The sequence below is a fragment of the Heteronotia binoei genome, chromosome 18, assembly GCF_032191835.1.
Source record: "Heteronotia binoei isolate CCM8104 ecotype False Entrance Well chromosome 18, APGP_CSIRO_Hbin_v1, whole genome shotgun sequence".
Taxonomy (NCBI): Eukaryota; Metazoa; Chordata; class Lepidosauria; order Squamata; family Gekkonidae; genus Heteronotia; species Heteronotia binoei.
Window position 1 is genome coordinate 25,146,967 of NC_083240.1, and position 141,982 is coordinate 25,288,948.

At 45.8% G+C, this 141,982-nt stretch overlaps 2 protein-coding genes across 2 annotated transcripts; both read left to right on the top strand.

Moving 5' to 3' along the window:
* Window positions 1–4,191: 4,191 nt before the first annotated feature.
* Window positions 4,192–57,677, top strand: TSPOAP1 (TSPO associated protein 1). The gene is made up of 26 exons (XM_060258841.1): window positions 4,192–4,284; window positions 7,884–7,967; window positions 9,696–9,785; window positions 12,639–12,761; window positions 14,697–14,801; window positions 15,672–15,722; window positions 17,188–17,208; window positions 18,841–19,036; window positions 20,699–20,940; window positions 22,808–22,917; window positions 24,061–24,170; window positions 26,101–26,919; window positions 27,218–27,369; window positions 31,778–32,314; window positions 32,688–32,972; window positions 35,236–35,421; window positions 42,041–43,192; window positions 45,298–45,415; window positions 46,533–46,684; window positions 49,331–49,499; window positions 50,099–50,170; window positions 51,149–51,187; window positions 52,642–52,748; window positions 53,578–53,649; window positions 55,540–55,638; window positions 57,598–57,677. The coding sequence occupies exons 5-26, from the start codon at window positions 14,700–14,702 to the stop codon at window positions 57,622–57,624; spliced, it is 4,818 nt and encodes a 1,605-aa protein (XP_060114824.1). The 5' UTR covers window positions 4,192–4,284; window positions 7,884–7,967; window positions 9,696–9,785; window positions 12,639–12,761; window positions 14,697–14,699; the 3' UTR covers window positions 57,625–57,677.
* Window positions 57,678–109,880: 52,203 nt separating this feature from the next.
* On the top strand, window positions 109,881–137,225 carry LOC132587357 (myeloperoxidase-like). Its single transcript, XM_060259634.1, has 14 exons — window positions 109,881–109,887; window positions 112,055–112,132; window positions 113,222–113,315; window positions 114,839–115,014; window positions 118,680–118,806; window positions 120,416–120,545; window positions 120,907–121,092; window positions 121,684–121,987; window positions 125,289–125,449; window positions 126,789–127,032; window positions 129,315–129,485; window positions 131,292–131,529; window positions 133,811–134,012; window positions 136,579–137,225. Exons 1-13 carry the CDS (start codon window positions 109,881–109,883, stop codon window positions 134,010–134,012), a joined length of 2,118 nt encoding a protein of 705 aa, XP_060115617.1. The 3' UTR covers window positions 136,579–137,225.
* Window positions 137,226–141,982: the final 4,757 nt, after the last annotated feature.

Below are 141,982 nucleotides of genomic sequence, written 5' to 3' on the forward strand. Positions count from 1 at the left end.
CTTCATCACACTCCGGCCAGAGGTCGGAGTGCTGGAAGGCGGCTGTGGAGTGGCCCTACGCACACGTGGGGGGGAGACCTGGGTCCTCCCCCTCCCCTCCACCCCTCTAGTCTTCTCCTTGGCCTTGCCCCCAGGGCCCCTCTTCTGCTGCCTGTCACTCATGTCACCCTTGGCCAGTCTCACACAACCTGAACTGAGAGTGGGTTTTTTTTTACAAACCTAACTCACTGCACTGTGCCTTGAACCAACAGGTACCCTGACTTCTTTTTAAAAACCCTCCCACCAAAACTTGTTTGTTTGTTTCTTTGGACCCTAACCTGTCCTTCTTTGGGTTGGGGTAGTAATAGTCTGGTAAAGTTTAGGAGACTAGGTGATCCTGCCTCTACCTGGCTACAGTTTTTAAAAGACTACCTTGAGATGAAGGCAATCCTTGTTATATCCTCCTAGTGAAATTTCTCCTAACTAGATCCTGGGACAAACCGGATTTCCTTGCAAACTAGAAATCAGGTGTCCTCTATAACTAGAGAGAAGCTGTGGTTTACCCTATGGAAATCTAAGGATGCACCAGCTTTCAGTGGCTGAAAGCAAGATGCACTGCAACCCTAGTCTCTTTAAAAGGAAGCCTGATGTGGCCTAGTAGTCATGCTGCCTTTTATGAGAAACCTAAAATCTTTTTAAATCGCCCCTGGCCTAGTTGAATTTTGAAAGAAGATAAAGCCCTAAACTGGAATAATTTTTTTTTAAATTTCAAGAAACACAATCCCTAAAAACACCCTTATTAGTGGGGCAGCCTATTTAGTGGCCCTAGGCAAACCGAAAGCAGCCTCAGACTCCAAAAACAACTCTATAAAAACCCCACCCCACACAGCCCACACACCAACCCTCTCACACCAACCAGAGGTAATTAAAAAAAAAACCATGATAGAAAGAAACTTACCTTTTAACCCCCCCCCCCCCCCCCAAACCAGAACCAGGAAAAGGGACAACAGGAAAAAAAGGCGAACAAACTCAACTGTTAAAAAAGTGGCCTTTTCAACAATGAAAATTTGGCCAAACAGCCTCCCCCCCAAGAACCAGAACCAGAATAGGAAAGGAACAACATTAGCACAACACAACAGCAACAAATTAAACACAGAATCCTTTTAAAACAGTAAAAAAACCTTAACTTTTAACAATACAGGAACTTTACCAACTCTTCCCCCCAAAAAAACCCTTCACCCTAACCCCAAGAAATCCAAGCCACCCAAATCAAGAAAAGCAAAAGGACGCTGCACTTTTAAAAGTCCTCTCAATAAAGTAAGATATGGGCAAATTGGCAACCCCCCCACCCCCAGCAGAACCCCCTAACCCCAAATAACCTACCCAGTACTCACCCACCCAAATCTGGATAAGTAAAGGGACTGAGTCTTAAAAAGTCCTTTTACTAACTAAAATAAAAACAAGAACCCCAAGACAGTCTTACCTTAGACGTCTTCTCTACTCCAGGCAAGTCAGGCAAGGCTGAGAGAGAGAGCAGCAGCAGCTGAGGCCAAGGGCCAGCGCAGCACAATCTCTCCACACACCAGCACAGCAGCAATGGAATGGAGTCCAGCCAGGCAGACTCCTTAAAAAGGTTCTCTGGCCCTACACAGAGCAGTTTTAAAAAAAACCCACTGCTCTGTGATTGGCCAATGAACACTGTTTACTTGGGGGATTAGCCCAGCCATCAGCTACACAACAGCCCTGCAAAGCATGCATTTGCAATGCATTTTGCAAATGCATGCTTTGGATTGGCTGCTGGGGCTCCTCTCCCCCTCCCTCCCTGATCCCAGGGAGGCTATGGGAGAGCGGGAAAAGGCTTCCAAAGGCGGGAAAGGAGGCAAGCAGCTCTCCTGAGGCTGCAGAAGCTCCTTTCCTGCCTTTCCCGTTGACTTCCGTATACAGCTCCCGTTTAATGGGCTGAAAATGGATTCGGAAGTATACAGCGCCATATACTACCAAATCAGGGGTGATTTGGGGATTGATTCGGTTTGGTTGAACTGAATGCACACCCCTAGAAGGGAACTCCACAGGGTATACTGCTCTAGAGACTAAACTCCAAACCAGCCCTTTTCTCCAGGGAAACTGATCTCTTTTGTCTAGAGATCAGCTGTAATAGCGGGAGATCTCCAGGCAGCACCTGGAGGTTGGCAACTCTGTGGGCTGCAAGGAGGCACTGGCTGGCTGGAGCAGAACGAAGCAGAAGGAAAGGGCTTCACCATTCCAAACTGTGAAGGGAGGGGGAATTGTGTTTTTGAATTTTCCCTATGTAATAAATGCCTCCCCAACTAGAAAAGCCACCAGAGCGGACAAAGAGCTGCACTGCTGGTTGCAGCTAGAGGAGCATTCCAAAATGCAGCTTTTCTTTGTTTCCCTATACCCTCTTTTCTTTCTGTACCCTTTTTTAAATCTTGCAGTTAAAAAATGCAGCTTTCCCCACCTACAGGTTCAAGCGATACAGCTTTGTGTTCAAGAGGTACAGCCTTGTGTTGTACACCGAAGCGTCAGATGTGTAGAATTGATTTTATTGTATAGTTTTTTAGTATTCTGTGTGGTTTTTAACTGTTGTTAGCCGCCCTGAGCCCTTTAGGGGAGGGCGGGATATAAATCTGATAAAATAAATAAAAACGTAAATGAAAAGAAATCTAATTGCTTGTTAGCTTGAACACCAGTACATTTCAACAGGGAAGTGTTTCCCATCCACTTGAAGCAGCCTTACAGTGGTGTGAAGGCTAACACGGGCAGCACCCTCGATTCCTTTGTTTTGCATCCAGCAGCTGCTCCTTTGGGTTTTCTGCTGGCCCTTCCCAGCCTGGGGAAGCCCCTTTCCTCTTGGCAGCAGGGTCCTGGAAAGCCAGGGAGGCCCCAACGCCTCCAGAGGGTTTGCTTCCTTCCTCTCCCCTCCCCTCCGCCTTTTGTGTCTATCTGTTCTCCCCTCCTGGGCAGCGCCTAATGGTTCAGCCCTGCAAATCTGCCTGGCTGGGATGTTGCCAGGCCAGAGCTGTCCGTGGTGCTGAAACAGGTAGGAGCACTGCCGGGGCACAGGATCTCCTGCAGGCCTTAACCTGGGGGGTAGGAGGGAGGGAGGGAGGTATAAGGCGGAAGGTGTGGGGGACAGGGAGCTGCAGCCCCCTTGCACTGGTGGTGGGGGGCTGTTGAGCTTCTGCTTAGAGGGGTCCCTGAAAGGAGACTCCATGTCATGTTCATCTAGGGGGGTAAACGCCTTGGCCTGGTGGACCCTGTGAGCATGTGCCTTTCTGGCTGCGCTTCCCATATTAGAAGGTCACCAGCCAGAGAGCCCCCAGGTAGGCCTGAGCCCCACAACCTGTTGGGAGGGAGGGGTGTGAAAAAGTGGGCTGCTGGATTCTCCTTGGGCCTTTCACAGGAAGCCTTTCTGGCTCTTGAGATGCCCCTGGCCAGGAGAGGTGTAACAAGGTTTCGCTTCCTTCCTAGCAGCGTCAAGGCCCGCTCCTTCTAACAAAGCTTGTTGCTTGCTGCTGGCTTTCCGAAATGGCAGGTCAAAAACCCGGCTAATTTGAGAGGACGCTTGGGGACAGGGGATTATCACTTGTTCCCTCTGTCCTCTCTGGCAGTTTTGCTGACGTGGTTGTATTTTTAATTTTTTTGTGCTCATAAAGGTGCCCTGTGGCCTCTGAAAAGGACAAGGAGACGGTGTTATTTCAGGCGAATATATTCCCAGAGTACAAGAAGGGGCCGGTGTTACAGCTGTGCTGGAAGCCACACATTTGTTCAGTTCCTTGCCTCTTGCCCTTTTTAAATGTGTTTACTTGGAAGTAAATCCCACAGCTTGCAATGGGGATTTATTTCCAGGTAAGTATATTGAGGCCTACACCTTTTTTGACCCATCCCATTTACAGGCTCTTCTGACTGTTCTGTTGGTTTCCCCCCCCCATGATGTGGGCTAAATTCTGACATTCAGAGTCAATTCTGGGGCTGAGATCTGGTGAGCCCTGACTTTGTTTATGAATTCGTAGCCGCCTTTTTTCGACTCCAGGCAGGAGCTCGAGGCCTCTCGCACTGAAAGGACAGCAATGCATCATTCGAGGCAGGCCTGCATGTCTGCTGAGCTCTTGGCATTCCGAAAGAAGGGACCGGTTGCTCTGCTGCTCTCTGGAGCTCAGCTGAGAGTTCTCTTCTTTCCAGGCAGGTCCAGGAGCACCGGAGGCGTGTGATGGAGAAGAGGCCCTTCCTCTCAGGAAGGTGATCGCTGCCTCTCCTGAGATCAAACAGCAGATCCAGCAGCTGGTGAGTCCCCCCCCCTTTTTTTTAAAAGACTCATTTATTTTTAAAGTGAACAACTGGACCTTTTATCTGCAAAAAGAGAGTATTCTGATAGGCTGTTTAGCGGTGTTGTAGGGAGAAACCATGGTGAAGCATACATTTTGGCTGAAGGCTGACTCCCCTTGGCAGAATGCACATTTTTCAACCGTAGGGTGACTGCCCTTGGTATCTCTGGTTAAAGGTAGCAGGTGTCAGGGAAGCCTTTTTATGTCTGGAGACCCAGGAAAGCTGCTGCTTAAGAGTAGACTGTATTGGGCTGGTGATCTATATTGGGCTGGTAGGTACAGTGGTCTGACTTTGTACAAAGCAGCCTCATATGCTCATGTGCTATCCTGTTTTCATGGTCCGATTCACTGTTCCTTGCATGCCACTTCCTTATCCAGTTAGCTGTGCCTTATGCTCTCTGTTCAAAAGCAGAAGTTTCTTCGAGCGGTGCGAATTTGCAAGCTGCGTGTCTATGGTTTATCTGCGGCTGGCTTAATTATGCATTCTCTCGAGCACCCAGCCCACCCCCCATCATGCTTTCTGTTTTTCCAGGTCTCTCAATAATATTCTCAACCTCATTGCCTGTATGGGATATTGACCTACAACAATTCATAGATGGTTTGGGGGAGCTGAAAATTCTGGATTTTTTCATTGCCCCCTGCATTAGGAATACTAGCTGGATAGGTTGGGGTGGGTGGAAGGAATCATGCTTTCTCAGAGACAAAACAGTACAGTTGGGATTCTGGGAAAAGACAGTGTCTTTGAAATGGAAATTCTGCCACAAAGATCATTTTTATTTTAAGATTTTTTTTGTTGTGCCCTGGGGGCACCAAAATAGGAACAATGAAAAAAACCCAATATCAGAATTCTGTTTGGAAAAGTGTTTTGCTCATTACACTAATTTATCATCAGAGGACACTGAGAAACTCTTCCAATGTTTCCAATAAGTTAATGGAATGCTGGACTGTGGTCATAGTGTTCTGGAACAGTAAGACCACAGAAGGGATTTCTCCTTGTCTGTGTGCTGTTTATATCCTAAGGAATTATGGACTGTTGTTATAAATCACTGCTTATTTCTTGAAACAGCATGATGATAGATGTTTGTTCTTTATGATGACAGGGCCTTGTTAATAGTATATTCTCTTTCCATTTATGTGACAAGTTAAGCAAAACACATGGCTTATATTATAATAATATGGCAAGTTGGAACTTTTTATTTATATTCTGCTTGTCTGACTGAATTACAGATCAGGATATTTTTTATTTACAGCCCACGCCTCTTGCTGAATCAGTGTTAGATAGGTGCGATGTATTCCTCAAACAAAGAAATGCATTTTGTATACATGTATATTTATAGATTTCAAAAAATAGCATCAATATCAGTTTAAAACCACATGTGCACCAATAAGCTGGCAGCACAAAACCAGAATTTTCTTGCCACACATTAGATATCACAAGTCAACTTGGCAGCTCAGGCATAGAATCATAGAGTCACAGAGATGGAAGGGCCCAGACAGGCCATCTAGTCCAACCCCTTGCTCAGTGCAGGATCAACCTAGAGCAGGGGTAGCTAAACTTGCTTAACAAAGAGCCACATAGAATAAATGTCAGATGTCTGAGAGCCGCAAGACAAGAACATCAAATGTCTGAGAGCTGCAGGACAAGAATGTCAAATGTCTGAGAGCCACAAGACATGAACGTCAGATGTTTGAGAGAGGGAGGGAGGGGAAAGAAGGAAGGAAAAGATGGGGAGGTAGGAGGTAGGGAGACTTGGAAAGCAAGCAAGTTTAACTTTAAATGCTTTCTCCAAGTTGCCAGCCAACAGGGCAGTGGGGGCTTCAAGAGCCACACATGTGGCTCCCAAGCCACAGTTTGGTCACCCCTGACCTAGAGCATCTCCAACAAGTGTTTGTTAAGCTGCTGCTTAAAGCTGCCATTGGGGGGAGCTCACCACCTCCCTTGGTAGCTGATTCCACTGTTGAACAACTCTTATGGTAAAAACGTTTTTCCTAATATCAAACCGGTACCTTCCTGCCCATAGTTTAAACCCATTCTTGCAAGTCCTGTCCTCTGCTGCCAACAGGAACAACTCCCTGCCCTCCTCTAAGTGACAGCCCTTCAGATACTTCAAGAGAGCAATCCTGTCTCCCCTCAGCCTCCTCTTCTCCAGACTGAACATTCCAAAGTCCCTCAGCCTTTCCTCACAGGGCTTGATCATCCTTGTTACTCTCCTCTGCACCCACTCCATTCTGTCCACATCTTCCTTGAAGTGAGGCCTCCAGAACTGCGCACAATACTCCAGGCATAGCCTGACCAATGCAGCATACAGCAGGACTATGAAATCTTGCAGTTTGGATGTTATGCTTCTGTTGATACACCCCAAGATTGCATTAGCCTTTTTTGTTGCTGCATCACACTGGTTGCTCATATTTCACTTGTCCACCTGTACTCCCAAGATCTTTTTCGCACACACTGCTACTCCCATTAACACCACTGTTTACCCCACTAATCTTTCTGAAATAACATTTTTCTTAACGTCCTCTAATTTTAAACAGTCAAGCCATCTTGGTGAACCACTGTGGAAATGAAGGAAAGCCCTTCCTTTGAAACCCCAGCAAAGGCCCCGCTCCCTGCTTCTGTGATTCTGACAAGAACAGGGCTCAAAGCAGTCAGCTCTTAGATGAGTTTGCTAAAGGCGGGGGCAGTACATTCAAGGGAAGGCGTTTCCTCTAAACAAAAGCCAGTGAGGATCTCTTCATTCCATTTAGCACATTTTAAAAAAATCCGACCTTCCTCCTGGAACCTCACACGGCTCTCCCCTTCCATTTAATCCTTACAACAACCCTTCGAGGTAGATGAGGCTGATAGGGAATGACCGGCCCAAGGTCACCTAGTAAGTCTCTTGGCCAGCATGGAGTTGAAGCAAGGTCTTCCCAGTCCAAGCTCAGCTCTCTAACTGTGACATTGAATTATGCCCAGGAACCAATGATGTGCCAGAGCCGCTCTGTTAGTGCAGCTTGTGAGTGTTCTTATTGGCTCATTCCTGCTGTTACATGAGTCAACATGTCTTGAACGGATGGACATTTCCAGCAGTCTTCCAAGATGCCCAGGCTCCAAGTGGCAATCACTCAGTTGATTGCTGCAGGCCCAAATGGTTGTTAAGGTTCGCCAACTCCAGTTTGTGAAATCTCCACATTTAAATGTGGGGTGGAGCCTGGAAAGGGCAGGCTTTGAGGAAGGGAGGGACCTCAGCTGAGTATAATAGCATAGAGTCCACCCTCCAAAGCAGCCGTTTTCTCAAGGGGAACAGACTTCTGGCATCCATAGATCAATTATATTTTGGGGAGATGTCCAGACCCTGCCTGGATGCCGGCAAGCCTGGGCTGTACAGAAAGGTTCTGAGGAATCTTGAAAGCCTGGGTTTGATTCTTAAAAGGGAAGAGATCGGGGGGGGGGGGGGGGGGGCTGAAGTTCCTATGCTCTAAACAGGAGCTGTGGGCCATAATCTCAAGTGGGTGGTGGGTAATTGCAGAGCTGGTCTTGTGGCTGCCATACGCTCCCCATTTCTTTTCCGATAGGAGTCTGAGCTCAGAAAGAAGCGGAAACAGTGTGAAAACCTTGAACATGAAGTGAGGAAGAAGCACAAAAGATACGCGGAGCTTGTGAGTGATTCCCTGCTCGACACTCGCGGAGGGGTCCCCCGGGCTCTCTACACCCACTTTCTCAGACTGACGTCTAGGCCCAGAGGTGTTGGGTCACGGAGCCCAAAGTGGGGGAGTCACCCTCTTCTGTTGTTTTATTGATTGTTGCTGACCATCCTTGTTTATAATGTGTATTAGGTTGTTCCAAGCTGCTTCAGGCTCTATGGAGAGCAGGGCTAGGAATTTAAAGGCAACCAAATAGGAATGGGAGGTGTCCTCCCCCCAGCACTTTGGCAGGCGTAAAGTGGAAATCAGCTGTGTAGGATTCTCCAGCCTGATTCTTTGGTTCATGCATCACATTTTGTGAGGTGTACATACGATGCTGGAAATAGGAGTGTTGTGGCACCTTAACAACTCATAACATTGTAACCCAGCATAAGCTTTTGTGGACAAGAGCACACATCAACAAGTGCACGGGCACGCCATTGGGCACTCGTTCATAGCTTTGAACGTCGTGGCTGCAGTCCACGAAAGCTTTATACTGTGCTATGTATAAGGAGCCCCATGTACATTGAGCATCTTCTGCGCAGGCACACTCTCCCTCCTGCTCTGCTGCATGCTCTAGCAGGCCCGGTGCTAGGGGTTTCTCACGCCCCAGGCCGAACCCCACGCCCCTGCCCTGATGACATCACTGGCAGTGCATGCTGCCACCCCCCCTACCCGACTTCATTGAGGCTTTCCGAGCCTTGGGAAGCCTCGGCAAAGTCAGGAAGGCAGCGAGTCTGCTCAGAGCCGGGCTCTGAATGTGCTTGCTGCCATGTCCCCCCAACTTCGCTGAGGCTTCCCAAGCCTAAGCGAAGTCAGGAAGGCGGCAGGTGCGGGGCGTGAGGAGAGGGGGTACCTTGTGTTACCTCCAAGCCAGGGGCGCCCTAGGCAGCCACCTATTTGACCTATTCCCATGCGCCGGCCCTGCGCTCTGGCTTCGGCAGCACTTGAAGAACTGAGGGCAGGGGACACGGCTGCATGAGAGCAAGTGGTTCCTGGGTGGGAACATATTTCTGGCTCTGGTGAACAGTACCCTGTGGAAGCATTTAGCTGTTAGAACCTCCGCAATGGCAGGCATTTAGCTGTAAGAACCTCCGCAGTGGCAAGCCTGCTCATGCACAGCTCCCATGTGTGTCTGCACAGAAAATACTCAATAAGCAGTAGTTACAGGTAAGTGGAAGGTTGTTATCTGAATCTGTAGGGTTGATGAATAAAGAGATCTTCTCCATAACCATAAGATCCCAAGTTTTAACCTTCCACAATATTAAAGATCGTGATACAATCTTATTGGTCTTTAAGGTGTGCCACCAGATTCTTGCCTGTTTTCAGCGCAGCGTTCCTCGGGGACTGATATGAAATTGGGTCAACGTGAAAGCATTTTGGGGTGCAGCCCAGTGTTCCCTCTAAGCTGAGTGAGTGTGAGCTAGCTCACAGTTTTTTTTTAGTTTCTGGCTCACATTTTCTTATCTTAGCTCAAAAAAATGGCCCCAGAGCAAACTAATTTATGCAGCAGCTCACAACTTTAATGCCAGTAGCTCACAAAGTGAAATTTTTGCTCTCCGCAGCTTAGAGGGAGTATTTGCAGCCAAACCCTGGCCCCACAGCCCTCTCCTCCCACCCACACAATGTCCCTTGAGCCACGGAGAATACTTTTTCTGCCCCCTCCCTCAAAAGTCCTGGTTTTCTTTCCTCTCCCCTGGGCAGGAAATTCAGCTGCAGGAAGTGCGGAGTGATAATGCCCGGCTGTCTGAGGAGAATGCTGAGCTGCATAGGCAAGTGGAATGGACAGAAAAGGTAAGAGGTGTTTTTTCTTATCCCTATCACCACCACATCCTTCATTGAAGCATGAACTGAGCCATGTAAACCCTACACTGATAAAGAAAATGCCAACCCCTTGCCATATTCAGTGTGACTGAAAGCCACATTTCAGCTGAGAAAAGCTGGATTTCTGCCCTCTGTGTTAAAAAGGAAAAGATACAAGGGGTTTGGTTTGAAGGAAGGAAGACTTGGGGGTTTGGAATGCCCAGGAGATCATGGAATGGTCCCAAGCTAGGATCGGATGATATCTGTCTGGATGGGAGACCTGCTGAAAACTCGCCATGGATGCCCCCTTCTGGGATAAATACTGCATCCATAGAGTATTCCCTGTTTATGGGATAATGTCTCCAGGCATGTTGGAATGGAGTCAGTGCTACACTGAAGGCCAAACTAGATGAGATTTTAAAAAAGAGTTGGATCTGAAACTGCCCCAAGAGCGGCTGCATGCATGGAATGTTACATGCACACTCCAAAGAGTGGCATTCCCCCCTGGAGCCACAGTGTGGATGGGGGGGGTGAGGCAGGGACCCATGCTCCTGCCATGCTACAGCCCTGATCCAAGTTGGGCCCCTGAAGGGCTTTAAAGGAAGGTGTCTTGCAACCGCTGCATGCATCTGCAGGGAACGCGAGTCAGGTCTGCGGCTCATTTTAAAAAGTCTCATGTCATTTGTCCGGAGTTTAAAAGTTTTATTCATCCTGGCTTTTAAAGGCTGAACTGCTGTTTATCCACACACACATACACACCCCAGTGCTGTTTGGATTATTCATTACTGGTGGAGAGCAGAGCCGGATTAACAATTAGGCCAAGTAGGCACTGGCCTTTGGGCCCCCAAGCCTTTAGGGGGCCCAGGCTGGCTTTCCCCTCTGGTTTCCCCCCCTACTTGCAGCCCTCCCAGCCTGCAGGCACAGCCAGCAAATGAGCTGCTCTTTGCCCGACTTGCCTACTGCAGCTGCTGCTGGCATCTTTGCCAAGTTTGCTTCTCTCTGCCTCTCCCCTGCAGTTTTGTCAAAGGGGTTTTTGAGAAGGTGCCTGCAGGCTGCAGTGGGAACTGCAGGCAGTGGGGCGGGCACTCCGACTCTGAGATAATTTGCGAGGGGCCGCCCAAGATTTTGACTGCCTAGGGGCCTCCACAGAGTTTAATCCGGCACTGGTGGAGAGGGTTACCAAATGTGCTGGGATTTGGGAGCGGAGTCTGGGGAGGAGAGGGACCTCAGTGGGGCATAAAGGAATAGATTCCCTCCTCCAAACCAGCCATTTGCTCCGGGGGACCTAATACCTGCTGTTCTGTAATTTTGGGAGATCCCCAGGCGTTGTCTAGAAGTTGGCAATCCTAGGTGTGGATGTTGTTTTTAAGTACTCTCCCCACCCCTCTTTTTTGTGTGTAGTTTTTTGGGTTGCTGTAACTGGGTTTCATTCCGAAATTTTAATACTCAACATTGTAAGGTTGCTTGATACCTCAGAGAAGGTGGGAGAGAAATATTTGAAATAACTAAAAGAGAAGCATTTGAGGGAGAGGTGGTTGTGCGGTCTGAGTGACAAGGGAGTTCAGTCAAGAGAAAGCTGGAGAGAAGGCAGGCAGAGCAGAGCAAGCCCCAGAGCATTGCAATGCTGTAGCAATCTGTCAGTTACCAATTTAAAGCAAGAGGGGAGTTGTTTTGGCTGCAGTAGAAGAAGAAGAATTGCAGATTTATACCCCGCTCTTCTCCCTGAATCAGAGACTCAGAGCGGCTTACAATCTTCTATATCTTCCTCCCCCACAATAGACACGCTGTGAGATGCGTGGGGCTGGAGGGCTCTCACAGCAGCTGCCCTTTCAAGGACAACCTCTGCCAGAGCTATGGCTGACCCAAGGCCATTCCAGCAGGTGCAAGTGGAGGAGTGGGGAATCAAACCTGGTTCTCCCAGATAAGAGTCCTCACACTTAACCACTACACCAAACTGGTTCTCAATCAGATTCTAGTCTGGTGGCACCTTAGAGAGCAATCCAAGTTTGAGTTTTTGCGATACGTTTTGCCAGGGCCTTTTTTTTTAACAGGATCAACGGGAACACAGGTCCAGGTGTCAGGGGGTGTAGCCTAATATGCAAATGAGTTCCTGCTGGGTTTCCCCCACAAAAATCCCTGTGTGAAACAATGGTGGCATCTGGGGGTGTGGCCTAATATGCAGATGAGTTCCTGCTTGGCTTTTTCTACAAAAAAGCCCTGTGTATTGCAATATGAATGGTGCCTTTGTATCCTTTACAAGTACTCTCTGCAACACCCCTCCCCCCTTCTGACTAGAATAAAAGAAGTAAGAGATCTCCATTTCTGTTCATTTCTGACAAAGGGAGCTTTGACTCTTGTGAGCTGATACCCTGAAAGACTCTTGTTGGACTGTAAGGTGCTGCTGGGCTCCAATTTTAAAACAACAGAAGGAAGAGGAAATTGCAGGGGGCCAGAGTAGGGAAATCCACCCTGGGAAAGCCTTGCTGCTCCTGTGCTGAATTAGCAGCTGCAGCAGAAACAAGAAAACCACCTAATAGCACTGCTGCTTGGAAGGCACCAAACTGAAGAGCCAGCATGGCGTAGCACATAGAGTGTCAGACTAGGATCCTCGGAGACCGGGGTTCGAATCCCCACTTCCGTCATGGGAGCTCCCTGGGTGACTTCGGGCCTGTCACAAACTTTTGGCTTGGCCTACCTCACAGGGTTGCTATTTTGAGAATGTGGAGGAGAGGAGAAGAATGTTCTGAGCTGCCCTGATTCCTGACAGGGGAGACAAGCAGGACATAAATAAATAAATGCAAATCAGCTAATAGATGCAAACAACGGGCATCTCTCCTTGTGCAGGTTGAGTCTGAAAATGCTGACTTGAGGCTGCAGGTGGCCGTGGTGACGGAGGAACGGGATTCAGCTCTTCAGAAATCTCGGGAGCTCCAAAACAGGCTGGAGAGTCTTGGGCAGGCGTTGAAGGTTAGTAGAATCCCAAGCAGCTGGGGGGGGTGGGAGGGAAATGGTGGCTGGATTCACAGATGGTTGCCCAAAAACTTCAGTTGCCTTTCCCATTAGGTATCCATTCAGCTGGGGAACAGCGTCCTTCGTTACATTGACCATAGGCAATAGTGTGCTGCAACACATAATCATTCAGATCTGCATTGTGGAAATGGCCCTCTTACTTTTGCAAGTTACAGTGTGTTCCCTTGCATGTTTACTCAGAAGTAAACACCATTGCGTTTAATGGACTTCCCACTCAGGCAGCTCTGGATAGGACTGCATTCCAAACATGTGAGGCAGGCATATGGGAAGGAAGAAGTTTCTTTGCCAACACAGATTTTATATGTCCTGAACAACTCACTTAAACTAAAGAGTTTATAAAGACTTTGACAAAGTTTGAGAGTGGTATCGGTTAGTATGATGTGTGGATTTATTTCTATTGTCCCATTGGTCTCCTCTCATAAAGAGGTTTTGCACAGTCCTGTTTCCAAAACCTGCAAACCATGTTTCACCAAAGGCAGAGGCTGTGGCTCAGTGGTAGAGCATTTGCTTGGCATGCAGAAGGTCCCAGGTTTGATCCCTGGCATCTCCAGTTAAAAGGATCTGGCTTTAGGTGATAAGAACATAAGAGAAGCCATGTTGGATCAGGCCAATGGCCCATCCAGTCCAACACTCTGTATCACACAGTGGCCAAAAATTTATATATATTGGCCTGATCTAACATGGCTTATATATATGTGTGTGTATACACACACACACACACACACATATATATACACACTGTGGCTAATAGCCACTGATGGACCTCTGCTCCATATTTTTATCTAACCCCCTCTTGAAGCTGGCTATGCTTGTAGCCGCCACCACCTCCTGTGGCAGTGAATTCCACATGTTAATCACCCTTTGGGTGAAGAAGTACTTCCTTTTATCCGTTCTAAGCCGACTGCTCAGCAATTTCATTGAATGCCCACGAGTTCTTGTATTGTGAGAAAGGGAGAAAAGTACTTCTTTCTCTACCTTCTCCATCCCATGCATAATCTTGTAAACCTCTATCATGTCACCCCGCAGTCGACATTTCTCCAAGCTAAAGAGCCCCAAGCGTTTTAACCTTTCTTCATAGGGAAAGTGTTCCAAACCTGTAATCATTCTAGTTGCCCTTTTCTGCACTTTTTCCAATGCTATAATATCCTTTTTGAGGTACAGTGACCAGAATTGTACACAGTATTCCAAATGAGACCGCACCATCGATTTATACAGGGGCATTATGATACTGATGGGAAAGGCTTCCACCTAAGACCTTGGAGAGCCGCTGCCAGTCAGAGGAGACAGTACTGAGCTTGATGAGCCAGTGGTCTAATTTCGGTAAAAGGCAGCTTCATATATTCAAAGATCACCACTTGCTAAAGGAAATAGTCATGTGTTTGTGTGTGCATAACCCCCAGGAAGCAAAACCACTCTCCAATCCCTTGTGCTTCTTCTAAACACAGTGGTACGACAGCCAGCCTTTTATAAAAAGTATGTCACATATGAACACATGTGAAGCTGCCTTGTACTGAATCAGACCATCAAGATCAGTATTGTCTGCTCAGACTGGCAACAGCAGTCTCTCAGTTCAAGGTTGTCTTTCACATTACTGTATAGAATGCCAGAGATTGAATCTGTGACTTTTTTTCATGCAAAGTAAATGCTCTTCCATTGAGCCACAGCCTCTCCCCTGTTCCTTTCCCTTCTGGGCAAAAGCCTCATCCCTTCAATGGAATCATAACACAGACCACACCAGTCTCCAGACTGCAGGGACTAGATGAGCTCCGGGAGAGCTCTGTAGGGTGGCCTGTTTCTCACAGCTAGGGAAGGGGAGCCTAGATTTCCTGGGAGCAAGGTGTGGCTGGGTGTGTGACTTCTTTATTTCTCCAGCACATGAGAGATGTCGCAGAACGAAGGCAGCACCTGGAGCTGGAGCACGAGAAGGCCCTGCAGAACTTGCAAAAGAAGCAGGATGAAGTTCGACAACTCCAGCAGGTGAGAAAACCAGGCCAAGGGAAGCCCTTCTGCTTCTTGGAGATTGTGTGCACATGTATGATTCTCCCATCTCTTACTTGGCTCAGTGGAGGACAGTGGGATGGGGGGGCAGCAGTGTGACATCACTTCTGGGAAAACCTGCTTTTACCATTGAGTTTCTGGCAATTCCTAGAGAGGCATGATGTCACTTCTGGGTTTTTCCCAGTAATGACACCACACACAACAGACCCAATGGCCCTTTTTAGCTTTTTGTTTCTCCCTCTGTTACTCAGGTGGGAAGAAGGGCATGGGATTCCTTGCTCTCCAGCTTACAATTGAAGATGTGAAGCCTTGGGGGTGATGTATAGCTTTTTGAGGTAAACAGAGGTGTTTTGCCGGTGGAGGATTGCTGTGGCTCACTTCTCCAGGCATACCTGAGTGCCAGACACTGCAGTGCCTGACTGGCAAACGTGTGCATTCCTGTTCTTTGGGACTGAGCACAGCTATAATCTTCTGGCTGCCCCACCTTCTGCCAGGCTAGTGGCCATTGTGAAGACTGCTGTCTTTCACAAGTTGGGAAGTAGGGAGGTGTAAAAGGTTTAGGAATGCCTCTTTCATATAGTGTTTAGCACACAACCACTGCATCACACCAGGGCTTTTTTTGTAGCAGGAGCTCCTTTGCATATTAGGCCACACCTTGCTGATGTAGCCAATCCTCCTGGAGCTTACAGTAGGCCCTGTACGAAGAGCCCTGTAAGCTCTTGGAGGATTGGCTACACGAGCAGGGTGTGGCCTAATATGCAAAAGAGTCCCTGCTACTAAAAAAGCCCTGCATCACACTAAGTGTTGAGCAGGAGGAGGATTCTAACTGTTGTTTGCTCTCGGATCCAGGCCCAGGCTGAAGCGCAGAAGGAGCATGAAGGAGCAGTGCAACTCTTAGAGGTAAGGAGAGAACAGGGGAAAGAGGGCCAGCCGTGAAACAGGGCACAAAGGGTGCAAAGCCCCTCTTCTTCCTTGAGGATGAAGTGAGCAGGGCTCATATTTCTAGGCAGAGCCTCACCTTGAGGTGGAGGCTTTCAAGCTGTGCCAGCTCTCAAGGCATGCTGTTGTCTACCATGGGATTTGGGCCATAACCACAGGGAGCTTGAGGGGTCTTCCTGCTCCAGCGCCCTCCCTGAATTTTCAGCCTTCGTTAAAGTTAAGCCCATAGTCCCTTTTACCTCTGAGGACCTCGGGGGAAATCTGCAGGTTGTCCTCTCCCCAATTGGCTGGTGATTCTGATTCTGCCCCTTCATTGTTCTGGCCAATAATTAAAAAAGCACTGGGGTGATCACAGCTGAAATAATAACACAATACCAAATAAATGAAAAACAAGTGAAACCAATAAAAAGGGCAATAAAAACATGCTCGGGCATAAAAGCGGCACCAGACAAAGTCTAAATTATATTGCTAAAACAGTCCTCCAGCTCAGAACAGACCATAAAACAGCTTGCAGATACTTTGAAAAAAAATTTTTGTTGAAAGCCTGGGTAAAATAGGAAATGGTTTGGCCTAAAGGAAAGGGAGGTAGTCGGCAGATGTGCTTCAAGGGGGGAGGACTTTCTAAAGGTGATCTGGTACTTCTAGATTCGGTACAAGAAAAGAAGTGATGTGAGACCTGACTCCTCAGAGTCAAACCAGATGAAATGTCGAAAGTTCTATGATGGCCATTGTGGTTTTGTCTCTTGGGAAACAGGAATCGGATTAGGGTGCTATTATATTATTATAGTGCTAGGAAATGAACTGGGTATTGGAATATGTTCCTTTCAAGGAAAGGCCAGAGATTTGGAGGCCTTGGTTTTAAGAGAAGACAACCAAGAGTTAGGGGAACACAATAGAGGTTTATGGTATCATGTGTGGAGAAAGTGGATAGAGAGGAACTTTTCTCCCATAACTCTGGATTTCCAGAGCATCCAACAAAATTGATGGATAGGATGGGGGGAAAGGAGCCTTTCTTCACTTGTCAAATAATTAAACTGTGGGATTCACTGCCAAGGAGATGTAGTAGCACCATTTTGTTTGTCTTTGAAAGGAAAAACCAGTGGAGGGCGAGTCCATCAATGGCTCATAGCCACGGTGATAAAATGAAATTTTCATGTTCTGAATACCAGTGCTGGGGGAAGGGCAGTTCTAGGAGATGCTTTCACCTCAGCATTCAGCTTATAGACCTCCTGGGGGTATCTCTTTGGCTGCTCTGGGAATGGGACGTTGGAGTAGACCAGCCATGTCTGCCCTTGCGCTCTTACATCCTTCAGCAGCTGTTACAGAGTCCTCCCTCAGAGGAGTTGTCAGGATCTGGGGATAAAGAGAATACTTTTTCATGTTTGACAGTATTTCTCTGCTTGATTTTTTTCATTGTTTCCAACAGAGTACCTTGGATTGCATGCAGGTATTGCTGATTTTACCCTGCAGTGAACTTTTCCTTTCCCCCTTTCCCCCAAATCCTGTCTGTAGGACTTGCCAGGATGAGATTTGGAATAGAGAAATGTGAAATTCCCAGAAATGTTGAAGGGGCAGGGGCAGGAAATAAAATATAGCAAGGGTTTCTTGCATTCTGGATTTCTCAGTTCCAGAGTTAACAGGAGTGTCAGCCGTGCAGAACAAGAGCAAGCTTTCAAGACAAACAGGTCTGTTCTTCAAGTGAAATGTTAAAAAAACAAAGCAATATGCTTTATTGATACACAGTTTTATTCTTTTTGAACATGCGTGAAAGCAGTATAAAAATATTTTCAGCAAAGAATCTTTGGGCTGTATGTCCGCTAGTATTCAAAACTCAGATACCCCAGTACTTAATGCATTGTTTCAATTTAGAGATAATACTATATAAAATGAACAGATTTAGAACTGATTAAAAACAAACCCTCATGGGTATAGAGAAAATGATATGCAGTTACAGGATCAGACAAGTTAAGAACAGGAGAAGAGCCACACTGGATCTTTCTTTTTAATGTGCCCTTTTATGATATGCAGATTGGTTGGCTGGCTTGAGCTACCTATACTGCTTTATCATACATTCCTTGCTTTAGCCAGGCAGCTCTAGCCTGGGATGTCTTACTTGCTCTTGCTCTTGCTCTATGTGGCATGTACAAATGAAGATGGTGTCTGTTCCTTTAGTTGGTGTCTGAAGCGTTACATGAATGTGTGGAAGAACTTATAATGCGATTATGATACCCGTCATTTTGCCTTTCCTCTTTCCCAGTACTTGACATTAATAGTTCATGTGCAGTCTGTATGTGCGTTCTGTTGAACGTTAAAACCTCACAAGATCTACACTTGCTTTTTTGGGAAGTGGCTTCTTGTCCTCTCACTGGTTTTATGTGTGACTATTACCCAGCTTTTCCCATCCTGATCTCTGTTCTTGCACAATTCTTTCACTTTTTTCCAGGCTTGCAAAATTTCAGTCTGCTCGTATGCATATTTGCCAGTTCTGTCTTCCAGAGAAATCTCTTTATGATTTTAAAAGAGTAATCTTTTAAAGGTGTCTCATCTCTGCCCACACTCAGTTTCAGAGATGTCCCACTACACCTTTCTTGGGGTTAGTGGGGTTGGCCCTGGTGGGGCATGTCCCTCTTTTGCTGATTCCTAGTGTGTGTCCTTCAAATAGGATGCAACATGTAAATCACATGACTTGTGACAGCCAATGAAATGTAGTGTTTAGAACTTTAGGGGAAACCTGGGCTCGTATCCCGACTTTGCCATGAAGCTGATGGTGTCGGATGAGTCACTCTCTCAGCCTAGCCTACCTCACAGGGTTGTGAAGGGAAAGAGAGGAGAATCAGCTGTGTCTCCCTGAGATTCTTGGAAGATGGGAGGGAGAACAGCTTGATACAGAGTTAATGAAAGCCATAAAAATTAATGAAACTTGAGGTTCCCAGTAGTGGTCTGTGTGACCTCTGGGCAGCCCCTCGGGCTGTGAATTTAAACTAGAGAACCTTCAAGTCCCTCTTCCAAATGTGTGATCCAAGACCCACCTCTCCATGTCGCTTATTTCCTCCTTCTGCCATCCCTCCGGACTCCCCAGGACCGTGTGAGAGAGCTGGAGGATCAGTGTCGAAGCCACACAGAACAGTTTAACTTCCTCTCTCAAGAGCTCAGACGTTTCCAGCTGCAAACCGGGAAAAGCAGTCTTCGCTCATCCTCCCCCTCAGTGGCTTCTGAGGTCCCCCTCACCACCTGCTCGACATCTCCACAGCTCCCAGACAGCCACAAAGAGAAAGGTGAGAGAGCAAAGTCGTAGCGTCACCAATGCACAGCAGTGCTAACGTGTAGCCGCATTGACAGCACGTGTCACCCATCATGTCCTTCTCTACCCTTGCTTGTTGCATCACCTTTTCTTCTTTTTTTTTGTGGATGGGATTCTGAATCAAACTTTAAACCAAGAGATTGTGATTGTTCCCATCCAAATTCTAGCCTGCACCTTAGCACAGTCTCTCACTTGGTGGAAGCGATCAGTAGGTGCAGACACTGGCTTCTTCTGAACACTGGCCAATCTGGTGTAGTGGTTAAGAATGCAGACTCTAATCTGGGAGAACCAGGTTTGATTCCCCACTCCTCCACACGCAGCTGCTAAGTGACCTTGGGCCAGCCACAGTTCTCTCAGAGCTCTCTCAGCCCCACCTACCACACAGTCACAGGGTGTCTGTTGTGGGGACAGAAAGGGCAAGGAGATTGTAAGCTGCTCTGAGATGCCAAGTGAAGGGTGGGGTATAAATCCTCATTCTCCTCCTCCTTCCTTAGAAATGGAATATGTAAATTGGCAGCTGACTTATGGTGGCGTCACATGATTTTCAAGGCAACAGACGAACAAAAGGGATTTGCCATCGCCTGCTTCTGCAGAGCAACCCTGGGCTTCCTTGGTGGTCTCCCATCCAAGTACCAACCAGGGCCGACCCTGCTTAGATTCTGAGGTCTGATGAGATCGGGTAGTTTGAGCCAGCCAGCTCAGAGACCTTATGAAGGATACCTTCATTTGATCATTGTTTTCTGGCGTGCTGGCAACGTGAGCGGTTCCCTCTCTGCTAGTGGGATGGAGGGATGCCCCTTAAGGCTCCGCTTTGAATTTCTTTGGTGTAAATAAAATAATCCAGAAGGAGAAACCCTGACCTGGATAGCCCAGGCAAACCCAATCTTGTCAGTTCTCGGAAGCTAAATAGAACGGACTTGGCCAGTATTTGAATGAAGAAGAAGAAGATATTGGATTTATATCCCGCTCTCCACTCCGAAGAGTCTCAGAGCGGCTCACAATCTCCTTTACCTTCCTCCCCCACAACAGATGCCCTGTGAGGTGGGTGGGGCAGAGAGGACTCCCACAGCAGCTGCCCTTTCAAGGACAACCTCTGCCAGAGCTATGGCTGACCCAAGGCCATGCCAGCAGGTGCAAGTGGAGGAGTGGGGAATCAAACCCGGTTCTCCCAGATAAGAGTCCGCACACTTAACCACTAAACCAAACTAGCTCTCCTATGGAGAGACCTCCTTGGAATACCAGAGCTGGGAGGTGGAAGTAGGCTTTATCCAGCTACCTCTCTGAATATCCTCCAGGCCCCCAGTATGGGTCAATCACTAGTAATCACCATGACTTCCAGGTGCAGATAGACACACGCACACACAAACACATGCACATTAAAAAAACCACAAAAATACCAAATAATCCAGAAGGAGGAGACAAGGTTTAGAAATCTGGTTATCTTCCTGAATGATGGATAGCTGCTTTTTAGTAGAGTTTCAAGCCTGTTGCTTATGGCGCCTGCCTTCTTCTGCCTTGTGGGAGAGCAATTTCGTGCTTCTGGCTTCAGTTAAAGCCGCCTTTTGAATACTCTTGTTGATTCCTTCCCTTTTGCTTGGCCTTTCTGCCCAGAGTAACGCACGGCATTTGGTTTCAGATCCAGAGATTGTCCCTGTGGCTCCCCAGTGCAGCAGGAAGGGCCACAATGAAGGGTCTGAAGACTTCTCTCCCTTGGCACTCCGACATGCCGATCCCTCGCCACCCGCTGTCTCCAGAAGTCTGGATTCAAGCACCCCTTCTGTCGCCTCAAAGAAGCTGGTCAGGAAACCAGAGTCCCAGTCCAACTCCTCGAAATCGGAGTCCATGCACAACAGTTCCAAATCCTGCGCCACCCCTGAGGTTAGCTGTGGGTGCAGAGAGGGAGTTCCTGCTTTTAAGAACATAAACGGCATTCCTTAAGCATACGCAGAGTGCTTTTGCCTCAAGGAGAGCAAATATGTATCTGGTGATAGAAGGTGCCATCAGGTCACAGCCCACTTATGGCAATTCCCAGGGTTTTCAAGGCAAGAGGCAAACAGAGGTGGGTTGCCATTGCCTGCCTCTGCATAGCAACCCTGGAATTCTTTGGTGGTCCTCCAGCCGAGGACTAAGCAGAACTTACTTTGCTTAGCTTCTGAGAGCTGAAAGATCAAGCTAGCCTGGGCTGTCCAGGTCAGGACAGACGTCCACATCACTTAATAACGTTTTTCAAGACTGGCAGCTTACTGGAAATGTGCCAAGATCTCAGGGCTAAGAGCTGACCGTGAGTTTGATGTGGCCTGGGCCGTCCAGAGAAAGCGATTTAAAATTAGTGGCACAAAACACGCACAGAGGGCTTCCCGCTCGTTAAGGGAACCAGCTTCTCTTTTGAGAAAACAGTGGATCGAAGGGCTCAGATCCACAATACAGCTGATGCTTTTTGGGTCGGGGTGGACGGCCCAGCTCATAGTTGGAATACCTCAGTGAGAATTCATCTTAAGTAGCGCTGATTCTTTTATTGTTGCAAGAGAGTGCTGCGAAGGGCGAAGGAGTTTCCTGTTTCCCTCTCATCCTGCTCTCACGAGCGAAAAGGGCTGGGTGGGTCTTTTTGCATGTTTTCTCTGGCTTCCCATGCCCTAGGAAGGAGACGTGGATCCAGAGAAAAGGAACAACAAGCTCCCCTGCTCGCCACGTGATAGCAGTCCTCCAAGGACTCAGCAGGGCATCCTCCGCCCGCCCTCCAGCCTCTGCTCTGATGGGCATACCTCTAAGCTGAGCTAGTGTGAGCCAGCTCACTGCTTTCTTAGCCTCTGGCTCGCACATTTTTGTCTTAGCTTAGGAAGGATGGCCCCAGAGCAAATGAATTTGTGCAGTAGCTCATAATTTTAATGCCAGTAGCTCACAAAGTAGAATTTTTGCTCACGAGACTCCACAGCTTAGAGGGAGTATGTTCCGTTTTCTTGGAAAGGGAGCCAAAAGCGGCCACCTGGGGCTATTTGAAGTTGGGGGAATGGCCGGGGCCGGGGGAGGGGCTTGAGAGCCAGTTTGGTGTACTGGTTAAGTGCACAGACTCTTTTCCTGGAGAACCAGGTTTGGTTCCCCCACTCCTCCACTTGCAGCTGCTGGAATGGCCTTGGGTTAGCTATAGCTCTCGCAGAGCTGTCCTTGAAAGGGCAGCTTCTGTGAAAGCTTTCTCACAACCACCTACTACACAGGGTGTCTGTTGTAGGGGAGGAAGGTAAAGGAGATTGTAAGCCACTCTGAGATTCAGGGTGAAGGGTGGGGTATAAATCCAGTATCAACTTCTCCTTCTCTCCCCCAGTTCCTGAACTGAGACCTGTGCACCTGTGAATAAATTTCTTATGCAACTCCCAGAGCTCTTCTGTCCAGAGGACCTATGGCTGGGGACTCAAGGGCTTTGTAATGCCTGAGCCCTGGTCCCTCCCCATAAGGAACTGCCTTGGGCAGAGTCAGACCATTGCTGCACCAAGCTTGATATTGTTGTTCTGAGCCACAGCCTTTCCTCCTGCATATGGTTGGTCTCCTATCCCTCTGTACCAAAAACTGGCCATGAAAAGGAAACTGCTGTTAGTTGGAGCAGAAACTCCAGTGTGAGACAAAGCAAGAATCAGCCTTAGCCTAAGAGAGAACCTGATGTCTCCTCTTGTGAATCAGTTGCCCACATCTAACTAAGCCCTTTGGTCTTTCCTCCCCCTGCCCTCCTTCAACTCCTGCTGTCTTGCCTTAGTTGGACACGGCCAGTGAGATGGAAGAGCTGGACATTGATAGCGTCTCGCTGATTCCAGAGCTGGATCACCAGAGTCCAGTGAAGCTCCACGTCTTTCTAGTGCGGTACAGGTACCATCATCAGGGCCATTGGGATGCATAAACTCTCATCTTCCCTGTCTTTGGGGGCTGCTGTATTGGAGAAGAGCATGCGGTTGCTCCAAATAATTGGCATAGCTCTGTGGATGGGCTTTGCTTCCTTCCAGGACCTCCTCCATCTCCCTGTTCATGCCCAGGAAGGGACTTTTCCCCAGGTGGTATTAGCTAGTGACTGTGTGGTAGTTGTCTTTCCCCTGCAACACATGACTTTGGCATGTGAAGCTACTTCCTCTTCATCCACTTCCTGTTCACTGGTAGTTCTGCAGCCTGGGTTGATCGGAATGCCAATGGCAGATGGACTGCCCTGACATTCAGCAGGTGGACTTCGGACTGGTTGACATTTTCACCTCAGGCTTGAATAACTTCTGATGTGGAGTGGTGACCGGCACCCACACCTGTCTTAGATATAATGCCACAGAGTAAAGGTTCATGTCATAGCCACCCAAGAGTACCACAGAGCACAAGGCTTTTGAAAGGACTCACTTTATAACTTCGACTTCCAGTCCTCAAGTACTGGACGATGGAGAGGAGAGAAACCAAGGAATGAGTATAACCTGCATGTGAGAACCACTCTTAACAATTCTTTCACGCTGCAGGGGTAACTTTTCAGTCTTTTCTAGATGATACGAACCCCATTTCTCTCTGTTAGTATAATCATCATTGTCTGCCTCGGGAGGCCCAGCTAGTTCTATTCCTTCTTCTCTGATAATGAGGTGCTGTTCTGTTCGCTCAGTATGGTTTTACCCAGGGTGATAATTGGCAATACTCGTCAGCAGGGCTTTTTTTGTAGCAGCAACTCCTTTGCATATGAGGCCACACACCCCTGATGTAGCCAGTCCTCCTGGAGCTTGCAGTAGGCCCTGTACTAAAAGCCCTGTAAGCTCTGTACTAAAAGCACTGCTTGTCAGACTAGAATCTGGGAGACCCAGGTTCGAATCCCCACTCTGCCATGGAAGAGGATAAAATGGAGGAGAAGAGAATGGTGCTTTGGGTCCCTGTTGGGTGGAAGAGCAGGTGGAAATGAATGAATGAATGAGGTGCTTTACTTGATATAAGAGCCTTGTGTGACTCTTTGACCTTTCAGTGTAAAATTGGCGGTTCTTGCCTCTGTTTTAGCTACAACCCTTTTGACGGTCCCAACGAGAACCCAGAGGCTGAGCTCCCGCTGACAGCCGGCGAGTACATTTATATTTATGGAGAAATGGATGAAGATGGCTTCTTTGAAGGTATGTGGGACCAAAGAGGCTGGTTTAAGCTGCTATGGAGAGCCAGGGTGGTGCAGCGGGTAGAATACTGAACTGCGACCTGGGAGACTTCCAGGTTTGAAGAACCTGTCATTTGAAGAACCTGGTTTGAAGAACCTGTCCCCACTCTGTCATGGAACTTGCTGGGTGTCCTTGGTCCAGTCACATCCTAACCTACCTCACAGGGTTGTCGTGAGGATAAAGTGGGGGAGAGAACAACATAAGCCACTTTGGGTCCCCATTTATGGAGAAAGGCAGGGTAGAAATGAAGTAAGTAAGCTGATTTGGTTTGAGGAAGTCATGAGTCAGAAACAAAGACTCGGAAGCATCCAGTGCTTTTGATGACAGACTTGAGAATGGATGATGCCTATGCAGATTGAGGATATACTGTCATTTACTAGAGAGGGTTTTGGATGATACATTGCAGGGGCCCCCAGTCTTTTTCAGCCTGTGACCACCTTCTGAAAAAATGGTGGGCGTAGCCAGGGGTGGAATTTTAGCAGGAGCTCCTTTGCTTATTAGGCTACACAACCGTGATGTAGCCAATCCTCCAAGAGCTTACAAGGCTCTTTTTTGTAAGCTTTTGGAGGATTGGCTACATCAGGGGTATGTGGCCTAATATGTAAATAAGCTCTTGCTAGAATTCCACCCCTGGGCATAGCAACAAAACTGCTGCAACAAAATGCCACGGGAGGTGGAGCCAGCTACAAAACTAGCTGCCACAGTTTACCTTCAGTCACACAACGAAGATCCTCGTGTCGTGGTTGCAGCTGCTGGCAAAGCAACATATTTAAACATCTGCAGAGCCAGTCAAAATGCCAGTGCTGAATGAGAAACCTTGCTGGACAAAATCCTTACTTGGCCACGCTCACTTTCTAAAAACACTCAGTGGGCACCAGAAAACGTGTCGATGGCCACCATGTCGGGGACTCCCGCTATATGGAGTCAGGGCCTTTTCAGGGTTCTGGATTTTGGTAGGAGTAGGTCTAGGAATCTGACTGAGGTCCATTTCATAAGTTACAAAGTCTATATGGCAGATGAATGGACTTTCAGTAGATGCACTCTGAGAATTGAAGATCCTGTGAATTTAGGTGGTGGTAATTGTGGGTTTCCTGCATTGTGCAAGGGGTTGGACTAGATGACCCTGGAGGTCCCTTCCAACTCTATGATTCTGATTCGGTACTGGTTACGCACTTCTTTATGTGCGGTACTGGCACATAACTGAACAAACATGGCTGCTGCCATCATATCAGATTTGGCTTGTGAAGAGTCACAGTTGGTTTGATGAAAGGCAGTCCTTTGCTAACACAGGTTAGAGGGGCAATGGATAAGTTTTGGAGCTTCACCAAATTCTAGGTGGAATGCAAAAGCGGCAAATGGGTTGCCAGGTGTTTGTGAACATTTACACAGCTGATAATGAGCTGTTTTAAGGAGCCGGAAATATTTTGTGTTATGCTGAAGTTAAACGGTAGTTCTTTTGCAAATGCTCTGTAAGCTGCTGGTAGGAGGAGGAACGATAGTTTGTCCTGAAAGCCTAAGTCAGTTGTCCCCACCATGCTGCCCGCCAACACCTTTCCTGGTGATTGCCAAGTACTTTTAGATAGTGAGCAGGGTCAAGTTGTGCTTTCCCCACCAAGGCCATTGGAGGTTTGGTTGGCTTTAAAAGTATTGCTTTAGCAGTAGCTGCCACAACACAAAATGGATCTTCACTGTGCAACAGAAGGTAAGCTGTGGCAGCCATTTTGTCACTGGCTCCGCCTCCTGGGGTGGCCATTTTGTGACTCTGCTCACCATGCCTTGTTAGAATTCCAGCGGCGTCTGCAGGTTCCCAAAAGGCTGGGAACCACTGGCCTAAGCATTTAAATCAAATAAATACGTTAAAATGCTCACAATCTTTTCTTGTGACCTCCAGGAGAGCTGATGGATGGCCGGAGAGGCCTGGTCCCTTCCAACTTTGTGGAACGCGTTTCAGATGAGGACTTGGTCACCTTCCTGCCCCAGGAGCTCAACGACCTCTCTCAAAGCTCCCCCCTGGAGCGAAGTTTTCTCAGCACGAGCATCAGCAGCGGGGAGAGAAGCGATTATTCAGCCGAGGAACTCAGCGCTAGCACAGCGCCGTCCAGGCTAGAAGGGGACCGAGAAGAGCTTGGTGATCCCATGGCAGTGCCTTACCCCAGGAAGGTGACGCTCATCAAACAGTTTGGCAGCAGCATCCTGGTTGGCTGGGAGCCTCCCCTTCTGCCTGCCGGCTGCCCAAATGTCCAAGGCTACAACGTTTATGTGGACGCAGAGTTTTGGCAAAGCACCAAGGCTGGGTCCCCGACGAAAGCTGTGCTGGAGAAGCTGGACTTGAAGACGAAAGCCTACCGCATCTCGGTGCAAAGCGTCTCGGAGAAAGGGAGCTCAAATCGGCTGCGGTGCACGCTTCTGGTGGGGCACAATGCTGCCCTGGCCCCCACGCAGCTCCAGATACGGAATCTCACGGCCACCTCGGCAGAGATCTCCTGGCTGCCTAGCAACAGCAACTTCTTGCACACTGTGTCCCTCAACGGGGAAGAGCGCGATACAACAAAGGCAGGGGTCTACTGGTACGCCTTCCGCAACTTGAACCCGAGCACCTCCTACGTTGCCAGGGTGGAAGTCCAACTTCCGGGAGCTCTCTGGGAATCGACTCAAGAGAGGCAGGAACAGCCGTTGTGGGCAGAGATCCACTTCGTAACGACTTCAGCGGGTGAGTCTCAGGAAGGAATAAAAGCGAGATGGTAAAGCCTCGTCGGTTTGGCCCGATCTCATTGGGTCTGAGAAGCTAAGCAGGGCCAGCCCTGGCTAGGATTTGGATGGGAGACCACCAAGGAATACCAGGGCTGGGATGTGGAGGCAGGCAATGGCAAACCACCTCTGAACTTCTGTTGCTTTGAAAACCCCACCAGGGGTCACCATAAGTCAGCTGTGACTTGACAGCACTTCCCACCATCAAGGTAGAGAAAAATGGGGTATAAAAACCTTCTGTTCTTCTCTTCTTCCTTTAGGGTCTCCAGATGCCCCACTGGATGTCCGAGTGGAACTGGGTCCCTCCGCTGGGATCCTGGCCATCAGCTGGTTGCCAGTCACCATCGATGCCGAAGGATCATCCAATGGGGTGCGAGTCACTGGCTATGCCGTGTATGCCGACAGACAAAAGGTACCAACCGTGCACAGGCTGTGGGAAATTGGAGGGTGTGCATACCACATTTTAATTTTTTTTTTAAATATATATAATACATACAAACATCAAACAGAAAATAATAACAACAGCGACAAGTGTATAAAAATGTTGTAGATTTTCCAGGCTGTATGGCCCTACAGCCCAGAAAATCAACAACTAATGAACTCTGGCCGTGAAAGCCTTTGTCAACGTATCTATGCATATTCACAGGCTTTTTTTGAGCAGGAATGCTGGTGGGGTCCTTGGGTTTTGGTGGGGCCCACTGCTGCTGGCTCTCTGCTCGATCATGTCCTCTGATGCTTGCGCTCCAACCCTTTCCGTTCCTGCTTGCGAGTGCTTTGGCACCTCTGCCGCCAGCCAGAGTAGGGCATGTGGGTGGCACACAAAGCATCAGCATTTTTGGTGGCCACGGCATTGGCACTTGTAGTGGCACCCACCAGCCAGCATACTTGGGAAAAGGACATGCAGGCAGCACAGGCAGCCGTGACTGCAGGTGAGCTGGAGAGTGATGCACAAGGAAGCAGAAGAAGATATTTGATTTATACCCCACCCTATCCTCTGAATCTCAGAGGCTCAGAGCGGTTTACAATCTCCTTTACCTTCCTCCCCCACAACAGACACCCTGTGAGGTAGGTGGGGCTGAGAGGGCTCTCACAGAAGCTGCCCTTTCAAGGACAAATCCTATGAGAGCTATGGCTGACCCAAGGCCATTCCAGCAGCTGCAAGTGGAGTAGGGAATCAAACCCAGTTCTCCCAGATAAGAGTCCGTGCACTTAACCACTACACCAAACTGGCTCTCTAGGTGGGCAAGATGTGGGCATAGCGGGCCCCTGGGTACTCATTGCCCAGGGATCCCCAAAACCAACAACTGGCCCTGGCAAGGAATGAATATCACGTGTTACCCTTCCAAGAGGGACGCACCAGGAAGGGCAACCCAATGCCAAAGAAGTCCAGTTGTCTTGGCTGTGTCTGTTAACTGCACAGCAGAAAAGGAAAATATTCACTTCTCAACCCTTTGCTCTGAGATGAAAGACGTTCATGTCCAAGATAAGACCTGCCTGCATTATTGGTTTACAGAAAATAGCAACACTTGCGTACAAAAGTGAAGGTAAAAGCACTACCTTGAATCTCGCTCTTTTCCTCAGCCCAAACCCACACCTCTCTTCTTGAAATCCATGGCAACGTCCTTGGCGCTCCAAGAGCAAAAGCTCTCTTGTGTCATAATGAAAGAGTGATGTTATAATCCATCCAGCAGCAAAGAGATTATGAAAATCACTCCAGAGTCACTCTGTTCTCCTCCAGGGTTACCAGGCACCCAAGACATTGCGCACGTGTGTGCTAAATGCCATCAGGTCGCTTCCAACGTATGGCAACGTTATGAATTAACGACCTGCAAAACGTCTTTTCAGCCTTCCTCAGTTCTTGCAAACGGATGGTCGTGAGTGACTGCCTTTAGCAAGTCCATCCACCTCCTGTTGGGTCTTCCTCTTTTCCTGCTGCCTTCAGCTTTTCCTATCAGTCTTGCCTTTTCCAGTGACTCTTGTCTCATATTGTAACCAAGAAGAAGAAGAGGTTGAATTTATACCTCACCCTTCACTCGGAGCCTCAGAGTGGCTTACAATCTCCTTCCCCTTCCCCTCCCCACAACAGACACCCTGTCAGGTGGGTGGCGCTGAGAGAACTCTGACAGAAACTTCTCTTGAGAGGAAAATTATGCAAGAACTTGCGACTGACTCAAGGTCACTCCAGCAGCTGCATATGGAGGAGTGGGGTATCAAACCTGGTTCTTCCAGATAAGAGTCTGCGCACTTAGCCACTACATCAGACTGGCTTTCATACCGAAGTATGATAGCCTTAGCTAGGTCATTTTAGCTTCTAGGTAGAGTTCGAACATTTTGTAGATGTTCACAGATGGGAGGTCCTTAGTTATGTGAAAGGAGACTGGAGGTGACCTGGGTAAACAAAGACGTGACCTGGATATCCTTGGCTAGCCTGATGGATGCTAAGCAGGGTCGGCCCAATTAGTACTTGGATAGGAGACCTCCAAGGAATTCCAGGGTCCCTATGCAAAGGCAGGCAATTGCATTCAGAGGCAAATCAACTCTGAATGCCTTTTGCCTTCAAATGCCTACTGTGGTCACCATAAGTTGGCTTCAACTTGGCATCACTTTCCACCAGGCCTCATTTTAAGCAGGAGCTCATAGGAGCAGAGCTCCAGAACCTCTACATTTTATTGTGTTCTTTCTTTCTCTCCCCTCCCCCCCCCCCAATACTTGCTTCTGGGCTCCATTGTTCAAACCCCCTGAGAGAATTTTGCTGAACTCTTAAGATTTGACAAACTTTCTAATATTTCCCCCCCACAAAAAATAGGAAAATAACCTAAAACATACAAAGCAGACAGATCTATTAAAAAGTATTATGGAAGTAAGGTTTTATTATAGCAATTATAATTCAGGAAGCATTTTAAAGTAGATGCTGAGCTAAGTTGTGCTGATGAGCTCCGGTGCCTCTTTTTCTATGAAATGACCCCTGCTTTTCACTACCATTTGAGGAAGATGCTCCTGCAGTATTTGGGGCATGCCATTCTTTTCAGTACTCGCCATCAAGGAGTACTGGAGACCTTCCCATTCCCTAAATAAATAAAAATACAGCAGTACAGTTTCCCTGAATAAAGTCTTCATTTCCTCATCTTCTTTTTTTGCCTAACCTGGCAGCTGTTCACATGAAGGATGGATTCAGGTGGGCAGCCATTTTGGTCTGAAGCAGCAGAACAAATGTTCCAACCAAGTTCCATTCTTGGTTGTCCATTCTTGGTCATCCATTCCTGGTTGTTTCATTCTTCTGATAGCTGAAGACCTGTGCATGCACACAAAAGCTTATACCTAGAATGCAACTTGGTTGGTCTCAAAGGTGCCAGTGGACTCAGACTTCATTAACATAAAGGAAGAATACTTAGAAGAATGAACAGTTTTTAATTATAGCTGTCTGGCAAAGGATCATATACTCTCTTTATAGTGTACTTTTGTAACTTAAACATTAGCTTGTGTAAGAGTTTTATTGTTTAAAAAAATGGCAAAACAAATTTGTGCATGCTGCGAACCCCCAAAACATGACTTTGATCAGGACTTCTTTTGAGCAGGAATGCACAGGAAAGCAGTTCCAGCTGGCTTGGTGGGGGTGTGACCTACTGTGGAAATGAGTTCCTGCTGGGCTTTTTCTATGAAACATACAAAGCCGTTCCTGCTGGGCCTTTTCTTTTAAAAAGCCCTGTGTGAAACAATGGTGATGTCAGGGGGTGTGGCTTAATATGAAAATGAGTTACTGCTGGGCTTTTTCTACCAAAAAAGCCCTAAGTAGGATCACTGCTTTCTGTCAGCCCTATATTTCAAGAAAAGATTCTAAAAATGTTACATTAGTGGTGCTGTTTCCCCATGGAGACTTGCTCTGATAGACAGGAACCTTGAAGGTAAACTCTGGATTTGTAATGGGTATGAAGAACATTTTGCATAATAACTCCATTACTATGTATGGGTGTGAAAGGTGAAGAAATCTGACGGGAAGAAAGTTGATTCATTTGAAATGTGGTGTTGGAGTGTTTTGCAAATACTGTGGACCATCTAAAAGAGGAAACAGTGGTTTCTAGACCAAATCAAACCTGAACTCTCCCTAGAAGATACAATGGCTAAACTGAAGTTATCATACTTGGCAGGGCTTTTTTTTTGTAGCAGGAACTCCTTTACATATTAGGCTACACTCCCATGATGTAGCCAATCCTCCAAGAGCTTACAGTAGGCCCTGTAATAAGAGCCCTGTAAGCCCTTGGAGGATTGGCTGCATCATGGCGGTGTGGCCTAATATACAAAGGAGTACCTGCTACAAAAAAGGCCCTGGTACTTGGTCATATTACAAGAAGACAGGAGTGACTGGAAAACACAATCATGTTAGGAAAAACAGCAGGAAAAGAGGAAAATCCAACATGAGATGGACAGACTCCATCCACGAAGCCCCGGCCCTCAGTTGACAAGACCTGAGCAAGGCTGTTAACAACAGGACATTTTGGAGGTCATTAATTCATAAGGTTGCCATAGGTCGGAAGTGACTTGATGACATTGAACACGCCCACACAATGTCTGTATTTACCATAGGCCTCCCTAATTTAATTCAGTTTTAATTTTTAGATTTATATCCCACCCTTTCTCACAATCGGGGGCTCAGGGCTGCTAACGACAGAAATCTAAACATCTATTAAAGATTTAAAACATCAAGTCTCTTTGGAGAGAGAATTTTCTAACCTTTTTTTCTGAGCTTTACAGCCGAGCGAATGAACACATTGGTCATGAGTTTCTTCCAGTGGTGATTTTATGTTTCTGGCTGCTTGTTGCAGGTGATGGAAGTTACCTCCCCAACCGCCGGCAGCGTCTTGGTAGACGTTTCCCAGCTGCAGATCCTCCAGGTGTGCCAGGAGGTGTCTGTAAGGACCGTGTCTCTTTATGGAGAGTCGGCCGACTCAGTACCCGCTCAGATCCCGTCGGCCTTGTTAGGAGACGTTGGCCGGTCCTCTCCATCTATGGCCACCTATCTCACCTCTCAGCTTCCACGGGGGGAGGCTGAGGCTCCTCTCACCCCACAGACCTCCCAGGAACATAGCTCTTCCTCTTCCAGTGCTGGTAATCCTGTTGCCAAATTCACCTCCCAGCCTAAAGCCGACAGTGAGGATTCTGTGAATTCTCCAGTCGTGGAGATGTCCCCAAGCAGGCGTTCCATTCCCACCAGGCCGCCTTCCGCTCACATTCTGCAGGCACCGATGAGAGAATCAGGGACTGCACCAGGAGAAGAAGGGGAGTCCGTTGCGCCATCTGCAAAAAGCGTAGCGGCAGAAGATCCAGCTAAAGCCAGAAAGGAACTCAGAGAAGACAACCAGGTAGGCGCAATGGTGGCATGGGAATTGGGACGGCTTTTTTTGCATATTGTCAATCTCCAGGTGGTGGCTGGAGATCTCTTGCTATTACAACTGATCTCCAGGTGACAGAAATTAGTTCAACATGAGAAAATGGCGCATTGAGAGGTGGGCTCTATGGCATTATATAGCCTATTGAAGTCCCACTATTCTCCAAACCTCACCCTCCTCAGGCTCCACCTCCAAAACCTCTAGGTATCCCAACCTGGACCTGGCAACCCTGCTCAAAAGCAAGACAGTTCATAAACTACAGGTAGCGTCAGTCTGCAGTCAGCTCTGCTACCATACTGTCAGTAGTATGGGGTTTATCTCATGGTTACAATGGTTCCTTTCCCAGGAGCTTCTCCTCGTAGCCGAAGAACTGAAGCCAGAGAGGCCAGGCAGTGGCACCAGCAACCTGGAGGCGTGCGAATCCTGCTCTGCAGAACAAGAGCCAAAAGAGCTGGACTCAATGATGCCAAGCCCTGGAGAACATACCCCACAGAGAGAGGACAGCTCAGGAGACATGGGCCAAAGTGACAAGCAAGGCTCGGAACTCTTCGCCGGGACTTTGGGGAGGAAGCTGTTGAAAGAAATCTCCAGGGACGACCCCACTCTGACTGTGCCTCGGGTCAGAAGAGAGGTCTGTGCAGCGTTATTGAGATGGGTGATCTGTTTATAGTCTGAGTTCATACATGCTCAAATGACTATGTGAACGAGCAGGGCTTTTTTTGTAGCTGGAACTCCTTTGCATATTAGGCCTCACCCCCCCTGATGTAGCCAATCCTCCTGGAGCTTACAGTAGGCCCTGTAAGCTCTTGGAGGATTGGCTACATCAGGGGTGTGTGGCCTAATATGCAGAGGAGTTCCTGCTACAAAAAAAGCCCTGTGAATGAGCATTTCTTCTTAGCATTTGTAACAGCACTGTAGCATTGTCATGTGTTCCAAATGCTACACCAATCTTGGCTTATAATCCTGACAATGACACTGTAAGGTACAAGAGTGTTAGCGTCACTTTACACATTCACTTATATCATGGTTAGTGCCCCACGTCCGTCTGTGTGCCTTCCTTCCTTCCTGGACAGGATGGGATGTTCAATGAACAATCCAAAAGGGTTGTAGAAACTACCAGACATCTAAAACAGAACTTAGGCAAATGTACGTAAGTATTAACATCAGTGGTTATTTTGTAGAAAAATAGGTAGTGGAGCTCATCCAAGGGATTGTTATGCAGCTGCACATACTATTCAATAGACAAGAAGGTGGAACTCTCAGAAGGAGGAGTTGGAACTCTCAGAAAGGTGCAGAAGCTGCACTCCTGTGAGCTCCCACTGAATCTGAGGCCTGATTAACATGACATTACATGATACAAAAATGTGGAGTCTTGTGAACAAAAATTCAACTTCATGAGCTACTGGTGTTAAAGCTGTAAGCAGGTGATTTGGCTGCTGCATAAATTAATTTGCTCTGGGGCCATCCTTCCTGAATTAAGACAAAAATGTGTGAGCTGGAGACTAAACAACTGTGAGCTAGCTCACACTAACTCAACTTAGAGGGAACACAGACTCTAATAATAATAATAAGTTTTTATTTATACCCCGCCCTCCCCGTCGAAGCAGGCTCAGGGCGGCTTACAAGGCATGATATAAAATATCATGGTATACAATAAAACAAAATAATACAGTCAATAAACAGAACAATATAAATTATACAATATATAAGTTAACATTAAAAGCATTAATCTTAAAACAGTATAAAGGTGCTACCGTTGCAGTATATACAAGATGGCTTGATGACAATTCCAGGTTTATCTTAAAAGGCTAGTTGGAAGAGGGCGGTTTTGCAATAATAATTTATCCAAGACATTCCATGGAACATTTTGTACAGTGCGACTCTGTTGCATGCTTAGAAAAGACATCTCGAACAATTCAGTTTTGCATAACTTGTGGAAAGACAGGGGAGTGGGAGTCTTGCGGGTTGCGACTCTGTTTGGAAGGCAAAAGGTCCCAGGTTCAGTCTCTGGCGTCACCAGTTTAAAAGGATCAGATAGGAAGTGACAGGAAAGAAGGCCTTGGACCCTGGAGAGCCGCTGCCAGTCTGAGTAGACAATACTGACCTTGATGGACCAAGGGTCTAATTCAGTATAAGGCAGCTTTGTGTGCTCTCATGTATTGCTTTTATTCTCCCCTCTTCTCCTGTAAGGTAGGGCTGCTGCTTCTTTTTTGAGATATTCCTGAGATTTGAGGTTGGGGGGGGGGGGGGGTTTGCTGGCAGCCTAACCTGACTTCACAGGGTTGCTGTGAAGGTAAAATGGAGGAGAGAACTCTATATGAAGAAAATTAATTAATCAATTGACGTTTCGCTATGTTCCTGTTGAGACTTTGCCAGTGGAAGGGCAGAAGCATCAGCAGTTGTCAAGCTACTTCCTTTTCAGTACTGTTTCCTCTGCTTTCACCAAAAGCTGCAGCGCAACAACAGAGGTGGGCGTCAGCAGGTTGATTTATCTGAAGAACTGTTTTGGGGTGGGTGGGGAAAGGATGTCCAAAGGCCTCCCATCCAACAGAAACTATGGCTGGTAAAGAAAAAAAAATACTGTTCCACATAGATCAGATGCCTCCCGCTCATCGCATCCCATGTGTGGCTTTTAAACTTTAAACTGGCCAGATAACAAACAAGTCACTTACATCTCATTTAAACAGTGTTGCTACACACTACAGTGACATGCTCAGCTGTGAAAGAATTGCAAAGAAGTCTAAACTTCCCGTTAGATGAAAGGATCTTTCATTTTGGTCTTTAAAACTCAAGACTGGAACAAATTTCTTATGTTTGTTTTGGTTTTCAGGCAAATGGTACCTTGCTTACTCTGTCATTCATCAGCAATACACTTTTTTAAATTTCTCCACCAGGGAGAAAAAAGACTGGAACCGGGAAATCGTCCACTAAATCTCCTTACTGACCACAGCCGCGGATCTGACCTCTCTGACATCATGGAGGAAGAGGAGGAGGAAGAAGAAGAGAACCAACAGGCAAGCAGGCAAGGGGAGTCAAAATGGGATCCAGTGGAACACTACAGCAGAGAAAACGGAGAGAAGGTACCTATTGTCATTGCTACCTTAGTATATGGCAGCCAGTCACAGCGCACAGGCAGGTGACAGTTTGATGCAGTCGTTAGAGCATCAGCCTAGGATCTGGGAGACACAGGTTTAAATCCCCATGCTGCCAAGGCAGTTTGCTGGGTGGCCTCGGGCCAATCCCACACCCTCAGCCAAACCTACTTCATAAGAACATAAGAGAAGCCAAGTTGGATCAGGCCAATGGCTCATCCAGTATAACACTCTGCGTCACACAGTGGCCAAAAAAATCCAGGTGCCATCAGGAGGTCCATCAGTGGGGCCAGGACACTAGAAGCCCTCCCACTGTTGCCCCCTTAAGAATACAGAGCATCGCTTGCACCAGACAGAGAGTTCCATCGGTGCCCTGTGGCTAATAGGCACTGATTCACCTCTGCTCCATGTGTTTATCCAATCCCCTCTTGAAGGCATCTATGCATGTAGCTGCCACCACCTCCTGTGGCAGTGAATTCCATGTGTTCTAACCCGACTGCTCAGCAATTGAGTGCCCACGAGTTCTTGCATTGTGAGAAAGGGAGAAAAGCACTTCTTTCTCTACCTTCTCTATCCCATGCGTAATCTTCTAAACCTCTATCATGTCACCCGTCAGTCAACGGGGTTGTTGATTTGAGGATAAAATAGAGAAGCAAATTACCTAAGCTGCTTTGGATCCTCATTGGGGAGAAAGGCGGGGCATAAATGAAGTAAAAAAAGACCCAGGATATCCCAAAGGGTGATGGCTGAGTGGTAGAGTACTTGGTTGCTTTACATGGGAAGGGGTCCTGCTTCAGCCCTCTATATCTCCTGTTGAGCAGCGATCTTAGGTTGCAGAGTTTCCAGATGATTTCTCTCCATTTGAGTGCTGCAGCTGGTCAAAAGAGAAAGTGCAGGAGTGGATGGACCAAGGGTCTGACTCAGTAGAAAGCAGCTTCACGCAATGTATTTTTAAAAAATGTTAAGAAGCCCTCACAGTGTGTGTTGATTTGGACCTGGGCTGAGTGTTTAGAGGAGGGGGATTGCAAACAGTCGTAGTGTGAATGCACCTTAAGACATGCCCCTGCATGGGACCTCTCTCATTTCCCTAAGGCCAATAGTAATCTTTGTGTGTGAAGGAGTTCACTCAAAGGCATACTGAGAAAATGGCACAGGGTGCATGTGGAAGAATTAACCTAGAGGGTCTTCAACACGGTGGGCGTGGTACCCACCAACACCTTCCCTGGAGCCCACCAAGTGTTTTTAGAAAGCAGGTGGGGCCAGGAGGGGCTTTGGTCCAGCAGGGCTTTTGATTGGCTATGCAGATTCTTTTTTAAAAAAAAAATTGCTTGTCACCTGTGAGTTTTAAAAATCAACTAATGACCATTGCTAAATCTCCTGTTGAAATGAAGTATGCAAGCAAATTTGTGGTTTGCGTCAAAATTGCTGCCTTTTTTTCTGTGCATCTTGAACCTACAACAGATTGGCTCTGCATTGTACCAGAGGGAGATTGCTCTGTCCATTTTTCTCCCAAGATCTCATTCATAATGCCATAAACACCCTTCAGAACTCTCTCCACTTCCCATTCCCAACATTAAAAACATCTCCCAAGCCCTATAGTCTTTTCCTCTTGCAGAATATGTATAATTTTAGGTGTCCTTTTCTGTACCTTTTGCAACTCTTCAATGTCTTTTTCAAGAGGGAGAGGCTGGAATTGTACACGATATTGTCAGCATGGCTGCCTGCCCTCCCCCTCCAAATTCATGCAGTGGTGCTGGGGGACCTTGGCGATCTTGTAAGTTAAGTGTGACTGTCCTTCCTGCAACAAGAAACAGGTAATGTGGGCTTTCATGGTCCAAGAGTGAGGCAAGTCTTACTTTCCCCACATGAGAGGTGTCACGGTTCAAACCTGTGACCTAGAATTGTTTCTCCCTGTTCCAAACACATCCAAAGTGGTTGTGGATGCTGCAACCTGCAGAAGAAAGCCTGTCTACATGCAGGCGCATGCAAAAGTGTGCTCCCGTTTAGATTACATCATCCATTCCAGAGCTGGGCTCAGCTGTTGAGAACGGGGTTTGGGGCTAAGCGCTTGCTCAAAGGAAGCCCTGGACTGATCTAAGAACATAAGAACATAAGAGAAGCCATGCTGGATCAGGCCAACGGCCCATCAAGTCCAACACTCTGTGTCACACAGTGGCAAAAAATGTTATATACACACATACACTGTGGCTAATAGCCACTGATGGACCTGTGCTCCATATTTTTATCTAAACCCCTCTTGAAGGTGGCTATACTTGTGGCCGCCACCACCTCCTGTGGCAGTGAATTCCACATGTTAATCACCCTTTGGGTGAAGAAGTACTTCCTTTTATCCGTTTTAACCTGTCTGCTCAGATCTCATGGTGAGCGTCCTACCAAAAATGGAATTTTCTGCAGAAGAGCTGCATCCTGCAAGCATGGCACGAGTCTTCCCAGAGGCCGTGGATGGAGTGTCGCCAGTCCTTCAACATCATCACATGCTCACTTCCTGGAAAGCCTTCAGATGTTCTTCCCCCAACAATTTGCACAGCAGTTAAAGACAAAATGGTAGCCTGGCCTTTCTCCATAGTCATCCACTGTGCAGCAGGCAAGCATTAATTAGTTCAGCCTGACTTTCCTAGAGAATATGGGGTAAAAGGTATGGCAAGGTGATTTAAAGAGGCCTGATCCTTTGCCACAGAGCCACAGAATGCAACAGGTTTGCACGGGATCTAGAAGACCCTGGTGACTTGCTGCGAAACCATGAGCATCTCAGAGCAAGGCTCCAGTCCTCATAAAAGAGGTGTGAAAGTAGGCAGATGTGTTCCAGGGTCAGGCTTTTAAAGAGAAGAGCCCTGCCCTAACTGAACCATCCTCCTACACTTATCACCCCCCCTACTGAACAGCTGTTTGCAAAACAAAAATTTTAAAAACCGTAAAGTGATAAATTGTGGATGGGGGTTGTTAAGCCTGCAGTGTGAGTATATTCAATGCAAAATATGGAGATTTGCATACATTATGTGTTGCATAAGTAACCTTTAAGTGATTTTCTGACTGCTTGAGAAAGCCAAAGGAATCCTTTGGATTTGCTTGATGGACTCTTACCTTACACAAAAGGGACTTAATGTGTGGTTATGATACAAAGGTTCACGTGGAAATCTTTGGCACAAAATGTGAGGATAGAATTTGTCCTGTCTGCACTCTCTGCAGCTGAGTTTACACATAGAATCTGGCATCAAAGGAGGAGAAGACCATAGATTTATACCCCGCCCTTCTCCCTGAATCAGAGACTCAGAGCGGCTTGCAATCTTCCCTCACAACAGACACCCTGTGAGGTGGGTGGGGCTGAGAGAACTCTCACAGAAGCAGCCCTTTCAAGGACAACCTCTGCCAGAGCTATGGCTGACCCACAGCCTTAGCTGCAAGTGAAGGAGTGGGGAATCAGACCTGGTTTTCCCAGATAAGAGTCTGCACACTTAACCATTACACCAGCCTGGCTCTCTATAGGCAAGCATAGTGGCCTTACAAGAAACAACACTGAGAGATCTGTGAACAGCCCGCCCAAGGGCTTTCAAATTCTATCAGTAGTTAGCTAAGTACATTGATTTTCACCAGTTTTGTCCTGCTCTTGAATCAATAAGTTATTGGGATGGCTAAAAAAAGAAATGTCATAATAAGTGTAATAAAAAGTCATGCGGGAGGCAGAATTCGTATTGGGGCTGCAGCCTACAGTGCAATGGGAGGTGACTGACTCCTTCCCTCTAGCTCTGTTTTCCCATTGACACCTACACCTCATCCTCCCAATATATGGGGCAAACAAATACAAATACAAGAGCCCCGTGGCACAGAGTCGTAAAGCTGCAGTACTGAAAACTCTCTACTCACGACAAGTTCGATCCCAGCAGAAGCTGGTTCAGGTAGCTGGCTCAAGGTTGACTCAGCCTTCCATCCTCCTGAGGTCGGTAAAATGAGTACCCAGCTTGCTGGGGGGAAACCGTAGATGACTGGGGAAGGCAATAGCAAACCACCCTGTAAAAAGTCTGCCATGAAAATGTTGTGAAAGCAACGTCACCCCAAAGTCGGAAACGACTGGTGCTTGCACAGGGGACTACTGTTACCTTTTTTTTAAAATGGGGCATAGGCATCCAGAAACACACAATAATTGTAACTTTGAGATGCCAGCAGAAACACTGATAAACCATTTGTTTGGTCAGAAGAGGAGACCATTTATCTAATAAATTAGGGTGGATAACTTAAAATACTCTCTTAGTTTTTAATAAAATAACAAACCATGACAACAAAACATCTTTCTACAAACGAAATTGGCAGAAGTCTTAGAGTACATTTTTTATTTGATTCAAAATAAAGCTATGTTTTTGTACTTCTTCGGAATAGCTAATTCCGGCAAGTAGGTTCTAACATATAAATCCCATAATTGTGTGTGCCGTTGATGCCCTGTCAGAGGAATCTTTTCCTTCCATTTAAGTGCAATTCGATTATTTGCAACTGTCAACACAGTCATTATTATTTCCTTTTGAATTTTGCGTATCCACGTGGAGTTTGGCAACTCTAACTGGAAGCACTTTTGTAATTAGGAGGAGTTAACAGGCTGCCTGGGTTGGCAGAGCTATGCTAACAATACAGCAGTTCCAGCCTCTTGTTTCCTTCCAAAATATTCCCAGAGTGGTCTTGGGCCAGACATGTTCTCCTTAGCATATCCTACCTGGAAAGGTTGTCGTGATGATAAGAAAAGGAGGGGTGGGGCTGCATATACCACCCTGAGGTTCTTGGGAGGAAATATGGGATAAATGTGACCAGGCAAGAAAGAACGTATGCATTCCATGCAGGTATTCCCAACCCAAGATGTCTTTCCAGTTAAATGAGTCTCAGCCAGCAAGGAAAGGCCTTCTAACTCCAAAAAGCCCCTGCGGGTCAAAATAGAGAACAGCGTGGTCAGGGCTTTTTTTGTCACAGGAACTCCTTTGCATGTTAGGCCACACACCCCAATGTAGCCAATCCTCCAAGAGCTTACAGTAGGCCCTGTAAGAAGAGCTCTGTAAGCTCCTGGAGGATTGGCTACATCAGAGGGGTGTAGCCTAATATGCAAAGGCGTTCCTGCTACAAAAAAAGCCCTGAGCATGGTAGATACTGATTGGCCTGACAAGGCAGCTTCATATGGCGAAAGACCCCAGCTCATTGACAGATCCCCTGCTTTGCAAACAACTGCGGGTTCAAACTCTAGTTAAAGGATCTCAAGCGTAGCAAGCACTAGAGAGAAACTCTTTTCTGGTGGAGTGTCTCAGAATGGGAGCCCCATAGCTGAATGGATCAAGGTTCAAAGCAGACCCCTGGGCTGGATGGATCAGAATAGGGATTTGTGCTGAGTGGATCGAGGTTCAGAATTCCTCCCCTAGATGGATCAAGGTTCTAACTCAGCACGAAACAGCTTCATGTTACAGCAGGTCCATGGCTCAGTGGCAGAGCACTCTCTTTGCATGAAGAAGGCCCTAGGTTCAGTTGCTGACATCTCCAGTAGTTGGGTTTGGAGGGAGAAGAGACAGACTGAATCCCAGCTAGACAGTGAGCCCAGTAAGGACTGTAGCATATGATTTCAGACAGGCAGGATTGGATGTTGTTCCTCGATACAAACAGTGAAGGGTGCCTAATTGCTTTGTCTTTATTATGACCGTTAAGAATAATGCACAAGCCAATTCTAGTAATTTGTCAACTGTCGGTCTTCATTTATTTTTATTTATGTTACTTATAGTCTGCCTTTCTCACTTGGACTCATAGACTGAGTGGGAAATTTGATAAACAGCGTAATAAGATTAGCGTTGTTGTAGAACTGACCCTAAAAGTCTAAGAACAGAAGCAAGCAAAGCAGAAGTGTTAAAATGGCACATTCAGTGATGCAAAATGCCATAGCAGGATTCTAGTTTCAGCAAGCTGTACACAGTAGTACAGACCACAGACCCTAATAATTTCCCTAAGCAATGTTATGGATCATTTTGTACAGTACAATTCTATTGCTTACATTTAAAAAAAGTCTTGAACTGGGAAGGCATTACAGGTCATGCTTACAAATGGAATAAACCTGTGTGTTTTGTTATATCTGATTCCTGTATTATCTTCAACTCCTGTACCCCACTGCACACTCTGTACGATCCAGAGAACATGGGTCTTGATTGGTAGCTGATGTACTGTTGTGAATGAGCTTTCTCTGCAGGGGACCCCTTTGAACTGTGGTGGGTCAGAACAGGGGACAGAGCTACGTAGACCAAGGTTCAGACTGGCAGCATGAGGCAGCTTCGTTTGTTCATGCCATCAATCCTTGTTCAGCCTGCCGCTGAGCAAGCATCTTGGGTGTAAGCTGGAGCTCCAGGCTATTCCTGTACCCTTCATATCCATCTTCCTTTCCCCCCCACACACACTTTCTTCTGCACTGCTTTCTTCCAGCTTCATAGTTAAAATTTCAACAACGGAGCCTAGTGTGTGATTCAGAGGAGAGATGGGAGGTGTTAATCCCCCCCCCCCCGCATGTTTAACATCTCTTTCCTCTTTCTCTCTTTGCTTCTTCCTTGCGTGCCTGGCCTCTGGGGCTGGAACACAGCTGGACCCAGCCGACACTGATAGCGACGAAGAGATCCTGGAACGGATTCTGGAGATGCCGTTGCAAAAGAAGTGCAGCAAAGCCCTTTTCAGCATCCCAGAGGTGACCGAAGAAGAGGAGGAGGAAGACTGGGAGCATGTGCCGAGGAAGAACCTCTCGCCCCCTCCAGAGAAGGCTGTGGGTTGCCTCCCGGAGAGGCCAGCACCATACGATACCAGAAGGACGATGCCTCTTCCTCCTGTGAGTTCCCAGCAGGGGTCTTTGCCAAAAAGAAACCAAGCTCTCCCGGACCAGATCTCTCCGGAAAGAGACCTGCTTCAGAAGCTCAGAGGAAAAGATAACATTCATGAAGATAATGTCAACGAAGCACCGGCTTGCCCTGAAATATCCAGCAGGTGGAATTGGGAGAGTCAAGAAAAGAGACTGAGTTCTCCTGGAACAGGAAGAACCTCCCAGTGGAAGAGGCCTATTCGATATAAAGAGAAGGCCCACAGCCAAGCCCCGGCAAACCGGACTAGAAAGGGAGATATCCGAGAGCATGGGTGCTCCTTGCTGGGCAGTTCTCACCAGACTGGGGGTGGTGGCCTGTACCGTACCCAGAGCCTGAAGGAGAATTTGGATGTGATAACCAGCCTGGGTCTGGAGGAGACGTCGGATTTATACAGCTGGGCGAGGCCAAGGACCTACCAAGTGTCTCCAAGGAGGACGGCATCCCATGAGGTAGGGGAAGGTGGCCTCCGAGGCCTACCCCTCTGCGTCAGCCCGGAAAGTTTGGAAATTGACATAGAATATGACTCTGAAGATGACCAAGATCTGACCATGACTTCCACCCCAGTGAGCCAGCTGAGTTCAGATGGGCGGGCCGATGGGTCTCCCACAGACTGTGAGGATGGCTGGAGCGACTGCTCCAGTCAGTCAGAATCCATCCGGTCCAGCGGCCTGAGAGAGCTGAAGAGAAGCAGCAGCTGGGAGGACGAAAGCACGGAGTGGATTGGGTCCCCAAGCCGCTCCCCTGGGCATCGCTGCTGGGGGAAGAGGGCCTTGTTCGGCTTAGAGGAACGGAGCCGAAGCCTGGAGCGAAACCCTTCTCTCTGGAGAGCCGTGCCTGAGTGCCACTGGAAGGGGGGGTCATATGTGTCAGCACAACCACGGGTCCGTGAGACGCTTCCTTCATCCGCTGGTGTTGTCATCGCAGCTGGCCACGGTTCCGACTGTGCTTCCTCCCCTTGCCCCTGGCTTGCCTGCGTTTGGCTTAGTGTGTTGAGTGCTTAACAAAATTAGAAGGTGTCCATTTTTCTCCTCAGGGCTTTGTGGTGCATCTGTGATGCTTTCTGTGTGGCTTTTCTTGTGCTTTGCTCCAGAGGTATCTCTGAATCAGACGCTGCTAGCTGAAAGTTCCAATGCAGTATTCCTTGTCTCTGATTAACCTTCAGAAAAAAAAATCCTTCTTTTTTGATATTTATATCTTTTTATTATTTTTACACCGAATGCTGTCGAATATATACACAATTCGGCAAATTACATCCTACAACTTTAAAATAAAGAAAAACAAAACACCGTTTTGCAGATCAAATGCTGATTTCCAACAGTTTACGAATGGCTTCCAGATATTACCAAATATTAATCCAAGGTAGGGGTCCCCAATTTGCTGCCTGCAGCCACCCTGGCGCCTGCCAAGTGCTTTTGGAAAGTGGGTGAGGCCAGGTGGGGCTTTTGCCCAGCCTTGCTTTTGATTAGCTGTAGCTTTGGCAGCAGCTGCCACCACAGCGCAAGAATCTTCACTGTGTGATCGAAGGGTAGCTGAGGCAATCATTTTGTAGCGGCCTCCACCTCCTGAACCAGCCATTTTATGGCAGCCATTTTGTGTCAGAATTGCGAAAGGACTCACAGGCTCAGAAAGGATGGAGACCCCTGGTCTAAGATGTCCTCCCATTTTTAAAATGTTCACTTTATCAGTTTAGCTTTTTTAAAAAAGCAAACAATCTGCCATATTTTCTTAACCCAGCCTTTGACTGGAAGGAATGTGGCATGGTATAAGTCAGTGTCTTGTCAGAACGCAGAAGCTAAGCAGGCTCTGTGCTTGGATGGGAGACCACTATGGAAGGCTCTGCAGAGGCAAGCAATGGCAAACCACCTCTGCCGTTCACTTGCCTTGAAAGCCCTTGCTGGGCTCGCCATAAATCGGTTGCAACTTGACGACGCATACAGTACATATATAATCTTTGACTGGAAGTTTCTTAGAAAAAATTCTGATGAATGGTTTTATTTACCAGTTTCGAATTTACCTTCTCTTGCATTTAAGGTGACGTACGGTCCAAGAATTAGTAAAACCCAGATATAACAACACCGTAAGCTAAAAATGCCACAAAGCAGGCAGCTTGCCACAGATGCCAATTAAAAATAGTTTTTCATCCCTCTCCTTAAACACCATTAGGCCAGGAATGTCTTCCATAATAATTCTGCTTTCCGTGCCTTTCAAAAGGCTTTTAGTGAGGGGGCCCCTCCTCTTTTTTGTCTCCTACTGCTTGAGTCCAGCCTCCCATCAACTGAGAAGAACTGTCCCTGAGTGAACTTGAAGGCAAATTGGGAGATCCCAGCTTAGGTGAAGAAGCTGCAGGGATTTTGAAGGGAAGATTGAGATGAGATTCAGGGAGGCTGCACATCTGCTACTAGCAGTTTTCACCTGAAATATATGGGGTGTCCCTGGAAGGCCCAATGTCCTGTTTGAACCTAAAGGAAAGTTTAGATGAAATTCATGAGCTCTCTTAGAGGATGAACCACAATTCGGTGGCAGGGCACCTGCTGCGTATATCAAAGGTCCCAGGCTGAATCCCTGGTATCCCATTAGAAGCACTGAGAAAGACTGCCTGTGGTCTCTTGGAGACCCTGGTCACTGCCAATCTGAATAAACAATAGTGGGCCAAAGGCCTGCCTCAGTAGAACGAAGATTCATAGTCTGAGACCCATCCCGCCATAAACTTGAATCACACTGATGTGGTTTCTTAAAATCATCCTCAGTTGTCAATCACACAGTGTCAACATAATGCCCTCAACCCTTTTCTTGGTTCAGTGTGGTGGTGGTGGTGGGGGGGACCATTCATCTCTAGAAGTCACCTTCCAGAAGGTTCCAGAAGAGGAATACTGCTTTGTATTGCTTTGCGTTTTGTGTTATTGCTGTGAGAGGTAACAAGTATTTCAGAGAATAAAGTGCTGAGGGGGTTTCCTTGGGAGTAATTCTGCCAAGGTGTCTGTTTCAGGTGGCAGGTAATGGGAATCCTGAGTCACCAAACTCAATATCCTGGCAGGATTCGACCAGAAGAGGCAGAAGGCCCCAGAGGAAAAGGCATGAAGTGGCACCTCTCACAGTGAGTTCCGGTGAGTTGACTCAAGCTTCTAGAAATGGGGAGCTGTCATGGAAAGGCCTGTGCAGGTTTTTGCCACAGACAGAATGTCTCATCACATGTCTGGGGCTAGGGGTGCCAGCCTCTGGGTGATGGCTGAAGATCTCCTGGGATTACAACTGATCTCCAGGTGGCAGATCAGTTTACCTGGAGAGAATGGCCACTTTAGAATGCAGACTGTATAGCACTATACCCCATTGAAGTTCCTCTCCACTCCAAACCTGGCCCTCCCCTCAGGCTCTACCCCCAAAATCTCCAGATATTTCCCAGCTCATAGCTGGCAATCCTAACTGGGGCCAACCCGGGTTAGAACGGATAAAAGGAAGTACTTCTTCACCCAAAGGGTGACTAACATGTGGAATTCACTGCCACAGAAGGTGGTGGCGACTACAAGCATAGCCAGCTTCAAGAGGGGGTTAGATAAAAATATGGAGCAGAGGTCCATCAGTGGCTATATATATAATTTTTTGGCCACTGTGTGACACAGAGTGTTGGACTGGATGGGCCATTGGCTTGATCCAACATGGCTTCTCTTATGTTCTTATGTAATGTGGAACTAGGCCCTTTGTAGGTTTTGCAGATCTGATCCCCAAGCAGGGTGGTGTGTTCCATGCTACAACTGTTAAAAATGGGCAATCCCCCAGTGTGCCCTGGTAAATTGTACAGATTTGCCTAATAATAGGTAAGGCATCCTGCGTCCTTCTTTTGCTAATCACAGGAAAAAGCAGGAGCACTAATACACCAAATCCAGCCAATGAATTTATTTTCAGCTGCATCGGGCCCTCATTGTCCATATACTTTTTGCTTAAGGGGTAGAAGCTTGTTATGAGTAGAGCATATTTTGTAGGGAGGACATTCAAGAAGAGAGGTTCAGTCCCTCTTCTCAAATTTCATTCTTCAGATTCTTCTCATTCTATAGTGACAAAATTAAGATCATAGGGGAGAAATAATGGAATTGTATAAACAAAATTCTATACTTACAACAAATCTTGCAGTAGCTATGAGAGCTCACTGTGGAAATTTGGGCAAATTTTGAGTCCGGCTATTGGGAAGGGCGATAGTAATCACATTTCTTTTTGGCTTGCTGGCAGGCTCTTGGAGGAGTCCCCCCGCTGAAACAATGGATAACAGGGACTCCGCTCGGCTGTTTGTGGCTCTCTTTGACTACGATCCGGTTTCAATGTCTCCTAATCCGGATGCTGCTGAAGAGGAACTCCCATTCCAGGAAGGCCAGATTCTAAAGGCAAGAACAGAGCTAGAAGAAGATCTCTAGTCCCTTTTATCTTTTCGGTTTCTGTCCCATTATATCTTTTTAGGCAGCTGTATGTTAAGGGTGTTTCCAAAATTCTCCCTGGATTTTGGGGTTTTGGAGCATGGGCTCTTGCTTCAGAGGTAGGATTGTGGCTGGGAATCCTCCACTTCCGAATTTTGCACAGTGGGTCATAATTAGGTAGTCAACCTCCAGGTGGTATCTGGAGTTCTCCCAAAATTACAGATTGATTTTTAGCCTACAGAGATCAATTCCCCTGGAGAAAATGGCAGCTTCACAGGGCAGACTCTGTGGTATACCATAGACTCTAGGTGAAATCCCTCATCAGATCACCCCCTCTGCAGGCACTGGCCCCCAAATCTCCAAGAATTTCCCAGGCTGGCATTCCCTAGGCCATATAGTCCATTCTTTTACTTTAGTTGCATCTTTCCCCATGCCCCCACTCAAAGTTATCAGTGCGCATAAATAAAGCCCTGTGAGAGCTCAGCCTGGCATCATCTATACCCTTGATGGAGTTATTGTTATCGTATCTATAGCCAAGAGGTCCTAAGATTGCTTGGCAGCCAGAAGTTCTAGCTCTTTTAAGGTTATGCAACTCTAGGTGGCGAGCTAGACTTGCTTGTAAAGTAAGGGTCATTTCAGAGGTAGTTTGCCATTGCCTGCCTCTGCATCACACCCCTGGTATTCCTTGGAGGTCACCCTTCCAAATACTAGCCAGGGCTAACCCTGCTTAGCTGACAAGATCAGGCTAGTCTGAGCTATCCCAAATCAGGGCATCATTTGTACCCTTGGTGGGGTGTTTTACCTTTATGCAAGAGCACATATGCACTTCAGTCTAAAACTGCACAAAAAAGAAGCTTGGTTGGTATACCCATTCATTGAAGTAGCGCTTTTTTTGGTAGTATCTTATCAGTGTTTACAAGCATATCTTGACACTTCTTGACACCGATCAAGAAGCACCTCCTTTTGTCTGCCCTGAATACACTCACCATCAGTTCCACAGGCTGATCCCAGGTTCTAATGTTGTGAGAAACAGAAATGATGCATCTGGTAGTTAATTGTAGAAATCTTGATCATGCCCTCTTGTAGATATTCTTCTGAGCTGCAAAAAGCCATGAACTCTTTAGCCTTTTCTTGGGTGGAGGGTTCTCCAGCCAACATTCCCTCTAAGCTGCAGAGTCTTGTGATTAAAAATTCTACTTTGTGAGCTACTGACATTAAAGTTGTGAGCTACTGCAAAAATGAGTTTGCTCTGGGGCCATTTTCCCTGAGCTAAGACAAAAATGTTTGAGCTGGAAGCTAAAAATCTGTGAGCTAGCTCATGCTAACTCAGCCTAGAGGGAACACTGTTTCCAACCCCTTTATCGTTTTGGTCACCCTTCTCTTCGCCTTCTCCATTTTTACCAGAAGTGTTTTTCTTAAGGTGGGGTAGCCAGTGGCTTTTCCACACCAAGGTCTAGCTGCAGCTCAACTTCTTAACTGCATTGTCCCCCTCCCACCACCCCACCCCATTACACAGCATATTGTTTGGTGGGGCACTGCTGTCTTGGGTTGGTTTGTTTTAAAAAGGATCAACTTAAAGAAAAACTGGGAGAGCAGTGACCATGGTACTGTGAGCTGTAATAGTTTGTGTATGGGGCAGAGGGGTAACGATGCTCTTAAGTGGAGCTGTGGAAAGATTCAGGGAGGAAAAGCTCCAGAATGGTACACAGCGTTCCAAATGTGGCCGCAACCTTGGTCTATGGCAGAGGTGCCAAACATGTGGCCCAGGGGCCAAATGACTGGCTGTCATCTGCTTCCTTCTTCCTCTCTCTTGCTTCCTTCTGCATCATAGCTTGCTTTGCAATACTTGCTCAATCGCACAGGAGCTACAGAGCAAAACCTCTATTATCTCCATTGGCTGAAGCTCCTTCCTTGGGTGGGGGGAGGCAGAGCTTGCTTTGCCAGGCTCTGTCAATTGCACAGCAGAGCTACTGAGCCAAGCCTCTCTTCCTTCTATTGGTTGAGGCTCCTCCTGGTCCCCTGGGGAAGGAAGGAAAGAGCCAGAGCATCTTTTGCCTAGTTCCCTGGATCCTATGGGAGAAATACAAAGAAAGGACCTTTAAGACCAACGAGTGCTAAAGTTTTGAGCATGTTTTAATTGTGTTTGTCTGTTTCCTTTATATCTCGGCTACTTAATCTTAAATAGGTACACGCAAGGCCCGGCCCTACACGGCCCAGCCTGACAAGTTCTCATTTATTTAAATTTGGCCCTCATAACAAAATGAGTTTGACACCCCTGGACTATGGCAAGGACATTATGATACTTGTTTTATTTTTAGGCCCCTTTCCCACTAATCCCTAGTGCAGAATTTGTCTTTTCGCACACATGCACTGCACACATGGCAGGCATTTTCATTTTCTGGGGTTGAAGGTGCCTTGAGAAAGATCGCTGCTTGTGGCCACCTCTGCCCATTCCAGCTTTGCTTCTGCAAAATAGCTGCATTTCGAAACAAGTCCCACACAGCTGGTTCAGCCAGAGGTGCTATCAGGCCACAAGAGCATGCCGTTCTTGCACCACTTTTGATGCTCTTAAATAAAATTCTTGTATTTGTCTCCGCCACGTGTCTCCTTCTGCAGGTCTATGGCCACAAGGATGCGGATGGCTTCTACAGAGGAGAATGCGCTGGGAGAGTGGGGTACATCCCATGCAACATGGTCTCTGAGGTCCAGGTGGACAGCGAGGCATCCAGGAAGCAGCTCTTACAGGATGGTCGCATTCCTGCCAGCATGCTGGTGGAAAGCCTAGGTGCTCTCTCTGGCTTCCTTTATCTACTCTTGATAGGGGTTTACATTAAAGAAATGAGTCCCGTTTTGGTACCCTCACTCCCCCAGCAGCTTAGGAAAGCTCAACTTCAGCTTTTTTGGGGGGGGAAGAGAGGGGAACGTTATCTGCCTTTCAACTGTGAAAAAAGTGTGAGAACCGGCCTCCAGAAAGTTTTTTGTCTTAAACGAGTGGAATTCTAGCTGGAGCTGCTGTGCATATTAGGCCACTTACCCCTGATGTAACCAATCCTCCAAGAGCTTACAAAAAAGAGCCTTGTAAGCACTTGGAAGATTGGCTACATCGGGGGGGGGGGGTGGCCTAATATGCAAAGGAGCTCCTGCTAGAATTCCACCCCTGGTCTTAAACCTTTTGTTGTTTTGTTGATCCACTGTTTAAAATATTTATATCCTGCCTTTCTAAGTGTAACCAAGGCAGCCTAAAATGTTATATTTTAAAAATAAATTATTTGTTCTTGGAATTAATAATTTATATATATATATATATATATGTGTGTGTGTGTATGTATATTTAACTTCCACTGCATTGTCGATTTGCTTTTTTCTTTGGATTCTCTGCTACAGGGGAAAGCGCAAACTCTCTTCCTCCCCAAAGAAAAGCAGTCCGTCCTCCGAAGCCCCGGCGGTCCAAGAAAGGTCTGTGATGGCAACAGGTTGTCAATTCCTGTCAGTCATTTAGGGCTGGGCTATGTGAGATGAAAATCACAGGTCTTCGCATATCTTTAAAATGTACCACTCAGGTGCGTAAATTTGAGGGCCAGTGTGGTGTTGTGGAAAGAGTGCTGGATTAAAATCTGGCAGACCAACTTTGCTGGTGACCTTGGGTCAACAACATTCTCTAAGCCTCATTTACTCCCAGGGTTGTTTGGAGAACAACATGGGGAAGGGAGGACCATGGAAGGGAGGAAAGGGGCATTTGCTCGGTGGTAGGGCCTCTCTTGAGCATGTAGAATGTCCCAAACCAATTTTGCACTAGACTTTTAATCCTGGTTTAGCCCTATCCCCAAGGTGACATTCTGCACTAAAATCATAGAGTCATTGAGTTGGTTCTCTGATTCTAGTGTAAAATATCAGTTTGGGGACAGAGTTAAACCAGGATTAAAGGTCTAGTGCAAAGTTGGTCGCAGATTCAATCCCCAGCATCTTTCACTAACAGGATCAAATAACAGATGAAACGGATCTCCTGCGTCACAACTCATTCATTGTTTTAGCCATGCCATATCTGGTTGCTTCATTCTTTCTGGTTTTCTCGTGTTTTATTAGTAATCGTATGTGGATTTTTGCCATTTTATTGTTTTATCACTGCTGTTCAGCTGCAGAGAAAGAAGGGGCCCTGTACATGGGCAGAAAAGCAAGGTTAAAAATATTACCCAGTATGCTGTTGTGGTCAGATTAGGATCTGGAGACCCAGGTTCAAATCCTCACTCTACCATGGAAGCAAGCTGGGTGTCCTTGGGCCTTTCCCTCTCTCTCAGCCTAACCAGCCTGATAGAAGGCATGTTGTGAAGGGAAAATGATACTGAAAGCTTCTTTTGGTCCCCATTGGAGAGAAAAGCAGGATATAATTATCTGAATAAGCCACTTTTTTAAAAAATTAATTTTTTTCCTGCACAGTGGAACGAGACAAGCAGGAAGAAGAGCCCCCTCGCTCGGGTGAGAATGGCTTCCCTTTTTTTCCTTTTCAGATTCCCAGACTTTGCTGGAGCATGTTTGCATGTGTTGAGAGAGGCTGGGATGTGTCTCAAAGAACTGAACATCTGTGCAAGAGGCATATCCTACTGCAGGGGCCCCAGCATCTTTGAGGCTTCAGCCGCCTTTGGAATTTTGTGTAGGAACCAGCCTTAACACCTTGAAGTGCTGAAGAAAGATTTGTGAGGCAATAAATACTCGGGAGACGTCTGAGAGGATCCTAGTGCACTGGAGATTTGCGTGGAAAGAGTAACTCCTCCCTCGCACCTCAGCAGCGCTTTTATTAGTTCTATTACATCACAACATTCCAGAACGTTAGCCTATAAATCACCGTGTCTACTCTGCCCAGTGACAGCAGACGCATGCGTACATGGCACAAACATAGCAGGTTTCTTTGAGACTATAAATCAAACTAGGCTGCAAAACATCCCGTCCACATTCTTATCTCTCACTGTGTTCTCAAGCTGCATTCCAGCACATCTCTTCTCTGTACTTAAACTGAATGAATCCCCACAATTTTGACATCGTGTGGTGGGCCCAGCCACAAAATGGCTGCCAAAGGAGGTGGAACCAGCCACATAATGGCTGCTGCAGCTTACCTTCAGTCACACAGTGAAAATCCAGTCAGAAATCCTACTGGACAAAAGCTCCACCCATTTTTAAAAAAACACTCAGGGGGCACCAGGAAATGTGTTTGTGGGCCCTGCAGAGGCACCACACTGGGGATCCGTCTCCTACTCTATGCTTGTCAGAATGAAGAGGAAGCACTGACCTTCCCCCAACTCACTGATCCCTCAATTCACCTGCTGTGAAGTGGAAGAGTTAGCAGGCCCAGTCCTGTACACGAGGGCAGCCCTCCAGTTTAACCATTAAACCTTTGTGGGTCTAGAGCTGAGGTGGCTAAACTGTGGCTCGGGAGCCACACGTGGCTCTTTCACACATATTGTGTGGCTCTCAAAGCCTCCACCACCCCATCAATTAGCTCAGAAAAGGCATTTGTCTCTCTAAATCACTTCTCCAAGCCAAGCCAGCGGGTGGCTTGGAGAATACATTTGAAATTGAAGTTGCTTTCTTTCCACCTCTCCCATTTATTTGCCTTCCTTTCCCCTTTCCCTCCCTTTCCTTCCTATCTTGTGGCTATCAAACATCTGACATTCTTGTCTTGTGGCTATCAAACATCTGATCTTTATTCTATGTGGCTTTTTATGTTAAGCAATTTTGGCCACCCCTGGTCTAGAGGCTGGCTTGGTGTGCAGCTGCACCAATACATTCACATTAGTTTTGAATCATGTGTGGTTTAGCTGCAGCTCTTGTTCAGTTTTTCTCCATTGCGACCTTTGACTTTGACTCGCTGTAAATCGAAGCACCCTTTCTTGACGCACGCAGCTGTACTTTTCTCTCTCTTTTTTTCCTGACAGGAATCCTTGAAGACCAAGATCTCAGCTCTGAGGATGACGCTCCAAGAACGATGGTGGCCATCTTTGACTACAGTCCCAAGGAGAGTTCTCCCAGTGTGGACATGGAGGTGAGTGGAGGCCACCAGCGACATAATATTTGTCGGATTAGAAAGATATGGGAGCACATTTGTATTTATAGACGTAGCCAGGGCTTTTTTTTGTAGCAGGAACTCCTTTGCATATTAGGCCACATGCAACCCTGATTTAGCCAATCCTCCAAGAGCTTACACAGATCTGCTTACAGGGCCTACTGTAAGCTTCAGGAGGATTGGCTACATCAGGAGGGTGTGGCCTAATATGTAGAGGAGTTCCTGCTACAAAAAAAGCCATGGGCATAGCCCTTCATTACTGTTTTAGGACCCTGAACAGCATGCCTCCCTTCAGCTGTGTCTCTGCATTTAACTAAGGCCAAGCTGAAACTACCCTCTGGGTTCTTTTTTTCTTGCAACTACCTTTGGCAGTGCTGAAAACACCTTACTTTTTTATGGTTTTTGAGCATTCATTCCCCTGACCAAAATGTCTGCTCATGTGTTTATATTGATGACACTTGGTGCCAGTGATGTCATCCCGTGGTCTCAATTCTGATTGGGTGTGTTGCACCATCACACCATTCCATTAAGTCTTGGATAGGGTGCCTTCACTCAAGTGACTAAGACATAGGAAGCATAAGGAACCAGGGACAAAATTGCACTCAGGAAGCAGCAACCATGGGAAACAATGGTGCTAGACAGCATCAAAATTAGGTAATGTTTGCAGCGTCAGTGTGTTTTTTGGGAGAAGTTTGTATCTCATTAAAACTTCAGGGTTTGACCTGGAAATTGAATATGGAGAATATTTGGCATGGTCCAGAATAGCTATTTGCTGAACTGCCCTGTTGGTAGTCATATTTCTTTCTAGGCTGAGCTAAAATTTTGTGCTGGGGATACTGTGATTGTGGTTGGTTCCATGGATGATGATGGGTTCTATTTTGTAAGTACCAGTCTTCCCTCTGCAGCAGTAGCTATTACATCACTGTCCTTTTCCTGCTGATCTTGCATGTTAACCGAGAGTTCAAGCACTTTTCAATTGTTAGTGAATTCTGTTTGCTTAAAGTTACATTAATGTTTGGTAGTTCATTGAAACAGTTACAGAAAAGTTGCTTTTTAATAGAAGTTAGGAATTGAGACTAACCTTATCTTGCTATATCAGCTGTACTTGCTGATTGGCTCATTTGCCCTTGTGTTGATTATCTTATACTTAGTTAAGAACCAATCACTTATCCAGTTAGTAATCACAAGATTATTATAGATCAGACTTAGAAAAAGATAGATTATATTTTTCTATCAATGTGCACTACTGTGATAAGGAAATCAGATTTTTCTGAACAGAAGCCTTGAAAGAAAATTAGGTGAGATTTCTGGGTTTGTGCCTGGGTTTTTTGATAATCCCTAAAAACAATGAAAATGAACCTTGGTTGGCTTTTTAAAATATTAAAATAATCATTATCATAGAATGATTGCACAATGTTAAGAGCTTTGATGATTTTAGGACTTATTTTACAATAATTGTAGGGTTGATATTCACATGCCTGTGCTTCTTACTGGAAGAAAACAACAACTGCGTACAAAACACACAATAAACAAATATATATATATATATATATATATATATATATATATATATATATATATATAAAGACTCTCTTGTTTTTCTCTGTTTGTTTTGCAACAATACCAAATACACAGTATACAAAAATATCTCACAAAAGAATCCACAAAACTTCAAATGTCCAGAGGATACTCAGTCCTTCACACTTCTTATTCCATCTTGTGTGGTATCCAAATTCCATTCAAATCCACGCTCCAAAGGTGATGTTCCCTTTACACGCCCGTCAACTTGGATCACGTTTCGCATTCAATGCTTCCTCGAAGAGCCAATCTGCTAATTTTTTTTCTTTTTGATGTCAACTAAGACCACTTAATCAAATTTCCAATAGGCACTAGCTCATTGAGCCTGGATTTGAATGGAATTTGGATACCACACAAGATGGAATAAGAAGTGTGAAGGACTGAGTATCTGACTTCCATAATAAAGAGGATGATTTCTTTTTTCAATAAAAGATAAAAGTCTCTACAGGTGTTTGGTCTGATTTGCTGGTTATAATTCAAGGAACCAAACTCACACCTTACTCATTGGTACTATCAGATTTAAAGGGTTGATAAACAGCCTTTAATAGATAAATACTGGAGAACTCTGCATAGGCAAAGCCCTTTAGAAATACCGTAGTTTAGTCCAGATTCTTTAACTGAATGTAGGCGTGAAATCTCTCATTATACCTCTGGATCCAAACCATTTAGACAGTGATAAATCAAATGATCACAATTATATGGGGAGTAGTATAAGGCTGGGCTGCCAAATTTTTCACTTTTAAAAAAGGCAACACTCAATATTAAATTTGATTGTTCTTCTCCCTCTGTGTTTTAAATAACCTTTGCAGAGATTTCCTTATACAGAGTTACTGTCAATTAAGCCAAGCTTTGCAATAATGCAGTACCCGCCTGAATCTTTCTTGATTTTTCGGTGAGTGGCCGTGTTGATCTGAAGCAGCAGAACTGTGTTGGAGTCCAGTGGCGCCTTTAAGACCAAACGAGCTTTTGTGTGCATGCATGAAATCTGAAGAAGCGTGCCTACACACAAAAGCTTCTACCCAGAATTAAACTTCGTTGGTCTTAAAGGTGCCACCGGACTCAAATTCAGTTCTGTCTTTATTTTTGTATCTTAACTCAAGAAATAAAGATGGCGGAGAAACAAAACCAAAATGGGGATATTTTGAGTCAAATCAACCAACCATCTCCACTCTCATTTCTTCTCTGTCCTCAGAGGGAGGTAAACGGGCGGAAGGGGCTTGTGCCATCCAGCTTCCTGAAAGCCCTGCCATCCGACGGTGTGCTGCCCGGTGAGCCAAGGCTTGGAAGGCAGGCAAGTTGCCCCCCTGCATGTGAGCTTGGGCTGCAAATGGGAGCATCGCCAACTGCTGGGAGGCGGGTGCCAAACAACCCTCTCTTCCTCGACTGCCCAAATTTTGGGTGCTTTCACGCACACTAAATAACACATTAAATCCTCTTTCCATGCACTTTGCAACTGGATTTTCCTGTATGAAAATGGCAAGATCCACTTGCAAACTGTCACTGAAAGTGGATTGAAACTGCATTATTTAGCATATGTGAAAGCACCTTTGGCAGTCAGTTTTGTATTTATTTATGTACATTATTCATAGTCCACCTTTCTCAGAGGGACTCCAGGCAGACTACGCAAAGCAAGTCAGTGAGATCAACACAGCGAGACATTCGATAACCAGTGCATTAGGATTTTAGAAGCCTGGATCCACCAGAAAGAACTCAAGCAGAGCATAAATATTCACCTGACACATTAAGCAGTACAGAAATTCGGTAAATAGGATTCTGCTTCCAATGATCCAGGGCTTTTTTTGTACTAGGAACTCCTTTGCATATTAGGTCACAACCCCGTAATGTAACCATTCCTCCTGGAGCTTACAGTAGCCGCTGTACGAAGAGTCCTGTAAGCTCTTGGAGGATCGGCTACATCAGGAATGTGTGGCCTAATATGCAAAGGAGCTCTTGCTACAAAAAAAAGCCCTACAGTAAGCTATACTTACATAATAAAATCCTATTTAAAATAAGCTGTAGACACAGCAGTAGAGACCACAGCTCCTAATCCAAGTAAGTTTGTGAAACCTTTTGTACGGCTCAACCCTAATGCATCTATGCATTTTCTATGCAGAAAAGCCCTTCTGAATAATTCAGTTTTGCATAACGGTTATGCAAATAAAATAGTTTTGCATAATGGTTATGTAACCATCTAGCCTTCCTAGAGCTGAAGATTTCTGGGGAGAGGACAAAATGCACAGTCAGATTGACCACAGGAGACATGGATTAATTTCTCCAGTGAACTGCAGCAGCCTCTTCTAAACACCACATTCATTTAGTGCTTTTCAATTTCCAAAGAAGCCGGTTTGTTTATTTAGGTTTATTTAGGCACTGCCTTTCTTGAGAATCGCCTGAGGCATCTTACGTTTCATATGGCATAATTACAATTTTAAAATTAAAGGCAAGAGATTAAAAAGGAACAGCAATTAACCCCCAGTGTAGAATGGCATTAGGAATTAGTTTTAAAAGGCCCTTTGAAATAGGAAAAAGTTGTGCAGCCAGTTCAGACCATGCAAAATCCAAAAGTGAGAACTTGTAATAACTTTTAGTAAAGTAATAACCTTTATTAGGACCAACCAGGTCAGCCCAAAACACTTCATACTCACCAGAATTCTTCTGCAGGCTGGATGAGATCGCATTTTAAAAGATGCCATCCCAGCATCCTCGGGGAAACAGCCTGCAAGGGGTATGGGCAGCTGGGACCACAGGCAGTGGGAGAGCTTTCAGATTGGTGGGGGAAGAACCAGGGTTCTTTTTGTGGCAAAAAATCCTTTGCATCTTAGGCCACAGATCCCTGATGTAGCCAATCCTCCCAAGAGCTTAAAGGGCTCTTCTTACAGGGCCTACTGTAAGCTCCTGGAGGATTGGTTACATGGGGTGTGTGGCCTAATATGCAAATGAGTTCCTGTTCCAAAAACATGCCCTGGGAAGGACACACAGGTACGTGGGGGCACGAGTAGGTAGGCAAGTAGGGGGCAGCTGGCAGTGGGTATATAAGAGGCCCCTGGCCATTCTCTGCCCCCCCCCAAAAAAAACCCTGGAGCTAGCCCTGCTTCTCAAGATGGGTTTTCAAACATCAGGCAATAAAAAGTAAACAAAGGAACACCAGGAAGGCAGCTGGCATTCAGCAGCTTTGCAGTTTGCACGTCTAAAGTGTGGCAGCATATTGAAGTCTTCTGTCGTTCTCTTTTTGGCTGTTGGTGCTGTTCAGAGAACGAGGAAACGAAGAGTCCAGTGACAGAGGCATGACAGACATCCAGAGAGGGAGAGACCAAGAGCGATGGAGAGAAACAATGTAAGTCTCTCCTTGTTTTGAATGGAACAGGAGCCGAAAGGCCGCCACCACTTGCTCCAGTGGCAGACTCTGCTCTTACAAGGGCTGGGGAACAGGCAGATTATTCTGTAGTGCTCCCCCTTCTGAGTGAGACTATACGAACCCAGTTGGGTTGCACGAAGGGCCAGTCTACACATGACAAAGTCCACGTGTCCCTTGTGTGGGTATTCAACATACATGTGGTGCATGCAGTTGTGAGAGTGGCTGGCCATTGACTTCTGAACCCACATTTGGCATGTAAAAGGTAATCTCCTGTGCAAGCACCGAGTCGTTACTGACCCATGAGGTGACATCGCAACGTTTTCTTGGCAGACTTTTTACAGGGTGGTTTGCCATTGCCTTCCCTGGTCATCTACACTTTGCCCCCAGCAAGCTGGGTACTCATTTTACTGACCTCGGAAGGATGGAAGGCTGAGTCAATCCTGAACTCAACTTCTGCCAGAATTGAACTCAGGTCATGAGCAGAGCTTGGACTGCAGTACTGCAGCTTACCACTTTGCTGCAGGGCTCAGTCCACTTGGCATGACTAGGCACAATTTCTTTTGTGGCCAGCCTTGCGACTAACTCTAGTGGATGGAACTACCCTGTTGAAGAAGAAGAAGATATTGGATTTATATCCTTCCCTCCACTCCGAAGAGTCTCAGAGCGGCTCACAAACTCCTTTACCTTCCTCCCCCACAACAGACACCCTGTGAGGTGGGTGGGGCTGGAGAGGGCTCTCACAGCAGCTGCCCTTTCAAGGACAACCTCTGCCAGAGCTATGGCTGACCCAAGGCCATTCTAGCAGGTGCAAGTGGAGGAGTGGGGAACAGGCATGGTGTATAGTTTGGGGGGTTGGACTCAGTGATCCTGGAGGTCCCTTCCAACTCTATGATTCTAACCACATTCTATCCAAGAATTGCCCTACACGCTTTGCATGTGATGAGGGAACTGGGTACAGCTGTAAAATATTGCAGCTGTAAAAAAGGTTGGGTCTCACCTTTGGCTTTCTTTTCCCTCTTCATTGCTTTCACTAGGTTGTGGAGATCAGCTCCATTTTTTGCCTGGAAGCTGGGAAGTTCCACTGCCTCGCATCCTCCCAGCCTAGTCAGGGCATGTGTCCCTCAAGACCCCTCAACTCCAAGCCCTTTGGGGAAGAAGATGAGGCGCTTCTTCTTAAGGACGCTAATAAGAAGGACAGACAACGGTGCTCAGGCAGCAAAGAGGAACGCTGAACTGGGGCTGTTATCTGAACCCCCAAAGTGTCTTGGAAGAAGGGAATTCTGATTATGAGAAATTTACCATAGTGATGTTGTGCTTCTAGGAACTGTGGGAATTGTCGAGAGCTCCGTAAAGAGAGTTGGAGCTTCCACTGGAGCTCCAACTGGAAAGGGGTGTGGATTTCCTGCAGGAACGTACCACTCATGATTTCTGTTCTCCGGTGTGAGGTTTTGGCTGTGATGCAGTTCTGTGGTTGTTCCTCATCTTCATTATCCTACAAAAAAAATCCCATTGATTGGAAATCAGAGCTCCTGTCTTAGACCTTTGCTCTGCTTCTGTGGGGGGGGGTGGTTCTCAGAAGCTCACTCCCCCTGTCTTGAACATTTGCACTCAAGATCCACTTCCTTTACTGCCTCCTACTAGCAAGATGCAATCAGATTTGTCCAGGGAAGGCCTTCTTGGGGGGGAGTCCCCCCACTAGAAAGGGAAAAAAGAAAGGGTCCTTTTGCCTTTGGTCATGAGAGGGGAGTGGCGACTTCTTCTGAAGGCTGGGGAAGCCAATTTTACCTGGTAGTCCCTTCCACGGGGCATTCAACAGGAGATTCATGCCACTATCTTTCACCCACGTTGTCTTTTTTGACATAGTGACTTGTTAGTGTTTATTTTGGATAACTGGATAATGCTAACAGGGTGCCTTGGGAGACAATCCTTCCTCAGAGTCTTGCCACACTTCCGCACCAGATCGGAAGCCTGGGAGGAGCAGGGGGTTACAGGCGATAAGATTCTCCTCTCCAGTTGGCAGGATGTTAAACAGACAACTTACCATGTGTAGGGGATCTGTGGAAAACTGACCCTAGCAAATTTCAGTGTTACCAGACCAATTTTTACTTTCTTCAAAATGCCTCCAAAGAAGCAGGAAAGGAGAAATCCAAGCTTGCCTTGGACACAATTTGATGGCAGTTCCAGTCTGAGATAGTACAGAGAGTGTCCTCCCCAGGCCGGGTTGCCAACAGAATATCCAGTATTGGTGAGAGAGAGAGAGAGACTATGGGTTTTTCTGCATTTTCATGTTCTTTTCTTGCTTGTGCGTGCCTGTTGCTTCAGGGGGGTTTCCTGTTCCACATGTTTTGCTCCCTCTAGTGGTCGATTTGATATTACACCTCTTTATGTCTGGCATGTCTCCCTGCAGATTTAAACTGTGTTTTATGTGGACATAAAGCTATATAATATCAAATCAGCCACTAGAGGGAGCAAAACACATGCAGAACTAAAAAAAAAAAAACGCGAAGCAACAGGAACACACCATGGAGGAAAGAGTGCGGAAAAGCCCAGGGTATATCATGTAACTTGGGTCATAGCTTTTATCAAAGCTAGTTCTAATAAATGGTAAATAGGGCATTTCCTGGGTGTTTCCTAGAATGGGAAAGGACCTGCAAATGCCCCAACTATGTGACATCCTTGCTTTGCATGAAGCTCCCTAGAAGGTCAAAGGCCATTTCTTCTCAAGGGCCATGTGATGGTGGTCCTTTCAGATCCTGGAATCAACACAAATCTGTGTTGTTTCTTTCTGTGGAACCCAGATAGGAATGTGGAGAACCCCCCTTTTGGGTAGTCTTTCAGAAGGTCTCTTTGCACACCAGAAAACACATGGGATGCTTTGCCTGAGCTGGAATTTCCAGGGCACCTCAAAATTCTTTTAGGGCAATTTGATGGCAATTGTAGCAGCTTATTTTCTCCCAGACTATACAGTCTGAGCCTATTTTTGACTCCGATATGAAACTGTCTTAACAGAATTACAGTAATGGTCCATCAAGGTCAATATTCACTGACTCAGACTGGCAATGGCTCTCCAGGGTCTCAGGTAGTGGTCTTTCCTATCACCTACTGCCTGGTCCTTTTAACTGAAGACACCAGGGATTGAACCTGGGATCATCTGCATGCAAAGCGGATGCTCTACCAGTGAGCTGCAGTCTTCTCTCCATAGGGATGGTAGATCTGAGATGGACATCGCAGTTCTCATTTGCTGCTTATTAATTTTCTCAAGGAGTCAGAAAGGAGGATGGCAAGTTAAGTGGACCATCAGCTAGACACAGCGCTCTTAACTTCTCTGATATGTGTCAGTCATAGCTCACTGTCTCTTTGATCAACTTCAATTTTTCTCCTCCCCGCAGTTAGCGAGCCATGCAATGGAGCATTCAGATTGCCTAAGCTGGTGCCAAATTTTGCTGGGGAGTGGAGGGGGACCTAACAAATTCAAGACTGATTTGGAGATTGAAGCTCAGATAAATCATTTTAAAAAAATTGGCATACTCGAGAAGACAGGTGACAGTGCTTAGTTCTTTGCTCACTTTCCTCCCTGAGTTCCACTGAAAAAACAGGTTTTAATTCAAGCCGTATTGTGTCATCCATTTCTCGCTAACCAGACAACCTGTGGTCAGTTTGGGGAAGTGAAGAAATACCCTCTGCAGCATGCTGAGCTGATCAGAACCCAGGATGAGAGCTAGCTGCTGAATTCTCCCTTGACTGAAATTTCGTGGTGAATTCTTGCACAGCAGACAGACCCAACGAATCTCAAGGAAAACAAGAAAGGGTTTTGACAATGCCAGCTTAAGTACATGGGGAGTTTGGAAGGGGGAGTTGCCCCGCACCCCTGCCTACCAATGTGCCAAATGACGATGGTGATCCCAGATGGCCTTGTGGTCCTCTCCTCAGCTCTGCCTTACTTGACTTTTCCAGCTGCCGATTGCTTTTAGCTGAGGGGTGGGTGGGACTTGAGAGTCGGTTTTCTTGTGCTGAGGAGAGGGCTGTTTTCAAGGCCAAGGGGTTTTTAAAAAAGTGTTTCTGGTTTGTTTCCCATTTTGCCACTGGTGTGTTCTCTGCATGTTTGTAGGGAGGGGGAGCCATTCTTGTTCCTTTGACTCCGGGCCATTGTGAGGGGGGAGGGAGGGGGGAGGTTTCGGGGGAACTCTGTTTTTATTTTTGAAAAAGCCTAATTTATTACATTAAAGTCTATTTTCACAAAAATCAAGTGTTTAGCATTCATAGTTCTTTCTGGAGGCTCACTCTACCCACATCCCTTTTTCCCTGAATAATTGGCCCTAGAGTTGCCACCTCTGGGTTGGGAAATACCTGGAGATTTTGGAGGTGGAGCCTGAGGAGGGTGGGGTTTCACAGAATCAGATAATCATTATTTATTTATTATTTTATTTTACTAGATTCTACTTATTTGTCTCCCTTTCCTAAGAAGGGCTCAGGGCAGCTTACGTCAGGGACATATACAATAGATAATAAGATTAAAGCAACATTAAAATACTATCCGGTCCAACCCCCTGCACAGTGCAGGAAATTCATAAAAACTTCCCCTCCATACCTCCAGAACCCCCTGTTCCATGCCCAGAAGATGGAAAAAAACTTCTAGGATCCTTGACTGAAGTGGCCTGGAGAAGAGAAGAAGATGATATTGGATTTATATCCCGCCCTCCACTCGGAGTCTCAGAGTGGCTTACAATATCTTCCTCTCCTACAACAGACACCCTGTGAGGTGGGTCAGGCTGAGGGCTTTCCCAGCAGCTGCCTTTCAAGGACAACCTCTGCCAGAGCTATGGCTGACCCAAGGCCATTCCAGCAGGTGCAAGTGGAGGAGTGGGGAATCAAACCCGGTTCTCCCAGATAAGAGTCTGCATACTTAACCACAACACTAAACTGGAGGGAAGGGGAAGGACCCAGCAGGGTAAATGGCAGAGTCCATCGTCCAAAGGAGCTCTTTCTCCAGGTGAACTGATCTTGGTCATCTGGAGAGCAATTGTAATAGCAGCAGATCTCCAGGTGCTTCATGCAAGTGGGCAACCCTAATTGGCCACCCTGGTTGCTTGTCACCTGGTTTGGGGAGGAGCAGATGTGGAGGACTCAGCAAGGTCGATGCTCCATAAGTCATCCTCTCTGAGGTTCATCAGTAGTACAATTTGGAAAAGAAGCAACAAGAGATACTACCTCAGCTGAATTTGCCAACTGTTTTGCTTGGTTGAGTGGAACAGTGAACAGTAGATCATACAGAGATGTTGCTGCCAACCTCCTGAGTTGACGTACTTTGGGCTTGCAGGATACTCAGATTTTAAGTCCTTGTGGCCCACTTTGCATCTCTCTGCATGCATTTTACAAAGTATTGGTCTCCTTGTGCTTTGCAACACCTTCCCAATTTTCAATAGAACTGCATTGTTTTCGGGCACAGGGATTAAAACAGCAAGGAAATCTGTGCTACGTTGCAGGCAGATAGATTTATCTGCCTACCAGGCTTCCTAGCATAGGATCTTGTACAGCAGATACAGAAGAGGAATGAGTAAATTCTCACCATGCAGACAACCACTGTGCTACTGAAAAGAATGTGGATTGCATGGTTTTCCTTCCCACTGTGCAGACATTTGCCTAGTGGGAATGAAATATTTCTTTCCAACCAGACAGATTGCTGCATATATTGTGGTTTCCAATTGTGAAGTATTGTGGTTGCCGTGACTGTAGAAAATGCAGTTGTGCTGGCTTCCCAGCATCTCCACTCTCACGAAAATAAGGAGCGCATGAAGTTGCCTTCAGTCCCTCGGCAATATTTTCTACTCAGGCTGGCGCTGGCTGTCCAGGGTCTCAGACAGAGGTCTTTCACATCGCTTACCACCTGATTCTTTAACTGAAGATGCACCTTGAGACCTTCTGCATGCAAAGCAAATGTTCAGAGAGCCAGTTTGGTGTAATGGCTAAATGCAAGGACTCTTATCTGGGTCAACCGGGTTTGATTCCCCACTCCTCCACTTGCAGCTGCTGGCATGGCCTTGGGTTAGCCATTGCTCTGGTAGGAGTTGTCCTTGAAAGGGCAGCTTCTGTGAGAGCTCCCTCAGTCCCACCCACCTCAAAGGGTGTCTGTTGTGGGGGAAAGAAGATATAGGAGATTGTAAGCCGCTCTGAGACACTGATCCAGAGAGAAGGGCGGGGTATAAATCTGCTGTCCTCTTTAATGACTGAGCCACCATCCCCCTCTCCTCTCCCCCCCCCCCCCAAGAAATTCCAAGTGCAAGCTTAAGCCATTGTGCCCGAGAAGGCTGATATTTTGAACTGATGCTAACAAAGAAGCGTTATACTTTCCCATTAACAGAAACAATCCCACCACCCTCCTGGTTTTTAAAGCAAATAGGATAGAACCTTCAGCAGTGTGTAATTGGGGAAAGGCTTTTGTTGTGATCTTTGGAATGAGAATGGGGGGGGATTGCACGTGGGCCTGTCCCTGCTTTCTTCTGTGGCATGTTAGAAGGTATTGAAGCACCACACATCATGCCTCTGACGGACTCGAAACAATATCCCCCCCCCCCCCAAAAAAAAATCCCTCCTGATGTTGAAATCAGAAGATTACCAGGATGCAATTGCAAAACAAGATGCTGGTCTTGGATTGTGAAAACGCAGCATTTCTCAATAGCCGTTAACGCAATCGAAATATGGAGAGGGGCTCCTTGGAAAAGCTCCTTTTGCAACTTACAGGCACTATTCCCAAAATCTCCAGGTACTTTCCAACCATGAGTTGGCAATCCTATTCATCTCCCTCGCCCACCATGCCACAGAGACACCGAGGGGTTTGGCTGATGGCTGCAGCTCAGCTCCAAGGGCTTTCCAGGATGCGCGCCATGCACCCCACTGCCTCCTCCTTTTGGCCCACTGGATAGGGCAGGCGGAGAAGGGCGAAGTGAGTATTTTTATAATTTTTTTCAGCTCCACCAGTGCCCTCTTGACTGGAAAAATCGTGCCCGTGGACTATTTTCCATCCTGCCCCATCAAACAACGAACGATTATATGTAATTATACTGTACACTTTCACTTTCAAACGTTCCTAAAGTGACTTTCAAACAAAGTGTCACATCAGTGAAACGGAACTATTCAAAATGAAATCAACCACAATGACAATGCACATTTTCCTTTCAGCCACAGCATGAAACCATCACAACTCTGTGATTCTATAAGTTAAGAGCAATTTAAAAGCTTGTGTGAAGAGCATGGACTTCTGCCTGGAGTGAGGTGATCAGGCAGACTGAGGTCAAGGTCTTCTGGAGCTGAAGCCATCGTGGGATATTTTGTGGGGCGCAAGGTAGCTCTATCACATGACCTTAATCTCATTTGGTTCCCCAATTGGAATGATGTAGCCATTGGGATGGATCCAGCCAGCTTTTGTGTTAGTGGAAAAGGAATGAAGGAGTGAAAAAGTGGCCGGATCAAAGCCTCTGTGCTAAATAGCTTAGTATTTTGCTCCCAGGCAGCCCACCCCTTCAAACCCCAGAACTGTTTTCCTTTCAAAGTCCAGATGTGTGGAATGTTTCTCTTTCCTCTGGTCAGGAGGGGGCAAAGGAGACGGACACACCCTCCTGTACTATCCAGCCTGCCAGCTAAGATCTACCTCTCAAGCCCTGCTGTCTGTGCCCCTGCCTGCATGGAAGAGGCAGAAGGCAACAGGAAACAGGGCCTTTTCTGTGCTGGCAACTCACCTCTGGAAGGCTGTCCCCCTAGAGGCCTACCTGGTGCTGACTGTGCTTTCTTTTAGGCACTACACCCAAGTGTATCTTTTCACGCAGACTTTCAATTGAGGTTTTTAAGTTACCTGCTTTTTTAATGGTCTGCTTCTGAAGAGAGACCCCTGAATAATTAATGAATACCTCAATAATAATAATAATGGAAAATATGGTTGTGCCTTCAAAAGAGAATGTCTGATGCAACATTTAGAGTGACTGTTAAGAGGCCCCTCAGAGGAGCTTCTGCTAAACCGTTAAAACCAGACAGGCTAAGGGTGTGAATCCAAGATAACAGGGGCCCCGCAGAGAAGGAGCTTCTTGCTGATAAGCAGAGGGACAGAGCAGTGGAAAACTACAAGAAATTACTGGAAGGAAAGCAGGAGGTGGAGCATTTGAATTAGATAAGAGGGGGGTTGTCTGCTTGCTTTGGGGATGAATAAAAATGGTCAGAAAGCTGATGATTTTAACTTAGTCATTTTGAGCTTATGCTGACAAGTTCTACTTTGATGTCAAAGTAAAATACCTCGCTTCAAACCAAGCAATGTGTGGGACTTCGTTATTTACCTGCTACACTTAGAGGCTTTTCCACATTCTCATTTTCCTCGCTTGTACTTTCCTGTTTTTTTGGGGGGGGGGTTGCCCCCTGTTCCACACGTGTTTTGCTCTCTTTAGTGGTCTACTTGATATTACACTGGTTTATGTCTAACATATCTCCCTGCGAGGTTTTAATATCAGACATAAACCAATGTAATATAAAACTGACCAAACACATGTGGAACAAAACACATGTGGAACAGACACCCTCCCTCAGGAAACAGGAACTGACAAGCCAGGAAAATGAGAATGTGGGAAAGCCCTCTGTTTCATGGATAGGCTTTTTATGCTGTTTATGTCCAGTGGCTTATTTTTAATGGCTTGCTTTGAATATTGTGGCATGGTCTTAGTTGTAAACTGCCTTCAGCAGGACTGACGACAAAGCACAGAAATAACTTGAATAAATAAATAGATGGATCTCATTCAAGTTTCAAGGACTAAAGCTTCGTTTAATTGAGGAAGGGGTTATGCCAACTAGGGTTACCAGCAATGTTCCCTTTAAGCTGTGGAGTCTTGTGAGCAAAAATTCTACTTTGTGAGCTGCTGCATAAATGAGTTTGCTCTGGGGCCATTTTTCCTGAGCTAAGAAAAAAATGTGTGAGCCAGAGGCTAAAAAACTGTGCGCTGGCTCACACCAACTCAGCTTAGAATACTTGTTACCAGGTCAAGTTACCCTGCTGGCAGGGGGTAGGATGGGGTTTTCTGGGAGTGGGGTGGGTGGCGCGAAGTCACCACATGCAATGTTGCCAATACAATGACATCATATGGAAGTGGCAACCCAGATGCCAACGGTTTCCTTAAAGAGGTGGGCTTTGAGGAGAGATTTGAAGAAACCATCTGCTGTTCTTCAAGGGACTCTGGGCAGCAAGGGAAGGAAGGAGAGAAGGCAGATTTGGTTGAGGGATCAGAGGACCTTGGGATGGTTGATTATAGGGGAGTGCCCTCTTTTCCTCTCAGGTTTGGCATTACTTTTCACAGTTTCAATGTTCTTCTGATCAATATCTGAGCACAGCTGTCTCTGGTGAAGATTTATATTGATATGTCATAACCCGATGCCAACGAGGCTCATCCCAAGAACCTACAACTTTGGAGGCCCAGGAACTTTTTCTTGAGGACACAGCCTTCAATGAGGATCACAGAGAAATTTGATCAATACACTGTACACATTGGTCTTTTCTTTATGTATTTCAGCGAATGGCTTCTGGAGTGTTAATTGTGCGACTGGACTTTGGATATTTACATAACATTTATTAATCTTGGCACATCATTGTGTCTTGGATATTTATATAATTGCTACTATTTTGAAAGAAGAGTTTAAAAGGGAACTGCTGAATGATCAGCTTGACAAAGTGTTTTGCGGCGTTTATCCCCACCGTGGGTCCTTGTTTGTCTTTGGCTAACATCTGAGCACGGCTTCCATTATGTGCCACTTTCAGTTTTAGAGGAAACCAGGAAATATGGTAGTAGGGGGGAAAAGCCCTTATGATTTCCCATCAACTAGTGAATTCTTCAGAAATCTAGAAAACTCAGTATAAGGAAGAAATTGTTTTGAAAAATATCTCTTATAATGCAGGCGGCAAAACAAAACCAGGACCAGCTCAAATCCCCTCTTCTATACAATCCTTCAAGGTCTGGGAAACTCCGCCCTCTTCTGCACCTGGCTACCAGGCTTCCAATGCACTTAGCATCTAGAGAAGGGCTAAAGTAACAAGTCATTTTTTGTTCTTACAGGGTACAATGCCTGGCGGCAAGAATGTTTTTGTACAAAAAACCCATCAGGGGCTCATTTGCATATTAGGCCACACACCCCTAATGTCACCATTTTGTAGGAAAAGTCTCATCGAGAAGCAGTTTTGAAGCACCCAAGATGGCAACCAGGAGAAAGACTTTCAAGTCTCTGACTTCCAGTGTCAGGAGGCAACACTGGGGAAGGGCTTGGCCTCTGTGTCCTGTTTGCTGGCCATCTAAAGTCAACAAGTGGGGCACTGAATGAAACAGGATTTACTTATTCACTTCATTTATAGTCCACTTGTCTCAATTAGGCAATTTCTGACAACATTTGAGATTCCAGCATTTTGAAGGTGAAGTTCATCTCCAGTCCCCCACCCCCACAGACTGGTTAGGGATGGAGCATCCACATGGATGGTCTACCCATAGCTGAACTGCAGTTCCTACTTAGTTTATCCTTTAGTCTGACTCAAAGGGAAAAGTCCCAGGAGCACTGCAAGTCATGCTCCAAGTGAGTGCAATGTTGCATGGAAGCTCCTCCAAACAGTGCAGGTATCTTGTTGTCCACAAGGGTTTTTTTCCTGGAATTTGTGGAACAGAATGTGCCACATCTGCCCATCTCCTAACAGTCACCAGTACTAGTAACCTGGTTGTTCTTCAAGGTGACAGATAGCACTATATATACAGTGTTGTTCTGTGTCAATGCAGGATTTGGTATTTGGGGGCAGTATTTGGCATCTGGAGCTCCTGTTTATGCAGGTATTTGAGAAAGCAAAGAGCCCCGTGGTGCAGAGTGATAAAACTGCAGTACTGCAGTCCAAGCTCTGCTCACAACTTGAGTTCGATCCCAGCAGAAGCTGGGTTCAGGTAACCGGCTCAAGGTTGACTCAGCCTTCCATTCTTCCGAGGTAGGTAAAATGAGTACCCAGCTTCTGGGGGGGGGAAGTGTAGATGACTGGGGAAGGCAATGGCAAACCACCCCGTAAAAAGTCTGCCAAGAAAACATTGTGAAAGCAGCATTAACCCAAAGTAGGGTTGCCAATCCCCAGGTGGGGGCAGGGGATTCCCCGGTTTGGAGGCCCTCCCCCCGCTTCAGGGTTGTCAGAAAGCGGGGGGAGGGGAGGGAAATGTCTGCTGGGAACTCTGTTATTCCCTATGGAGATTTATTCCCATAGAAAATCATGGAGAATTGATCCGCGGGCATCTGGGGCTCTGGGGGGGGGGCTGTTTTTTGGGGTAGAGGCACCAAATGTTCAGTATAGCATCTAGTGCCTCTCCCCAAAATACCTCCAAAGTTTCAAAAAGATTGGACTAGGGGATTCAATTCTATAAGCCCCAAGAGAAGGTGCCCCTATCCTTCATTATTTCCTATGGAAGGAATTGAAAAGGTGTGCCGTCCCTTTAAATGTGATGGCCGGAACTCCTTTTGGAGTTCAATTATGCTTGTCACAGCCTTGATCTTGGCTCCACCCCTAATGTCTCCTGGCTCCACCCCCAAAGTCCCCAGATATTTCTTGAATTGGACTTGGCAACCCTAACCCAGAGTTGGAAATGATTGGTGCTTGCACAGCGGATTACCTTTACCTTTATTTGAGAAAACAAGTTTCTAGCCCGTAAATTCTAAACACAAGCTTGAATATAAGTGTGAATCATGCTTGGAGCCATCTCAGAAGGTTGAGGTTGATCCATACCTATCAGCCACAGCTTGAATGCCCTCTGTAGCTGACCTTCTCTGCTATTAGCAGTGGAATGAGCTATAAGTATTAAGAAAATTGGCAGCATAAAGTCCATTAACCTCTCCCTCTTTCCCCTCTGCTGTGCTTTCTTTGCTTGCAGATTCTGGTGGGAGAGCCCTGGTGTTTTCACTCCTCTGCAATGCCGTGTTCTTAGCAGTGCATCATTATCCCGCATTATTTGTGACAACACACACAAAGAAGCAGAAAAGCAACTGGGTTTGAGTGTTCGTTGTCTTCTACCGCAGCAAAGCACATATTTTTACAAAAAATATATCTGAAAATGTGCTTTTCTTAAGTCTCCTCAAATTAATCCCAGAGCTTTCCACTTAAACTTCAGTGACTTCTGCCAAAATTAAGTGTAAAATGACAGCCATAAAAAGGATATAGGAAAGTTGTAAGTAAAGGCATTAAACTCCACAGCTTCACTTATTGCCCTTATTTAAAAATATTACCAGGGCTTTTTTAGTAGAAAAAGCCCAGCAGGAACTCGTTTGCATATTAGGCTATACCCCCTGACATCACCATGGTTTCTCCCAGGATTTTTTTTGCAGCATAGCAACTGATGACTCTCCAAGTTTCAAAAGTATTGGACCACGGGGTCCAATTCTATGAGCACCCAAAGAAGGTGCCCCTATTCTTCATTATTTCCAATGGAGGGAAAACATTTAAAAGGCATGCAGTCCCTTTACATGCGATGGCCAGAACTCCCTTTGGAGTTCAATTATGCTTGTCACAACCTTGCCTCAAAGTCCTGTGATATTTCTTGAACTGGACTTGGCAATCCTAGATGGGAGAAGCCTCCTCAATCATTGCTGCAGCTGTGGGTGGGCCCTTCTATTCCAGTTCTGCTAATGTTTTCTTATCTGTTTAAAAGAAGCCCAAAATAAGTGTTGTGGACTGGTCTTTGGATGATAGCTCTCTATTACAATTGGCAGTATGGCTCTGATACTGATGTTTTAAATTGTGAACAATTTAATTTAAAAAAAAAAAAAACTTCAAGCAATTACCATTAAACTAGCAACTGGAGGAGAGGAGGCATACAGATTTTTCTTTTCTTTTCCACATAATGAATAAAACAAAAGCTTTGTGGTGGAATTGTGAGCAGTCAATTCTGTAAAGCAGTTGCAGAAATATGTTGAGGTCTAGATTCATTCCTGAAACTCACATTCACAAGGTGTCAGCTGTGGGTTTTTTAGGTGGCTGTCAAAATTGTCTCGGCTTCTGGCCGAATGCCTCAGGAATAACAAAGCATCTTATCTCGGCTTCTGGCCGAATGCCTCAGGAATAACAAAGCATCCAAAACCCATAAACTGAGTTCTAGAAGTTCTGCAGACTCTGACCCAGTTTAGAGATTTATGGGGTTGCCCCAGACAGGGCTTTTTTAAAAAAACGCACAAACATAAATAAGCCCAGAGCCTGTTTCCTGATTTATAACTTGTAATAATTCCACAAGCACACCATGCCAGAAGATTGAAAGTTTTATTGGAACAAAAGCAGGGCCTGTCCCGTTCGCTACCCAAACAAAATACTAACAGCCAACAACCAACAGCGGAAAGTGAAGGTAAAACCAAACTACTGCACAGGTTTTTTGACCCTAAGGGACCAGGAAGAAATAACTAAACAGTTCAATAAGGGAACATCGCCAAATTCACAAGTTGCCACGGTATAACACCCTTCTTCCTTTAAGACTCAATCTAGACAGAGCAAGGGTGGCCAAACTGCAGCTCAGGAGCCATATATGGTTTTTTTCACACCCATTGTGCGGCTCTTGAAGCCCCCACCACCCTGTCGTTTCTCTCTTTAAGTCACTTCTCCAAGCCAAGCCAGATGGCAGCTTGGAGAATATATTTAAAGCTGCTTTCCACTGCTCCTTCCCTCCTCCTACTCCTCACCTTCCTTCCCTTGGCAAAGTGAGTCAATACCATGGACAGGATGGGATGTTCAGTGAACAATCCAAAAGGTGTAGCTGCATAACAATCCCTGGATTAGGAGAGTGGGCAGTCAGCCAGTCACCAGGGGCTTTGCCATGCCCCCAGTAGCCCTCATTAACCCCTGGAGAAGCCCACGCCACCCTTTCTCCACTTCTTATGTGAATTTGGGCAGCAGGTGGCTTGTTGGCCCTTTGACTCGAGGGGTGACCAAGGAGAGCCCCAAGTGAGCGAGGCCTGCTTGGGCTGGCTGGATGTCTAGCCAGCCCAAGCAGGCCTCGCTCACCTGGGGCTCTCCTTTCTTGAGTTGGGTTGTTTTTGGCTGGTGGGGGCATATGCTAATGAGGTATGCTAATGAGCTCCATCTCCTGTTTTTCTACAAAACGACCCCTGAGGCTGTGCATCTGGGTGCACATGAATCTTTGCTGTCATCCCAGTCAGTGTTCCCAGCTCTGGAGTAAAAATCTCTAGCTTGTTCCAACACATCCTCCAATGAATGTGAGCAAACAAACAAAAAACATGTTGTGCCAATCCAACTGCAGTTCCTGAAGCCAATTCCACCCCATCAGGGTTGGGCTTCTGCCTTGCATCACCCACAAAAATAACGTCTTATGCTGCCGCTTTTACGTCACTGGCAGAAGCACCTTCCCAGCCAATGGATGCCTCTCCTGTATATAGCCTCCTGGCTGGCTGTAAAGGTGGTGGTGGGGTGAACAATAACTAAGAAAAATACAGTAGTAACTGTTTCATAACAATCAAATGTTTGTGTCCATTTGCAACAGAGAGTTAATTGCAACATGTAAAGTGCCAAAGTCCCATCTCTATCCCACTTAAAGGAAAATAAAATGTGTATAGTTCTGAAAGCCAGTTTGGTGTAGTGGTTAAGTGTATGGACTCTTATCTGGGAGAACTGGGTTTGATTCCCCACTCCTCCACTTGCAGCTACTGGAATGGCCTTGGGTTAGGCATAGCTATTGCAGGAGTTGTCCTTGAAAGGGCAGCTGCTGTGAGAGTCCTCTCAGCCCCACTCACCTCACAGGTGTCTGTTGTGAGGGAGGAAGATAAAGGAGATTGTGAGCTGCTCTGAGACTCTGAGATTCAGAGTGAAGGGCGGGATATAAATCCAATATCTTCTTTTTCTTCTTATGATAAAATGCTTCTATGGTTCTTCTATGGAGAGCCAGTTTGGTGTAGGAGAGCCAGTTTGGTGTAGTGGTTAAGTGTGCGGACTCTTATCTGGGAGAACCGGGTTTGATTCCTCACTCCTCCACTTGCACCTGCTGGAATGGCCTTGGGTCAGCCATAGCTCTGGCAGAGGTCGTCCTTGAAAGGGCAGCTGCTGTGACAGCTTTCTCCAGCTCCACCCACCTCACAGGGTGTCTGTTGTGGGGGAGGAAGGTAAAGGAGATTGTGAGCCGCTCTGAGACTCTTCAGAGTGGAGGGTGGGATATAAATCCAATATCTTCTTCTTCATCTTCTTCTAATAAAGTGCTTTGTGCTGTAAGGAAAAGTCTTCTGTCTTCATTACTGGTCAGTTTTAAACAGAGCATGGATGCCTGTGTTCCACCTCTGACAGTTAATTGTCGACCTCTATACACCGTTTCTCTGAGGCCTTTTCAAAGAGGCTTGAACAACATCCACAGCTATAGTCTACAATGCAAAGTCAAGTAATCCATATCCACAGTCACCAAGCAACTTAAACACACACAGTAAGTCATAAAACACTCACCGCTTCAAAGAACTCGGCATTCTCGCAAGCAGTAGTTTTTGGAGGGTGATTTCTCAAACACTGAAGGAAACAGTTTCCTTATAACACATTTCAAAGACACCTATTGACTACACCTGTTGTAATTTTAAAGATAAAAAGGTAAAGGTAGTCCCCTGTGCAAGCACCAGTCGTTTCTGACTCTGGGGTGACAGTTTCATGGCAGACTTTTTATGGGGTGGTTTGCCATTGCCTTCCTCATTCATCTACAGTTTCCCCCCAGCAAGCTGGGTACTCATTTTACTGACCTTGGAAGGATGGAAGGCTGACTCAACCTTGAGCCAATACATCACCATAGAATATTGGCAAACCACACTATTCATTAAAAAACATGACTAGATGGAGCCAATGCTTTTAATTTATATATCCAATAACTCTCTTCCCTCAGTAAAATTTTATGACTGTCCACATTTGATTCTGAACCACCCCTATAGTTGTACAGAACACAAACCTTCATATCATCAACAGTATGTTTAAGCTTCAGATAATAAGCTTTCAGGATTTTATGTAGTCTCTCCTTACACCAGCATCCAGTTGGAAGAGGCATGTAGGGTTTTAGAGAATATCCTGGACTAGAGAACTGATAGAAATCCCCCCACCTACTTCCTCTTGGAACTTATCGATATAATATTTGACAATAACTATTTTAGATTTGAAGAAGATTTTTACTTTCAGATCAGAGGCGTCGCTTTGGGCAGCAGTTTTGTGCATAGTGCAGCCAATTTATTTATGTCACATCTGGAAACAACGACTATCCTTAATAAAGAGACCAACTCCTTATTTGAACAAATCATTTATAAGAGATACATTGATGAACTCTTTTTAATCTTAAATACCAAGGATTGTGTTCAATCATTCATGGAGTACATGAACACTGTCCATGCCAGCATTTTAAAAAGTTATTATTTATTAGACATAATTGATCACTCATCCCAGCTCGCACCAGGCTCTGGGTGATGTCCAACACAAAATAAAAGAAGTAGGTTAAAATAGCACAGCAAGTTAATTAAAATTATAAAACTTCCAGATAGCATTGTATAATTTTTCTACATTCTGGACTACCATGGCGTTTATGCAGGGGGGAGGACTTACAAAGTGTCCGGAGGGGGAGTAGGAAAAGGGGGGGCGCCAGCCATATAACATACTATTGCTGCCCTCAACAAAAATGTTCAGGTATTGTGGACAGAAATTCCATTGCGTTTTTTAATATGGTTGTGTATCACAGAAGAGAAAACAGATTAGCCGTGATACTTTATAGGAAACCTACGAAGTGTCCTATTTATATCTTTTGCACAGGACACTTGAAGAGAAACTTACCATATAGCCGATTTCTTGGAATAAAAAGAAACTCTTCTTCTGAAGTAGATTATAAAAGTGACAGTAGGATCCCATCAAAGATGTTTCTAGCACAGGGTTATCCTACAGATATCATACAACACACTAAGGATCGGGCTGACAGTATTGAGTGTGTTAGTCTATTTAACGCACAAGATAACAACAAAGAACAGGGACTCACTTGTGCTTTTGGCTACATGCCATTTTCAAATATCATTAGAAGAAAATTGCTGAAACATTGGCATTTGCTTCATGAGGTCCCTAGCTGTGAACGTTTACCCTTCATAGGTTTCAGACGAACAAGGATCATCAAAGTTTTCATTGTTCATTCTGACATTAACAGGAGCTGCCTTGAGTCAGCCCCTCTTTGGGGCCATTCTTGTTACAGAGGATGTTTAATACGTCCGCTAGCAATAGAAACACAGGTGTTTGAACCACCTAATATGGATTTTTCTGTACCATTACATTTTTAGAGAAATTGCAACTCATGTTATTCAGGGCCAGATTAACAATTAGGCCAAGTAGGCACTGGCCTATGAGCCCCCATGCCTTTAAGGATCCTGGGCTTGCTCCCCCCCCCCCCCCCGGTTTTCCCCCTGCTTGCTCCCCTCTCAGCCTGCACACACAGCCAACAACTGAGCCACTCTTTGCCTGATTTGCCTGGTGTGGCTGCTGCTGGCATAATCACCAAGTTTGCCTCTCTATGCCTCTCCCACACAGCTTTGTCAAAGGGGCTTTTGAGAAGGTGCCTGCAGGCTGCAATGGGGGCCATAGACGGTGGGGAGGGCACTCCGACTCTGATAATTTGAGAGTGGGCCCCCAAGATTTTGACTGCCTAGGGGCCTCCATAGAGTTTAATCCGGTACTGATGTTATTGAATATATAAATTAAGAGCATTGGCTCCTTCCAGAACACCCAGGGCCCTACAGAGATATTGGCTTCTCATCTCACTACACAAGCTAAGTCACTCAGTTTTTGCTTATACACAGAATTTTAACTTTGTTGGTCTTAAAGGAGTCACTGGAGTCAAACTTGATTCTCATACACGTTTTTTATTATCTGAATGTCAATTTGCTTACTTTTATAAGCCCTAGCAAATATCTTATTCCAATCTTGACTGTGTTTATTGCTCTGTTACTCCTACATCTTGTCCCTAATCAGCTCTTTCTGGCTACAAACCCACTCCTACCTGCATGTAATATTCGACTGTGTAAATTTGGGCACCTGCCCTTTTTTATTGCAATGTATCTGAGGAAGTGTGCTTGCACATAGAAGCTTATACTTTAAATAAAAAGTTGTTTGCCGTAGAAAACCATAAGAGGCCATGGAGGGAATGGGGGCAACCTCTTTGGGTGTCTGGGGGTTCCATCGCCCTGAGTTTTATAATGAGTGTAATGATTGCAATTCATCAATCTTTTGTTCCAGTCTGTTTCTGAAATGATGTTGCAGTAAAACAGATTGCTCAGCTTTGTGAATCTTGAGTTCAGATTTGTGTCCGTTCATCTTTCAGTATACCCAGGCCATAAGGGCACTGGGTTCAGCTACTGGGCAGCAGTTGGTAGGGCTGTGTCACTGAGCTGTTCACTATTAGGTTGGCACAGGGCTCTGTTGCTTAGCATCAGTGCTGTGGTCCTTGTAGAAAGCACCCCCCTAAGTTTGTAAAAAAGCCCTGTGGCACAGAGTGGTAAAGCTGCAGTACTGCAGTTGGAGCCCTCTGCTCACGAGTCACGACCTGAGTTCGATCCCAGTGAAAGCTGGTTCAGGTAGCCAGCTCCAGGTTGACTCAGCCTTCTATGCTTCCGAGGTCAGTAAAATGAGTACCCAGCTTTCTGGGGGGAAAGTGTAGATGACTGGGGAAGGCAATGGCAAACCACCCCGTAGAAAGTCTGCCGTGAAAATGTTGTGAAAGCAACATCACCCCAGAGTCAAAAACGACTGGTGCTTGCACAGGGGACTACCTTTACCTTTAAGTTTGTAATCCAGAGAGATTCTCAGATTTGAACTAAGGTTCTGTGTGAGGCACTGGCACTGCCACAGTGGCACTTGTTTTGCTGGGCACATAGCACTGTTATGCTCCTTGCAAACAAGCATCCTCACCACAGTTGACTTTCCACTGCAGAGATTCTCTAGGATTTTCCCATCATAGGAGACAATGGGGAAGGAGGGCAACTACTTTGGGGTCCCATAGAATGGGAACCTCTGGTCCAATCTTTTTGGAACTTGGGGTTCCTTGGAGGAGAGGCTCCTGCAGCTAGACTGCAAATTTGGTCCCTCTCCCTCAAACCCTCTCCTCCACAGTGTCAATTTTCCCACCATGGGGAAATTGACCCCTTTTCCTCCTGCCATAGGAAAACATAAGGAACGGGAGCACCCTAGAATTGGATCCCCTGGTCCAATCTTTTTGTAACTTAGGGGTTCTGTGGGGGAGAGGCTCCTGCAGCTGCCCTGCAAATTTGGTGCCTCTCCCTCAAACCGTCTCCCCCCAGCCCCCCTAGATTATACCCTATTTTGCCATTGACAATGGTCCATAAGGTATAATGGAGCCATAGATTCGGGAATACCTGGAAATCTCCTGATTCAGAGTTAGCTGTCAAATCTGATATTTGGGGATATTCAGCCCCCCAAATATTTTGCCTCTGAATAATACCAAATCCAAATTTTATTTATTTATTTATTTGCATACCCGTAATAAGAACTATACAAGCACTTTATTCTTCACTAGAGATTGAACTTTGGCACCTTACTTCCCTTGAATGGGGCATGAATTGAACTGTTATCAATAATTATTTGGGCAGAGGATGGGGTTTGAGTAGGGGTGGGACCTCAGACAGGTACAATGCCATTTCCTCCTGTGAATCACTATTGTCAATCTCCAGGTGAGGGCTGCAGATTACTCATAATTACAACTGCTCTCCAGATGGCAGAGATCAGCTCCCCTTGAGATGTGTGTGTGTGGGGGGGGAGTGAATGCCTTCACTTGGGTGGGTGGAAAGACAGCAAGAGGGGGCACTCACCCAGAGCTTCCTTCAAGAGCCCATTGTATTTTTCTCCACAGTTGACCTTATTCCTAGTTGTATAATTTTCAAGGCCAAAACAACATCCACTGCTGCTTTAAAATCAAGGTCTTTTTTCTCTAATAGGTGTAGTTGTATTGCCTGATCAAGCGCACCCTTCAAAAGTCTATTATGCAGCATCTGATCAAGGGCATCTCCAACGTCACAAAATTCCTCAAAAAGATGCAATTATGTCACAAATGCAGCAGTAGTTTCAGCAGGGTTCTGTTGGTGACTACGGAAGTGGAGGAACTGTACCACTGCTGAAGCCTGCAGGGTTACATGCTGCTGTACCAAACTGCATAATTCTTCTAAGGTTTTCTCACCTGTCTTTTGTGGTGCCACCATCTTCCTCAGCAGGGAATAGATCTTTTGCCCACAGTAAAAAAATTAGATTACTGCTGGTCTGTATCTTCAATCTCATGTGCCTTTAAATAGTGTCCCAACCTCTCCACATACTCAGACCACTCATTGATTCCATCAAATTCCAGCATCACGCTGTTCTGGCTTTGGCTCAGCAAGGCAGAGGATTTGCACCTCTTGCGAACTCCCCAAATTGAGCAGATCGAGGGGTGTCTGGACATTCAGATACCCGAAGGGACCCCTGGAGGGGGAGCCCTGATAGCATGGGATGTGACATTCCCACGGATTTCATCAGCGGGCGAAGCCTGGTTCTTTGTCTATCCTGAAGCCTCACTGTGACAATCGCCATTTTGCATGGCACTAGCTGTGTCCACTGGTAACAAAATATTTCATTCTAATCGTCTTTCTACTTCAACTAATGAACTATACCTTGCAAGTAAGTTTATTTGGGAATGCAACCTATCAGCTAAAGTCCTATTATAAACCAGATTTGACTGTTCAAAAAAGGGGGAGGAGGCTAAAAGACACCCCCCCACACACAAGAAAGGCTTCTAAAATTAAAAGAACAAGCTTATAACAACTGTTTTTATTTCAAGGAAAAGATATTGGACTGAGTATATCGTTGCGGACAATCTGGTTGAAAATTAAATAAGCGATAATTGGACTACCAAAATACTAAAGCTTGATCAAAGGTGGAAGGTGACTATATATGAGAAGAACTGGATTTCTGGATTTTTAGCCTGGCACTTTGAACCTACTTTCTGATTTCTACTATCGTACTGATTAAAACTGCAAGGAAAATGATTCACCAAACAGAGATTAATCATTCAAGAGATTTTATGGCTAGAATTCTTTCCATAAGGCAAGGAATTGGTCTTTTAGCAGAATTGGTTAAGGAGCAAATGGGAAAACTCCTGAAAAAATGTGAAAATATGGAAAACATGCAAGACCAGTGTTATCAAGGAGCACAAAATCTGCCTCAGAAGTGGGGAAAAGTGGAAAGACAACGGCTTGAGCCGGTGCTGCCTGATCTTAAAATGGATGCAGAAAATATACTTCTGCAAGAGAAAAGGATTATACAGTTCACTGAGACAAAGAAAGGGGGGAGTAACTTCAACCCGGCTCCAAAGTTTTTTGTAAAAATGTTTAGCAATGAAAGGGAAAAATCGGTTGATGCAATCTATAGTCTCATGACAAGCCCAACAAGGATTAGATCTACAATCTGCAGTCTCATGACAAGTTCAACAATGATTAGATCTTAGAAAAATTTTAAGAAGAAATTATAATCTTTTACTATGCAGTGGGTTGATATTATGGATCTGACTTAATATCTGGAATGGATATTCTGATTTTTTAATTAGGGGATTTACATTTTTATATGAATTAAAAGGGAGAGACTATAAGATCATTTTTTAATGGGCATAATATTTTGGGATTTAATTTTGAAACTGTTTTTTTAAGGGATTCTTCAAATCTAAAGCAGGACTATTTAATATTTTATTTTTTAAATTGAATGGGTAGCTTGTTTTGGCTTGCTGTGATTTTTTGCCAATCTCAAAACCATAATGAAGTTAAAAAAATTATTGTTAAAAATGAGGGTTTTTAATGACTCTAACAGCTTGCAAAATCTCTTAAAATTTAAATACATGCTAAGATAAGCCTAAAAAGTTAAGCTATTTAATTAGAATTTGAACTATTGTAATTAGAATTACTTATATACATACATATATAGGTATACACACACCACATATAAGAAGGCGTATGAAAGGGAATATAAAGAAACTGTGTACGTACCTTGATTATTTTTGCCCTTTTTTAGAATGGTAGATGTGGAGGGCCTCTATCGTTTATCCTTATGTATTGAGATATTCGCTAATTAAATAATCCACTGAGAGCTTTTTCTTTTCTTTTTCTTTTGTATTCCAGAAAAGTTAGGAGTGCAGCTTGATGGAAGTGAGATGAATTCTCCTTATAGATCAAGGGTTCTTTTCTCAGTTTAGTGTGAAGTTCTGGGAACAATTAGGGAGGGCAAGTTCTTGTCCTATTCTTTGTTGTTGGAGACGAGTACTGTAAAAACTCTTCTCCCTTGTTTATTTTTTTTCTCTTAGAAAATCTACCCTTTTTGCTTGTTAAATAGAGCTAGCTTTTCAAGTAGGACGCTAAAGTTATCAACATTCACTAATAAGACATGTGCATTATAACAGTACCCATTTAATTCAAAGACCTTTCATGGTTAATGAGAAGCTGGTTTTAGTTTTGTTAACCTTGAGACTCCTTTGTAACTTAGATAAGAGAAATGTTGCCAATATACAGCTGCTGTTATATACAGGAGCTTCTTGCCTAATAAGATAGTATTGAAGACCAAAATTTGAACTTTTCTCTCTTTTCTTTTTCTTCTTCCTTTGTTGTTTGGTGTAGATTAAAAATATATAGATGTGGTTTTGTATGAACACAGATATGACAGATAAAAAATCCGGAATTTCCCACTAAATAGTAGGATTTTATAGTATATCAAATCATATATCATTTCAGAGAGTATAGTATATAATTTCAGAGAGCTCTGAGAGAAAGCAGATAAGAAGTGCTATAAGGGTGAGGTTTGGCTTTCAAAACAGCTAGGGGAGTTGCTGAGAATTTCTGAGTTTGTGTGACTGTGTGATTGCTGAAAATTCTGAGTTTGTGGTTGCTGGGGAACTGCTGTTTGTTTGGTTTGAGTGGGCTGAAGGTGACTGCTGCTAATTAATTAGGAGTGGCTGTGTTCCTGGGGCAGACTGAAGCCCCACCCTCTGCATTATTAAGCTGCGCCTTGCCAGAGAGAGGGGAGAGGCAGGGGTGGAATTCTAGCAGGAACTCCTTTGCATATTAGGCCACACCCCACTGATGTAGCCAATCCTCCAAGAGCTTACAAAAAAGAGCCTTGTAAACTCTTAGAGGATTGGCTACATAGGGGGTGTGTGGCCTAATCCGGGAAGGAGTTCCTGCTAGAATTCCACCCCTGCCTCTCCCTATAGTCCCATTCCCACGGCCCCTTCGCAGGTGCAGACATAATCCCTGGGAACCAGATGATGACCTTGGCTCCTCCAGAGACTAGGCAGAACGATACTTGCGCTTTGTACTGAAAGGAGATAGTGATAACAGCCAAAGTGAGAGTGCAAGTAGAAGCTAGGCCTAAGGTGACTACTGTACATACAATAAGGTGACTACTGTACATACAATACAACTAGGCTTGCCAATCCCCAGGTCCCAGCGGGGGTTCTTCCGCTTTCCCAGACTCCTTCCTGCCCCCAGTCAGCTGGCCGGCAGGGGGAAGCCCTGCCCCCAGAGGACCATGTGCCTTTGGAGGCTTCAGTCTCTGATTGCAAGGCTTCCTCTTGGGATGGTGTGTCTGTGTTACTTTGAAGAAGTTGGCAGCACTCGTGAGTAGAGACGCCAATCTGTCACTTCAGAGTTGCCAGAAACGGGGGGGGGGGGGGGGGAGGGAAATGTCTGCTGAGCACTTAATTATTCCCTATGTGGAGATTGATTCTCATAGGGTGTAATGAGGAATTGATCTGGAGGTTTCGGGGCTCTGGGGGAGCTGTTTTTTGAGGTAGAGGCACCAAATTTTCAGTATAGTATCTAGTCCCTCTCCCCAAAGTAACCCCCAAGTTTCAAAACGATTGGACCAGGGGGTCCAATTCTATGAACCCCAAAAGAAGATGCCCCTAACCTTCATTATTTCCTATGGAAGGAAGACATTTAAAAAGGTGTGCTGTCCCTTTAAATGTGATGGCCAGAACTCCCTTGGAGTTCAATGATGCTTGTCACACCCTTGTTCCTGGCTCTTCCCCCAATGTCTCCTGGCTCCACCCCCAAAGTCCCCAGATATTTCTTGAATTGGACTTGGCAACCCTATATTAAACAATGGCAAGAGACCCCGCTTGACAGCACCAAGAAAAGTGTCCAAGGACACAGTGTGGGGGATCCCTGGCTTAATTCCTTTGAAAGAGCACCTAACTAGGGACTAATCCCACACCTGACGGAATCAAAGAGTTGTTTCCTTGTGCATTGTGCAAGTGACGTATATCTTTCTCTCTTTCTTGATTCTAAAGCCAAGCAGTTTTGGTGGGTTACCTCCAGTAGTAAGCATTGCAGGAAAGAAGAAAATGTGTCATCCCACATTCACGGCTCCTTTTTTGTGAAAGCGAAAGTGATATGGGTGAATGGCAGAACACTTAGCTTGCAGGCGTTGTCTCAGGCTTGGTCCTGAGCTAGGAATGCCAACCTCCAGGTAGCAACAAGAAACATTTTAGTAATAGGCAGTCACTTGTTTACAAATATACAAAATACACATCGAAAATATAAAGTATGGACTACAGTGAGTTGATCCAGCACTTCAAACCTTCCTCTGGTCCAAGGATGAACAGATTGCATCCAAAGAATTTATAGTCCTGTTTGTTGTTATCACGTAGAAGTAGGACCAAACTGGACTCCAAAGAACTTACAATCTTAATAATTGCTATGGCTTTTAGAATGGGGCCAAACCAGACTTCAAGGAACTTACAGTCTTATTTGAAAGAATTTCTGTTTATGCGGAAATCACAGCAAACATTCACCAGTGGCTGAAACCCACAATGATTATAAAAAGGTAAATGTAGTCGCCTGTGCAAGCACCAGTCGTTTCTTGGGTGACGTTGTTTTCACATTTTCACGGCACACTTTTTACAGGGTGGTTTGCCAATGCCTTTCCCAGTCATCTACACTTTCCCCCCAGCAAGCTGGGTACTCATTTTACCGGCCTCAGAAGGATGGAAGGCTGAGTCAACCTCAAGCCGGCTAATGATTATACCCAGGGCTTTTTTTGTTGCAGGAACTCCTTTGCTTATTAGGCCACACCCACCTGATGTAGCCGATCCTCCAAGAGCTTACAGGGCTTTTAGTACAGGACTTCCTGTAAGCTCTCAGAGGATTGGCTACATCAGGGTGGTGTGACCTAATATACAAAGGAGTTTCTGCTACCAAAAAAGCTCTGAACCCACCAGTGAAACTGTCTTCTTAGCAGAAGTTATATTCACCTATTTTTATTTCTTATGCAGCTCTTTGGGAACGTGCCTGAGGTAGTTTACAAAATTTGAATAATAAAAGCAAAACATTAAAAGTTATTTATTAAAACCCACCATTAAAAAGCCCAACTCTGTGTGCAATCATAGACCATAAAAACAGACCACCGAATGCTTAAACTAAGAGTTTACAAACTAAAATAGTGTTTAAAAAAACCAACCTCTGAATTAATTAAACTCCTGAATGAACAGAATGTTTGGGCCTGCTAGCTTCTCACTAACTTAGGTGCCAGGCAAGTCTCAGGAGGAAGGTATTCCATAAGCGAGGGGCCACAACTGAAAAAGCCCTGTCTCTGACTGCTACTGACCTGGATGGCCTGAGCTAGCCTGATCTTGGCAGATCTCAAAAGCTAAGCAGGTTTAACCCCCAGTTAGGACTGAAAAGAGAGACCGTTGAAGAAGTCTAGAATTGCTATGCAGAGCCAGGCAGTGGGAAACCACCCCTGAACATCTCTTGGAAAGATCAAGCAGATATTTGAGGAGGGTTCTTTTCTAACAGAGAACAAAATTGAAGGATTGTTTTTAATTAAACCTATTAGTTCAAACCTGACAATTAAAACAAGTAAAAAAACATGATGAGAACAACATGAGAAGTATGACAGTTCTTGCAGACGTCAAACTTGAGACCTAATGGTTTGAATTGTTCTTTAACAGTGTGTAATGTACTGAGTGATGAGACGTGTTGAAGGCAGCATGCTTTATTAGCGAGTACATCACAAGGCAAGGCAACGCGGGCTGGGTCCCGATTATATACATATCCCGGAACAACCCTCAGTCTGGCCAGGTCCAATCCTGGCCAGTTAAACTTCCCGCCACAGATATTGATTGGCGGAGCGTATTTGTGGAGCTACATCCAGGGACCAGTGGACTTCCACTGGTCACCTCCGTAGCGTCTGCTGTGTTGTAATTTCTGGACTGAAATGCAAGACACAACACAATGTGTTCTCTCTACTTCTCTAGGTGGTGAAGAGTTCTGGGAGCTTCTTAGGTACAGAGTCCTTTGGATGACAGCACATGGAGATTGATTGCACCTTTGAAATACTATTTGCTTGGTTCACAAATGAGTAGAGCGCAAGTGGAGGCAAACAGGCACTCCTATAGGGCAACATATGCTCTGGCCTGCGACACGTCCTCAGAGAAAGACCTGCACCCTGGAGTTACCTTTGTACTTTCTTTCCCTACCTGTTTCTTAATCCCTGTGCTCACATATAACTGTGAAAAGGAAAGGCACGTAGGATGGGCATATCTGTACTGTAGCCACTATTCCTGTCCTCTGTGTATATTTAGACCAACATCAGCACAGTTAACATTTATGTCTCCACAATCCTGAAGCCTCGAAAACCACCATAACTCTTCATGTGGATGGTGCTGATAGGTTAGACTGCATGGGCTAGGGATGCCAGCCTCAAGGTTGGCATCCCTAGCCTGTAATTCCTGGGGATCCCCCGGAATTACAGCTCACGTCCGGACTGTACAGATCAGTTCCTCCCTATCCTCCCCAGGCTCCATCCCCAAATCTCCAAGAGTTTTCCAACCTGGATTTGTCAACTGTATCTCCCCATCCCCTGCTAGTGCCCGGGGGGGGGGGGGGACCTGGCAACCCTAGACTGCACATAGATGGCAATCTCCAACACAACCTGTTCCTCTGTCAAGAGACCCAGTTTGGTGCTGCGGTTAAGTGTGTGGGCTCTAATTTGGGAGAACTGGGTTTGATTCCTCACTTCTCCTCAAGAACCTGCTGGGTGACCTTGGGTCAGCCACCATTCTCTCAGAGCTGTTCTCTCAAGAGCAGTTCTTGAAAGAGCTCTCTCGGCTCCACCTATCTCACAGAGTGTCTGTTGTGGGAAGGGAAGGAGATTGTAAGCTGCTCTGTGTGAAGAGCGGGGTACAAATTCAATCTCCTCCTCCTCCTCCTCCAACAGGTATTGCCTATGCAAAGTGATCCTGTAGTGTGCAGAACTTGTCACTTCCACACATGTGTGCACCCCTTTCTCTTCCTGTACTCCCTTGCTCTCATTCAGGAGGGTATCATCTTCTCTACATTCAGATATCTGTGAACGAGAGCTCTTTGGAGAATGCCTCCTGACTATTAGTGTCACCTGTTGAGAGAACATTTTACAGTCCACTAAATAGCCTAGCCCAGGCTAGCCCAATCTTGTAAGACCTCGGAAGCTAAGCAGGGCTGGCCCTAGCTGGTCTTTAGAGGGGAGACTATCAAGGAAGCCCAGGGTCACAACGCAGTGACATGCAATGGCAAGCCACCTCTGAAATGACTAGAAAACCCCACCAGGTTTCCATAAGTTAGCTGTGACTTGATGATGATAATGATGATATTGGGTTTATATCCCACCCTCCGCTCTGAATCACAGAGTGGCTCACAATCTCCTTTACCTTCCTCACCCTGTGAGGTGGGTGGGGCTGAGAGGGCTCTCACAGCAGCTGCCCTTTCAAGGACAACCTCTGCCAGAGCTGTGACTGACCCAAGGCCATTCCAAGCAGGTGCAAGTGGAGGAGTGGGGAATCAAACCCGGTTCTCCCAGATAAGAGTCCGCACTATACCAAACTGGCTCTCTTTATTTATGCATTTATTTTGATGGCATCAATCAATCAATCCTACTATCTACTCAAAGGTATTAAGGGTGGGTTGCTGGTGGATGGGACCATTTTAAAACTGCTAAGATAGTGTGTGCCCAGACCTGGATAGCCCAAGCTAGTCTGATCTCATCAGATCTCAGAAGCTAAGCAGAGGCAGCCCTGGCTAGTGTTTGAATGGGAGACCTCCAGGGAACACTTACACAGAGCCAGACACAGCCCAGTTGAAACTGGAGAACCTCTCTGCACAGGCTTGGCTGGGGCTCTGCTGGGAAGCCTGGTTTAGACTGCCCAACACAGCCTGCCAAGGAGCCAAACCTGCAAGGAGAGCCACAGCTACGTAAGCCTGCAGGGAAAACTCTCCCCACAGGATTGGCTCCTGAGTGGGCTCTGTTAGGGAAATCCAGTCTCAACCAGATTGCTCAGCAGAGCCCCAGCTGAGAACACAGGCTTTTGGTTCAGTAAAGAAAGTTCCCCAGTGATCCAAGTTTACCAATAAACTCCTATTGTTAAACTCATCCTATTGTTAAACTTTACAAGTAAGCATCAATGAATGGGGGAGAAGATGCGGAAGGTGCAGAGTGGGAGGGAAGACTTTGATTTGGGAGGGGAATCTGTCTGTTTTTGAACTTTGCATACAACTTTGAAGCAAAGTGGAGGAAAGACCGTCACAAAACCACTTTGACAAACCCTGGGGAAACTGCAAGCGGAAAGTGAACTGAGCACCAAAGGGGGGAAGTCAGTGCAGAACGAAAAAGAAAACTCAATGGACACACTCAGTGACAACAGCGGGGTGTGTGTAGAACAACAACTCTGATGGTGATGCACAGTGAGAGCGAGGGAAAAGACCAGTACATAGACTGCCCATGGCAAACCATATCTGAACGTCTCTGGCCTTGAAAACCCCAGGGGGTTGCTGTAAGTCAGCTGCGACTTGAGATCAACAATGAAATGTTCAGGCCACTCCTAGTTGGAGGTATAAAATCTGCTGCAGCCGCAGGAGGAAGTGGTAGGGAAAATGGAGAGGAAAAGCATCCCCTGTGGTTTCTTTAGAATTTCCAATATTCTGACTAATCAGTCCTCACCTTGGCAGCAGTAAAAAAAAATGTTTCAGTTCAAGGTTGGGGTGGTGGTGCTGTGTCACGCATGGGAGGCTACTTTAGGACTCAAGGAAGTGACATCGGTCTGAAGTAATTTGTGCTCAGATAAATACTCCTAAGGTTGTCAGGTCGGAAGAACAAGCCAGTGGGGGGACTTACTGGGGTGCCCTGGGAGAGGGGAGGGAAGAAGCACACTGTGCCTATGTTACCTCCAGGTGACATAGACACATCGGGGATGCCAGGGGGCTAGCATGCCTACCTCTTCTGGAGACAGGGCCTTTTTGTAGCAGGAACTCCTTTGCATATTAGGCAACACACTCCTGATGTAGACAATCCTCCAAGAGCTTACAGGGCTCTTAGTACAGGGCCTACTGTAAGCTCCATGAGGATTGGCCATTAAGGGGGCATGGCCTAATATACAAAGGAGTTCCTGCTACAAAAAAAAAAAAAAAGCCCGGCCTGGAAGTGATGTAGGTTTGTTGGTGACATTGGGGGGCAATACTCAAGTTTTTGAGCTAAACTCTATAGTTTGCAGCTAATTTTACCATAGAGTTTTACCCAACAACTGGAACATTGCCCATGATATCACTGATGTAGCTACTTGACTTCTGGGTGATGCAGACATGCCACGTTTGGGGCGGTAATTCTCCCCCACTAGCCAGCTGGGCAGCACTGGAGGGAGTATTGGAAACCGGGAGATCCCCTGCATGCCAGGAGGACCTGGCTACCCTAAATACTCCCCTGAAAAAGAAACTTCCTGCAGCTGCTACCAGTTACACTGGCCAGTTTGGGCTGCAGGAAAGAGAAATTGTGTCAACAGTATGTACTGATGTCCACAGTTTTGTCCCCAGATTTCTCCCTCAAATATCTAGGGAATTTCCAAGCCAGAGCTGGCAACCCTACTTTGGTAGCTTTTCTTTTTTAAAAATACATTTTGGGTCTAACTATGCGCATTGTGGATGGGAGGGAATATGGCATGGTATAGCCTAGTCTCATCCAATCTCAGATGCTAAGCAGTGTTGGTACTTGGAAGGGAGACCACCAAGGAAGACTCTGCAGAGGAAGGTGATGGGAAACCACCGCTGCATCTCACTTGCCCTGGAAGCCACTTCCTGGGTCACTGTAAGGCATCTGTGATTTTGATGGGCACTCACGTAGCTATGTGAGTTGTTATTCCTACTACTCACAGATTTCACACAAAACTTAAATAATTTTGCGATCTTATCTTATCTACAAGTCAATAACGTTTCTGTTCCTTTCTGGAATTCCCACCCAAGGGAGGTGCAGCTGGTTCCTTAAAGTCCTAGGCAAACTCTGCCCTATTCATCTAAACCTTTGCAGGAGAGTGTTTTTTTTTTTTTTTTAAGTGAAATTTTGTTATTTGTAGTGCTGTGAGTATCAATTTGAAGACCTGCTCCTTTGGGGATATTGCACTGATTTTTTTTCAATGGTATTTTGATTTGTTCTTGGGCAATAGCTGCTGCTGTCTGGAGATGGTTTCGGGGAACACATTTCTGGGTTCTGTAACTGTTAGTTCACAGGGGTGGAATTCTAGCAAGAGCTCCTTTGCATATTAGGCCACACACCCGTAATGTAGCCAGTCCTCCAAGAGCTTACAAAAAAAGTACCTTGTAAGCTCTTGGAGGATTGGCTACATCAGGGGTATGTGGCCTAATATGCAAAGGAGCTCCTGCTAGAATTCCACCCCTAGAACTACTTTACTTTTAAAAAATTATTTATTTAATCAGTTTCTCCATGACCTGGATGCCCCAAGCTAGCTTGATCTTGTTAGACCTACGAAGCTAAGCAGGATCCACTGTGGTTAGTATTTGGATGGGAGACCACAAAGGAATACCAGGTCATTGTGCAGAGGCAGCCAATGGCAAACCACCTCTGTTCATCTCATGGAACCACCATAAGTCGGTAGCAACTTAATGGCAAAAATAATTTTTAACCATTCTTCTTTACTTCGTTATGTTGAACATGCTGCCACCCCAGAGATTTGCTCAAAGAAATCCACAAAGTTTTAAAAACTACAATAAAAAGAAACTGGGGAGAAAACAGTGCCCAGAAAAAGGCCTCACTGTGGCAATCTGGGAATTTTCCCATATTTTTATGGCCTTCTTCTTCTGGGACCAGGCAAAGCCTTTTATTTGCTTTCAGAAGTTTGCTTCTCCATTATCTTGAATTCATTACTTTTGCATTGACTAATTGACAAGAGTTTTAACTACTTCATCGGCTGTTGGGTTTTAGCATAACTTTAAAAGTTAGCGTTGCTTGTTTTTATGTATGTATGTATTTACTTTATTTATACCTCATTTTTCTCCCTTAAAGTGGCTTACCTCATTTTCTTCTTCTCCAGTTTTATTCTCACAACCACCCTGAGTGGTAGGTTAGTCTGAGGAGTCTGTCACTGGTCCAAGGCAGAGTGGGGATTTGAACCTTGATCTCCCACAGATCCTAGTCCAACACTTTAACCACTACACCATACTGGCTCTGCTAACCATTATTTGTACTGGTTAGATTACACTGACCTTGTTTTTTTTTTTTTAAGTAAAGGTGATAAAAATACCAAATGAATCAATGTTACTGGCTAGTTACTGAATGGAGTATTGTTCTGGAAGGGTCTTTGAAAAACTGACTAATAAATCAAAGAAAGATTTCCTGAATTGCAGCTTCATCTCACATAAAGTTTTGCATACACGTGACCTGCTAGACTGCTGACTTGCAAGTGATTGTTTATGTTTTATTGACTGAAACCAGGGATCCCAGCCTGGACAACCCTGTGGGCACTATTCAAATGTTGAGTACAATGACTGGGTGCCACCACAAAATGGCTGCCTGGGTGTGTGTTGCCTGGGGACCAACAAAATGGTTGCCATAGGAGCAGAGACCGATCTCAAAGTGGGAGATTCCAAGCATCCTCCAGGAAGCAGCTACATCTGAATGAGTTCTCCCAGCAGACGCAAAGCATTCTTCCTGAGTTCTTCCAAAGCACCTGCTGCAATGAAATGGACAAAAATGAGAACTGGTTCTTTGCTTTGGAAAGCAATCCACCAGGGCAACAGAAGCACCAGGAAACACATTGTCAGGTGCCTTGGCTCCCAAAGGTCCCACCCTAGAAAATAACATGACTAATTTTACTACATTTTGACTACTTATTCCAGAGTTTGAAATGCATCAGAAGAGAGCACTCGCATACTCTACAAGAGGTCCAAGCACAGTCCCTGGTACCTCCAGAAAAATAGCTCCCAAGGAACAGATGCTGGGAAAGACCTTTCTCAGCCTGAGATCCTGGAGGTACCGTGCTCCCTGGAAAAGACACTTCTGAATTTGTGATCTGACTGGGTCTATGGCAACTTCATGCACATGCATAATGATCTAGCTATGACCATTACTCAAACAAATCAACTAAACCTGCAGAGAAGTCTCAGAGAGAGAGAGCACAAGTGATTTCGGTTCTCGTAGTAGGTAAACACAGAACAAGCAGAAGGGCAAGTAGATCCATCTTAAAGTAGATCCACTGAGGTTGGGGAATGTCCAATCCCTGGAGGGCACTACCTACCACCGCTGAACTGTCCAGCAGGTGGAATAATGGTTTGAAAACCAGAGGAGACATCAGTAGCATCCTGGCACGCTGATAGCATTCCCTGTGAACCCAGAAGTGATGTCAGTGTGTCGCAAGAAGATGCTAGGGATGCTGTCTGATATTTGAGCAAACCTCTAACTCTATGATGAAACCATGGAAGTTTGCTCAAATGCCAGAATGTCCCTGACAAGGGCCCCTGTCGTGTGCATGGATTCTGTGTTTAAGGTTGGGTGTTAGTTCCTGCCTGGTTCATAGGAGCCTTTAGGACTAAGCTTGGGGACTGGAAACAATGGGAAGCAGGATCCAAATCTCTGCTTCCCTGGACCAATCACCAGCCTCCTGCTGGTTTGAATGACCCAATGACGTTCTAGCGCAGGAACTTTGGAGTGTATATAGTTGGCCCTGATGGCCCAGTTCCTTAGTCTTAGTCTAACCACTACCATGCTGTAACCCGAATAAAGAGCTTTGATCACTGCAACCTAGCCTCTTCATAGAATCATAGAGATGGAAGGGACCTCTAGGGTCATCTAGTCCAACCCCCTGCACAATGCAGGAAACTCACAAACACCTCCCCCTAAATTCCCATTGCTGTGAGGTGGCCATCTAACGTCTGTTTAAAAACCTCCAAGGAAGGAGAGCCCACCACCTCCCGAGAAAGCCTGTTCCACTGAGGAACTGCTCTAATGGTCGGGAAGTTTTTCCTAATGTTGAGCCAGAAACTTTTGATTTAATTTCAACCCATTGGTTCTGGTCCTACCTTCTGGGGCCACAGAAAACAATTCCACACCATCCTCTATATGATAGCCCTTCAAGTACTTGAAGATGGTGATCATATCACCTCTCAGCCGCCTCCTCTCCAGGCTAAACATTCCCAGCTCCTTCAACCTTTCCTCATAGGACTTGGTCTCCAGACCCCTCACCATCTTTGTTGCCCTCCTCTGGACCCGTTCCAGCTTGGTTCTATGTCCTTCTTAAAATGTGGTGCCCAAAACTGAACACAATACTCCAGATGAGGTCTTATCAGAGCAGAGTAAAGTGATACCATCACATCACATGATCTGGACAGTATACTTCTGTTGATACAGCCCAAAATTGCATGTATCGAACCCACCATATAACAGCCCCCTAGAGTTGGCAACTTCCAGGTGGAGATCTCTTGGCATTACAATTGATCTCCTGATGACAGAGATCAGCTTGCCTAGAGAAAATGACTGCTGTGGAACGTGTATTCTATGGCATTGTACCCTACTGAGGCCACTTCCCTCCCCAAACCTCGCCCTCTGCAGGCTCCACTCCCTCAAAATCTCTAGGTATGTCCTAACCAGTGTTTCCTCTAAGCTGAGTTAGTGTGAGCTAGCTCACAGATTTTTAGCCTCCAGCTCATACATTTTTGTCTTAGCTCAGGAAGGATGACTCCAGAGCACAGTAATGTATGCAGTAGCTCACAACTTTAATGCCAGGAGCTCACGACTTTAATACCAGGAGCTCACAAAGTAGAATTTTTGCTCATAACACTCTGCAGCTTAGAGAGAACATTGGTCCTAACCCAGAGCTGGCAACCCTAGTCCCCTTGCCAGTTGCCGTGGAGGTTTACACAAATGGCAGAACATCCCCAGCTTCATGCTGATGTAACTTCCAGGCTCACAAGGAGGGATATTAGCATGTCAGGATGCTACTGATTCCCCTCCCCCCAGTTCTTGTGCCATTCCCTCTTCTGGGGTGCAGTCAGACGTACCATTAGTGTAGACACAGCTCCGTCTTGCTGACAGATTAAATATGTTAATCCAGACATCCACATCTGGCAATCGAGCGTCATCCAGGATAATCCCGGCTTGCTGTGAATCAATGCCGCATTAATTTGATAGCGCAGAAAGTCCGGCCCTTTTTCAAAAAAGTGGCACAAGATCGTTTTTTTCCTGTTTGGACAGCTCACGCGCGATACTGCCCCTTGGAATGTTTACCGCTCCTCCCACCTTTTTTTTTTTTAAAGCCTCAGCAGACATGTGCATTGCCAGATCATCTGGGAATCTGAGGTGACGCTTCTGCTTCTCCAATCAACACAGGATTGGAGGGGGGGGGATGTTATCCCACTATTCAGAACAGGAAAAAAAAATCTTTTTTTTCAATGTGGAGGATTTCCAGATATCATTGTCACTGCCAATTTCTAGGAAAGTAATTCCTGGCAGTTCCCTGGTTTGAATCGGCAACATTAATTCTGGAAACTACCCCCCCCCCCGTCTCTAAAGCAGCATTTGATTTTTCACCTCCAAACAGTTGGGCGCATGTTCAATGGACCCCCCCCTTCCAGAAACCATCATCTGATCACGCATGCACCAAGAAAAGAGCGTGATAGTATTGGATGTCTGATCGCTCAACAACAGAATGAGTCGCATTCTTGGATGCTTGTCTGATCGGCCCTACATTGAATCAATATTTAGTGGTTTGAATTTGAGCGCTACACACCCGCTTTTAATGTGACGTGTGACTGCACCCCTAGCCAATTGAGCGGTGGGGGGGGAGTGCTTGCTTGGGGCAGAGAATACCTATGCCTGCCTGATGACTCAGCATCATGAGCAGTTGGCATAACACAGGCATTATCTATTTTTAAAAAAACAAAGAATCCTTTCTGGGCCATCAACAATGGAGCTGAGGAAAGCTGTGTATACAAATTGGAACTCAGGGAGGCTCTGAACTGGGACAGTGGACCATAAAATTAATACCCTCTCCACCTGAGCATGAGGAAATGGTCTTTGTCTCCTTGACATGTCTACCCCACCCAAATCTCTGCTTTTGATTTGATCTCAAACATCAAGACAAAGGAGTTGGGGGTGAGGGGAAGGACCCGGTGTAAGTGGGACACAACCTTCCTGCTTCATAAGCTCTACACGAAGACAAAACAGCTTAAATTGAAGAAGAAGAAGAAGAATTGCAGATTTATACCCCGCCCTTCTCCCTGAATTAGAGACTCAGAGCGGCTTACAATCCCCCATATCTTCTCCCCCCACAACAGACACCCTGTGAGGTGGGTGGGGCTGGAGAGGGCTCTCACAGCAGCTGCCCTTTCAAGGGCAACCTCTGCCAGAGCTATGGCTGACCCAAGGCCATTCCAGCAGGTGCAAGTGGAGGAGTGGGGAATCAAACCCGGTTCTCCCAGATAAGAGTCCGCACACTTAACCACTACACCAAACTGGCTCTCAGTTTGGATCTATTCAGTCTGGCACAGACCAGTTGAAAATGTTTCTCTTGTGGAAGGTTCCAGAATGTCAGTCTTTCAGGATGTCCCTGCAGCCCTTTCCCTTCAGAATATGTCCCAGATGGAAGCTACAGCACAGCTGCCATTGGCCTATATGGCTGAAAACTCAACAATCTGGTGGTCCAACATTCATGGAGTTCAAACGTAGAAATGTTGCTGTGCTAACTTCTAGACAGAAACAGTCTAGACATCAGCCCCAATTTCTGGCTTTCACTAGTCCAAAAATCCAAAATCCTGACCTCCTCCTAGGGTTGCCTGCCTCCAGGTGGGATGGGGATCCGAATTTGCACTTCTGTGTAAGCAATGGCCTAAAGCATGCTTCTTAAAGCTATAGACATAAGCAACTACTACAATAGCAAAGAATATATCTCTTTAACAAAAAACACTTGTACAAAACAGAACAGAACATGGGGCTCTGAGTGATCTACAACTAAGGTAAAAAAAATCAATGTAATCAGGGCTTTTTTGGTAGCAGTAACTCCTTTGCATATTAGGCCACACACCCCTGATGTAGCCAGTCCTCCTGGAGCTTACAGTAGGCCCTGTACTAAGAGCCCTGTAAGCTCTTAGTTAAAAATCAACAGAACAGTCCTTCCTATATTATAAATAGTCTCAAGATGGTGTCTCTAATTTACATTTAAACCTGCTTCAGATCTTGTTGCTGTCTCGTGGGCAGGACAAAGAGGAAACCGAAACGAGAAAGATGGAAGAAAGGAGGAGGGACCCATGATGGAAACTGTTGCTGTCCTCAGCCAAAAGTTTGGAGGATCATCTTTGCCTTGCAGCCCTGCAGAATTGCATTAAGTCCCACAGGGCCCTGGTGGAATTTCACAGAGAGTTCCACCTGGCTGGAGCCAGGGCTAAAAAAACCCTGGCTCTGAGGACAGCCAGATCTCTTTGAGGCCAGCTCCACAAGAGGCCAGAAAGACACTTGAACCGCAAAGGGTAAAAAAAAAACAAAATTGTACTCCATATTGTTGACTGAAAATGACCTGGATGCTGTAGATGGAAGTTTCTTAAATTCTTTTGAGGCTCATCCTCTTGAAGAGCAAACTGATGTCATCAAGAGAATTGAACAAAGATCACTCGATTAAAGCCCAACAAAAGAACACAACTAAATCTGCTAACAATGTCAAGGATTATATGAAATGCGCAGAACTCATTACATTACAATCTCAACCGAAAGAGATAAGCAAACAACCCATGAGGAAACCAAAAGAAAAGGGAAATCCCCCTCTGCAAAGCTATGGGACGGATCATGCCCTTCCTTGTAAAGAAACTCTCTTGTGATGCTCCATTGTGACCTAAAATGGACTAATGATTGATTTGTTGGTTGGTTGGTTGGTTGATTGATTGGTAGGGAAATTTAGCTTAGCAAAATGGGATAACTAGGGGATCATCACCTTTGTATACCTGAATCTTTTCCTCAGAGATCTCTCAAACAAACCAAGCTAATGTTAAACTCATAGGGTTTCCATTGGAAAATACTAAAAGAGTAAATACATACAGGGTGCAGTCAGACATACCATTAGTGGCGACACAGCTCCGTCTCGCCGATGGATTAAATGTGTTCATTCAGACATCCACATCTGGCAATCGAGTGTCATCCAGGGTCATCCCAGCTTGCTGCGCCTCAATGCCGCATTAATTTGACAGCGCAGAAAGTCCGGCTCTTTTTCAAAAAAGCGGCACAAGATCAGCTTTTTCCTGTTTGGACAGCTCATGTGCGATCCTTCCCCTTGGAATGTTTACCGCCCCTCCCACCTTTTTTTTTTAAAAAAAAAAAAGCCCCAGCAGACATGCACATTGCCAGATCATCTGGGAATCTGAGGTGACGCTTCTGCTTCTCCAATCAACACTGGATCAGAGGGGGGGGGGAACGTTATCCCACTATTCAGAACAGGGGAAAAAATCTTTTTTTTCAATGTGGAGGATTTCCAGATATCATAGTCACTGCCAATTTCTAGGAAAGTAATTCCTAGCAGTTCCTTGGTTTGAATCGGCAACATTAATTCTGGAAACTTTCCCCCCCACCTCTGAAGCAACATTTGATTTCCCACCTCCAAACAGTTGGGCACATGTTCAATGGACCCCCCCCCTCCCAGAAATCACCATCTGATCACGCATGCACCAAGAAAAGAGTGTGATAGTATTGGATGTCTGATCGCTCAACAACAGAATGAGTCGCATTCTTGGATGCTTGTCTGAATGGTCCTGCATCAAATCAATATTCATCGGTTCAAATTTGAGCGCTACACACCCGCTTTTAATGTGATGTGTGACCGCACCCACACACAAGCATGTTGCTAAAGCACATATACAAGGGCTAATCAATAAATAAAAGAAAGCAGCAGGGGAAACAGTGGTTTATAGTAGGCAATATTTACCAGTCTTGAAGACTCAGGCCCATGGAAGAGGGGGGAAAAACAATCACTTGGTGTATGGTTGGTGCTGAAAACACACACATTGCAATGGGGGGAAACATGTATATTTATATCCAAAAATGATACCTAAGGATATGTTGATACAGTTATATCAAAGGAATAATAGTGTTGATGTATTTACAGGAAGAGACCCAGAGACAAGCAGGAACATGCCCAGAAGAGGGCAATGAAGATGGTGAGGGGTCTGGAGACCAAGGCCGATGAGGAAATGCTGAAGAAGCTAGATATGCTTAGCCGGAAGAGGAGATGACCAGAGGATATGATAACCATCTTCAAGTACTTGAAGGGCTGTCATATAGAGGATGGTGCGGAGTTGTTTTCTGTTGCCCTAGAAGGTTGAACCAGAACCAATGGGCTGAAATTTAATCAAAAGAGTTCTCAACTGAACATTAGGAAGAATTTTCTGACAGTCAAAGGGGTTCCCCAGTAGAACAGGCTTCCTCACAAGGTGGTGTGCTTTGCTTCTTTGGAGATTTTTAAACAGAGGCTAGATGGCCATCTGACAACAATGCTGTTTCTGTGAACTTAGGCAGGTCATGAGAAGGAGGGCAGGAAGGGCTGCATCAGTGCTTAATTCTCCTGGACCTTTCTTACACACCCAGGGAAATGCTATTTGCCACCTTGGGGGTCAGGCAGCAATTTTTCTCCAGGACAGTTTGGCAAGGGATCTTGGAGTTGTTGTTGTTATTGTTCTTTTTTTTGCCATTTTCTGGCTGTGGAGCAGATGTCACTGGGGGTGTATGGGGGGTATTTGTGAATTTCCTGCACTGTGCAAGGGGTTGGACTAGATGACCCTGGAGGTCCCTTCCAACTCTATGATTCTGTGACTTGGACAAATGGTTAATGGCTCTTCCAAAGGGAAATCAAAGTATTTAGTGGACATTGATAGCTCTCCTGGGGCTAGGGCATGGCAGTTGATGTATGCGATCGCCTCTTGAAGTCAAGGATGGCACCACTTTGAGTTGTTTTTAGATATGCTGACAAGGGTGAATGCGTCAAAGAGAGAACCATGGTCAGGGATGAAAGAACCAGGGCTTTTTTTTGTAGAAAAAGCCCAGTAGGGACTCAGATGATGATGATGATGATATTGGATTTATATCCCACCCTCCACTCCGAATCTCAGAGCCTCAGAGTGGCTCACAATCTTCTTTATCTTCCTCCCCCACAACAGACACCCTGTGAGGTGGATGGGGCTGAGAGGGCTCTCACAGAAGCTGCCCTTTCAAGGACAACTCTGTGAGAGCCATGGCTGACCAAAGGCCATTCCAGCAGCTGCAAGTGGAGGAGTGGGGAATCAAATCCAGTTCTATCAGATAAGAGCCTGTGCACTTAACCACTACACCAAACTGCATATTAGGCCACACCCCCTGTTGGCACCATTTTTTCATACAGGACTTTTTTGTAGAAAAAGCCCAGCAAGAACTCATTTGCATACTAGGCCACACCCCCTGATGCCAAGCCATCCAGAACTGTGTTCCTGTGCATTCCTGCTTTATATATATAAAAAAAACCCTGGAAAGAACTTTATTCAAAATAAGGCACTGTTTTCCTGAGAAACCCAATGTCGTAAATTATGCATCTTATCTTTTAGAAGGAGGAAGTTGTTTACAAGACAGCCAGCCATGTCACTTCCAGATAGCTTCTCGGGCTGGTCTTCTGATTGACATTCCTTATGAAGTCAATTGTAGGCTAGGCAGTGTGATAGATCTTTAATAGCTATCTGGAACGACTTTTATATGAAGGGCATCTAGGCTTTTCCCTCAGGGTGCCAGCTACCCAGCTTTGGGGGTGAGCTGACCCGTAACACCATCACTTGACTCTTCAATCCCAATCAGTCCCAAAATTCATATACACACCATAAACCCCAGTGTTGCCTTTTCAGCCAGCCCAATAAAAATACTCTTGTAGTAATATGAAAATAGTAAATTAGAATGTGGCTGGCTGGACAACTAAATGCCTCTTTCCAGAAGTCAGCTCCTTTCTATCTTTGATATTATTTTATTACAAGAAACTTGACTACATAATGCTATAACTTTCCCAGGACATATTTCTTTCTCTAGGAAGGCTCAAAAGAGGTCAAAAGGGGGGAGGCCAAGAGGCAGATTAGCCTGTCTCATATCATCTGCCCTTGATACCCCCAGAGTGGAAGTGTTGGCCTCATCAGATCTGACCTTGGCTGTAGTGATACAATTGACTGATTTTTATTTTAGAGAAATATCAACTTATATCCCTCCATCTGCATGTATTGGCTTCCTATTGGTCCTTCTTTTTAGAAACCTATGATAACCTGATCCATCAGCTCCCTAACTATTCAATCCTTATTGCAGGTGATCACAATGTTAGAAACATCTAGTTCTGGTTAAGAAATGGTTAGGCTGTGAGCCAGAAGAAACTATTTCTCCCTACTTGTACAATAGGTTCTCAAGAGTTAAGACAGTTAACATTGCTGGTCTGAGACTGTTTGATTTTTCCATGCAAAGGTCATCCTAAAATGAAAATGAATCAATGGAAAAAGTTACTTTCCTTTTTTTTATAATTTTATCATTGCAGCAAATTACTTCAATCTAATCAAGAAAGTTAACATGGAAGTATGGGGACCATCTCCCAATCTCTCTCAGCCTCTGCACCCCTGTGGATAGTCACCTGCATCATAAACACCAGTTCCATCCAACTGATAAGCAAGCATTTACTCGCTACATTCAATGGTCTGCTATCAAGTAGGCAGCAATCAAGCTGCTTGACTCCCAAGAATTTTGAGAAAGGGAGTGAAAACTCCTCTTGAGTAATCTAAAGAAGGATTTTACAACTTCTCTATACTCTCTATCTAATATCTTTGACCTTCTATATTTTAAGCCACCCTCGGGCATTCAAGAAGTTAAAAGATCGAATTATTATCTAAAGATTGAACTTATTTGTTATGAGGGCCAGATCTGGCATAAATTAAATTAAAGTTCTAAATAACTAACTAATAACACTTAGTAAGGCTGGGTCATGTGTGCCATAAAATGTAACACTGGATACCAGAGATATAAATTGTGTGAAAGACACAGGCAAACCTAATTAACAATGTTATCTTTTACTCAAAATACAAACATGTTTCAATCAGTTTTGATACATAGGCCTTCTGAGACCTTCCAGGAAAAGAAATCGAATGGAAAGTCTTCAGGGCACAGAAGGAAAATTACCCAGCTTAATTGGAGTAATCCAGTTTTTACCTCGACCCTCACAATCTCTTTGAAGGACAAGAAATTAAGCAACCAGATCACCTGTTTCCAGTTGTTCTTGTGATGTGAAGGGCTGGCCTGTATCAAATGAGAGAGGCATAGGGTTGCCAAATCCCCCCAGCCTCCCCCAATGATTGTATCATAGAGTTTTCCCTCCCAAATTGCTAGAGCATCCAGAAAAATCATAGAGTTTTCCCAGAAATGCCTAAAGCGCCCAGCGCAGGGTGAAATGACATCACTCATGGGTGACATCATCACACCAATGACAACAGGGGAGGTTACCCCCACCGGCCCAGAACTCCCACCTGGACCGGGGGCTTGGCAACCGTAGGGGGGCATCCCTGACTTTGTGGAGACAAAAAAATATATTCTCTTCTTGTTCGGCACAATTTATCTCAACACCTCTTGAAGCTGTAGGTGAAGGGAGGAAGGGTTTAAGTTCGTTAGGCACTGGGATGCTTGTTGGAACAAAACAGGATCTGTACAAAATAGATGGCCTTCACTTGTCAGAAGAAGGAACTAGGCTGCTGGTGCTTCAAATGTAAAAGATGGCAGAGCAGTTTTTAAACTAAATCTTGAGGGAAAGTTGACAGGAGATGAAATGTCTCTGGTTCGGGATGCCTCATCTCAAATAGATGGAGGGGTAGCTGTTACTGTTCTACAGGGAAATGGATTAGAGGTGGCCACTGAGAGGATGACAAACAATATTGACTGCCTGGCAAGGTCTAGAGGCTGCAGGAGGAAGGTTGCATTCCTAACAGGTCTGGGAAATTACAGATGTTTGTATACTGATGCTAGAAGTGGCTGAGGTAAAATGACAGCTGGAATGCTTAGTTTCAGAATGCTCAGTATCCAGGCATTTCAGAAACTGGTGGGATGTGGGAAATCAGTAGGATACAGTGATTCCTGGATATAAATTATATCAGAAGGATAGGGAGGGGATGGTCAGAGTTGGAGTGGCTCGGTATGTTAGAGATGGTATATAGTCTAGTACAGGGCTTTTTTTGTAGGAACTCCTTTGCATATTAGGCCACACACCCCTGATGTAGCCAGTCCTCCAAGAGCTTACAGGGCTCTTCTTACAGGACCTACAGTATGATCTTGGAGAATTGGCTATATCGGGGGGGGGGGGTGCAGCCTAATATGCAAAGTAGTTCCTGCTACAAAAAAAGCCCTGATCCAGTAAGTTAAATAGATTCTCTTATAAAAATACTATGAGTGGAAATAGTGTGCCAAAAAGGAAGTTTTACTCTGGGAGTTTGTTATCACCCACCAGATCAAAGACTAGAGGATGATTTTAAAATAGCAAAAGAATTAAGGAAAGCAGCTAGATAAAATCACTGTGTCATAGCAGGTGGCTTTAACTACCCACACATTGACTGGGTTTATATGTGTTCAAGTCTGGAGAAAGAGATTGGGTTTCTAGATACTCTCAATGACTGTGCCACAGAGCAGATGGTCACAGAACCTACCAGGGGAGAGGCAATCCTGGACATGGTTCTAACTAATGTTTAAGACTGATGAGAGATGTAAATGTGATAGCACCAGTTGGAAACAGTGACCATAATGTTACTAAGTTCAACATTTATGTAAATAGGGAGTTGGCTAAAAAGACCGACACAACCACTTTTAACTTTAGAAGGGATAACTTATCTCAGATGAGGGGGCTTGTGAAGAAGAAACTGAATGGAAAGGTAAAGAGGGTCAATCCCTTTGGGAAGCATGGAGACTATTTAAAACTAAAATGTAGAAGCTCAGATAAAATGTATACTGCAAACTAGGAAAGGTACAAATAGGTATATTAAAAAAGCCTGCATGGTTAATGAACAACATAATGGAAGATGTAAAAAGTAAGAAGGAGTTCTTTAAGCAGTGGAAAGGTAATCCACGAGAGGTTAATCAAAGGGAGCACAGGAAGTGGCAAATAAAATGCAAGTTGGTGATCAGACAGGCAACAAGGGGCTATGAGGAACATATTACAACTCCCTTCCCGAAATTGGCAGTACTGAAGTAGGCAAGCATGTTGACTCTGGGTAAGTTGGTGGAACCCATTGTTAAAGATAGAATTAGTAGGCACATTGATGAACAAAAGCTGTTGAGGAAGAATCAACATGGGTTCTGTAAGGGAAGATCTTGTCTCACTAACCTGTTAAGAGTTCTTTGAGAGGGTGAACGAACATGTGGACAAGGGTGACCCAGTAGATATTGCTTACCTTGACTTCCAGAAGGTTTTGATAAAGTTTCTCATCAAAGGCTTCTATGTAAACTCAGTAGTCATGGGGTAAGGGAACAAGTCCTCTTGTAAGTTAAAAACTGGTTAATTAACAAGAAACAGAGAGTGAGTGTAAATTGGCAGTTTTCACAGTAGAAGGGGGTAAGCAGAGGGGTACCGCATGGCTCAGTAATGGGTCAGATGCTTTTTAACTTGTACGTTAATTATTTGAAGTTGGGAATAAGCAGTGAAGTAGCTAAGTTTGCAGATGACACTAAGTAGTTCAAGACAGTGAGAACCAGGGAAGACTGTGAAGCACTCCAGAAGGATCTGTTGGCTGCCCAAGCGGGCATCAATGTGACAAATGAGGTTCAACATGGGCAAATGTGAAGCAATACACACTGGAGCCAAAAATCCTAACTATAAATAATATGTTGACGGGATCCAAACTAGTGGAGACAAATCAGGAGAGACATCTTGGAAGTCGTGGTAGATAACTCTCTGAAAATGTCAACCCAGGATTCGACATCAATAAAAAGGGGCAAATACTATGCTGGAGATAATTAGGAAAGGAATTTAAAACAAACCAGCCAGTATCATAATGCTTCTGTATAAATTGACAGTGCAGCCATATTTGGAATACTGTGTGCTGTGTTCTGGTCACTGCACCTCAAAAAAGATTATAGCACTGGGAAAAGTGCAGAAAAGAGCAATTAAAATGATTAAGAGGATGGGACACTTTCCCTATGAAGAAAGGTTAAAGAGGTTAGCTTGGAGGAACGATGATTTAGGGGTGACATGATATAGGTTTACAAAATTATGCATGGGACAGAGAAAGCAGAGAAAGAAGTACTTTTTTCCCTTTCTCACAATACGAGAACTTGTGGGCACTCAATGAAATTGATGAGCGGTAGGTTTAGAACAGATAAAAGGAAGTACTTCTTCACCCAAAGAGTAATTAACTCATGGAATTCATTGCCATAGGGAAGTGGTGGCCGCTACAAGCATAGACAGCTTCAAAAACAGAGATGGAGCACTCTGCCTGGGTCAGTGATGCTCTATATTCTTCTTGCTTGGGGGGGCAACAGTAGAAGGGCTTCTGGTGTTCTGGCCTTGCTGGTGGACCTCCTGGTGGCATCTGGTTTTTGATCCCTGTGTGATACAGAGTTTTGGACTGGATGGGCCATTGACCTGATCCAACATGACTTCTCTTACATTTTTTCTACATAGCTACAGATCTTGTGATCAACGTGTTGGCTCCTTGCCAGGCAAAGATAGCCCTGTCTTTCACTTCTCTCTCCCCACGCCCCATGCCACTGAATTACTTTTCAACCACCAAGAACAAGGAAATGAGCACCATCTGTTTGACCAAGGAAAAGTGCAGTAAATATTTCCTCTTGGCCCAAATCATCCCTCAGGTTCTCTCCCCCCAGAATAGCCCTGGGAAGTACCAGCCCACATAATTGAGGGTATAAAAGATTCAGCCACTCAGTACACACTGCAGTCTGGAGCACAAGATGGCAGGTGAGCTTTTGAAATTCTTGCTGTTCCTCTTTTTGTCTACCAAAATACCCATGAAGCTCCTTATGCTGAGTCGATCAAGGTCAGGATTGCCTGCTCTGGCTGGCAGCAGGACTCCAGGTGGAGACCACATATAATGCTTCACCTGAGTTTTTTAACTAGGGATGGCAGGGACTGGCTTTGGGACCATATTCATGCCAAACAGATGCTCTTATCTCTTAGCCTCAGCCCCAGCTAAGGGATAGATTAAATACGGTGCATTCATACTACACTAAATAATGTGTTTTACATCCAGATTTTTACTGTGTAAGTATAGCAAAAATCTGGATGTAAAACACATTATTTAGTGTAGTATGAATGCACATATAGTGTGCCAGCTACAGTGTTAGACTAGATTCTGGACCACCTGAGGTCAAATCCTGCCTCTGCTATGTGACCTGCAGAAAGTCTCTCTTTCTCTTTCTCTCCCTTTCACTCCCTCTCTTTCTTTCTCTCAGCCTAACCTACCTCACAAGGTTGTTGTGAGGATAAAATGGGAGGGAGACCTCTGACACTACTGTGAGCTTGTTGGAGGAATATTGGGATAGAAATATGGCAAATAACAAGAGAGAATTTCCCTGTGCAAAGAGTTCTGCTCTCAGCAAGGGCGAGATGGCAACTTCTCTTTGTGTGGAAGCAACCAGAATCATGGAGGCAACCAGAATCATGTTAACAGTTCCTACTTGGTAGATATATATATATTATTTTAGAAAACAAAGCAATAGCATAGAGGGGATACAAAAGGGAGAAGAGGGATTAGATAACATAATTGTATACATCAAGGATAATTACATATATATTACAGAGTATATAAAAGAGAAAACTATTCTCCCCAACATCTCCTTCATTATTATTTTTAAGACATTAACTATAAAATACAATGGTCCTTGCTTCTGTTGGAATACTTTTCTATTCAACATTGTAAATTTCATAGCTCATCTATTTTGCAACTACATTATTAGTCTCATCACTATTGCATATTCAGCATTACATATTACACCATACTATATTAACAGTTCTTAGGTTTTGGAAGGAATCTTTAGCTTTGGAGGCATTACATTGCTGACTTTTGGATCCTGGGACAGCTGCAAATTAATGCAAATAAAATCTGACACCTCTCATCTTGTTTTTTTTTTCACGAGCAGGATATATTTGGCTACGGCCCATTACACAGGCACCTCTTGCAGCAGATTTTCAGAGCAGTAAGCCTTTGCTTTGGATTCTGTGCCTGCCTTATGCACCACTGTTTTTCCTCTGGTGTATTTATTCTGCAGCTACAATTTTAAAATACACTTTTCTAAATTGGTATGGAATGTCACTTGTTACATGTGCGGGGGGAGGGGTGCCCAAAGTTTTTTTTTTAAAAAAAAATATTGTAGCTGTGCAGCAGCATCCAGCAAACACCTTCCATTTAAATCCTCATGGTTCATGTTTTGCACATGCATTTTAGCATAAGTTTGCTGAATTAAAGGGAACAGAAAGGAATGCAGGCAAAGGGGGAAAACCTACTGTTGAAACTGACCAGCCTTTTTCTGAAACAGACAAGCAACTGTGAAAGCCCCGTTTTCCATATTGCTGAGCACCAGGGGATTCTCTGCTGTGTTGTCAGATGCTGTGAAAAATGGTTAAGAGTAACATGATCTCGCAATATGGGGAAACATGTTGAGTGTACAGAATGCACGGTGGAACCCACTGACACTGGCATTGCAAGCTGTGACTGTTGGCTGGGAAATATCTGGAGACTCTGGGGGTCAGTCTTGGGGAGGGTGAGATTGGAGGAGAGGAAAAGCTTCAGTGGGGTATGTCATAGAGTCCCCACCTCCAAAGCAGCCATGTTCTCCGGGGGAACTCATCTTGGTCATCTGCAGAGCAATTGTAACAGCAGCAGTCTCCAGGTGCTTTTTGAAGGTTGGCAATTCTAATTGGCCCCCTGCTTGGTGAATTCCATGCTCCATAAGTTGTCCTGCTATCTCAGGTTAATTAGCCAGGGCTTTTTGAATAGAAAAAGTACAGCAGGGATTTATTTGCATATTAGTCCACACCCCTTGACATCACCATTGTTTCATACCAGGCTTTTTTGTGAAAAAAGCCCAGCAGGAGCTCATTTGCTTATTAGGCCACACCCGTGGCACCCAGTCGACTGGAATTGTGTTCCTGTGCATTCCTACTCAAATAAAGCTCTGAGTACTGTAATCTGGGAAAGAAGCAACAGGAGATCCAACCTCAGCTGAGTTTGCGGACTGTTTTTCTTAGTCAAGTGGAACAGTGAGAACAGTAGATCATGCAGAGATGCTACTGCCAACCTCTTGAGTTGGCACATATTTTGGGCTTGCAGGATACTCAGCTTTGAAGTCCCTGTGGCCCACTTTGCATCTCTCTTAACAAGTATTTTACAAAGTATTGGTCTCGTGTTTTGCAGCACCTTCCCAATTTCCAATAAGACCGTATTGTTTTAGGGCAGGGGAACTAAAGCAGCAAGGAAATCCATGCTAACTTGCAAAGAAATAGCTTTCTCAGCCCACCAGGTTGCCTGAGATTTATCTGCCTGCCAGGCTTTCTAAACTTGGATTTTGTACAGCAGATTCAGAAGACGAGTAAATTCTCACCATGCAGGCATTTGTCTGGTGGTGGGAAAAGCCATCTAGCTGCAGCAGGATTATGGTGACCCCTGGTGGGGTTTTCAAGGCAAGAGGCCTTCAGAGGTGGTTTGCCATTGCCTGCCTCTACATAGTGAACCTGGATTTTCTTGGAGGGCTCCCATCCAAGGGCTAATCAGGGCCTACCCAACTTGGCTTCTGAGACCTGTTGAGATTGGGCTAGCCTGGACCATCTAGTTTAGGGCAGGGACAGTTTCCCACATAACAATATTTACCTTTTTAAAACAAACAAAAAAATGCTTTTGAAGTAGTGGACTATATCTGAAGAAATCTGATGCTGGAATTGAAATTTTCTTAATCGTTGCAGGTTTTGTAACAAAAGTTTTGTAAACTAGAGCCAGTTTGGTGTAGTGGTTAAGTGTGCGGACTCTTAACTGGGAGAACCGGGTTTGATTCCCCACTCCTCCACTTGCACCTGCTAGCATGGCCTTGGGTCAGCCATAGCTCTGGCAGAGGTTGTCCTTGAAAGGGCAGCTGCTGTGAGAGCCCTCTCCAGTCCCACCCACCTCACAGAATGTTTGTCTACTGAGAGTCAGTCTTGTGTAGTGGTTAAGTGCACGGACTCTTATCTGGGAGAACCGGGTTTGATTCCCCACTCCTCCACTTGCACCTGCTGGAATGGCCTTGGGTCAGCCATAGCTCTGGCAGAGGTTATCCTTGAAAGGGCAGCTGCTGGGAGAGCCCTCTCAGCCCCACCCACCTCACAGGGTGTCTGTTGTGGGGGAGGAAGGTAAAGGAGATTGTGAGCTGCTCTGAGACTCTTCAGAGTGGAGGGCGGGATATAAATCCAATATCTTCATCCTCTTCTTTCCCATTTAACTATTTTTTTTTAAATTAGCCACGCAGTGTTGTGTAATTTCTTTGGTTGACCTTGGGAACTTCTGCACGCAAAGCACGTGCCACTGAGAGATGCCCCTCCTACATTGATATACAGTGCAGAAGGAGTAAAACCCGACAGCAGGCAGCCTAGGAAGTTTAATGATTATTTAGTTTATTGGCATTTTTTATGAAATTCAGACTAGTTAGAAAATAAAGACCAGCTGTACTATAGGAAAGGATGTGGACTGCATGGTTTTCCTTCCCACCGTGCAGACATTTGTCTGGTGATAGGAACTAAACATTTTGTTCCAACCAGACAGATTGCTGCATATATGGTGACTTCACAATTGTGAAGTATTGTAGTTGCTGTGACTGTGGGAATATATAATTGCGCTGGCTTTCCCAGCCTCTCAACCCGCTCTAAAATAAGGAACGCGTGCCAACTTGTCTTATACTGAATCAGACCAGGACTGGATCTACATGTTTTTTGCGGGGGGGGTGGGGGGGTGCAAATTAAAAAATGTCGCCTCCTTATGGACCCATTCTATCTTATGGGCCCATAGAATACAATGGACTCCATACCCAATTTGGTGCCCCCCTGCGTCGGCGCCCAGGGCAAGCACCCCCCTCTGCCTCCCCTAGATCCGGCCCTGAATCAGACCCTTGGTCCATCAAAGTCAGTATTTTCTACTCAGGCTGGCACTGGCTTTCCAGGGTTTCAGGCAGAGGTCTTTCACATTGCTTACCACCTGATCCTTTAACTGGAGACGAACTTGAGAATTTCTGCATGCAAAGCAGATGAGCAGTGACTGAGCCACCATCCCACCCACCTACCCCCAAAAATTCCAAGTGCAATCTTAAGCCATGATGCCTGAGAAGGCTGATATATTGAATTGATGCTAACAAAGAAGCATTATACTTTCCCATTAATGGAAACAACCCCACCACCCTCTCGGTTTTTAAAGCTAGTAGGATAGAACGTCCAGCGGTGTGTAACTGGGGAAGAGCTTTTATTGTGATCTTTGGAATGAGAATTGCAGGGGGGGGGGGGAATTGCATGTGGGCCATGTCCCTGCTTTCATCTGTGGCATGTCAGAAAAAGCACCACAGATCATGCCTCTGAGGTAAAAACAGTATTCCCCCCCCCCCTAAAAAAAAAAAATAAAACCTCCGGATGTTGAAATCAGACGATTAGCAGGATGCAATTGCAAAACAAGATGCTGGTCACAGATTGCAAAAATGCAGCACTTCTCAATAACAGTTAATGCAATCAAAATATATTGGGACTTTCCTTGCAAAAGCTCCTTTTGCAGCCTACACCGAAGGTCTCACTCGCTGAGTGATTTGATGATGAAGTACAAGCGCAGTCATGGGGCACATCAGGCTGCTGAGCGTACATCAGAGACCTGGGCTGTTTCACACCAAGGATTTCCTGTGCTTCCTCCACCCGGCTGTTGCAAATGTTGTTATTTTCCATGTTTCCATGGGTTCAAACCTCTGCTCAGAGGGGGCCAGGGAATCCCCTCATTACCGATTAGGGAAATTTTGCTTGGATGTGGACTAGTTTTTGCAACTGCTTGACGTAATGACCATCTATGCAGTTCAGAAGCAAACTCTCAGGCATATTTGTCATGTTATATATGTATGGATAGAATCTGGGAACAAGAAAATAATGGGGGGGTTTTATTGTGTTTAAGCTGGAAGGAGAAATAACCATACTTTGACTTTAAAATAAATGATTCAAATGATCTTTTGAAATGTCTAACAGGGAGGGGGTAGATGCCTTCTGAATGATTTAGAAAGTGATTGTGCAGGGCCCACTCACCATTTTGTACAATCCTGCATTGCATGCAGAAGACCTGAGATGCAAACTTTGCTGTCTAATCTAATAACATAACAGTTGCTGTATCTAGCTCGGGATCCATCTAGTCTAAGGCTACCAGCTCTCAGTTGGGAAATACCTGGAGACTTTGGGAGCAGGGGGCAAGGTTTGGGGAGGGGAGAAGCTTCAGTGGAGTATGTCATAGAGTCCACCCTCCACTGGAGCCATTTTCTCCAGGTGAACCCATCTTGGTTATCTGGAGATCCATTGTAATAGTGGGAGATCACTAGGTGCTACCTGGAGGTTAGTAGCCCTAGCCTCACACAGTGACAGCAGCCAACCAGTTACTCTGGAGGGCCAACAACAGGACACAAGAGGCCAAGGTCTTCCCCATATGTTGCCTCCTTGGCAATGCTGTTCTGAGGTTTACTGCTTCTGATTGTGGAGGTTATTTCAGTCACCATGGCTAGTAGCCACTGACAGACTTGTCCTCCATGCAGCTGAAGGATGGTGGCAAAGATCATTCCATACATAGCACTGCAGCCAGTTAGGGTAGATATATAAATGGTCTGACTCTGTGCAAGGTAACTTCATTTGTTCTTCGTTATTATAATTGTGCCACAGCACTGTACAAAGTACCAGTGCAACCTAGCTTTCCAAGCTATAATGTGTGAATGTCTCGGTCAGCAACTAGATGGGGGGAGGGCAAGATCCCATCCTTCAAAATGCCTTCCTACGAAGTCCTTTAGCTACTGGGTATGTATGTAGTGGATTTATTTGCTCTTCACTCTGAACTTCAGAGCGGCTTACAATCTTCTTTACCTTCCTCCCCCACTTACAACCAGTTTGGTGAAGTGTAGCCAGTTTGGTGTAGTGGTTAAGTCCATGGACTCTTAACTGGGAGAACCAGGTTTGATTCCCCAGTCCTCCACTTGCAGCTGCTGGAATGGCCTTGGGTCAGCCATAGCTCTTTCAGAGCTGTCCTTGAAAGGGTAGCTTCTGTGAGAGCTCTCTCAGCCCCACCCACCTCACAAGGTGTCTGTTGTGGGGGAGGAAGGTAAAGGAGATTGTAAGCTGCTCTGAGACTCTGAGATTCAGAGCAGGGGGCAGGGTATAAATCCAATATCTTGTTCATCTTCTTTGTCTACTGATGTCTATTCCAGCAAAGGGATTTGAAGGCAAGTGAGAAGCAGAGGCTTCTCTTGCCTTCCTCTGCAGAGTCTCCCTTGGTGGTCTCCCATCCAAGTACATGCTTTGCTTCACTTCCAAGATCCAATGAGATTGGGCTATACCATTAACCGTTTCACATCTCCCTCTTGTAGCTAATAGGTACTCTGCTCCATTGACAACTGGGAAGAGTAGTCCAGACAGCTGGTTTTAGCCTTGCTGCTGTCCCCTGCTTCCTGAAGGAACATACACACAGTATAAAATGTGTGTCTCAAGAGGCAAAAAAGGAAGCTCAGATGTCTCAGTCCCTCTGGAGCGGGTGGTTCCTTCTTAGCATAAAAGGGCTGCTCATCAGAGCAGCTCAAGTCAGAGGGATGGAAGATGGCAGGTGAGAGAGGCTGGTGCTCCCATCAGGTCTTGCGGGGTTGGACATCACCTGTCAGAGTATTTTTGTGGGCTGAGAAAAATCTGCTTTATAAGCCATGCTGATGTGGAGGTGGGAGAGGGGCTGTGGCTTCCTAGAAGAGCAGCAGATCCGTGCATGGAGGTAACATCATTCGATCTCCAGTTTATCTAGATAAAAGGGACAGGTAGCATGTGAAGCAAAAGACCTGTATCTAAGACCTGGGGCAGCCACTACCTGTCAGAGGAGACAATGCCAAGGTAGGGTTGCCGATCCCCAGGTGGGGGCAGGGGATCCCCCGGTTTGGAGGCCCTCCCTCTGCTTCAGGGTCATCAGAAAGTGGAGGGGGGGGAATGTCTGTTGGGCACTCCATTATTCCCCATGGAGACCAATTCCCACAAGGTATAACGGAGAATTGATCTGTGGGTATCTGGGGCTCTGAGGGGGGGGGGCTGTTTATTGAGATAGAGGCACCGAATTTTCATCATAGCATCCAGTGCCTCTTCTCAAAACACCCTCCAAATTTCAAAAGGATTGGCCCAGAGGGTCCAATGCTATGAGTCTCAAAAGAAGGGTCCCCCTATCCTTCATTATTTCCAGTGGAGGGAAGGCATTTAAAAAGTGTGCATTCCCTTTAGAGTTCAGTTGTGCTTGTCAGAACCTTGCTCCTGGCTCCACCCCTGAGTTGGACCTGGCAACCCTAGACAGATGAAGCATCTGGCTCTGTATGAGGCAGCTTCCTGTCCTGTGTTTTGCTTCTGTCAAACAATCTGAAGTGCTAGGAAAGGCTTCTTCTCCTTAAGGGACCTTAGAAAGCTGCTGCCAGTCAAAGAAGCCAGTCATGAATTAGATGGTTGAAGAGTAAAAAGCAGAGATGGCTGCTTCCTATGAGTAATTTTTGCTTCTGTGGAAATAAGGAGGTTTTTTTTTTTTTTTAAGAGAAAGGGGGCTGTATTTCTAATGACAACTGTGCCCATTCCTCCAGTACAATCAGCTGCTAACCAGAGCTGCAGGAAGAAAGAACAAAAACTGAAGGGATTTATGTATTGCTCACTCAGCCTTCACGTCTCCATTGTGAAGAATTCACTCCTTTTAGTCTGGTTATGGATTCATTTCATACTCACTCTTCTCTCACAGAGAGACCCTTTTGGATTCACATGTCTCTGGTGCAAATTTGTGCAGTTTCATTCTCCCCACTCCTCTTGGTGGTAAGATGTTTCACACAGCCATCAGGAGAACCCGTTCCTTTGATTAAAAAGGCCCAAAATGTAAATGGTTACTTTGAGTCATAAGCAGGGCTTTTTTCTTGGAGGAACTCAGCAGAATGGAGTTCCAGAATCACTTCATGGAAACAGAATCCTTAAAAGAAAAAAAAAAGTTTAAAAGTTCATGAGGAGCACCCACGTGTTTCTCTTTCATTTCCCTCTTGAGAGTTCTGAAACCTCTTTTTCTGGAGGGAGGGGACCCTGGTCATAAGGAGGAAAAGAATGACTTCCCACCAACCCCAACCCTCACGCAGGACTATGGCCTTCCCATATACTGCACTGTTCCCTTTTCCCCAACATGAATGGTTTGAGCTTTGTTGTGTATGAAAGCCTGTAGAATCACTTTTCCCCTCATTTTTTGACAAAACAAGCACAGATCCAGCCTGGCAGAGTTCTTTTATTCGTTATTTTGAGGAAAAATTGAATTCTGGTTATGATTGTACTCTTGGAATTCAACCCATATAAGAAGTAATGATGTACACCACAGAACTTTTGATAAGACAATTTCATCGAAACACAGAGTTAGAAAGGGCCATACAGACCATCTCGTCAAACACCCTGCTCAATGCTGGATCAGCCTAGAGTATCCCTGACAAGTGTTTATCCAGCTGCTTCTTAAAATCTGCCAGTGAGGGGGAGATCACCACCTCCCTAGGTAGCTGATTCCACTGTTGAACGACTCTCACTGTAAAAAGGTTTTTCCTAATATTCAGCCGGTACCTTCACGTCCTTAATTTAAACCCATTATTGTAAGTCCTCTCCTTTGCTGCCGATAGCAACAGCTCCCTGCCCTCCTCTGACAGCCCTTCAAATGCTTAAAGAGAGCAATCATGCCTGCTCCATCAACTTCAACATATAACCTGTGCAAACATATTGCTTCCTTCAAGGTGTAAGCTTGATCCTCTCCCTTTTGGGATTCCTTGTGGTGGTGAAGCACATTCAGACAGTGGATCCTTCTTTCCAAGGTAATATTTTTTTTCTCTTGACTTAACAACTGCTTTGTAAAATCTCCTTAGAACAGAGGTGATAAGGTATTTTGTCTCTGAGGGGGAGCCGAAGGAGAGTTGTGAGGAAAAGTTGTGAGGTCTGAAGTAGCAGAACAAAATAGGAGTCAAGTTGTACCTTTAAGACCAACTTCGTTTTATTCAGAACGTAAGCTTTCGTGTGCTTAGAGCACACGAAAGCTTACGTTCTGAATAAAACGAAGTTGGTCTTAAAGGTACAACTTGACTCCTATTTTGTTCTGCATAAAGAATTAGAATAACTTCTATTGTTTAACTGAAATCTTGAAGTACTGTATCATCTACAGGATGCACATTCATTTTATTTTTGTCCAGATAATGAAAATGGCTGGGGGAGAAACAATCGATGCCTTAATTTAATTTATTCACTGATTTCTCTTGCAATCAGTTCAAGAATTTTAGAGGAAGAGGAGAGTCCCCTTCATCCTTTCTTCTTCTCAGCCCTGTCATTTCTGGGGGCAATCTGAACTGAAAATTATTCACGTCTTAATTTCATTAAGGCAGGGGTCCCCAACCTTTTTGAGCTTGGGGGAACCATTGCAATTCTGACACAGATTGGTGGGTGCAGCCACAAAATCTGGTTGCCACAGAATGGCTGCCTTAAGAGGCAAAGCTATCCACAAAATGGCCACCACAGTTTACCTTCAGTCACACAGGGGAGATCCATGTGCTCTGATGGTAACTGCTGCCAAAGCAATATTTCTAGAAATCAGAAGCTTCATGGGGGGGAAAGCCCCATATGACCCCATCCATTTTCTAAAAATACCAGAAGAGGTGTCAGCAGGCACCATCACATTGGGGACCCCTGCGTAAAGGTAATAAGAGCAAATTGAAATGATAATGAACAAAAGAATATAAGGATGTCTTTCATTTAACTACGTTCCCTAGCACCAAGCAGTCAGGTTTAGGGAATCCAAAGGATGGGGAGACAAAAGAGAGATGAACCTAACAGCTTTCCAATCATCTAAGGCAAAAACAGACCTTGCAACAGAAGAGAATACAGATGTATGCCTTTTTTCATATATGTTCTAGATGTCACAGAGAAGCTGAAAACATCAGCCCTTCTGGAAAGTGTGAAGGATGCCAAACAGCTGGTTGATGCATCCTACAGGCGGACTAAGCGGAGGTGAGCAGTGGTCCTTCTCCTTTGCGCAAACGGATGCTCATCTATCTGGGCAGCATGTTCGAGGAGCGTTTGAGTGCAAGAAGTTTAAGGACCATCATGGGCCAGCTGGGTAGCTGGATCACTATTCTTACTAGATACCAAGCCTGCACCTTAAAAAGCAGCTTGATGTGGATTCATTAGCAAGGGGAAGTGATTACAAAACATCATCTTGCTGATTTTTTTTTTTTTTTAGCTTCTGTTAGGCAGATAAGGAGTTTTTCTGTGGTCAGCTGGGAACTCTATTGGGTATTCCTCTGCCAGTCACCCACCTTGCCCTTCTCAGCCTGCACAATTCAATAAAGACTTGCTTCCTGATTTTCTGATTGAGCTGTTGAGAAATCAGCAGCTGCAAATGAGGATGAAATACAGGAAGTATGGAGTTTGAATCTCTGTATAGTAAGAATTGAAATTCTACTTGACGGGGTTGCCAATCCCCAGTTGGGGGCAGGGGATCCCCCAGTTTGGAGGCCCTCACCCCACTTCAGGGTCATCAGAAAGCAGTGAGGGGGGGAGGGAAATGTTTGCTAGGCACTCCATTATACCCTATGGAGACTGATTCTCATAGGGTATAATGGAGAATTGATCTGTGGGTATCTGGGGTCCTGGGGTGCTGTTTTTTTTAGGTAGAAGCACCAAATGTTCAGCATAGTACCTAGTGCCTCTCCTCAAAACACCCCCGGAGTTCAAAAAAGTTTGGACCGGGGGTCCAATTATATGAGCCCCCAAATAGGTGCCCCAATCCATTATTTCTAAAGGGAGGGAAGGCGTTTAAATGGTGTGTAATCCCTTTAAATGTGATGACCAAAACTCCCTTTGGAGTTCACTCGTGCTTGTCACACCCTTGCTCCTGGCTCCACCCCAAAGTCCCCAGATATTTCTTGAGTCAGACACCACCCTTGAGTTTCTGAGTGACACGTTCAAATGGTTAAAACTGGATATCTAACTTTCTAATTAATAATTTCCTGATTCTCTGATGATGAAAAGGCCAGCTTTGTGTATTCAGGTTCTAATCTTTGGACTGTCTGGCAAGCATGCAGGGAGGAGACCCAGAATAAGGAACAGGAATTCAAAGCATGCACCTGTTAATGTCTGAAGCATCCATTTGATGGGCAGAAGTGACTAGTCATCCACCCCTATTCATTTAGTACATTTGTATCCCTTCCCTGTTTTATTCTCACAACAACCCTGTGAGGTTGAGTGGGCAAAGAGTGACTGGTCCACAGTCACCCAGAGAACTTCCTAACAAAATGGGGATTTAAATCAGAGTCTTCCAGACCCTAGCCCAATTGCACCCCACTGACTTATCTGGGAATTGAATATCTTTCAAGCCACTGTAACACTTTAGGAACAGCTGCTGAGAAAGTCAGACTTTCTCAGAAAGTGGGATTGCCTGTGTCACATGTCAATAAACAGGTTTCCAACAAGATGAGAGGCTATGGATCCTGATCTCACTGACTTTGTTTTTTTGTTCTCTCACTCTCCAGTTTGAAGGAAAGACTGAACCAAGAGAACTTCAGTCCTGCAGCCCTCTTGACATTGTCTAGGCAGCCCAATAGGAGATCCAAACGGGCAATCAGAGCTGCTGATTACCTGCAGGTCACCCTGGATCTCCTGAAAGAGAAGCTGAAGCAGGAGATCGTAGAGGATTTTAAACTCCAAGGTAAATGGGCAGGGTTGTGGCCATAGGGGTGTGGCAGAATGGGCCTGTTCTGGTCTACAGTCCACCCTACCCTCCAAATTTCTTTAACACCTAGAGTAGGGTTGCTAAGTCCCTCTGCTGCTGCGGTGAGGGACTTGTTTCTTGCACTCACAAAGTGTCACAATGGTGTCACCCGGAAGTGATGTCATTGCGACGGGGATGTCATGCCGGGAACGCTCTAGGACTTGCGGGAAAAAACTCTTTAGAATTTTACTGTGATTCTTAGAGCATCACACTAGGATTTGGGGTAAAACTCTATGATACCGTGAGACTTAGAGCGTCCTGGCGCAATGCCCCCTGCACGATAATGTCACTTCCAGGTGATGTCACCATGCCAGGGATGGCATGTGGTGATGGGGCTCTTCGGGGGGGGGAACCCCCCTGCTGGTCTGCTCCCTGCTGGCAGGTTGGGGCCCTCCAGGCTGGGGGATCCCCCACTCCTGGCGAGAGCTTGGCAGCCCTAACCTAGAGAGGCTTTTCTTGCTCTTTGGTAACCCACCGCCTCCTTTGTAGGAATTGTCCACTGGGAGGGTCACCACTTCCCTTACAGGTTCTGAGGCCCTGCCTGTGTGGTCTCCAACAGCCCAGTGCCTGGAACCACAGGAACCCGGGAGGAATAACCACTTGCCAAATGACTGCCTTCCCCTCGGCACTCCTTTTAAAAAAGCATGTCCAAAATGGTACAGAGAATCACTACCAGTATCCAAAGTTATGAAGCATTTATTAAAGAGAAAATTTTCACTAGCATACTTTTAGCACAGCACCAGACTGAGCAAGGGATTCAAAAGAAATGGGTAAAACACAATTCTTCTGTCCCTCTCTCTCTATACATAGAATCATAGAGTTGGAAGGGACCTCTAGGGTCATCTCGTCCAGGGGTGGCCAATGGTAGCTCTCCAGATGTTTTTGCCTACAACTTCCATAAGCCCCAGCCAGAATGACCAATGGCTGGGGCTGATGGGAGTTGTAGGCAAAAAACATCTGGAGAGCTACCGTTACCCACCCCTGATCTAGTCCAACCACCTGCACAATGCAGGAAACTCACAAACACTTCCCCCTAAATTCACAGGCTCTTCATTGCTGTCAGATGGCCATCTAGCTTCTATTTAAAAACCTCCAAGGAAGGAGAGCCCACCACCTCCTGAGGAAGCCTGTTCCACTGAGGAACCTCTCTAATGGTCAGGAAGTTCTTCCTAATGTTGAGCTGGAAACCCTTTTGATTTAATTTCAACCCATTGGTTCTGGTCCTACCTTCCGGGGCCACAGAAAATAATTCCACATGATCCTCTATATGACAGCCCTTCAAATACTTGAAGATGGTGATCATATCACCTCTCAGCCGCCTCCTCTCCAAGCTAAACATCCCCAGCTCCTTCAACCTTTCCTCATAAGACTTGGTCTCCAGACCCCTCACCACCTTCGGCGCCCTCCTCTGGACCCGTTCCAGCTTGTCTATATCCTTCTTAAAATGTGGTGGCCAAAACTGAACACAATACTCCAGGTGAGGTCTTACCAGAGCAGAGTAAAGCGATACCATCACATCACGTGATCTGGACGGTATGCTTCTTTGGTTGCGTTAAAGCAACATGGAAAACTGTCACTCTGTGATACTGTAAGTGGTTGGACTGCCAGTGGAAAAGTAGTTTAGTACATTACTACAAGTAATTTGCATAAGACAATTTCCGGGGTGGGGAGTGGGGGGAACCACTCTAACATAGTCAAAGCACAGAGAAGAATAATCTAATTATGTTTGCCAGCTCTGGGTTTGGAAATACCTTGAGATTTGGGGAGTGGAGCCTGGAGAGAGTGGGGTTTGGAGAGGAGGGACCTCAGCAGGGTATAATGCCATAGAGTCCAACATCCAAAGCAGCCATTTTGTCCAGGGTAACTGATCCGTGGTCATCTGGAGATCAATTTGATAGCAGGAGACCTCCGGGTGCCACCTGGATGTTAGCAACCCCAATTCACAAGGGAAAAAAAGGTTTATCTCCCATATTTGATTGTTTGTCAATTCAAAATGTCCCAAAGCAGTTACGTATTGCTCCCTAAACCCATTGATATCAGTCCCAGGAAGTCCAAGTACACTCCAGCCATAAAACAACTTCCTGGATTAGAGGTACATGATGGGACTCATATGGAGTTGCTGACTTCTTTTACCCATATCGTCAGCATAAAGTAGAACAGAAATCTTTTGATGGCCTAAAGTGGGAGGGGTGAATTGAGGTCCTGAGAGGCTCTCAACTATGCTATTAATATAGAGATTGAATAATAAGAGGGCCAGCACGCAACCCTGCATCACCCCCTTCCAAATTGGAATTCTCAGTGAGGTTGCCAGAGGTTCCAACTCTGACTTGGTCATACGTATCCTTGTAGCTCTTGGAGCAGAAATAGTAGGCGGTTATCAATATTCATATCTGCAAGTTTAGACCACAATCGGCTCCTATCAATTGAGTCAAAGGCAGCAGCCAGAACAACCATAGCTACATATAAAGATGTCTACATCTTTATTGTTATTGCCATTGTATTGCATCCGTTGTTATACCCTTGTTATACCTTACATCAGGGCTTTTTTTGAACAGGAACACAGTTCCGGCGGGCTTGGTGTCAGGAAGTGTGGCTTCATATGCAAATGCACTGCTGCTGGGCCCTGTGTGAAATAATGGTGATGCCAGGGGGTGTGGCCTAATATGCCAATGAGTTCCTGCTGGGTTTTTTCTACAAAAAAAGCCCTGCCTTACATGATACTTTGTATGTTTTAACTTCTAGTTTACTTTCCTTTTTCTTATGATTTTTGTAGCTTTGTAACAGCCAATGGCTAATTACAATAAATGACTTCTTTTACCCTGACTTGGATGTCCTAGGCTGGCTGTCAGGATCTGTGTAGTTATCACCCAGTTCACCTCTTTGATGTAAATCAAATTAGGCTTTTATTGGAAATGATAGACATGGCCACAGCAAAGACGGATTTTGCCAAAACTGATAAACCCTGGACAGGTCACATCTTTATAATAAGACAAAAGCTGTTAATTACACAGTACAAATAAGTGCAAACACTGTGCATGGGAAAACTGTAGGCCCAGAGGCCTGCACAATTATGGCAAGACACAGTTCTTGACATTGGCTGCTACGCAGGGTCAGCCCTAGTTAGTACTTGAATGGATGATCACTAAGGAAATCCAGGGCAGCTACCCAGAGGCAAGCAATGGCAAAATTGCCTTGAAAACCCTATGGAGGTCAATGTAGATCAGCTGTGACTTGGTGGCCCTTTACACGTACAGATTTCTCAGTGCCTGCCTCAACATCAGGGAATTCCCTCCTCAAGAGTTTTGTTGTGCCTCTTCAATTACATGCAAGTTTACAAACTTGTTTTTCCCCCTCCCTAGTTTCTGTGCTTTGAACATTGAGCAAAGTCTATCTCGGCAGAGGGATGCAGCCAAAGGGGAAAAGATCACCGGGTGAATTTTTGTACCCTGAAAACGCATTGACCCCTAGATTACTTTAAAAGCAAATAATCACAAAACCATCACTGTTTTCTTCTGAGAGAGATTTCTTCTCTCAGAATGCCCCATATCAACAGCCCTGATCTCCATTGGCCACTAGCAACATCTCTGCCTTTACTCCTCCAGATGTGCTCACACCAGCCCACCTGCAAACCATCTACAAGGCAACTGGATGTGCCCTGCAAGAGAAGGCGACGTGTGACTGTGATGAGAAGAGTCCCTACCGGACATTTACAGGCGAATGCAATAACCTGTGAGATTCCAGCTGTCAGGAGGGTGCCAGAGATTGTATACCACAGGGCCAGTCCCTTATTTCCCTCTCACTGCTATTGTGGCAAGAGAACCCCTGCACAAAGATTTTTCTCTGTGCTTTTCGTCCCACCCATTTTGTTCCCCCTCTCTTACTAGATTTACCAAGCTCAGTGTGGGGCCTGGACTTTTTCTGGAATTATAACCGATCTTCAGATTGCAGGCATAAGTTCCTTCAGGGAAAATGTCGTCTCTGAAGGGTGAATTCTGTGTGCTACCGTCGAATCTAGGAGAAACAGAAGTCCCAGAATGCCTCAGATAGATGCTCTAACTTTTGCTTCTCCTAATGATATACCATAAAGACTCTGTGGTACATGATTGATTGTCACCTAAAAACACAAATGCCAGAGACCATTTGAGAATTGAGAAAAGAATGGGACTGCTGTTGGCTGGAATTCTGGGAGGATATGGTCAATTCCTCCCTATCTCCCTCTCCAGAGTTGCCTTTACTAGAATATTGACTAGAATATGAGCTACAAGCATTTTGTGAAATAGTAAAGAGTCCAGCAGCACCTTTAAGACTAACTAATTTTAATGTAGCATAAGCTTTCAAGAAACACAGCTCTCTTCTTCAGGTGCATCTTGTGGGGACTTTTAATTTTCAAAGGACTATTAATTTTTTTAATATACTTACAAGTTTTTAACAGTCTCCTGCCACAAAGGGAAAGGCAGGATATAAATGTCCTCAGGGGTGGAATTCTAGCAGGAGCTCCTTTGCATATTAGGCCACACACCCCTGATGTAGCCAATCCTCCAAGAGCTTACAAAAAAGAGCCTTGTAAGCTCTTGAAGGATTGGCTGCATCAGGGGTGTGTGGCCTAATATGCAAAGAGTTCCTGCTAGAGTTCCACCCATGAATGTCCTAATTTAAAAGTATAGGTCTTTTATACATAGAGTGCTTTGCATATATTATGTGTCAGCAAACCTGCCATCATTGCTGTAAGGGCAACTAGTGCTGTTATCCCTGTGTTATGGACGGAGGATTGAAGCTTCTGTATGCATCACCTTTCTTAGTGTTGAGTCCACCCATGGTACTGTCTACTTGGGAGTTCTTTAGTTGGAGTTGCCAAGCATTGGATCAGGGATGCCGCTACATGCCAAGTATGCCCCCTGCCACCAAGGTTTGGACCAGGGGTGGCCAAACTTGCTTCATGTAAGAGCCACATAGAATAAACGTCATATGTTTGAGAGCCGCAAGAACATCAGATGTTTGAGAGCCACAAGATGAATGAAGAAAGGGTGGAAAGAAAGCAAATAGATGGGGGGAAGAGAGAAATGAAAAGAAAGCAAATTAATTTTACATGCATTCCCCATGCTGCCATCTGGCTTGACTTGGAGAAGTGATTTAAAGAGACAAATGCCTTCTCCAAGCTGGCTGATGAGGTGGTGGTGGCGGCTTCAAGAGTCACACAATATGTGTGAAAAAGCCACATGTGGCTCCTGAGCCACAGTTTGGCCACCCCTGATTTGGACCTTTCCTTGTAGCAAGACCCTCTTCCTCCTCTTCCTCCCCCTCCCCCTTCAAATGAATTTTTTTTTATGAAATATTGCAGAAGAAGCCCTATTTTGGGAGCTTCGAACCGGCCTTATGTCAGGTGGCTTCCTCAGCAGTATGAAGATGGCGTCTCTGTCCCTCGCGGTTGGACGGAAACAAAGCGGTATTCTGGATTTTCTCTTCCCTCGGTAAGGAGTTTATGCCGGCTTGTTTGCCTTTGTGGTTTTAAGGTCTGGTTTTAATTCTAGATGTGATAAAGATTTAGAATTAAAGAAAAGGAGCACAAAGCTATACAAAGGAGAGATGGAGGAAAGGGGGCTTGACAAACAAGAGGTCTTTGGGGCAGGAAGCCAGAACCCATGGAAGCTGTCAGTGGGGAGCTGAATTTGCCATATTGATTTGGAAAACTGTAGTCTTCCCTCTCAAATGACTCACTCACAAAGAAGTTTCATTTGCTAGCCATTTCTGGCTCACTGACCTTCTGCACAAGAGAAATAGCACAGGAGACTAAGTAAGTGATGGTTGACAAGAGTGTCTTGTTTTCTACAGGTCCGGGCTGTGTCCAATGAGATTGTCAGTTTCCCTAATGACAAATTCACCGAGGATCAGGAGCGGTCCGTCCTGTTCATGCAGTGGGGCCAATTTACCGACCACGATTTGGATCTAGGCCTTGGGCAGGAGATAGGTGATTGCAGCAACACATGTGACAAAAAGTCTCCTTGCTTCCCCATCAAGGTTTGTGGGTCTCCTCAACTCCTTCTTACCCTCTCCACAGCCATTGTTCGTCAATTACTGACTGTATGTTAAGGTATGTTATGGTGGATGCTAGGGCTTTTTTTTGTAGCAGGAATTTCTTTGCATATTAGGCTACACACCCCTGATGTAGCCAATCCTCTGAAAGCTTACAGGGCTCTTAGGACAGGGCCTACTGTAAGCTCTTGGAGGATTGGCTACATCAGGGAGGTGTGGCTTAATATGCAAAGGAGTTCCTGCTTAAAAAAAAAGCCCTGGTGGATGCCCCAGTGGTGTTTTGCAGCTTCACAGATGATGCTGGAGCATGAAGAGTTATTGTGCTCCAGCATCTATTGTGACATCACCAGAGACCTTCTGGGAAAAGACAAACTTCCGTTTCCACCCCCCTCCACCAAAAATCATAGCAAGATAAAGATACATACCAAACATGAAAATGGCAGCTGGAGATATGGGCAGAAGATTTAAGATAATGTGTAGGTTAGTTCTCAGATTCTTCTTTGCTTGGAACAAAAAAGAAAATCCTGATTTTCAAAGGGAATCAAAGGTTTAATCCTATCTTCTTTTTCACCTCAGGTACCTCTCAGTGACCCCCGGAGTGTGAACATAAGCTGTTTTCCCTTTACTCGGGCTTCCCCAGTATGCGACGGCAGCATTGCCATGCGAAACCAAATCAACGTGATCACGGCCTTTCTCGATGGCAGCCAGGTGTATGGAAATGATGCAGAAACGGCCACAACTCTGAGGGGAAGTGGTGGCTTTATGGCTGTAAACCAGTTAACAGATAAAGGCCTGGCTTTCCTCCCTTTCAATACCATGAGCAAATCAATACCATGCCTTAAAACAGATCCAGAGCACAAGATTCCCTGCTTTCTTGCAGGTAAGCCCAGTTCTTTTCAGGACCTGACAGATTGGATTGTTTCCTTGTTTATTTTACAGCATTTATAGTCCACCTTTCTGGAAAAGATGCAAGGTAGATCACAATTGAATATTTGAAACCAAGAAATAACCAGAAAACATCTATAAACTTATGGAATGGATCCAGAATAAATGTACTGCAGATGGAAGCCACTTCTATCAATGGAACAGAGCTTCTTTCCTTCCCTATGTTGCCCAGCAACCAGCAAGAGGTCTGTGGGTGGGGATACAGGGAGGCTGTGATGCTGCCTATGGCATCACATAGCTTCTAATTTTTTAAAAAAACTGAAGTGATACGGGTAGGAATCTAGGAATGGGTAAAACCATAGAGCTTCTGTGATTCCTAGAGCTACCCTACATTGCTTCTGGTTTTTTGAAATGAAAAATCTTCCTTTCACTCACCTTCTCTTAGAGCAGCTGTGGCAACAGGAGGGAGTGTTGGAGGACACTCCGCCCTGACTGGGAAAATGGGACCCCTACCCCACACACATGGATCTTTCCCAAATTCTGCTCCCATGGAACAGGGGACCCTCGGGAATGGGATGAATGGCAAATGGGGAGGGGGCGTGCTGCAGCAGAAAAGGAGATCTGGCCAAAATTACCCTTCCTCTTCCATTAATGGGAGAATTAGACTAGTGTAAACCCAGTATGAAGGCCAAGCAACAAAAGATTGTCCTATAAAGTTCTATTTTACAGTCTGTGAAAGGACAGAAGCAGGGAGGTTTTCCTAACTACTCTTCAGGGAAGCTGTTGCACAAGGCTGGAGCCACAATTGAGAAGTCCTCAGCATGAGCTGTGACAGATTATGTTTTTCTTCTGGAGGAGCTCTTCAGAAGGACTGGGTCAGATAGGGTTGCCAAGTCCAATTCAAAAAATATCTGGGGACTTTGCGGTGGAGCCAGGAGACTTTGGGGGTGCAGCCAGGAGCAAGGTTTTGACAAGCATAATTGAACTCCAAAGGGAGTTCTGGCCATCACATTTAAAGGGACTGCACACCTTGGAAATGATGAAGGATAGGGGAACCTTCTTTTGGGGCTCATAGCATTGGACCCCCTGGTCCAATCCTTTTGAAACTTGGAGAGTACTTTGAGAAGAGGCACTGGGTGCCATTCTGAAATTTTGGTGCATCTACCTCAAAAAACAGCCCCCCCCAGAGACCCACAAATCAATTATCCATTATATCCTCTGGGAATCAGTCTCCATAGGGAATAATGGTTTGCCAGCAGACATTTCCCTCCCCGCTGCCCCCCACTGCTTTCTGATGACCCTGGAGGGAGGGCCTCCAAACCTGGGAATCCCCTGCCCCCACCTGGGTAAACACTCAAGGAAACCACACAAAATAGCTGTATACTATTTTACCTTAATTACTACTCTCAGTATTTCATCACTCTATATATTCTGTGTATTTCACAACTTCTCAAAATACAAAATACCAAAATTATATAACAAACACTCAAAGTACTGTACCGTCCATCTGCATCCTTAAAACAACAGCTCCAACAATGTCCGTGTGTGCGGCTACTCCTGCCGATTTTACGCTTGCTGTATACTTGCAGAACATTTGTCAGTTTCATTTATATTTTATTTTTTTAATTTTATTTTTGTGAATTTATAGTCCGCCCTTTCCCAGGATGAACTCATGGCAGATTATAACACAATAAAACAGTTAAAATTGAACAATAAAACAGTTAAAAATTAAACAGTTAAAACCATTAAATAAAAATGAAATAAGGCAGCATCGGTGGTATAAACATCATTCACAGATTGAGAGACAGAAGCAAAGCATAATTTGTAGCTCGTGCTGAGGACTTCTCAACTGTAGCTCCGGCCTTGTGCAACAGCTTCCCTGAAGAAGTTAGGAAAAGAAATACACTAAAACACGTAGGATATATAGCCCTTATTGATGGGATATCGATTTCATTAGCTGTCAGCTCGAAAGTAGATCACACTCTGGATGTTTTATGGAGTGTATACACAATATTTCAGCGGTGACATGAATCCTAAGTATATTTCATGTTTCCATTTACTTCTTCTTGGCTGCAATTAAATTTGAAACCAGTGCTCAGGTATTTTAACTTATAGCAATCACTCTCTATCTTCAATCTGGCACAACAGGCTCTCAAACAACCTGTTGAGAGCCTGCTGAGTAGTGTTTTGGTCTGAAGCAGTAGAACCAAGTTAGAGTCCAGTGGCACCTTTAAGACCAACAAAGTTTAATTCAGAGTATAAGCTTTCATGTGCATGCACACTTACTCAGATACATTGAAATGGAAGTAACAGTTCAAAGACAGATGCCTCTATATAGGTGAACAGCAGATTAACATACGACTTAATTAAGATGTTTTGGTGTGGGGGGGGGAAGCATAGCCATAAATATGTCTAAATAAGAGATGGATGTGTAAAAGTGTCCTTAGTTGTTACACTCCATTTGTCTCCTCTCAAGCATGTAGTTAATTAACAGCATCTTTTTCTTAGGGGTCAAGGACTAAATCCCAATATATTACATCACCTTGCAATCACTATTCCAGTTCTAAAAAAAGGAAATGCACAAACATGTAGGATATATAGCCCTTCTTGGTGGGAATACATAAGTAAGGACTGAATGAGTTTACCATACATAATGAGATAAGAAACCAAAATCTCTGTTGAGTCTTGGGGTGGGGTGTTTGTTCCAAGTATTGTAATCATTTGTAATTCAGCCATTTCCCTTTCCCTTTTGTTCCTGAAGGCAATAAAACAGCTACACTGAGATCCCCCATTTAGTGCTCTGGAAGGTTGAAATGTTCCCCTACAGCTACAGGTTTCTCATTGTGACTCCTGATGTCTTACTTGTGTCCATTTATTCTTTGGCATAAAGCTTGTACTGTTTGTGCTATGAAACAGATTCTGTGTTCACCTTGACTTTATTTATTTCACTTGGAGTGTAAGCAAGGTTCCCTTTAATGTGAGCACATGAGCAAATGGCCACAGATTTTCACTGGTCTGCTTTTCAGTCTAAATGCACAGATGCTTCCTCTAGGCTAGGTTTACACAAAAGTCAAATGTAGGCTTGCTCACAACTTTAATCCTAGTAGCTCACAAAGTAGAATTTTTGTCCAGAAGAATCCCCAGCTTAGAGAACTTTGGGTGTATGCATTTACAGTTACTTCACATTACTTTGTACAGTATCTGTAACATTATATAAGCAGCCTTCAGGGTCTTTTATCCATAGAAAGGTGGCCGATATGCTCTAAAACTAAACAAACAAATTCTGGGTTTTCAAGGGGACACTCGGGTGGACGAAATGCCAGCCCTGACCGTGCTGCATACCCTTTTCCTGCGGGAGCACAACCGCCTGGTCACCGAGCTGAAGAGGCTGAATCCGCAGTGGGATCCAGACACGCTGTACCACGAGGCCCGGAAAATCGTAGGGGCTACCTTGCAGGTATGGGATAAATGGTTGCATCTGCTGCAGCGGAGACAGATGTAGGCAGGGCCAGCATCAGCATACCCTAGGGGTGCCACTGTCAATATTTGAAAAATAATCAGGGCTGGATTAACAATTAGGCCAAGTAGGAACTGGCCTATGGGCCCCCATGCCTTTAGGGGCCCCAGACTGGCTTTTCCCCCTGGTTTCCCCCTCCTTGCAGCCTCCCTGGCTGCACACGCAGCCAGCAACTGAGCCACTTTTTGCCCAACCTGCCTGGTGTAGCTGCTGCTGGCGTCATCTCCAAGTTTGCCTCTCTCTGCAGCTTTGTCAAAGGGGCTTTTGAGAAGGTACCTGCAGGCTGCAGCAGGGGCTGTGGGTGGCAGGGTGGGCGCTCCAACTCTAAAATAAATTGGAAGGGCCCCCCTGAGATTTTGACTGCCTAGGAACCTCCATAGGGTTTAATGCGGCACTGTTGGTGGTGGATCAAGGAGAGGGCGGGGTTTGGGGAGGGGAGGGGGCTCAGCATGGTTGAGTGCCATAGAGTGCACCAGGGCTTTTTCTATAGCAGGAACTTCTTTGCATATTAGGCCACACACCCCTGATGTAGCCAGTCCTCCAAGAGCTTACAGTACACCCTGCAATAAGAGCCCTGTAAGCTCTTGGAGGATTGGCTACATCAGGGGTGTGTGGCCTAATATGTAAAGGAGTTCCTGCAACAAAAAGAGCCCTGAGTCCACCCTTCCAAGCAGCCATTTTCTCCAGGGGAGCTGATCTCTGCCAAGTGGAGATCAGTTGTAAAAGTGGGAGATCTCCAGGCCTCACCTGGAGGCTGGCATACCCTGAGGTGGGGCAGCTGGCCCAGGACTTCTGGCAGGGCCCATGGCTGCTGTCCTCTACTCACACATTTCCTTGGCCACCTGTCTGTAACCTGTGCTCTCCAGCTGCCCAGAGTAATTGAGGGAGGTCATGTGGATGGCGCACAGCACTGCGAGCAGAAGAAGGCATCACAGGCATCCCTTTTCTCTGTAGTCTTGAGATGAGCTGTAATTCCAGGGTATCCCCAGGTCTTACCTGGAGGCTGGCATCCCTACAAGAAACACAAGGGTCATTAAAACACACACACATATATAAAGGCATGATGCTGATGTATTGAAATGTTTATTGAAAGATGGTACATATTTACCAGGGGAAAAAATCAGCAAAGCTGATTACGCAATAAACATTTTCGAATGGATTTGATTACTAGCAAAATCAAACTGAGCATTTTTGTAGTGAAAACAGCAGGGAGGACAAGTTTGAAGTCATCCCTCTTTTAACACCATTTCCTTGTGCTTCACCCCTTGCCCCTTCCCAGAAAATTACATACACAGATTACCTGCCTGAAGTTCTGGGAGTCACTACTAGCACAAACCTGAAACGCTACACGGGCTACAACTCCACGGTGGACCCTCGAATCTCCAGCGTCTTCACGAATGCCTTCCGTTTTGGACACGCTGCAGTCCGACCTTCGGTGAACCGCCTGGATTCCAGTTACCGGCTTGTGAGCCAAACGCCTCTCCAGCGGCAGTTCATGACTCCATGGAATATTGTGAGACAAGGTAAACTGTGATTGGCTGTCCGCATTTCTGTATGCTGGAAAGATGGCTAGCATATTTTCATTGGAGGTGTGGCTGTGCTTGACTGTGCTGAAATGAACAACCCTGCATGTTTTAGGAAAAGCTAAAGCTCTTAGGGGAGAGAAGGCACCATAGCATAGTTCAACCCTGGCAGACCTTGGAAGCTAAGCAGAGTTAATGGATACTTGGAAGGGAGAGCACCAAGGAAGACTCTGCAGAGGAAGGCAACGGCAAGCCACCTCTGCTTCTCACTTGCCTTGAAGCCTCTTGCCGGGGTCACCAGAAGCTACATACACACACAACGCACTTAGGGGTTTTTTAGAGTAGAATAAAGGTCATTGCCGGGGGAGGAAGGGGACACTGCAGACATTTTAAAAATTAGGCACTATAGAGATGGGTTTTTTCCCCTTCTCTCATGCTTGAGACTCAAACTCAGGGTTATGCAACTAAGCCAATTTGGTGTTCAGAACCTTTAACAAAAGCAAGACTTCTGCGTATAGTGAACAAACACTGCCACTGGGTGTGGTGGCAGCCCTTGGTGTCAACAGCTTTTAGTGTTGGATTAATGGGCTGACCAAGGGCTTTTTTTTGTAGCAGGAACTCCTTTGTATATTAGGCTACACCCCCCTGATGTAGCCAATCCTCCAAGAGCTTACAGGGCTCTTCTTACAGGGCCTACTGGAAGCTCTTGGAGGATTGGCTACATCAGGGGTGTGGGGCCTAATATGCAAAGGAGTTCCTGCTACCAAAAAAGCCCCGGGCTGACCTTGGTCCAAACCGTCCTGAGGATGAGCCCTGCAATATGAAACAGTGGCCCATCTGATTTCTGATAGTGACCAGCCATATTCAGAGGCAATGAAGTAGACACTAAATGCTGGAGGCCAGCAACAGAGGAGAGCAGGCCATAATGACAAACCTTCTAGAGACATGTGGTTTGCCACCAAGAATGCCTGCTTAAGCTGATAGATCCTTAGTCTGTGGCACTTTTTTTTACGAGTAGCCACATTAAGGGGGAAATGAGCAGACTCATTGAGATAACATAAAACAAGGGCATCATTCCTGCATTCCGTCTCCCCTTATGTGCAACTTGGGATGTCCCATGTGGACCCCCATAGACTGGGCCATCATTGGCTGCCAGCATCAACATCCCCTGAGGTGGGGCAACTACCAGGGCCCAGGCCCAGGGTTTCTAGTGGGGTCCACTGCTATTGAGCTGTTGTCCATATGCCTGTCCTGCCACCCGCCTGTGTGCCTCTTCCATATTTTGCTTAGCATTCCACCACCCAGGGCTTTTTTTATAGCAGGAACTTCTTTGCATATTAGGCCACTATAACATAGTGGGTAGTCCGCATACATTACATCCACACACCCCGAAGTAGCCAGTCCTTCAAGAGCTTACAGTAGGCCCTGTACTAAGAGCCCTGTAAACTCTTGAAGTATTGGCTACACCATGGGGGTATAGCCTAATATGCAAAGGAGTTCCTGCAACAACAAAAAGCCCTGCCACCACCCATTCTCCCAGCCACACGTTGTTAAGGAAGAGTGTGCCCACATGGTGTAGAGTGGTGGCAGCAACAACACTGGCACTACCAGCCCTGTGTTGCCTGGTACCTTTGGAAAAAAGGCATGTGGAGGGATGCCCAGGAAGAAGGAAACTTAGGCAGGTGGGAAGGAAAGGAGGTGCCATTGGGGAACTGGTGGTGTTCAGAGGAGAAGGCCTCCAAGTACTCTTTGCCCAGGGACCTCCAAAACCTGGAACCGGCCACACTCATAGCATATCTGGAATTGATTCTGGGATCCATTGGTGAGGCTTTAATCCATGCCAAAGTTTGGATAGGACTGGATGGAGCCATTCTGTTTTCCATCCTACCTTTTAATAAGAGAGCCTTGTTGGGAAACGTTTACAGAAGCAATGCAATCCACTGTGAGAAGGTAAATGGTTTTACTGGGGTTGATCCAGTGATGGCCCTCAGAGAGAAAAATGCAAATGGAAACAGCTAGTTTTGTATCAGGTGCACTGTAAACAAATAATCACATCCCATTTCTGGAGAGGTGAGGTATGTGCTTACTTGCTGTAACCCATGTTTTCAGACTTATATATTTAGTCATGAATGCTAGAAACTTTTAAAGAAAGTTCTGAGATTTCCAGACTGCAGGCAGGAATGCATTTTGTTCCGTCTCTCTCTTTGGCCTAACAGAACTTAGGATGTTTGAGAAATAACTAGGACAAGTATTGGTTGTAAATGGCTGTTTCATTCTTGCAGGAGGAATCGACCCCCTTCTGCGAGGCATTTTGGCGAGGCCTGCCAAATTGTTCAAACAAAACCAGTTTGTAGTAGACGCACTCAGGAACCACCTGTTTGAGCAGACTTCTAATATCGGAATGGATTTACCCTCTCTGAACATGCAGCGTGGCCGAGACCATGGCCTGCCAGGTAAAGTGTACAGGTGGCACCTGCCTATCAACAGATGGCTAACAATGAGGATGGTTAGGCCTGAGCCCAATTTTAATAGCTTGCCTTAGATGTGGGGAAAAAAGGAGTTTGGGAGTTATCCAAAATACTCTCCAAAAGACCACGAATTGTTCTTAAAATGAACAAAAAAGCCATTACTTTCTTTCTATTTTCTGTCCTACTAGGTACTCATCATTTATATATATATATATATATATATATATATATATATATATATATATATATATATATATATATCCCGCCCTCCCTTGGCAGGCTCAGGACGGCTAACAACAGTTTAAAAACATTAGCAATTAACAACATATCATTTTAGAAATAAAATATATAATAAAACATTTCCATACATATTAAAAGTCCAAGATGGCAAGTTTCTAATTTCCATTATATTAGTTCAGTGAGATTGTTGGTGCTGTAAGGTAATAACCATCTCCCCCTAACAATTGAAGGCAAGTTTGAATAATTCGGTCACAGGCCCTGCAGATAGGCTTGCCAATCCCCAGGTCCCAGCGGGGGTTCTTCTGCTTTCCCAGGCTGCTTCCCGCCTCCAGTCAGCTGGCCGGCGGGGGAAGCCCCGCCCCCAAAGCCACCATGTGACTTACCCCCTCCGGAGGCTCCAGTCTCCGATTGGAAAGGCTTCCTCTTGGGATGGGGTGTCTGTATTACTTGGAAGAAGCTGGCTGCAACTCGTGAGTAGGCTTTAGCTTTTGACATGTACTTGCTGCAACTCGCCAGAAATGGGGGGTGGGGGACGGGGAGGAGAACATCCTCTGAGCACTTCATTATTCCCTATGTGGAGATCGTTTCTCATAGGGTATAATGGGGAATTGATCTGGAGGTTTCGGGGGCTCTGGGTAAACTGTTCTTTGGGGTAGAGGCACCAAATTTTCAGTATAGTATCTAGTGCCTCTCCCCAAAGTCCCCCCCAAGTTTCAAAATGATTGGACCAGGGAGTCCAATTCTATGAGCCCCAAAAGAAGGTGCCCCTATCCTTCATTATTTCCTATGGAAGACATTTAAAAAGGTGTGCTGTCCCTTTAAATGTGATGGCCAGAACTCCCTTGGAGTTCAATTATGCTTGTTACACCCTTGTTCCTGGCTTCACCCCCAATGTCTCCTGGCTCCACTCCGAAAGTCTCCTGGCTCCACCCCCGAAGTCCCCAGATATTTCTTGAATTGGACTTGGCAACCCTACCTCCAGAACTGTGGCAGGTCCCACAGGGCCTTGATGTTTTTGGGAAGGGCATTCCACAAAGTGGAGGCTATTACCGAGAATGCTCTGGGTCTAGTGCTGGACAATCGAGCTTCTTTTGGTCCAGGGATCTTAAGGAGATTTTGGGACCCTGAACGTAGTGCTCTCTGGGGTACGTTAGGGGAAAGGCAGTCCCGAAGGTAGACAGGTCCCAGGCCATATAGGGCTTTAAAGATTATAACCAGGACCTTGAAGCGAATCCGGAACGCCACAGGCAACCAGTGTAACGCTTTCAGCACAGGTCATATATGCTCCTGTACAGGTAACTCCATTTAGTGTGGGTGGTCACAGTCTTTGACATTGTACCCTGCCGAAGTCCCTCCCTCTCCAAATCATGCCTTCCCCAAGTTCCAACTCCAAATCTCCAGGAATTTTCCAACCCAGACTTGACAACTCTACCACTTTACTTTCCCTTGTCTTGCAATCTCACTGGCTCTGTGAAGGAGCCTGTATTCCCCATTGGGGCACACCCCTTTAGGATTTTTCTGCACTCATTGATCCCTGTTATTGTCGTTCAGCTTATAATGCCTGGAGGAGCTTCTGTGGCCTTTCACAGCCCCGTAATGAGGCTGAACTCGCTGCGGTTCTCAAAAATCCAGTGCTGGCGAAGAACTTCATCAAACTTTATGGGACGCCTGAGAACATCGACCTCTGGGTTGGGGCTGTGGCTGAGCCCTTGGTGCCCAATGGCAGGGCTGGTCCTCTCCTGTCGTGTATCTTCGGCCGCCAGTTCAGCAATGTCCGGGATGGGGACAGGTGAGTGAACACAGAATGCTGGGAATCACTGAGGTTTGGTTTGGGGGGAAGGGGGAAATGGATGTATTTCACATATTGACAGAGAAGGAGGAGGAGGAGAAGACTGCAGATTTATACCCCGCCCTTCTCTCCACATCAGAGACTCAGAGCAGTTTACAATCTCCTATGGGTGCGGTCACACTTACATTAAATCCATCAGCAACCCATCTTTAAAGCGCCGTTATTTCGTATGTCAGATAATCCGCCGCATCCTGTTTCCCGATCAGACAGCATGGAGTTCCGATGGCATGCCGTGTTGATCCCGTCCCCTGCTCGATCACACAGCGCCCTCCCGGAACTTCTTTCAGATGGCGGCAATCCGCATTAGCGCAGGCGCAGTGCTGGGCGCTAACAGGAGGGTTTGCGGGGTTTCCGGCTATTAAACCTCTTTTTTTGTTGTTTCCCTGCTGCTCTATCGATATATCGATATATCGCTGTGTCGAAATGGAATTTTTGAGCTCTTGCTTCGTGGCCGTCCGGTCGCCGCCGCGCTCCGAGACCTCCGCGTCTCCTGGCACGTAGGGAGGGATCGGCGGGTGGGCGCCCCCCAGCAGCCTGGGCTGGAGGCTGGAACACATCCCCATGGTGGCGGCCAAAGGTTCCCACGTCCCCCGGGCCGGACACGCGACTCGCACGCACACCCGGCTAGAAGGGAAAGACTCGGATCCGCCGGCAGGAGGAGGAGAAGTGAAGGAAGGTCGCCGCGCCTCTCGGTCCCCCCTTTGGAGAAGACTCTGCAGCCGGAGGCAGGAGCGCGGGGTGGTCGCCGCCAGCCCAGGGAAGTCCCGGCCCTCCCCGAGGGCGGCTTTTAAAGTGGAACCATCTCCTCCTCGGAGCGGCCAAAGCTGCCCGCTTTCCTTGGGCTCCGAGAGAATCGTCTTCCTCCCTTCCAATAATCATAAGCGAGAAGGAAAAGTGACGCACGTGACGGAGACGCCTTTACCGTATTCTCCAGAGGGGGGAAAAACTGAAAAGGGGGAGAAAGTTAACTTTTCTCAGTCTGAGCCCTTGGTATGGTGCATGCACGAAAGCTCATAGCAGGATTAAAACCGTGCAGCCGTGTTGGTCATACAGGTGCGATATTTCGATATATCGCTATTACGCAATAAACTAAAATTTTTTTTTTTTTAAAAGGCCGGGCTGCTTGCACGTTTCAGAAGGCCCCCCCCCTTCCTTCGATGGCGCAGTGATATGCATTTTGCTTGTGGCGGGAAGCTGGAAGCGGGAAGCGCTGTTGCAACTCAGCAACGATTGCCCGTCCAGACGCTCCAGAGCGCCCAGGAAGCGCTCAGGAAACGTCTTGTTCCGGATTAAAAGCAGTGGCAAATTAATCCGCGAGCAAGGCGCATCAGCGTGGGACGGGCACCGACTAAGCACGCTTCACAGATGTGGATGTGTGAACGTCCCGGTAAAATCCGACATGCATGCGGGCTCAACTCATGCCTGTAGCGGGGTTTTTTGGACGTCTGACCGCACCCTATATCTTCTCCCCCCACAACAGACACCCTGTGAGGGCTCTCACAGCAACTGCCCTTTCAAGGACAACTCCTGCAATAGCTATGGCTGACCCAAGGCCATTCCAACAGGTGCAAGTGGAGGAGTGGGGAATCAAACTCAGTTCTCCGAGATAAGAGTCCGCACACTTAACCATTACACCAAACTGGCTCTATGGTTCCCTTTAATCACTACACCAAACTGGCTCTAAGGTTCTATGGGCTCCAGATCTCTCATTGACACATGCACAATTACATTCAAATCAGTCCAACTCCCTTTCCTGATTCCGTGTGTGTGTTAAATGACATCAAGTCACTTCCAGTTTATGGCAACCCTATGAATTAATGTCCTCCAAAACATCCTCTCATTAACAAGCTTGCTCAGCTCTTGCAAACTGAAGGCCAAGGCTTCCTTGATTAGGTCAATCCATCTCCTGTGGAGTCTTCCTCTTTTCCTGCAACCTTTGTTTTTTTTTTCCTTTACTGTCTCTTCCAGTGACTTTTCTTATAACGTGACCATAATACAATAGCCTCAATTTATGCATTTTAATTTCTAGAGGGAGTTTAGGCTTGGTTTGATCTTGATCCCACTTATTTGTCTTTTCGGTGGCCCTCTCTCTCCACACATGCCCCAAAGAATCAGATTCCATTACGGTGATATTTCCTCCTAAGACGGCCATGTCCTGGGATTGAGGCTTTCTGTTCTGTGAGATGACAATGGATGCAACATTTTTCTGTTTCTTATCTAGATTCTGGTGGGAGAATCCTGGAGTCTTCACCCCTGAGCAGCTTAAAAGCCTCAGAGCAGTCTCCTTGTCCCGGATCATCTGCGACAATAGCAGCCTTAAGGAGGTACCCAGGAATGTCTTCCGGGCCAACAAATACCCTAAAGACTTTGTCACCTGCAATTCAATCCCTAGACTCAGCCTCTTTGCCTGGAAAAAAAAATGAGTGAGTATGGGGCTGGGGTAAAGCTCCTTTGCCACTCTTCACGGAACGCAGTGTCACCTGTATGTGCTCATTTGGGGAGGGACGGTGGCTCAGTGGTAGAGCATCTGCTTGGGAAGCAGAAGGTCCCAGGTTCAATCCCTGGCATCTCCAAAAAAGGGTCCAGGCAAATAGGTGTGAAAAGCCTCAGCTTGAGACCCTGGAGAGCCGCTGCCAGTCTGAGAAGACAATACTGACTTTGATGGACCAAAGGTCTGATTCAGTATAAGGCAGCTTCATATGTTCATGAGTCACAGGTCGTTTTCGCACTCACCTTCCGCCGGCGCGACCCCCCTCTTCACCGCGCAGGATCTGCGCGGATTTCGCACTAAACGCTGCGGAGCAGCCAGAAAAGCCGGAAGCTCCCGTCGCAAAAGCCGCGCAAACGCCAAACTGCTTTTTGGCGGTTTCAGTTTGAGCGGCTTTTGCGCCGGGAGCTTCCGGCTTTTCTGGCTGCTCCGCAGCGTTTAGTGCGAAATCCGCGCAGATCCTGCGCGGTGAAGAGGGGGGTCGCGCCGGCAGAAGGTGAGTGCGAAAACGACCACAGAGACCTGAGAGGAAAACAAAGACAGGCCCCTGCCCTGAGGTGCTTACAGTCTTAATCAGTGGTTCTCACACAACCCTTCGTGTCTTACATCCCACCAGTCACTCCATCAAAGAAGCTGGGTCCCACCGCAATAGGGGGAGAAAAACCCTAAGACTTTAATATGTTTACAGGCGTTCTGTCATTACTACTAATGTGCCAAAAGGTCACAGATGGATATTCTGTGGCAGGTAGGATTGACAGGAGATGGCACACAGAGTGCGATTAAAATGTGGAATTCACTGCCAGAGGATAGTGATGGCCACGGGCATAACAGCTTAAAACGAGATTAGATAAAATCATGTAAGATACGTCCATCAGTGGCTACTGGCCACTGTAATTAAAGGGAACCTCCATATTCAGGGGCAGTCAGTCTCTGAATCCCAGTGCCAGGAGGCAACATCAAGGGAAGGCCTTGGCCTCTGTGTCTTGTTGCTGGACCTCCACAGGCACTGGTTGGCCGCTGTGTGTGACAGGATGCTGGACTAGATAGACCACTGGCCTGATTCACCAGGGTTCTTCTTAGGTTCTTATGGGAATTGTGGTAGAAAGAAATATTAGTAGCTGTTACAGAATGCCTGTGTCCCACCTAGACAACTTTAGTGTTCCTTCTGAGGTATGTCTGGGCTTTTTTGGTAGCAGGAACTCCTTTGCATTTTAGGCCACACACCCCTGAAGTAGCCAGTCCTCCTGGAGCTTACAGTAGGCCCTGAACTAAGAGCCCTGTAAGGGGTGTGCAGCCTAATATGCAAAGGAGTTTCTGCTACAAAAAGAGCCCTGAATTGCATACCATCAATTGAGAACTGCTGGTTTAAAGTACACAGATGGGGAAGACAAATGAGGTGAGAAAGAAGGGGCAGGAGGAATGAGACCTGCCATCACACTTCTTTTGGGTTTGTTGAGTTGGGCACAGTGTTTATGCATCCCAGCCAATGGCTTTGCAATTCCACATGTTAGACTTAAGGTCAGTGTAGGGGAGGGGCACAAAGGTCTTGTGATCTTGAAGATACTTAAAATGACAGAGCATTGCGATAAGAAGATGATGATGATATTGGATTTATATTCCGCTGTCCACTCTGAATCTCAATCTCTGAGCGGCTCGCAATCTCCTTTACCTTCCTCCCCACAACAGGCACCCTGTGAGGTGGGTGGGGCTGAGAGGACTCTCACAGAAGCTGCCCTTTCAAGGACAACCTCTGCTAGAGCTATGGCTGACCCAAGGCCATTCCAGCAGGTGCAAGTGGAGGAGTAGGGAATCAAACCCGATTCTCCCAGATAAGAGTCCGCACACTTAACCACTACACCAAACTGGCAGCTGGTAGCCTCCCAGTGTTCTTCTTCAATTATACTCATTAACAAGCTACTGATGATTTTTTTCATATCCATCACTTCTTCACCAAAGCTTTGACTGCAGTCAGGGCAGGCCCTAGACTGTCTGTCACCCTAGGCAAGGCTGCCTTCTGGCGCACCATCCTTGGGGAGGGAGAGTGACTCAGTGGTGGAGCATCTGCTTGGTAAGCAAAAGGTCCCAGGTTCAATTCTGGCATCTCCAACTAAAAAGGGTCCAGGCAAATAGGTGTGAAAACCTCAGCTTGAGACCCTGGAGAAGTGCTGTCAGTCTGAGTAGACAATACTGACTTTGATGGACCAAGGGTCTGATTCAGTATGTTCATATATGTTCACACACACACCCCTCACTGATGATATCACCAAGTCACAGGAGGGTGTCCAAGTCGGTGCCCCCAGAAGGCTGGTACCCTAGGCAGTCACCTAGTTTGCCTAGTGGCAGGCCTGGCCCTGGCTACAGCTGTTATCAGCATGTAGTGGGGCGTTACTTGTCATCACTGGTTTACTGGCACTAGCCAATAGGTGCTTGCAAGCGACAGCTCTTTACAGGATCGTAGTTGGAAAAAGACTTGACGTTTTCTTTCCAAATGTCTGTCACAGAAAGAAGCGAGCATAGGCAGCGCGAGGTCATCTCAAGATAAAGATAATCCAGGCATGAGCATTCAATGACCTCAGAATGGGACTCAACCCATCAAGTTTCCCCTGCACAAGCTCCATAGAAACAAGTGGGAACTGATTCTCTCACTGGTTGTCAGAGCTCGATGATTGCTAAGAGAAACCTCCATGTACAGAAGTACTCTGCCTCTAAACACTCGATGCTGTGGGAAAAGACATGACAGGAAGATCTCCGCCTGCGTACCCTGCTTGTCAGCCTCACTGAAGTTTCTGGCTGGTCACCCCCAGGAAGAAAGCCAGAACTGCTGGACGCTAGGGGGTATGGTCTTTTGTGGCATAATCCCTGAGAATGAACTTTCATACCCAAAAGAGAGTGTAAGAGCATCATAAAAAGAATCTTGCAGCTGTGGCTGATGGTGCCTCCCATTGATCAAGACCTAGAACTCCAACGTCCGAGAAGCTGTACTTCCCTTTGCTGCTTCTACATCCCTGCAAGTGCAAGCGTTCACCATGGAAATGTCAAGGTGGAAATGCTCCACCCTGCCATGCTTATTGCTTCAAACAGCCATGTTCAAACTGTTGCAGTGTATGTCCTTTCTGCATCTGCAGACATTACATTTCCAAAGAGTGTTTGTGTTGGTCTCTTTTTATGAGTGCTTAAAATACTGTGGTCCTCCCCTCTGCACTAGCCTTGGGGCAAATGAGGGTATAGAAAACTAAATAATAAAGAATTAAGAACCAGTGCAAATGCCTTTTCCTGTCCCATCAACCTTGCTGCTGCATTAGGGTTGCTAGCAGTGGAGGGTGGGGAGGATAGGGACCTCAGTGGGGTACAATGCCATAGAGTCCACCTTCCAAGGCATCCATTTTATTCAGGGGCACAATCTCTGTAATCTGGAAATGTTGGAATGCAAGCTTGAAAGCAGAATAGAGATAAAAATGTGGACAGTGTTTTGCATGCAACCTTGATTTTGCTGTTAGAGAAAACTTATTGTTTCATCTACGCATGTGCCTGCTGTCACCAGGCAGAGTAGACACGATGATTTATAGGCTGATGTTGTGGAATGTTGTGATGTAATAGAACTAATAAGAGCACTGCTGAGGTGCGAAGGTGGAGTTACTTTCCCCATGCAAATCTCCAGTGCACTTGGAACTTCTCTCTCAAGAATTCTTCCCTGAAGTTTTTATTGCCTCATAAATCTTCTTATTAGCATTGCAAGTGTTAGGAGCAGGTACTCCTACATGGAAATACATTGTAATTTCAGGAGTTCCCAGGTCCCTCCTGGAGGCTGGCATCCTTACGATGCATGTTGAGTAATCTCTTAAAAGTCACATCTTCAGAGTGTTCTAAACTTTAGATCTCCATTCTGTTTGCAGTACCTCCAGCAGGTCGAGTTTAGCAAGCAGAGCAGTTGAAGGCAGAGTCACCAGCTTCTGGGTGGCAACTCTACCTTCAACTGCTCTGCTCCCAGAATTACAACAGAATCTCCAGACTACACAAATCAATTCCCAAAATGGGAGAGAGTCACACCACGGGTGGTCAAACTTGCTTAATGTAAAAGCCACATAGAATAAATGTCAGATGTTTGAGAGCTGCAATACATGAATGTCAGATGTTTGAGAGAGGAAGGAAGAAGGAAAATAGATGGGGAGGGAGAGGTGGAAAGAAAGCAACTTTAAGTTTAAATGCATTCTCCAAGCTGCTGGCTGGCTTGGCTTGAAGGAGTGATTTAAAAAGTCAAAGGCCTTCTCCAAACTGGCTGATGGGGCAGTGGGAGTTTCAAAAGCCACACAATATGTGTGAAAAAGCCACATGTGGCTCCCGAGCCACAGTTTGGCCACTCCTGAGTCACATAATCTCATAATATGGGGGAATACAGAATGCATAGTAGAACCCACTGAGACTGGCATTGCAAGCCGTGATCGTTGGCAACATGTGTGTGTGTGTGTTCAAAGTTGGCTGCAACTCCAATATGCTTTGCACAGGACTGCAGTTTGTATGGGCGAGGAGTCCTCTGGCAGGAGTTCTGGAGAACTTTTTTAGTCTTGTGCCACTATATTTAAAAGGAGAAAATTAGTATTTTCACTAATGCCCTAGAACGTCTACACAGTAAGGCTTATTTCCTGCCCTTCCTTGCAAATGTGTATGATTTTGTGCTTCTCTAATTTGATCCTGCACGTTGGTTGTTACCTTAGCAGTTTTTTAAAAAGCCTGCCCTGTATGGAGTGCACTCTCTGTCAAATGGGTTGATCCCAAGCAATAAGTTCAGTAGTTTGCAGAAGGTCCATGTGGCTTCATGTCACTAGACCTATAATGTTTGTTTTAAAAAAGAGAGAGTAAAACAATGAGGGAAAAAGTAATCAATAGAGCTTGTACACCAATGAAGGGGGAATATGGCAGAATGTGCAGAGTGGGTGGAACTGCCTTGATGTAGGCAGGGAGTGACCTTTGAGGGGTGGCAAAAGGATGGGGCAAAAATCTGAGGGAATCCGTATACTTTAGTACAGGGGTGGCCAAGCTTGCTTAATGTAAGAGTCACGTAGAATAAATGCCAGATGTTTGAGAGCCACAAGACACAAACATCAGATGTCTGAGAGCCACAAGACTGGAAGGAAGAGAGGGAGGGAAGCAAATAGATGGGGGGAGAGAGGTAGAAAGAAAGCAACTTTAACTTTAAATGCATTCTCCAAGCTGCCAGCTGGCTTGGCTTGGACAAGTGATTTAAAGAGACAAATGCTTTCTCCAAGCTGGCCGACAAGGCAGTGGGGGCTTCAAGAGCCACACAATATGTGTGAAAAGGCCACATGTGGCTCCCGAGCCACAGTTTGGCCACCCCTGCTTTAGTACTACCTTCTACTTGGAAGCAAAAGAAGAGAAAAATTGGTACAAAAGCACTCTCAAGAAACCCAGGGAAACAGCACCCAGAAAGCAAACTGAAGGGAGGAAAATCAATGCAGAATGACAAAGAAAACCCAAGGGACATGCACTGTGAAAGCCAGGGGAAAACACCTGCATGCAATAGGCCCAAGACTATCACTAAAGAAAAATCAAATATCTGCCAACTGGCTCATATTGTAAGTCCACAGCTTGATTATCGAGAATCCTATTCCCACAGCTAGTCAGGGCTAACAGGAAGCCCTTTCATTTAACAGCGGTTGCTCTGGAGCATGCAACCTGGTAAATTGTACTCCTTATTCCTGTCTGCCTTCCATTTTGCCCCTCAAATTGACCTTTTCACCTTAACTCATGGTAAACTCATCTATGCTTTTCCTCCATCCAGGGTAAAGCAAACACAGTGAAGATGGTGACAAGGGACAAACAAAAGGAAATCCCTCTCTGCTCAAAGTGGAATTCACTATTACAGGACATAGTGATGACCACTTGTTTAGTTGGCTCTACAGGAGTCCATCAACAGTTATTAGGCAAAATGGCTAAGTGGAATACCCAAGTTCAGGACAGACACCTCTTGAATATCTAGGGTTGTCAGCTCTGGGTTGGGAAGTACCTGGAAATTTGGGGCATTGAGCTTGAAGAAGGCAAGGTCTGGGGAGGAGAGGGACTTCAGTGTGTTATAGAGTCCACCTTACAAAGTGCCCATTCGGCCATTTTCTCCAGGTGACCTTGTCTCTATCACCTGCAGATCCCTTGTAATCCCAGGAGATCTCCAGCTACCACCTAGAGGTTGACAGCTCTATGAATAACAATTTTGTGGGCCAAAAGAAGACTTTGGCCTATGGGCTCTGCATGTAGACCTGCCAGGGCGAGGGGGGGTGGTCTTCTTCCGGGTGGATCATGCAATTCTGTGTGGTTCTCATTGCTGCTGCAAATACAGATATTTGCCTTGAAAGTGAAGATCCAAGCACTTCTATTTGAAAAAGTCCACAAAAGCTGAATGAGGAATACAAGGCTGCAAGTTTTGCAACTGAGGCCAGAATTTCCCAACAAACCATTCTTTGTAAACAAGCCAAATAGTGTTGTAACTTCCAGAGATTTTTTTTTAATTGTCAAGAACAGCCAAAAATATATAGCCAAAAACCACATGAAAGGAATGAGTCTTGAGAGGTATACTGCAGAGGTGAGTCATATGAATTCACAACATTGCCCTTAGTCCCTCTGCCTTGACATTAACTGGTAACAGTTCTCCAAGGTGTTAGACAGGAAAGGGTCTTTCCCACACTTTGGGGGCATGAGAAGAGGTCTAGGATTGAACTAGCAATCTTCTGCATGCAAAACCTGGACTCCACCACTCAGTTCTATACAATGTGTGTGCATGTGTGTTACATGCTGTCAAATTGCTTCTGATTTATGGCAACCCTATGAATTAATGACCTCCACAACATCATGGATAGTGATAGGGATGAAATGGCTCGCAAACTAAAGTTCGTTACGAATTTTGGGCAGCTGAAAGTTCGCAAAATGACATTTGTGAACTGAAGAATTGCCACCAACTTCCACAAATTTTGATGCAGTTTGTGGTGGTTTGTGAAGAGCCGGAAGCAGGGGGTTTAAATGGCTCCAAGCATTCTGCTCTGCAATAGCTTAGCTGTTTTGTTTAAATGGTTTGGAGCCATTTAAACCACTGCTATTCTGCTCCTTGAAAAAAGCAGCAGAGAGAAAAGCAGCTCCAAGCCATATCAATATCACACCTTTATTGGCATAACAAGCTATATAAACCCCTGCTTTCTGCTCGTCATTGCTTTGGGCAGTGAACAGAAAGCAGGGGGTTAAATGGCACAAAACGGAGTCTTTTTTCCTCTTCCTGGGAGAACAGCCGGACATCACCTACCCACCACTGCGGACTAGGGTTGCCAAGTCCAATTCAAGAAATATTTGGGGACTTTGGGGGTGGAGCCAGGAGCAAGGTTGTGACAAGCATTATTGAACTCCAAAGGGAGTTCTGGCCATCACATTTAGAGGGGCTGCACACCTCTTAAATGCCTTCCGTCCATTGGAAATAATGGATAGGGGCACCTTCTTTTGGGGCTCATAGAATTGGACCCCCTGATCCAATCCTTCTGAAACTTAGAAGGCATTTTGGAGAGAGGCACTGGATGCTATGCTGAAAATGTGGTGCATGTACCCAAAAAACAGCCTGCCCAGACCCTCAGATACCTGTGGTTCAATTCTCCATTATACCCTAAGGGAATCGGTTTCCATTGGGAATAATGGAGTGCCCAGCAGACATTTCCCTCCCCCCCCCCGCTTTCTGATGACCCTGAAGCGGGAGGAGGGCCTCCAAAATGGGGGAACCCTTGCCTCTGGGGATTGGCAACCCTACTGTGGACAGCCAGTGTGGTGCGCGGTTAAGAGCGTCAGACTCTAATCTGGAGAACCAGGTTTGATTCCCCACTCCTTCACATGAAGTTTGCTGGGTGACCTTGGGCCAGT

Bases quoted from the DNA above. Each gene is read 5' to 3' on its own strand.
- LOC132587357 (XM_060259634.1), top strand. The intron at 118,807-120,415 runs GTGAGATTCCAG...GAAATATTGCAG, and splicing joins ACAGGCGAATGCAATAACCT to AAGAAGCCCTATTTTGGGAG. The intron at 120,546-120,906 runs GTAAGGAGTTTA...TGTTTTCTACAG, and splicing joins CTGGATTTTCTCTTCCCTCG to GTCCGGGCTGTGTCCAATGA.
- TSPOAP1 (XM_060258841.1), top strand. From the start codon at position 14,700: ATGAGAGATGTCGCAGAACGAAGGCAGCACCTGGAGCTGGAGCACGAG. The intron at 17,209-18,840 runs GTATTGCTGATT...CGGACTCCCCAG, and splicing joins GTACCTTGGATTGCATGCAG to GACCGTGTGAGAGAGCTGGA. The intron at 50,171-51,148 runs GTCTGTGATGGC...TTTCCTGCACAG, and splicing joins GCCCCGGCGGTCCAAGAAAG to TGGAACGAGACAAGCAGGAA.